Source organism: Saimiri boliviensis, chromosome 8, assembly GCF_048565385.1.
Source record: "Saimiri boliviensis isolate mSaiBol1 chromosome 8, mSaiBol1.pri, whole genome shotgun sequence".
Lineage (NCBI taxonomy): Eukaryota > Metazoa > Chordata > Mammalia > Primates > Cebidae > Saimiri > Saimiri boliviensis.
Window position 1 is genome coordinate 115,732,012 of NC_133456.1, and position 144,179 is coordinate 115,876,190.

The 144,179-nt window shown below is 39.6% G+C and overlaps 2 protein-coding genes, 1 long non-coding RNA gene and 1 other non-coding gene across 7 annotated transcripts; 1 reads left to right on the forward strand and 3 right to left on the reverse strand.

Moving 5' to 3' along the window:
• Positions 1-437: 437 nt before the first annotated feature.
• Positions 438-17,651, reverse strand: LOC101042225 (aldo-keto reductase family 1 member C3-like). Of its 2 annotated transcripts, none has more exons than XM_003939060.4 (9): positions 17,565-17,651; positions 15,549-15,716; positions 13,497-13,613; positions 12,733-12,810; positions 11,335-11,457; positions 6,159-6,268; positions 5,308-5,473; positions 4,626-4,708; positions 438-697 (listed from the first exon to the last, which is right to left on the reverse strand). In XM_003939060.4, the coding sequence occupies exons 1-9, from the start codon at positions 17,649-17,651 to the stop codon at positions 655-657; spliced, it is 975 nt and encodes a 324-aa protein (XP_003939109.1). In that variant the 3' UTR covers positions 438-654. The 2 variants fall into 2 exon arrangements, with proteins under 2 accessions (XP_003939109.1, XP_074261227.1); XM_074405126.1 differs by lacking the exon at positions 17,565-17,651 and adding an exon at positions 17,482-17,556.
• On the forward strand, positions 6,663-38,355 carry LOC141585464 (uncharacterized). 3 transcript variants are annotated; one of them, XR_012519003.1, is made up of 5 exons: positions 6,663-9,697; positions 14,750-14,817; positions 15,448-18,278; positions 31,995-32,077; positions 37,289-38,355. It is a non-coding gene; the product is annotated as an uncharacterized LOC141585464 (long non-coding RNA). The 3 variants fall into 3 exon arrangements; XR_012519002.1 differs by lacking the exon at positions 37,289-38,355 and adding an exon at positions 34,514-34,902; XR_012519001.1 differs by lacking the exon at positions 37,289-38,355 and having other exon boundaries at positions 31,995-34,902.
• Positions 38,356-40,973: 2,618 nt separating this feature from the next.
• AKR1E2 (aldo-keto reductase family 1 member E2) lies at positions 40,974-60,580 on the reverse strand. The gene is made up of 10 exons (XM_039478857.2): positions 60,435-60,580; positions 55,465-55,632; positions 53,213-53,329; positions 50,907-51,044; positions 49,152-49,274; positions 46,918-47,015; positions 44,911-44,983; positions 44,268-44,351; positions 41,454-41,536; positions 40,974-41,201 (listed from the first exon to the last, which is right to left on the reverse strand). Exons 1-10 carry the CDS (start codon positions 60,471-60,473, stop codon positions 41,159-41,161), a joined length of 966 nt encoding a protein of 321 aa, XP_039334791.1. The 5' UTR covers positions 60,474-60,580; the 3' UTR covers positions 40,974-41,158.
• Positions 60,581-75,732: 15,152 nt separating this feature from the next.
• LOC120367692 (U4 spliceosomal RNA) lies at positions 75,733-75,873 on the reverse strand. The gene has a single exon (XR_005582011.1). It is a non-coding gene; the product is annotated as a U4 spliceosomal RNA (small nuclear RNA).
• Positions 75,874-144,179: the final 68,306 nt, after the last annotated feature.

Consider the following 144,179-nt stretch of genomic DNA (forward strand, 5'->3'; position numbering starts at 1 on the left):
TTTGTTGAACATTTTTACAATGGTTGCTTTAAAAACTTGATCGGATAATTATAACGTCTTGGTCATCTGGTTGTAGCCATCTGCTGTTTATCTTTGTTTATTCAACTTGAGACCATCCTTGTTCTTGGTATGATAAGTAACTTTTAAAATTAAAATCAGGACATTTTAGGTATTATGTATTAAGTGTTAAATTCATTTATAATATCTAATAAAATTGTATAGTGTGGATAATACACAGAAATGAAAAAAATGCTCAAGAAGGACAAACAAGTAAAAAAGTAGATTTTGCAAATTTGAAGGTATACCAAGTTATTAGCATTTTTTGAGAGAGTCACATCCCTTATGATCACCCCTTCCATCAGCCCTTCCAGAGATGTCAGCATCTTAACCTCAGTGAGATGGGAAAGAAACAAAAGCAAATGCCAAAGCTACAGCAGTTAGATTGCTTCAAATACATCTTTATTTTGGCAGTTGTGGCAGTGGGAATCAAAGAAAACTGGGTTTAGATACTTTTATTTTCTGATCCAGGGTCTTAGGCCAACTTGTGACTGAGCAGGCTAATCAATGGGGTATACTAGAAACTTCTCATCCTTGAAATGGTCTCTATTCATCAACCAAAATCAATAAGCTCTGGAACAACCACAGATAATTTTCTTAATATTCATCAGGAAATTGAGAATCCAGGTGGTGAGAAAAGCTAAAAGGTAAAGGGAGAGTCTCAGTCAAATCCTTGTTTCTGGGTTGGATGAAGACAGATTTCTGTTAAACTGGTATGAGCCTAAAAATTAACACAGTTTTCTTTATGAGTTAGGTACAAACTCAACTAGTTTTATGATAATAACATACTAGTGTATCATGCTGTCATGAATACATTGTGGAAAATAAATATACCTACACACAGGGGCACACATTCACAAATATACCAAGGCATTCCATTTTTTCAATATGTTATTCTGCAGCTTGAGGAGATAAATTATTTGTGTTTATATTTTGAACCTCCAGGAGGGCAGAAATAAACTCTATGTCTTTTAAAACAATGCTCAGTGTGATTTAATATGTAAAGTTAATAAATATTCTAAGGTGATAATGAGGAAGGTGATAAAATTATCACTGTTCAATATATGTCAGGCATTCAGAAACAATTTATCTATGGCTTTTCTTGGCAGAAAATTCTATATTCTGGCTAGACACAGACACAGTGTTTTGAAGATGAAGTCACTTCAACCAGGTGCTTCTGTTTTAGCATGGGAGATAAACTCTTTCTATACACAAAGTAATAATTTTTGACATAGAAAATGCCAAGTCATTGAATACTTACTGTTGATTAATATTACTGATATTTATTGTCAGGTGTTCCTGCATGTATCTTCATTCTCCGTTACCCTTGCCCTCTTTATCATTTGATTATGTTATTTATTTAACCAATATTTATTAAGTACCCAGGGAGAGAGTAGTTTAAGAACAAAAGAACAAAAACAAAACAAAAACCCTGCCCTTAGAATCTAACACTCTAATGTGATAAAGAGAAAATAAGCTAAATACACTAGTAAAATATATGGTATGTAAGTTAGGGATATGTGTCAAGGACAAAAATGAGTTGAATTTCTAGAAAAGTGACAGAGGAGCCATCATTGAGTGATGTGTGAGTGAAGACCTGAAGGATGTAAAGGAGTGAGCCATCCTGCTATATGGGGAAGAGCTTTCTGGGCAGAGAGAATGGCCAGTGGAAGGGCCCTAAGACAGGCCTGACATATGCTGCTGTTATGGTTTGGCTGTGTCCCCACCCAAATCTGATCTTGGCTTGTAACTCCCCCAATTCCCACATGTCATGGGAGGAACCCAGTGGGAGGTGAGTGAATTATGGGGGTGGGTCTTCCCTGCACTGTTCTTGTGATAGTGAATAAGTCTCATGAGATCTGATGGTTTTAACAACAGGAGTTTCTCTGCACAGGCTCTCTTTTTGCTTGCTGCCATCCATGTAAGACATGACCTGCTTCTCTTTGCCTTCTGCCATGATTGTGAGATCTCCCCAGCCTCTTGAACTGTTAAGTCCATTAAACCTCTCTTTCTTTTGTAAATTTCCCAGTGTTGGGTATATTTTTATCAGCAGTGTGAAAAAGACTAATACAGTCAGGAACAGCAAGGAGGTCACTGGGGCTGCATTGGAGTCAAGAATTGAGAGAATAGTAGGACAGGGACACACAAAGTTAAGAAAGGGAGTACCTATTGGCCCTTTAGGTCTTTGTAATGAATTTGCTTTTAATTCTGAGTGAGATGGCAGGCTCCCAAATATTGAGGACTTCTGGTTTACACCCTTTTTAACCTCTTCACTGTGACTACTATGCCTGGAGCTGAAGTACAGGAAAGGGAGGCCACCAAGAGCCAGTTACTTTATCAGAAAAACTTTGGTATGAGCATGGTGTGTGTGTGTTTCTGCGTGTGTGTATTGGGGAAGAAACTGCAGATGCCATTATCAGCCCAATTACAGACATGATAATTTGGAGACACATAATAGATATCCAGGTAGAGGTGTATAGATATATAAACCTTGGTCCAGAGCTCTGACCTGTGCTGAATATAATTTGGTGAGTCTATATTTAGATGATATTTAAAGCATGAGAATAGATGAAATCAACAATGATGTAAAAGTGGGTAGAGCAAAGAGAAGTCACTCCAAAACTGAGCAGTCAAGCTAATGAGGAGAAACCAGAAAAGAACATTAGAAGAAATGGCAAGGGTTTAGAGTATCTGCAAGGATGTTAATATATTGATTGACCCCGAAATTTAAGCAGGTAAAAATGGACAGAGGGTACATTAGAGGGTCAAGTTACAGTGAAAAGGTGGTAGGGTCAGTGAATTGTAGGTCATGCAGTAATCAAAGGATTACTGAAGTTCATCATGTAGCAAAGGAGCTGGAAATGTAGGAGGTGATGACTGTAGTGTAAGAATTTAAAACTGACATCCAGTCGTTATAGTAACTCGTAATGACAATGTCTAGGATGAGACTACTAGGTTGACAGGCTGAGGGAGACTGAAGGATAAACACACTGGAAGAGGAAAGTCACAAAACTGAAAGATCGGACTATTACAAGGATTATCTGTGTAGTGTTGAAATCGTAAGAAATTATGACAGTTCTGCTGGATGGAGTGAAAACTAGGAACTAAAATCTTCGGTGGATGAGAGAAGACCTGGGAATGCAGCCCTGATGACTGCAAAGGACAGTGGTAGTGGTGGGTTGGTCTGATGACACAAAGCGCAGAGCTGAATGCCCTTAAGACGACGATTCCAACTCAATAGTCAGACTTAGCACTGCTGAGGTCTTGGGAAGGATAACAGCCCCAGCTGGAGAGAGCTGATGGGAATCAGTGCTCCCAGGAGAAATAGGGTTTCAGCTATTGGGAAAAGATGAAAAGAACATTTACAGAAGACATCAAGGATAAAATGGTTGAGTAGGACTTTCAGGAAGGGCAGTGAAAAGGTGTTAAGGTGGTGTACACAGAGCTATTTGGGAACCAGGAATTTTAGGCTCCTGTCGTGATTGAACTAACAGTGACAAAGACCATGATAACTTCAAGGGAGCTAAGGTGCTGGTGGCCAGACTTACTGGGCGGCAGAGGATGGGAGTCAGTCCAAGAGCTACTGGATTGGTTGGTCTTCCTGTGTTCTGAGATGTATACATACATATATGTACTAAATGCCACCAAAGAGAAAAAAAAAAACTTCCAGATTTGTCTCTATAGCCTTCTGAGAATCATAGAATCTAAAAGTTTGAAGGGTCATTAAAAGTTTATCTTTAGAAAAAATTTTTTCCTGCCACTGGATTTTCATTATCACCTCCATTTGCTTGATACTCAGCCTCTTCCCTTTTTCCTTCTTAATTTTTGGAAACTGTTTACTCTTTACTACCGAGACCCCGCAGACCTGGGCAAAGTTCTGAACACTGTTTGGAAACCACGGCTGAAGATCCACCCCTGTGGCCGGCCCTGCAGGAGAGCCAATTCAGGTTCAAAACCTGAATGAGAGAGGGTGGGTTTTGTGATGGATATTACGGAAGCATGAGAAATGTTGAAATATAGAATCATCAGGATGAAGTGGTTATTTAGATGTAGGGGGTGAGGTTTGTGCCATAATAGTGGTCTTTGTAGTATTACCATGACGAGTACAGAGAGAGAACATGGAAGACTTCAATTTTAAGTGTATTAAGTTTAAACTGTAAGAATAAGTAGAACTATCTGTAGGGAACATCTCCAGGGAATTTTAATTTAATAGAAAATTGGTGGGCTACTGGAGACCAGGAAAAAGGTCTGGGTTAGAGATAGAAACCATGGAATTCTTAGGATATAAATTGGAGGAAAGCCTAGTGATGAGGGACACACGGAGGCAGTGGGGACCAGGAGAGCTCTGTTTTCAACAGGGAGCTTCAGTCTGTGTTGAGTTCTGCTCACACTCTTATCTGGGCAGAGCCCTGAGCCTCAGAAGAAAATATCTCTGATCTGAAGTATGAAGAAAAAATGTTTTCCAAAGGCTTTCCTAAGCAACAAATGCTGCCTTCTATGGATTGAAATCAACTGAATTCCCTCCACTGTCCTGCTCCCTAGTGTTGACAACAAAACAAGTTACTTACAGAGAATGGTCAAAATAGCTCATATTCTTGTTCAGGCCATCTATGGTTTTCATGTCCTCTGGTGTCAGCTGGAAGTCAAAAACCTGTCAGAAATGTGAAAAGATCAATTTAATTTCCTTGAGGCAATTGCCGTTCCTCTTCTTCCCTCTTCACAAACACACAAAATCCATGCAGGATTACCTCGTTACCTCCATGTAGGAATTTGTGTAGGATTTATGAGTGAGTTGTCATGGACAAATGATTCATTCAGTGGCATGTCATGGGAATTTGTCCATTTGTAAAGTTGAGATTGGCATTGCTAATCCTTCCTCAGAGACTTTTTTTGGGGAGCTGTCATTGCAGCAAAGAAATCCTAGAAAAATTAAGCCTAAACCTCACATATCTAATTCCTTTATTTTACAGCTATAGAAATCAAGGGATGACTTACCCAGCACCATACGGTAGGGGAAAACCCAGGATTAGAACTTGCTTATAACCCTGTCTTTAGTGTTCTTTCCAACAATCCCACTCTCCCTTGCAGCACTAGGGGACAAAGCAATTAAATATGGTGCTTAATATGCATAGAATGTAGAAGGGGATAAGCTTTACCCAAATACACCTTGAGAGCTTTGCAAAAACCCATATACCATGGGGAAATGATGTGGCTCTGTCAGTCCCCTGCTGCCACCACCCTGTCCTATACCTGGAAGTTCTCTTTGATTCTCTTCTCAGTGAAGCTTTTGACCAGGACCACCACCCCCCGCTGCAGCTGGTAGCGCAGGGCAACCTGGGCTGGAGTTCGCCTGTGCTTTTCAGCAATGGCATTGAGTACTGGATCCTCCAGGAGAACTGGGTTGTCTTTTTTCACCCTGAGAGGAGAGGCAGAGATGCTTTAAGTCTGAGGCTGAATATCCATTTTACTTGGGGGCTGCTCATTTTGGTCAGGGGTGCTAATCTCCTACAACATTTCTCATTACCTTCTGGCCATCTCAATATCTGTTTGCTTCTTTCGTTACATCCAAAAAAGGACAAATGAATGGAAGATGGCAGTTCTATTGAGTTCTTATAATGTAGGTCTGGGTTAGGTAAAAGGTTTACAAGTGAATTTATTCCTGCCGTCTATTTTTAATTTCTTCAGATAGTTGAGAGATTACTTCAGAAGGTAAAGTATCTATGAATAAAATAATTTTATGGGCCAGAAGTGGTGGCTTACACCTCTAATCCCAGCACTTTTGGAGGCCAAGGTGGGAGGATCACTTGAACCCAGGAGTTCAAGACTAGCCTGGGTAACATGGTGAAACCCTGTCTTGACAAAAATGAAAATAAACAATTAGCCAAGCATGGTGGTGCAGGCATGTAGTCCCAGCTACTCAGGAAATCTAGGAGGGAAGATCCTGACTTGAGTCTGGATGGTCAAGCCTGCAACGAGCCATGATTGTGCCATTGCATTCCAGCCTGGGTGACAGAGTGAGATTCCCCATCTAAAAAAACAAATAAACAAAAAAACAAAACAAAACAAAAACCACAACAAAGTTACTTTATGGAGATTATTACCAATCCTTGCCTGGGTCAGACCCCAAGGCAGCATATCCAGTCATGACAATGTCCTTGGACTTACAGTACTCCAGGAGTTTGCTCTGGTTGAGGTAAGGGTGACATTCCACCTGCAGAATGCCAAGCAGGAGAGTTAGGTTACAGAACCACCAAGTTTACCAGGGACATGCAGTGCTGCAGTGCATGGTATCAAATATCTTTTAGAATCCCAGCAACACTGGCCAAGCCATGATGGTCATCCACAGCTGTACCCATGAAACTCCCAAGGGCTTCACTTGGGATTACAGCCCATGGAGGGCATGGCACTGTTGATTAAATAATTAACTCAGTGCTCTTAGAGGGCAGGTTGTGTACAAGGTCAAAAGAGAATTTCAGTTTCCCAGACTGAAAACCATGGTGACATTTTCGGTTCTTGCTCATGAACCATGGTGACACCTTGGTTGCTTCTAAGTTTTGGCAATGATGAATATATATGGTATAAGTGTTCATGGGCATGTTTTCAACTCATTCAGGTAAATGCCAGAAAGCATGACTGCTGACTGCTGGATTATGTGGTGAGAGTATGTACAGTTTTATAAGAAACTGCCAAAATGTCTTCCAAAGTGGCTATATCATTTTGTACTTTTGAGAGTGGCAGGATATAGCCAAATGCTTAAGCAGATAAGGGTCAGTCCCCAGTGAAACCCTATCTCCAAGCCCAGGACAGTTTATAGCCTGAAATCCAAACTACAAGTTAAATCCTTGGACCAGATTGAGCACTTGTCTTCCTGTTGGTCACAGTTTCCTCTGGTTGATCCCCACCCTTCACCTATTTTACATATACCTACTCTTTCCTAATTGGTTTTCTGCACTGTCATGCACACCTTTGAGTGGTGTCTTCACTTTAACCTTTTTTGCGTATTCACAAACCAATCAGCATGCACTCCCCATTATGAGTCCATAAAAGGCTCCAGACCCAGCCACATGTGGGGACTTTCCTGCCTTTGGGTAGGGGGACCAACCCTGCATCCCCTCTCTGCTAAAGCCATTTTCATCACTCAATAAAATTCTTCTCCTCCCTCCTTTCCCTTCAATTTCCAGCATTCCTCATTCTTCTTGGATGTAGTACAAGAGCTTAAGAACCACCAAACTCAGGTACAAGCTATCACACAGCTATGGTTCATCAGCCTGGTCGAGTGAGGCGCTGGTGAGGCATCACCAGCTGGGGATCCCTGGCTTGCAAAGTGACCAAAAAGAAATATTCTACATCATTTCCACCAGCAATTAAGAAGAGTTTCAGTTTCCCTACATTCTCTGCAGCAGTTGGTGTTGTCAGTGTTTCGAAGTTTGCCCATTCTAACAGGTGTGCGGTAATATCTTTTTAATTTATGATTGTCTAGTGATATATGATGTTGAGCAACTTTATTGGATTATTTGCCATCTATATATCTGTGTTAAACTGTTCAGATCTTTTGCTCATTTCTACATTTGGTTGTTTATGGTTTCTTATTCTTGAGTCTTAAGATTTCTTTGTATAATTTACAAATCAATTTTATATAAGAAATACGTTTTGCAAATATTTTTTCCAATCAGGGATTTGTATTCTCATTTTCTTGACAGTGTCTTTCACAAAGCAGAATTTTCTAACTTTAATGAAATCCAGCTTATTCGTTCTTTCTTTCATGGATCATGCCCTTGGTAATATATCTAAAAAGTCATCACCATACCCAAGGTTATCTAGTTTGTTTTATACCTTCTAGGAGTTTTATAGTTTTCTATTTTACATTTAGGTTTGTGATCCATTTTGAGTTAATTTTCATGAAGGATGTTAAGTCTGTGTCTAAATCTTTTTTAAAATTTTTGAATATGGATGTACAGTTTTTTCAGCACCATTTGTCAAAATTATTTTCTCCACTGAATTCCCTTTGCTCCTTTGTCAAGATCAGATGACTCTATCTGTGTGGGTCTATTTCTGGGCTCTCTCTGTTCTATTCCATTGATCTATTTGTCTATTCTTTCACCAATATCACATTGTCATGATTACTGTACTTTATAGTATCTCTTAAAGATGGGTAGTTTTAGTTATATGACTTTCTTCTTCAGTATTGTGTCAGCTATTCTGTTTCTTACTTTTCAGTGTGAACTTTAAGATGAGTTCATTGGTATTCACAAAAATAACTTACTGGTAATTTTATTGGGATTGTATAGATCTTACCCATATATTTTTATTTATTTATTTATTTATTTATTTATTTATTTATTTATTTTGAGACAGAGTCATGTTCTGTTGCCCAGGCTGGAGTGCAGTGGCATGATCTTGGCTCACTGCAACCTCTGCCTCCTGGGTTCAAGAGATTCTCCTGCCTTAGCCTCCCAAGTTTCTGGGATTACAGTTACGTATCACTATACCCAGCTAATTTTTGTAGTTTTAGTAGAGACATAGTTTCACCTTGTTGGCCAGGCTGGTCTTGAATTCCTGAACTCCGGGGATCTGCCCGCCTCAGCCTCCCAAAGTGCTAGGATTACAGGCATGAGTTACTGCACCCAGCCCACTTCATTAGATTTATACTGAAATGCTGATTTGTATGATGTTAATGTAAATGACATAGTGTTTTTAATTCTAAACTCTACTTTTTCATTGCCGATATATAGAAAAGCAATTGATTTTTGTATATTAACCTCACGCACTACAACCTTTTTATATTCACTTGTGAGTTCCAGGAGATTTTGTTGATTCTCTCAGTTGTAATTGAGTATTTCTTTTTCTTTAGGTTAGATTCAAGTAAAACTTCAGGCACAGGCTCTAGTAAAATATCTTCTGCTGAGGGCAGGCCCTTTAAAGAAAACATGGCTACTCTGGGCTTCTCCAGCCAGAAGCATGAGGAGATCTGTCTCTGGTATTCACTGCAAAAACTTGATAGACAGTAGAGGTACAACTTACAAAAGTGTGGAGGCCTCCCTAAGACTGGGTGTCCCTGGAGTATTCTCTTTCAGACTTGTCCACATTGAGCTCCCAGCAATTCAGTAATGACGGTGTAAGTTTTCCTACTCAGCGCTGGTCCCAACTGTGAAACACTGATGGTGTCTCTATCAGCTTATCTCTCCAGAACTGGGGACAGCATTTTGCCCTGTGACATCAATTCTCCATTGAGTCGAATTGCTAGTTTTCCATCTGATGAACTGTTTACATTATTTGAGGATGTGAGTAATGACTTTTTAGCTTGTGATCCACAAGCCCGGAATCCAAGAGTTTGGCAAATGAACTTCTGGCTGCATGCTTTTTTTTTTTTTTTTTAAATTAAATTAAATTTTATTTTATTTTATTTTATTTTTATTGCATTTTAGGTTTTGGAGTACTGTTTGTTCCCTGACTCCAGTGATTTGATAAGAGCAATGGACAGAGATCCAAAGAAAAGCAAGAGACCGCATTTAAGGCTCACTTGAACTGTGTTCTCCAACCCCAGCCTGCAGGAAAGGCCCCGTATTGGCTTAATTATCAGTGCACATCAACCTGCTATGGAATTGCTGCATGTGTGTTTGCTTAGTCATAACACTAAAAAGTAAGGAAGGGTAGCTCATTAGATTCAGGGCTTAAGACCCACCTGGACCCTGTAACCCTTACCTGAGTGAATGTCTCACTATGATCAGTTTGCTGCACATAATTAACCAGCTGTACTTTTGCTCAAGCTTTCGAGGCCATGTAAAGTCCCTCCCAGCCAATCAGCCTTCACTTAGCCAAATTCTTTTCGCCCTTTACAGTTCAAGGTAATGTTCAGATTCTCCTTTGGGTCTTCATCAACTACCGAACTCAAAACCATTTTTTTTTTCTTTCTCTAAATTGATGATGTGCAAAGTGGAGGTAAAATTCCCAAGGGTCACAAAAGAAAACATTTTAGAACTACTATTTGTTTTTTTCTTCAAAAAAAAAAATAAATGAAGATTTACTAATAGCCAATTATAAACTGATGATCATCCTCACTTAGTCTGCATGTCAGATGTTTAAATGGAGATGTGGCCACCTGGCTGAAGTGTGAGCCTTCCCCAGCACCGATGGATTGCCAGTTCTTCCTGCAGTCATGTGACTTGCCTCATAATCCTCCAGGATACTGCAGGTTATGTGTTGCCCATTCAAGTGGGCTTATCTTATTGACTAGACTTTAATAACATTTTTATATTTTGTATTGTGGTAAAATATCCAAAACATAACTTTTACCATGTTTTCTTAAATCAACTGATTACGACAATCTCATGCTTAAATTTTACCATTTTAATGATTTTTAAGTGCCTACTTTAGGGACATTCAGTGCATTCAAATTGTTATGCAACCTCACCGTTATCCACATCTCTCTCAAACTTATGAAAAGGGACTGTCTTAAAAAGCCTACTCGGAATCCAAACAGTTGCTTTTCATAAGTTTGGGAGGGATTTTGTACTGTGGAGAGGCTCAGTGGTTATCTCACAACACAGCCCTTAAAGGAGTTGGCAAACATAAAAATGAATCATCCATTTTCTTTTACATACAAATTGATATGAAATTATTTTCCAAATTTACTGATCTTTTCTGTTTAAAAAAAAAAAAGGTGGTTGTCAGCTGGGAATGGTGGCTTATGCTGTAATCTCAGCACTTTGGGAGCCCAAGGCAAATGGATCACCTGAGGTCAGGAGTTTGAGACCAGCCTGGCCAACATAGTGAAACCCTGTCTCTGCTAAATATACAAAAAATTAGCCAAGCGTGGTGGTGACTGCCTGTAATCGCAGCTACATGGGATGCTGAGGCAGGAGAATCACTTGAACCTGGGAGGCGGACATTGCAGTGAGCTGAGATTGTGCCATTGCACTCCAGCCTGGGCAACAAGAGTGAAACTCCATCTCAAAAAAAAAAAAGAAAGAAAAAAGAGAAAGAAAGAGAAAAAAAAAGTTGTTGTCAGTCATTCACTAGTTTTAACTTCTAGAACCAACCACTATAGCACCTGGTAGATTATACTCTTAGTATTTTTTTTTAAAAACCTTAAGATTATTTTTTGATAAGGTGACATGCACTCTTTTCAACAATTCAAAGTGTGTTCTCTTCCCTTGAAGCATCTGATGTTGAAAGGTAAAATACATGTGAATGTCATCAGGTAGCTTTGTCAAATTGAGAATAGAGGAAGACAAAGAGCAGAGGAAGCAGTTGGTGGGGCAGATGGCTGGTGCTCACCTGGTTGCAGACGGGCTTGTACTTGAGCCCTGGCTTGTTGAGGATCATCTCCAGCTGCCTGCGGTTGAAGTTGGACACCCCGATGGACCTGGCCAATCCTGCGTCCTTACACTTCTCCATGGCCTGGAGAGGAAGGTGTTGTGAGGAGTAATCTATGTAGCCAGCTAGAGGCAAATAATAAATGTCTGCAGGCTAGAGGCAGGCGAAGATTGAGTATGAGACAGTGGGAGCGACACAGCCTTGCAAAGTGCAGATGTCGATCAATAAGGCACGAATGGACCGAGTAAGAGAAAAACGAAAAGTAAATAAGTAAAATAAATGGGCACGAAGATGGAATGAAAACAATGTGAGTAGGTGGCCAGGACAGAGTTAAGGGAACTAGCATGGTCTTTAGTGAATACCTGGAAGAGTCTGATGGAGCAATGGCAAAACCAGTACCAAGTACCAAGAGAACAGGAAGTGCAGCAGGTGTGGCCTGAGAGGCAGGTCTTCCACCCGTGGGACCACTGGCTTCTGCTTTCTGACCTAATTCCCTGCACTGTCCACTCACTCACAATGTCCAGTCTCACATGTCCCCTTGCTGTTCTTGGACACACTACTATCTCTCCCCTCTTAAAAACATTGCTGTGGCCCAGCACAGTGGCTCCCTCCTGTAACCCTAGCACTTTGGGAGGCTGAGGCAAGTGGATCTCCTGAGGTCAGGGGTTTGAAACAAGCCTGGCCAATGTTGTGAAACCCGTCTCTACTAAAAATACAAAAATTAGCCAGGCATGGTGGCACATGCCTGTAACCCCAGCTACTCGGGAGGCTGAGGCAGGAGAATTGCTTGAACCCAGGAGGCAAAGGTTGTAGTGAGCCAAGAACTTGCCATTGCACTCCTGCCTGGTTGCCAGAGCAAAGCTCCATCTAAAAAGACAAAAACAAAAGAAAAGCGCTGCCTTGTCTCTCTTTCTGCCTGCATCACTCTTTCCCCAGATATCCAAGCAATCAGTTCCTGCATCTGCTACAAGTCTTCGCTTTAATGTCACTCTTTCAAAGACGCCTACCCTGCCACTCCGTTTATCACTGCAGGTCTGTGCCCCAAACCGACTCCAGCACACAGCTTTATTTCTCACCCCCACCTACCACAGCACCTCCCCATGCATGGACCAATGCCCTGGTTCTGCTCACTGATGTTCTCTGGGTACACAGAATAGAACTTGATACACCCTAGGCACTGAATAATACTTGCTGGATGAGTAAGTGAATGAAATGTGAAAGCAGAGGCAGAGGGACATTGAGGGCTCTCCCGAGTCTGAACTTTGGGCATCTTAGACCAGGTCCCATTTCCCGAATTCCTTGTGTATTTTTTCTGTCTCCTGCAAGGTGCAGAGATGGGCTCACTGGAGCTGCACTCACCTCCCACATGCTGCAGAGATCCACGGTGTCAAAAATGATCTTTCCCTGTGAGTCCATTGGGAGAAACTCCTCTCCAGGCTGGAACACAGGAAAGAAGGAGAGTTTGCACAAAGCTCTGCCTGGTCTCAGCCAACCTTAGGGCCTATAAACCTTGAGACTGATGGAACCCTCCATCCTATTCTTGAATAGATTTGTAAAATTATGCTAACGGCAAAGGCAGCACATGTAGGAAACATGCATCCTAGAAATGCCTTTGAGCGCTACAAATTTAATCAATATTGTCTGTGTCAAGGCTAAGCTGAGGCACTTAGGATTCTATCCTGGGCAGACTCTAGGGTAGTGTGATACCCAGCAGGCCTCCTGGTCCTGGACCCTTGCAAAGAGCTCTCTCTCTCTTGCCAGTGACTTGTCAGCATTCAAAGCTGAGTCTTGTCCTCACGGAACTTCCTGTTCCGCAACTGAACTCCACTGTCGGTCATGTGGGTTTGAGCTCCAGAGGATAAGAATTTGAAAATATTGTCAGTACATCCACAAGACTGAGGCAAAGCTGTTTACACCACTGAACTCCTGTCACTCTGGGACTAGTGTTGTGAACTGAGTTTAGAAGAACTTCAGAAAACAACAATAACAACAACAACAAAAAACAATAAAAAGCACAAGAGAAAATCTTAAAAGTATCATCTCATCCTCAGAAACTGTTTCCTTTCTTGCATTCAGTGACTAGTATTTATGTTGATCACCAAAGTAAAACAAGTTGTGCTAACCTGCAAAGATACCGGGTAATGAATGAGGTAAAGATTCACGTAGCTCAGCTGAAGTTTCTGTAGTGACAGTTCCAGGCCTCTTTGGACCAATTTTGGGCGGGAAAAGGTGCCCCACAGCTGCAATGGTTGGAAGAGAAGTTGTGTGATAGTACTCCTTCAAAAGTCTTTGAGACAGCTTAATGAAATGGCAAATAATCATCAGCAGCCAAATCCTCTTAAAGAAGTGACACGTTATTCCCAGTCATCATAGCAGATTTTCATATGGAATGAAGATGATAAATGTAGAGAAAAACTACCAGTTTCATCAGATTCTCAAACTTTAGAATGTAAAAGAATAATCTGATTTGCTTGTACAACATATTCCTAGATTCTACTCCCAACATCATAAATCACAACATCTGGAGAGTAGACTGGGAAATTGCTTGCCAGACAGGAACCCCAAGTGATGGTGATTCCACAGGCTCTGGTTTGATTGTATTAAATGGTTAGGTTTCCCAAAGATAGTTAGACCCATAGGGGATCTCTTTTTTGGGTACTTCAGTTACCTCAATCTAAGAAGCAATAATCTAGGGGAAAAACCATCAAAATGACTAAAGCTAAAGAAACTAATCTTTTGTATGAAAGGAGAATTAAAAGATGGGACTGGCCGGGCGCGGTGGCTCAAGCCTGTAATCCCAGCACTTTGGGAGGCCGAGGTGGGTGGATCACGAGGTCGAGAGATCAAGACCATCCTGGTCAACACGGTGAAACCTCGTCTCTACTAAAAATACCAAAAATTAGCTGGGCATGGTGGCGTGTGCCTGTAATCCCAGCTACTCAGGAGGCTGAGGCAGGAGAATTGCCTGAACCCAGGAGGCGGAGGTTGCGGTGAGCCGAGATCGCGCCATTGCACTCCAGCCTGGGTAACAAGAGTGAAACTCTGTCTGAAAAAAAAAAAAAAAAAAAAAAAAAAAAAAAAAAAAAAAAGATGGGACTGAGAAGCCTGGTGCTGTAGCTACTGCACAGCTAAAGGCAGTCATAGGTCATATGCTGGGCTGGAAGGAAGAAATGCTTTACTACAAGCTTGCATGGGATTGACTTGCATGGGCCTGTGTTCTATCTCTGTGGACTTCTTCCCCTCACGTTTAAATGTTTTGTTTGTTTGTTCTTTGATTTTCTAGCAGTAGTGAGTTCAATGAACACTAGCGTTAAAATTTCTTTGGGGTTCCTTTTCCTACCTGACTTAAATACCTAAGTTCTTTTATTTGTTTCAGATATGATGTCAGTGAATATGAAGAGTATTATTAATAGAAGAAATTAGCTCGAGTTAAAAAAGAAATATGTAAGTACATTTATAAACATTAACTTAATCTTCAGAGAAATAAACATTTATTGACCACAAAATAAGTTGAGATGCCAGGATGAAGGCTTAGAGAGGCTAAAAAACTTGTTTCGTTTTTTGGTTAAGAAATTTCACAAAGTCAAATGGAATATTCAAGAACTAAAATTTGATCCTAGTACATCTGTTTCCAAAGCCTGCACTTTCTGACTAAATCACATTACCTCATACTTTAGCTAAGACAGATTAAGTCACTTTGTCAAAACTTGACTATAGTAGAGTAGGAAGAGCCAAATCATTTCTGAGTTTAAAAATTATGATAATAATAACAGCATTTTTGGACATCTGAAATGTACCAAATACTTTTCAGCAAGCTTTACATGTATTTTTAAGAATGTAACACTCATAAAAATTCTGTGAGATAAATGATATTGTCTTCATTTTACAACATGGGAAACTGAAGGATAGTGTTTTAGTAGTTTGTCGGAGGTTGCACATATTTATTTATTTATTTTTACACTTGCTATAGACTAGGGAAGGTCACATATTTATTAAGTGTCAGAGCCTGAATTCAAATATAAAAGTCTGATTACAGAATCCACCACGTTCCTAACCAGACTTCTCATGGTGCAGGTCTGAGGAGATGAAGATTAAACCAATGAAGAGCAATTTGACAAGGAGCTCTATAGCCTAGAGTGACTTCTCAGAGACACAGACATGTTGGTACATAGTACCTTTGTGGTATAGAATATATCGTTTCTTTTCACAGTGCCATTGGCAATCTTCTTCCTGATGGCCTGCCCGATGGCTTCTTCATTCAGGTACGAATAAGCTGAGTCAATATGGCGGTAGCCTACATCTATTGCCACCTGGACGGCTTCTTCTACATTACTCATGGCAACCTGGAAGAGCATAAAGAGATAAAGCCCTGTTTGGCTCAGAAACAGATGATCAATTCTCTAAAGAGATATTCAAAAGAATATCCCCCGCCGCCTCCACTAAGGGCTAAGAGCTAGAGGTGGCAAAGCGAAATGTTGATTAACAATCAGTGGTAAATGTTTAACAACTAACTCTGAAGAAGTCCTGGTTTGTAGCATTTGCCAATTTCTATAGTGTAAATACTCTTCCACCGTGGCTAAGTTCAAGCTTGCCAAAATGCGCAAAGATGCTCTCAATACACTCTTTTGAGTCCTCATGAGCTAGACTCAGCACATCACAGCCTTTACACACCTCTATCTATGTATTTATAGTATATATATGATCTAAAGATTTGCACAATCTATAGATTTACATTCCTAACTTAATTTGCTCTATAAGAGATTATAAAATTGGTTTTGATCCAATAATTCAATGCTAATAATTATCAACATAAAGATATAACTTTAGATCCAATAAAATATTGATTTACCTATTTTAACTTGGAAAAGCAAAGAACATTTGAGGAAGAACAAAAATAGATACAGTTTAAAAAATTATTTTAAAGGAAAATAAGCTATTTAAAAATAGTTTGAAATAATTTTGATTTTTAAAATAAAACAATTATTTGAAAAGTAAAACTATTTTTTCACTCAAAAAAAATCTCATAATTATTTCTTCTTTTGGCTGCTATGCTGGTTCTTAAGCAACACTTTCTCCTTCACATCCTTATTTTTCCTAGGCATCCATTATTCTTCTGGCCCAACAGCCTGGACTCTTGAAGTCATCCATAATTTTTGTTTATATTAGAACCCTTTATACCTCACTCAGTAATTAAAATGCCTCTTTGGGTATATTTGTTTCATTTCTAACTACTGTTGAGTCAACCGAGTCTGTGAAGATTTTAAGTATCACCAGGTTAAAGAGCCAAGGAATGGCAAAAGCAATACTTCATGACAGTCTTCTTTGTAGTCCTCAGTGGTAAACACCATGTTACTCTTGTGTTGGAAAACAATCCTACAACTTTTCTTAAATAATTATAATGTTCTTCACCAACAACCACTGAGATGTGCCCTTGTAAGTTTGCAGTGCTTGATTCACAAACATGCATGGAGCCAAGGAGAAGGGAATTTTTCAAGTACCATGTGAGTCTTTTATGGCACCATCTTACCAACCTGACCTCTCAGAGACCGTGGCCACCTAGACCACACAGCTCCCTCTAAGCCTGTCTCTCTTTTCCCAAGTTCCTATGCCCCAGAACTTTCTCTCGATACTCTTATTAGTGGTGAAGAGGGAGGACTTGGGTATTAAAAATTACAACACAACTTTCTCACAAACAATTTTGCTGTGGAGTTTCTGGCACATGGTAACCATGTCAATAGGATTTCATTTCTTCTACTGTGAAATGGCTACAACTGGACAGAGGCCAGAGTAACAGCAACAGACTTACTCACCCCTGAATTCTGAACAATTGCATGCATACTTCCATGTCTCTTGATGGAGTGCCACTCCAAGAGTGGTTTTGGACAAGCAGCATCTGAATCAGTTGGAAGTTTACTATAAATGTAAATTTTAGAGCCTCATTCAAGATCTACTCAATCAGAACCTTCAGGATAAGGCCTCTAAATCTACATTTTTAACAAGATCCTCAAGTGTTTATATATCTACTAAAACATGAAAAGCCCTGACTTAATGTACAAAGGAACCTAACTTAGTGATAAGTGTGTTACATATGAGAAAAGTGAGGCCCACCTGAATTTCCCAAACTCACAGAGTGACTGATTCTGGTCAGGAACCACCTGGTACTCCTCCATCCCCAATACCATTATGGTTACCTTCCTAGGGGCAGAGGTGCCAAACCCCAGCATAGGCATGAAGTGTCCATCATTCAGGTTTACAGAAAGCAATCTGGTAAAACTCATCTTCTTCTACTTTTCCTGTCAAGCAGAGGTTTTTTCCCCCTTTGTTAAGGGAAATCTGTAGAGAAGAGAAAGTACAATGACTATTTTAATAACAACTTTAATGAGATACAATTTATATACCATAAAACCACCTTTTTAAAGTATACAAGTTAGTGACTTTTTAAAGTGTAGTCATAGAGTTGTGACCACTCCACAATTTTAAAACATTTTCATTACCTTCAAAGGAATCCCATACTCATGGAAATAATTCCCCATTTCTTCATCCCTCCACCTTCTGCCAACTACTCATCCACTTTCTGTCTCTATGGATTTGCCTGTTCTGGACATTTGACATTAATGAATTTATATAATATGTGGCCTTTTGTGACTGCCTTTTTTACTAAGCATAATGTTTTTAAGGTTACATCATGGTGTAGCATGTATCAGTACTTCATAACTCTTTATGGCTTATGGCTAAGTAATGTTCCATTGTATGAATATACCACATGTTGTTTATCCAGTTGATTAACATTTGTGTTTTCTACTCTTTTTATTATCAGGCATAATGCTGCTATAAACATTCATGTACATGCTACTGTGTGGACATATATTTTATTCCCCTTGTTTACATATCTAGGAGTGAAATTGGTAAGTCATATGACAAACCAATATTTAACCTTTTGAGGAACCGCCAAATGCTTTTTTCAAAATGGGGGCATTATTTACGCTACTAACAGCATTTTATAAGAGTTACAATTTCTCCATATCTTCTCTGATTTATTTTCTCTTTTTAATTATAGCCATCTTTGAGAGTGTATCTCATAGTTTTGATTTATATTTCCCTGAGTGATTATATAGAGCATCTTCTCACATACTTATTGCCATTTGTATATCTTTTTAGGATAAAATGTCTGTTTATGTCCTTTTCTGATATTTTCATTGGGGTATTTATCTTTTTATTAACAAGTTATATTTGTTTTGTATATACTCTGGGTACAAGTCTTTTAATATGTATATAAGATATGGAAATATTTTCTCTCATTATATGAACAGTCATTTCACATTTTGTGGGTGTCTTTAGAAGCATAAAGCTTTACAATTTTGATAAAATCCAGTTTATCTTTTTTTGCCACTTTTGCTTCTAGTAGCATTAACTAAAATTGCTGAATCCTAGATCATCAAGATTTACGTCTATGTTTTCTTCTAAGGATTTTATAGCTCTAGATTTTATATTTAAGTCTATAATCATTTTGAGTTAATTTTTTACATATAGTGTGAGGTAGGGATCCAACTTCCTTTTTTTGCCTGTGGTTATCCGGTTGTCCCAGAATCATTTGCTGAAGAGACTGTTTTTCCCCATTGAATGGTCTTGGCACGCTTGTCAAAATAAATTGATCATAGATACGTTGATTTATTTCTGAACTACCAGTTGATCTATAAAATTGATCTATGAATTTATAAAATACATATTAGCATTTAAATCACTTTACTTGTTAAAAGACTATTCAGATTATCTATTTTTCCAGTTTTAGTATTTTATATTTTTCTAGAGTTTGTCATTTCATCTATGTTTAAAAGGAATTGCAATGTCTCCTCTTTCATTTTTGATTTTAAACATTTGTATTTTCTCTCTGTTTTGCTTGATCAGACTAAAGGCTTATTGTATCAGACAAATCCCTGAGTAACCTTGAATTGGCAGTAATACAAATAGCAAGTTTTATCCCAACAGCAGTAGCTTAATAACAGCAGATACAAAACAGGCAGAAAAGGAAAGAAGAGAGAAATATTTGTGAAGACTCTCATTAACTCTATGGTTGCAGGTTAACAATTTAAGCTCTAAAGTTTTCTTTTCAATTTGCCCATCAGTTTTAAAATGTGCACAGGAATAAGCCATAACATATAAGAAGCTGGATTTCTAGCAGAGCTGGCATGCCTCTGAACTTCTGCAGGAATTTCTACTTTTTCCCTTTCCTGCTCTAATGAGTCCTCAGTAGCCAGCCTTTTTGCAGAAACAGTGCATTTGGTCTCCTTATCGTACTTTGAATATATTAGCTATTTGCAATATGTGCTCAGGCCTTGTCTATGTTTTCTGAGCATCCTGGTACTCATGTGATGGCTCACAAAGCTCAAACAGTAGGGCAGCTCCACCCCACACACGTTTCCAGTTACCCCAGTAATTCCCCTGCAGATGCCCCTCTCTCGTGCATCATTTGGTACCTAGGATCCTGTTCACGACTCCACTTGTGATGAGGAAAACTTGAAATTGTGTAGAAAAGCCTTCTCCCAAACTGGGAGGGAGCTGAGAGGCCGAAGAATGACTGTAACAAGTCCAGCCTGGTGAGCAGATGAGTTTAGTAGGACTTTACATGGGGCACTCCTGGACAGCGGCAGAACAGTTCCAGAGTCTCTAAGCTGCTTTTAAGCTAATTTTCTGGCTCTTTGCCTGCTGTGTGCCTGTGATAGGGCTGTTTCTCCTGGTAGGTTCTCAGATCCTTTTGGGGATGTTTGGGTTCTCAGGGATACCTGCTCCTCAGGTGGGCACCATGGCCTTGGCTTACCACCTGGCCTTCAAGGTTTAAGCAGCAGACATTCACCCTTAAGTAACCCGGTGGGAGACCCGTCACTCTACACCCAGGTGATTTCAGTGTGTGGCTAAGACAGCTGCAGTCTGAAGTCCCTTTTATTCTCCAATAATTCTGTTTAAAACACATGTACACACACACACACACACACACACACACACACACACACACACACAGTTTGCTGGAAGAACTGAGCCAACTGTGTTGGCTGTCTGGAGAGAATATTCCAATATTGTACATTCTGGATTTTCTGATTGGTTCTTTTGTGGTGTTAGCTGGTTTCTCTATCACTTTCTGTAAACAAATATTGGATTTAAAGACTTGATTTGATTACATTTTTATAATTTTGTGGGTACATAGTAGGTATATATATTTATGGGGTACATGAGATGCTTTGATACAGGCATGCAATGTGTAATAATCACATCATGGAGAATGGGGTATCCATTCCCTCAAGCATTTATTGTTTGTGTTACAAACAATCCAATTATACTCTTCATTATTTCAAAATGTACAATTAAGTTTTTATTGACTATAATCACCTTGCTGTGCTATCAAATATTTAGTTCTTATTTATTATATTGTTTTGTACCCATTAACCATCTCCACTTTCCTCCCCCACCTCCCCAACTACACTTTGCATCCTCTGGTAACCATCCTTCCACTCTCTGTGTCCATGAGTTCAATTGTTTGTTTAGAACTTTTGATTCCAAACGTGAGAATATGTGATGTTTGTCTTTATGTCCTTGGCTTACTTCACTTAACATAATGATCTCTGGTTCCAACTATGAAAGGATCTCACTCTTTTTTATGGTTGAATAATACTCCATTGTGTATATGTGTCCTATTTTCTTTATCAATTCATGTGTTGATGGACACTTAGGTTGCTTCCAAATCTTAGCTACTCTGAACAGTACTGCAACAACACGGGAGTGTAGAGATTTCTTCTGTATATAGCTTTCCTTTCTTTTGGGCATATACCCAGCATTGGGATTGATGAATCTTATGATAGCTCTATTTTTAGTTTTTTGATGTGCCTCCATAATGGTTAGACTAATTTACATAATGTTCTCCATAATGGTTATACTAATTTACATTTTCACCAACAGTGTATGAGCCTTACCTTTTTCTCCACATTCTCTGCAGCTTTTTCTGTTTCTTGTCTTTTCATATAAGCCATTTTAACTAGGGTGAGATAATATCTCACTGTAGTTTTTATTTGCATTTGATTTGCATTTCTCTGATGATCAGTGATGTTGAGCACCTTTTCATACATCTGTTTGGCATTGTTATGTCTTGTTTTAAGAAATGTCTATTCAAATCTTTTGCCCATTTTTAAAAAATTTGAGTTATTTTTCCTGTAGAGTTGTTTGCGCTCCTGATATATTCTGGTTATTAATACCTTGTTATATGGATAGTTTGCAAATATTGTCTCCCATTCTGTAGGGGTTATCTCTTCACAGTGGCAGTCAATTATTTCCTTTGCTGTGCAGAGCATTTTAACTTATTATTACGTTTGTCCATTTTTGCTTTGGTTGCCTGTACTTACAGGGTATTAGTCAAGAAATTTTTCCCCAGACCAATGTCCTGAAGATTTCCCCAATGTTTCCTTATAGTAGTTTCATAGTTTGGTTTCTTAGCTTTAAGCCTTTAACCCATTATGATTTGATTTTTGCATATGTCAAGAGATAGGGGTATAGTTTCATTCTTCTGCTTATAGATATTCAGTTTTCCCAGTACCATTTATAGAAGAGATTGTTTTTTTTCTGGTGTATGTTCTTATCACCTTCGTTGAAAACAACTGCACTGTAGGTGTGTGTATGTTTCTGGGTTTTCCTTTCTGTTCCACTAATCTATGTGTCTGTTTTAATGACAATACCACGCTGTTTTGGTTACTAAGCTCTGTAGTGAAATTTGAGATCAGGTAATGTGATTCCTCCAGTTTTGTCTTTTTTGCTTAGGATAGATTGGGCTATTCTGATTATTTTAGGCTGATAACAACTCAACTGTGTTTGTATAAACAAAAAAACTGGCAAAAGAAAACTAATAAAAACTTTATGCTTTATGTCTGTACCCCAGTTTTTAAATTTTTTGTTTCTATTTATATCATATTGTACTGTGTATGTCTTGAAAAGTTGTTATTCTTTTAATTTGTTCATCAATTAGTTTATCTACTTAGGATTAGTTTACACATCACAGTTACAGTATTATAATATTTGTGTTTTCCTGTGTACTTATGGTTACCAGTGAATTCTGCACATTCAGATGATTTCTTATTTCTCATTAATGTCCTTTTCTTTCTTTCTTTTTTTTTTTTTTGAGACGGAGTTTCGCTCTTGTTACCCAGGCTGGAGTGCAATGGCGCGATCTCGGCTCACCGCAACCTCTGCCTCCTGGGTTCAGGCAATTCTCCTGCCTCAGCTTCCTGAGTAGCTCGGATTACAGGCATGTGCCACCATGCCCAGCTACTTTTTTTTGTATTTTTAGTAGAGACGGGGTTTCACCATATTGACCAGGACGGTCTCGATCTCTTGACCTCGTGATCCACCCGCCTCGGCCTCCCAAAGTGCTGGGATTACAGGCTTGAGCCACCGCACCCGGCCTGTCCTTTTCTTTCTGATTGAAGTACTCTCTTTAGCATTTCTTGTAGGACAGGCCTGACATTGATAAAGTCCCTCAGCTTCTGCTTATCTGGGAAAGTCTTTACTTCTTCTTCAGGTTTGAAGGATATTTTCACTAGATATACTATTCCAGGGTAAAAGCTTTTTTCTTCAGCACTTTAAATATGTCATGCTGCTCTTGCCTGGCCTGTAAGGTTTCTATTAACAAGTCTGCTGCCAGATGTATTGGAGCTCTATTTTATGTTTTCTTTTTAAAAATCTCTCTCTTGCTGCTTTTAGGATCCTTTGTCTTTCATCTTTGAAAGTTTGACTATTAAATGCCTTGAGATAGTCTTATTTGGATTAAATCTGCTTAATGTTCTACAGACTTCTTGTATTTCAGTGTTGATCTCTTTCTCCGGGTTTGGGAAGTTCTCTGCCATCCCTTTGAATAAACTTTCTACCTCTATTTCTTTCTCTATCTCATCCTTAAGCCCAGTAACTCAGATTTGCCTTTTTTGAGGCTCTTCTAGATCCTGTAGGCATGCTCTATTGTTTTCTTGTTTTCTTTTTTTTTTTTTTTGAGACAGAGTTTCGCTCTTGTTACCCAGGCTGGAGTGCAATGGCGCGATCTCGGCTCACCGCAGCCTCTGCCTCCTGGGTTCAGGCAATTCTCCTGCCTCAGCCTCCTGAGTAGCTGGGATTACAGGCACACGCCACCATGCCCAGCTAATTTTTTGTATTTTTAGTAGAGACAGGGTTTCACCATGTTGACCAGGATGGTCTCGATCTCTTGACCTCATGATCCAAAGTGCTGGGATTACAGGCTTGAGCCACCGCGCCGGACTTTTCTCTTTTTTCTTTTTTCCTCTGTTTATTTTAAAATCGCTTGTCTTCAAGCTCATTAATTCTCCTTGTTCAATTCTATTCCTAAAAAGTATGATGCATTCTTCTATATATTGCATTGGTCAGCTCCAGAATTTTTTTTTTTTTGACTCCGAGTCTCACACTCTCACCCAGGGTTAGAGTGCAATGATGTAATCTTGGCTCACTGCACCTCTGCCTCCCAGGTTTATGCGATTCTGCTGCCTCAGCTTCCTGAGTAGCTGGGATTACAGGCATCCAACACCACGATGGGTAATTTTTTGTATTTTTAGTACAGGCAGGGTTTCACTGTGTTGGCCATTCTGGTGTTGAACTCCTGACCTCGTGATCTGCCTGACTCAGCCTCCCAAAGTGCTAGGATTCAGGCATGAGCCACGGAGCCTGGTCAAGAATTTCTGCTTCATTCTTTTTAATTATCTCAATCTCTCTCTCTCTCTCTCTCTCTCTCTCTCTCTCTCTCTCTCCCCCTTTGAGACAGAGTCTTGCTCTGTTGCCCAGGCTGGAGTGCAGTGGTGTAATTCCAGATCACTGCAACCTCTGTCTCCCGGGTTTATGTGATTCTCCTGCCTCAGCCTCCCAAGTAGCTGGGATTACAGGCACCTACCACCATGCCTGGCTAATTTTTTTGGTATATTTTGTAGAGGTGGGGTTTTACTATGTTGGCCAGGCTGGTTTTGAACTCCTGACCTCGTGATCTGCCTGTCCTGGCCTTCCAAAGTGCTGGGATTACAGGCATGAGCCTGTAGAATTGGCTAACTATATTGTCTTGAATGTTGCAAATACAATGTCAAAAGACAACAACTGGTGAAAAACTGGACATTATTATACACCTAGAAAATTGAAGAGATCCTAGTAAAAAAACACTCAATAGAATGAACTAGAAACTTCTGTATTGACTGCATAGAAAACAAGTACACAAAACTAGATCCAAAGCATCTAGAAGTGGAATGAAAAAAATGTTGCATTCACTAAGATAACAACTTCAAAATACTTAGGAATAAAATTGACAAGAATAATAGAGTTTTCACAGAATAAAACTATGCAGTATCACTGAAGGCATATAATAAGATCTGAACAAATAAAATGTAAAATTTTGGATCAGAGGACAATCTATTAAAATGTAAATCTCATAAAACAATATATATATCTCCAAGATATTCTATCTCAAATTCCAACTGACTTGCTTTTAATTGGATACAATATTCTTTAAGTGTGTATAAAAATTAATGCAAGACAGAAAATTTATGAAAAGGTAGAACAGTGAGGGAAACTTGCTTTAATGGACCTCACATCATATTACAAAGCCAATATATTCTAAATAACAATCACATTGGTGTAAAGTTACACAGAAATATCAGTTAAATAGAATTGGAAATTCAGAATTAGTTATTATTTGTATAAGAATTTAAGAAATTATTCAAAAGATAGTGCATATAAGTTATTATATAAGTTATTTAATAAATAAGGCTTGAAAATACATTATTGACCTTAAAAATAGAATTGGATACCTTGTGACATCATATATATCTAAAAAATTCCAGATATATAAATGATATAAAGCATAAAAAGGAGAAATAACTTACATGCAATGTCCAAAGTGCACTCTTGAGTGAAAGAAGACCTTGTTTAATAAACCAAAAAGAGAAAAAAAAATCCTGGCAGGAGGGAGATATCTGGATATGTAAAAAATTAATCTTTTACATGGAAAATGTCCTCTTAACACAGTTAATAAGTAAACAGTAGATTTGGAAACCTTTTATAAACCAGGTGAACAGAGTTTGATCTCAACCTGAGAGAGTTATTAAAGATTGTCAAGAAGAAGACACATAATTTATAAAAGATTAATTGAGCTATGCAAGAGCTGCCCAGGGGGGCAAACCAAGACAGGGCAGGGTATGTCCCCACCTGCAATGTGCAGCCGGCTCGGAGGGTCAGGGGACTTCACCCCCTTGGTGCTCTGATTTGGATCCTATGCTTAGCTCATCCCTCCTATAACCGACAGTCCACGAGAGCCCTGCCAGACTGAGGGGCGCCGTGGGTTGTTGATGTAAATCTGAGCTGTGGCTCTCGCCGGGCATGGCAAGTTGTTGCACCCACCTGGGCTGAAGTTTGGACTAACACAAGCAGGATGGATCGTTCCACAAAAAGAGGCAGAGTTGAAAGCAGGGAAACAGGCCATAAGGCTGGCAGGCCCCCAGAACTCAAAGTCCCTAGAGAGTTTGGTAACGAATACACCAGTTTGACCCCAACCAGGCAGATCAAGCTCCGGGAAGGAGAGATGCTAGTGGAAAGGCGAGGCCAGTCTCACCTGCAAACTCACTCCAGGAAAGGACCACCCACCCAGCAACCTGACTGAATCTGAGAGAGCCCAGCATCGCCATCTACAGGCCAAAAAGGATATAGCTCCAACAGAGACTCCTCCCAAAATCACCAGCTTCAAATATCAAAGGGAGATAAATCCACCAAGATGGGAAAAAAACAGCGCAAAAAAGATGAAACCATCAAAGACCAGAACACCTCTTCCCTTCCCAGGGATCACAACTCCTCACCATAAAGGGAACAAAAAAAGACAGAGAATGAATTTGATGAATTGACGGAAGCAGGTTTCAGAAGGTGGGTAATAAACTTCTCTGAGTTAAAGGACTAGATTTTAACCCAATGCAAAGAAACTAAGAACCTTGAAAAAAGGTTAGATTAAATGCGAATTAGAATAACCAGCTTAGAGAACATAAATGACTTGATGGAGCTGAAAAACACAGCTGGAGAACTTGGTGAGGCATACGCAAGTTTCAACAGCTGAATCGATCAGGCAGAAGAAAGGATATCAGAGATAGAAGATCAAGTCAATGAAATAAACTGAGACGGCAAGATTAAAGAAAAAAGAGTGAAAAAAGTGAACAAAGCCTCCAAGAACTACGGGATTGTGAAAAGACCTCATCTACGCTTGATCAGTGTTCCTGAATGTGACGGGGAGAACAAATCCAAGTTGGAAAACACTCTTCAAGATATTATTCAAGAGAACTTCTCCAACCTAACAGGGCAGGCCAACATTCAAATCTAGGAAATACAGAGAACACCACAAAGATATTCCTCAAGAAGAGCAACCCTAAGGCACACATAACTATCAAATTCACCAGGGTTGAAATGAAAGAAAAAATACTAAGGGCAGCCAGAGAGAAAGGTTGAGTCACCTTCAAAGGAAAGACCATCAGACTCACAGCGGATCTCTCAGCAGAAACCCTACAAGCCAGAGGGAGTGGGGGCCAATATTCACATCCTTAAAGAAAAGAACTTTCCACCCAGAACTTCATATTTGATATGAATAACTTCATATTTGTTATATGTACTATGTATTATATTCTTATAATACAGTAAGCTAGAGAAAGGTGATTTCTTTAAAAATACCATGAATCTCCAAATTTTAAAAAATATATTTACTTGTAAACCTCTATGGGAAGTGGACCCATGCAGTTTAGTCCCGACATGATCAAGGATCAACTGTATATATTTAAATATAGGGTTAAGCACAAAAATGTCCTCTTATTCCAAGACCAAGGCTAAGCAGCAGGAATCCTGGAAGTGAAATCTTGAATTTGGGGGCTCTAAGAAAGTGCAAAATTACTCCCCCACCTCCCAGAACCCTTCCAGCTGAGTCTCTGACCCTGATTTATGTTTGCTCCATGATATTCAGACTCCAAGAGTCAGCCATTGTTGGGAGACATGACCTGCCATGGGCCCCAGCATCTCTGCATACTCTTACTGGGTATGCCAGGAGCAGAAGGTCCAACTGCTCTTTCCTCAGGACATTTCTCAGGGTTGGATTTGCAGCGAGTAGCCTTGAGAGATAAAATGAGATCTTCTCCCAGATAACAAGCTTGTTCACTGCTCACCAACTCACCGTAAAAACAGAGAACTCCTATTTTGTGTTCCTCTGCATGCGCATGCATCTCTCATGGGCCCTTGATGTCATCCCTTGAAATTTTGAGGGCATAGATAACTGATGCGAAGAAACATGCAGCTCTGGCTACTGCTTCTGTGATGAGTAATACAGTCCTCTGTCCCTGATCTAGGAATCTCTTGTCTCTTGCTAGCACCCATAAAATAATACAGACTAACTGTTAGGTTTGTAAATAGAGTAACAACTTAGCTTTTCCTCCGCTTCCATTCTTAACAGATTTCTGCCTGCACCTCTCTATAAACTCTAAGGATATTAGCAATGCACAAAACAAATGAGCACTTTAGTTCTTTCTTGTTAGTGTTAGAAGTCTGTACTCAATACTGTATTAATACTTCCTATAGACTGTAGGACCGTAGCAATGTGTCTTGTTCATTTCTGTACCCCAGTGCCTGAGACAGTGGACAACAACATCAGGCATTACATCATGGCCTTTGCTGCTCTGTTTTCCTCTAAATCTCTTCTGGGAGCTCACTAATATTTTGTTTTTTAATGTTCTCAGTGGACCTTAGTAGCCTATGGGCTCATCTTCCACCCCCAGCCTTTAACTCATTCTTTTAAAAACTCAAATCCAGTATCAGAACTTATCTCTGTAAAGATTTCCTGTCAGTTAAAGTTTAAAGTCACTGACCTGGAACATGGAGGGGTGGTATAGGCCTTGCCAACTGTTAAATCAGGAACTGGAAAGGATCTGAGGTTTTTGCCCCAGTTGAAATATAGCAGTAAGCCCCTGGCAGTCATATCTATGTGCTGACAATAGATAGACAGACACTGGCGAAAGATACCAGGCTCCTGCATCAGGAGCTAAGATGGCTCACTACTGCTCAAAAGCAGCAGCCAGAGCACCATCTGGCACCTCGATCCCCATTTCCAAGTCAAATGGCACCTGCATATGCATGGAGTGCATTATAAGGGAGACACCACAAAATAGGTAAATTCTGATCTTACACAGAGCCACTGCTGACCTGTCTATATTCTCCTTTCCAGAGAGAGATCACTCATGTAATGTAAGCCATTCTTTTTCGGAGAAAGGAAGGACAGTCTTCATCTTTTTACCTTAAGACATCTAAAGAGATGTCTGACCCTATTCTTCACTTTCTTGGAATTTTACCTTATACAATGGCTGTAAATGCCCTTGCTCAGAGAACTCAGAATTGTAAGAGATACGAGAAGTGCAGGCAGAATGTATTCCTACACTTAGATCATTAGCCTCACCTCTCTTGTTCCTATGCTAACTCAAGCCACAGGGGGAAAACTGTTGCTTTTTAAGAACAGTGTTCTTCCAGGCCTCATGATTTTGTTTGCATTTCTGTTTTTCCTTCTCTCACGTATCAAATAATTAGTGTCTTATCTCATATCCAGTATATCCTGTGCCATGTCTTCCTTTCTGCCTGTTGGTATCTGGTACCGAATGTAGTCTTAGTACTTATCAAACTTGACATTTCATTTTTCATTTGTTGTGCCTGATATTTGTTGTGTTTCAACTGAGAGAGTTGAGAATAGAAACAACTCAATGCTTCATTTGTATTTGTATCCTAAATCCAATACATGACTAGCACATTGGGATTCAATTTATGTCAGAGAAATAAATGAATAAATTGTGATGAAACTTCAAAGATCATACATAATCTTGTTGATAAAATTCAAATTCCTGGCTGGGCACAGTGGCTCATGCTTGTAATCCCAGCACTTTGGGAGGCCAAGGTGGGTGGATCACCTGAGGTCAGGAGCTTGAGACCAGCCTGGTCAACATGGTAAAATGCTGTCTACACTAAAAATACGAAAACTAGCTGGTCGTGGTGGTGGGTTCCTGTAATCCCAGCTACTCAGGAGGCTGAGACAGGAGAATCGCTTGAACCTAGGAGGCGGAGGTTGTGGTTGAGCTGAAATTGTGCCACTGTACTCCAGCCTGGGAGACAGAGAGAGAGAGAGACTCTGTCTCAAAAAGAAAAAAAAAAAAAAAAGAAAAGAAAAATCCAAATTCCTTAGTATGTGTTTAAAGTGAGTTGATTTCTACCCACCTTTTCAGCCTCATCTTCCACCACTCATCTCCCACCACTCATCTCTATGCATTATAGTCTCTGCTTGTGCCAACAAACTGCTGCTTCCCGAGTGCATGCCTTCTTTCCACCCTGATCCACCATACAGAACATTACAGGAGCTGCCTGAAATATTCCTCCCTGTCTTGGGCATTCTTTCTATCGAACCTTAGGCATTCATCTAAAACATCACCGCCACCCTGGCCTCATCTTCCACACACTTTCTCTCTGTAGTTCTATATGCTAACTTGTGTTAACTCAGCTGAAGCACAAATTGCATGGAAACAATTACTTACTTACATGACTGTCTCTACCATTTCATATTGTGGCAAAAACCAAAGACAATTCACCTTTTCATTTTTAATGGTGAATGTATGGTTCAGCCTTTTGTAGGCTCAATGAATGAATGAATGACTGAATGAGTGAGTGAAGAAATAAATGAGTGGTTCTATATAAAAACAGTACCCAATTTTTCTTTTTTTCTTCATAAATGTGAGACCTACTCATACGCTTACTGGCTTCAATTTTCAAATGGCCTAAAATTGATCTTTTCAAATTTGTTTCCCTAGAGTAACAAACACTATGAGCTATGCCAAGCAAAAGTCAAACAATAAGTATGACTTGTTTTCCTGAAGTGCCAATAAAAGAAATTGACAAAATAGATATTTTTATTAAAACAAACATCGTAAAATCAACAAACTAACTTCCTAAGGAACTAGAAAAAGAACCAAATAAAATCTAACAGAAGGCAGGAAATACTAAAGACAAGAGAAGAGATATATAAAATAGAAAATATAGAAAGGTAGGAAAAAACAACAAAACAACTGAGTTGGTTCTTCAAAAAAGGTCAACAAAATTGAAAAACATTCAGCTAGATTTACTACAAAAATTTAAAAAATGAGAAGACTCGATTGAAATCAGAAATGTAAAAACGTGAATAAAAAACAGTATGAAAGAGTAGTATAAAAAGTTGTATGCCAGCAAGTTAGATAACCTAGATAAAATGGACAAATATATAGAAACACATAACCTACCAATATTGAATCATGAACCAATCTTTTAAAAAAGTTTTATTTTCATTTTCTGTGGGTATATAGTAGGTGTATATATTTATGGGGTATGTATTAGTCTGTTCTTGCATTGCTATAAAGAAATACCTGATACTCAGGAGGCTGAGGCGGGAGAATTGCCTGAACCCAGGAGGCAGAGATTGCGGTGAGCCGAGATCGCGCCATTGCACTCCAGCCTGGGTAACAAGAGCGAAACTCCGTCTCAAAAAAAAAAAAAAAAAAAAGAAATACCTGAGACTGGGTAATTTATAAAGCAAGGAAGTTTAATTGGCTCATGGTTCCACAGGCTATATAGGAAGCATAATGCTGGCATCTGCTTAGCTTCCAGGAAGCCTCAGGAAACTTTTAATTATAGCAGAAGGGAAAGGAGGAGCTGGCACTTCACATTGTTGGAGCATGATGAAGAAAAAGAAGGTGTGTGGGGGTGCTACAAACTTTCAGACAATTAGATCTTATGAGAACTCATTCACACTACAGTACCAAGGGGGGATGGTGCTAAATCATTCATGAGAACTTCACCCCCATGATCCAATCACCTCCCAGCAGATCCTACTTCCACCACTGGGGATTACAATTGAATATGAGATTTGAGTGGGGAAACCAATCTAAACTACATCAGGGTACATAAGACGTTTTGATACAGGCATGCAATGTGAACTAATGAATTATGGATGAATCTTGAAAATGAAAACAATATGGTAAGTGAAATAAGCCAGGCATAAAAGGGCAAATATTGTGTGATTCTACTTACACGAGGTTCCTAGAGGAGTCAAATGTATAAATCCAGAAAGTAGACTGGTTGGTGCCAGGGGCTGGAGGAGAAAGGAATGGGGAGTTATTGTTTAATAGGTAGAAAGTTTCAGCTGGGGAAGATGAAAATACTCTGGAGGCAGATGATGGTGATGGCTGTAGAACAAAATGAATGTACTTAATACCACTGAACAGCAAACTTATAAATGATTAAAATGGTATATTTTATGTATATTTTACCACAATAAAAACATTTGAACACATTTTGCACTGATTTTCCAAGCCCAACCCAAGACTTCAGAGTCATACTGACCTATCTGTAAACTACCAACAGGCTACCACAGCTTCAAATTTCCCTGAGATGACTATTGACCTTCCCCTGCTGTTAGGTCCATTTCTGTATCAAAGTTTGATAAGCCATGTTCTAAAAAGTAAAAGCAATGACTTAAAAGACAAGGGAAGTGATAATTTTATCTCTCACAGGTGTTCAATTTTGAATTGATCCCAGATGATGTGAAAGCCATTAATGGCCTCAACAGAAATTTTCACTATCTTGACCCTCCACTGTAAGTACTTGTCTGTGTGTGTCTTCTGTTGCTTTCTGTGATTTGTAGGGCAGAGGAGCAGGTCCATGTACACCAATGCCAAGAGCAAGAAGCTGCTCTCAGGATAAAGCATGGAATACCTGCTCCAGGGCTCTGGGACTGGACTGGGTAGGGTAGAACTAGACAAGGTTCATCTGTAACCCTTCTCACTGAGGGGCTTTTATTGACTCTACAATTCAAATTTGATTCCTTAAAGGAAAGCACACCATTCCAGTCAAACCTTTGGTAAAATAACCAGTTATTCCAACTGTGTCCTGTTACAAAAAACAAAACAAAACAAAACAGATTCTTATTGCAAATAACTGTATTGCCATAAGTTAAGAATACTCACAAATAGTTTCAAAATTCTGGATAAATCAGGTAGAGAGAAACAAATAGGCTCCAAACTGTGTTCACAGAAGTATATTTGGCTCAATTGTTCAAAGTTGTAAATAGCTTAAGAGTTTTCTTAAGTCTGAAAATACAAAGCAAAGGATTAGCAACATTGTAAGCAAAGAAAAAAGTTAAAAAAAGATTATCTCAGTTTTTTCGTTGAGCCAGTCAATTTAGTTAATTCCTGTTTGGCTTGATATTCATGAACATTTCAGCTCTCCATGAGCCCTGGAAGTTTTTTCTCTATTCTAATGACGTAATTTCCAAACTTATTACATACTTTCATTTAAGAGCAGCTATTAGAGTTCTACAGTTGATTATAAACCATGTTGTAAAGAAGACCAAAACAGGGCAAAAATTGTCCATGAATGACTAAAGTCTTAGACAGTCAAAGTCAAAAATACAACTGACAAGAAATTTGGTTAACTCTGTGGCACATTATAATTTTATGTAACAATTAAAATTATTAATAACATATACTGTTATATCAGAATTATAGCAATTTCCCATAATTTTGGAACATATACCAGTAACAGATTTATACGAATACAGCTCAAAGAAAAACAAATACCATTTCATATTTGACAATGCTTCCTGTATGATTTTTATACCAAATGAGCCAACTGTCATTGTTGCATTAGTGCATTGATGTCAGACCCAATTCTTAATAAAACCTTATAGATAAATGTTTCCAATCATATTTACTCCAACCATAGGTAAGATTTTTAAACACCTTTTAAAACTGTGTAATTTTGGTTAAAAAGCAGATCATAAGCAGATTTTTTGCTCTAAGAAAAACCTGTTGTTTCTATTTCAAAGTTCAGTTTACAGAAAAACTAACAATACCCCTTTAACTTTAGCCAATATGTTCACAAACAGAATTTCTTTTACAGGATTAATTTCTCACAAACCTTCCACAATTTGCTTAAACCTTCAGCTTTACTCTATCTAACTTAATACTTTATTCCTTTAGACAGAAAATAAGGGGTGGATTATTCCTGCCTCCCTTTTTTAGATCATATATGGTTACTTCCTGATGTTGCCTTGGCATTTGTAAACTGTCCTGATGCTAGTGGCAGTGTAACAGTGAGGATGACCAGAGGTCACTCTCGTCATCATCTTTGTTTTGGTGGGTTTTGGCTGGCTTCTTTATGGTAACTTGTTTTATCAGCAAGGTTTTTATGACCTGTATCTTGTGTGACCTCCTATGCTATCCTGTGACTTATAATGCCTTGGCTATCTGGGAATGCAGCCCAGTAGGTCTCAACCTCATTTATCTCAGCCCCTATTCAAGATGGAGTTACTCTGGTTTAAATGCTTCTGACATTTGTCTCCACTTTCAGTTGTCCCACCTTTCCAGACCAAACCAAAGTATACCTCACATATACTGATTGATGTCTTATGTCTCCCTAAAACATATAAAAACTAAGCTGTAACCCAACCACAATGGCCACATGTTCTCAGGACCTCCTGGGGCTGTGTCATGGGTCATGGTCCTCACATTCGGCTTAGAATAAATCTCTTCAGATATTTTACAGAGTGGTTTTTCTTTTTTTCTGGCAGCAAGTTCCTCATTGCAATTAACCTTAAACAAACTACTGTTTGTCCAGTCTGATATATCAAATAATACTCACAATTATCTGAAAAAGCTCTAAATCCTCCTCTCTTTTCCAACTACTAATTTATAAGGCTGGATTTTTTTCATGAAGTTTAGCCAAGGCATTTTGATTGAATGCAAACTCAGATATGAAATCTACTAAGCCAGACATTAAAGAAGTTTACAAACATATAAAACAATGCCAATCTTCTAAATATTTTTCTTTTGTCTTGGAGAATATACTATGAGAGGTTAGCTCTGGTTATTATATACTACAATGGTTCTTAGGGGCTTACTTTCCCCATTGCTTTGTATCTAATTCCTTTGTTTCTTCTAACAACATCTATTCCCCTCTGATAACTTCCTGAGGTTTCTTAAATGTTCTTTTGTCTTAAGACATAGCCCCACAACCTCTCATATCTCTTCAGCTTTAAAATATCCCTCAAGGTAACAGACACACACAGAAGGAAGACCATGTGAGGACACAGGGGCAAAAGTCCTAAAGAGAAGAAGAAACCAAATCTGCTAACACCTTGACCCTGGACTTCTACCCTCCAAAACCGTGAGAAAATAAATTTCTGCTGTGTAAGCAAAAAAAAAAAAAAAAAAAAAAATCCTCCTAGGACAACTCTTTGTTGACTGTTCTTTGAACTGTGGGGTTATAGGAACAATGGCTGATTTCCCAACAAATTTCAGTTTGCCAACTAAATAAATATTTGCAAATTATGCATCTGACAAAGGGCTAATATCCAGAATCGACAGGGAACTAAAAAAGGCCCAACAACAACAACAACAACAACAACAACAACAACAACAACAACAAAACATGTAACCCCTTTATAAAAGTAGGCAAAGGACATCAACAGACATTTTTAGAAAGACTTATGAGTACCTAACACATATATGAAAAAATGCTCAACATCATTAATCATCAGAGAAATGCAAATTAAAACCACAAGGATATACCATCTTACACCAGTCAGAATGGTTATGAAAAAGTCCTAAGACAACAGATGTATGTTGGCAAACATGCAGAGTAAAGGAAATGGTCATACACTGCTGGTAAGAAAGTAAATTAGTACAACCTTTATGGAAAACAGTGTGAAGGTTTCTCAAAGAACTAAAAATAGAACTACCATTTGATCCAGCAATCCCATTACTGGGTATCTATCCAAAGAAAAAGAAACCATTATATAAAAAAGGCACCTGCACCTGTATGTTTATCACAGCACTCTTGATAATAGCAAAGATATGAAATCAGACAAAATGTCCATTAATAGATAACTGGATAAAGAAAATGTGATGTCATGGAATACTACTCATACATAAAAAGAATGAAATCATGCCTTTTGCAGCAATATGGATGGATCTGGTGCCATTATCCTAAGTGAAATAACTTAGAAACAAAGTCAAGTACCACATGTTCTCAGTTCTCACAAATGGAAGCTAAACAATGGGTACACATGGACATACAGTGTGGCATAATAGACACTGGAGACTCTAAAAGGTAGGAGGGTGGGAGCCGGGTGTGGATTGAAAAGTTACCCATTTGGCACAAAGTTCACTATTTGGGCAATGGGTACACTAAAGACCAGACTTCAGCTGGGTGCGGTGGTTCATGACTGCAATCCCAGCACTTTGGGAGGCCAAGGTGGGTGGATCACTTGAGGTCAGGAGTTTGAGACCAGCCTAGCCAACATGGTAAAACCGTGTCTTTACTAAAAATACAAAAATTAGCCAGGAGTGGTGGTGGCACCTATAATCCCAGGTGCTCTGGAGGTTGTGGCAGGAGAATTGCTTGAACCTGGGAGATGGATGTTGCAGTGAGCCAAGATCATGCCACTACATTCCAATCTAGGTGAAAGAACAAAATTCCATCTCAAAAAAAAAAAAAAAGACCAGACTTCACCACTACATAATATATATGTATCAGAAAGCTGTACTTGTAACCTTTAAATCTGCAAGAACAACAAAATAAAATGAAAATAAAAAAGCAGCAGCAATTCCAGCAGACCTTGCCCATCTCTGCTGTATTTTCAGCTTGCAAACTTTCCTAACTTGCTTCAGTGTAAATCCATTAGATACCAGGTGGGATAGCACAGTGGTGAGGGTCTGTCCCTGCAGCTGTCACAACTCAATCCAACTTAATCTAACTTAATTTCAGAGATTCTCGTTTGGGGTAGTCTCTAGCTAACTGTATTCTCCTTCCATTGATGGAGCTATTTCTCTTATTATTTTATAGGAATTGATTGTACCACAGTTTCAGTTGTTACTCAGAATTTGTTCAGGGCCCTTTCTGCTTATATAATCTTATTAATGAGGGCTGCGATCTTTTTCATTCTCTTCAGCTCTTTGAGACTTTTCTACTTCCCCCTAGAGATGCAGATTTTTCTAGGCAAGAAATTGCAGTTTCTGTATCTCCTTCAGGATTTAAATATACCTCCTCTGTTTAAAAATCAGGGCTGGAAGTAAATTAAGCATATAATGGCTTGAGCTGATGTGAGTCACCAGTCCATGTCTCAGAGTAATGGTTTTTCAATGATTTCCCAGGTGAAGTAATGTTGGTCACCTATGGAATAGAGTTTTGCAGGCTTAATAAGCTCTTTTGTTTTTGTCATCCAAAAACTCATCAACACTGCCAAGAAGTGTTTGTTTTTCCACTGGTGTCACATGAAATGGAGCTGGGTGTTCAAAGGTTCTGGCATGGCCACTGGGCCACATGCCAGTCCCAGGGTGTGGAATGTTCCTATCTTCTCAGAAATTAGCACCAAAAGTCTCACCCTCTTTCTTATTTACACAGTTTAAAAAGATTAATTCCAAGATAAAGAGTACATCCTTAACTGATTCCCACAGGGGATGTTAATTAAGAGCCCAGCCTCTGAAACCAGATTTCCTGAGTCAAATTCTACTTACCTCACTTAATAGCTGGGTATTTGTGGGCAATTTCCTTAACTTCTCTATTCCTTGGTTACCTCTTCTATAAAATGGAAATAACGGTAAATCCTACCTTTCTGTGAAGATCGAGTTAAAATGTGTAACATACTTATAGAATAGTACTTGGCACCCAGAAGGCATCCAGTTGGTACTAGCGAATGTTAGGGATTGGTGTTGGAACATGGATAGAATTCTAAGTGGCAGAGGCCATATGTGACGGAAATGCACACTAAAAATTATAGTTTTCCTTGTTCTCCATGTGTTCAAAGTACCAGAAACCAGTTGATGAAGAGAGGCTTCCAGTTCAGCACCAGCCTCCTAGTGACGATTGGCAGGCCATGGAAACCGGAGCTGGAGTCACACCCAGCAGCACTCTCTGGCCAGAGCTCGAGTAGGGAATCCCACCGGGAGTGACAACGACCACAGCACGGTGGATGTCACATCATCTAATGTTGCTAACCTATGTCTGGATAGTTGATTTGCCCCAGCGTATGGATATGTAAAAGAATTCGGTTCTGTGAAGATATCCTGCATAACCACCAAAAGGAAACACAATGAGGACACAGAGTCTTGATCAATTTCATGACGTAAAATGAAAATGTGTCCTAACCCACCCAGAGCCTGTCACATCACATGTCACTCTGTATGCCTGCCCATCCCATTTCAATTTGAGTGTTTACGGGCAAAACCCAGTCTTCCTCATCTTTATAACTAAGGATAATAACAAAGAAAGCTTATTGGAGAGCTGGGGTGGTGCTTGGATCATTGTTTCAGACACATAAAGTTTAAGGTGCATGTTTACATAAAGAAATGGAAAAATGGAAGGAAGAGAAAAGACAGAGAAAGAAAAATATGTTAAAATGTGAATTGTATAATTGATTAAAGTTGGGAACTAATAAATAGTATCTAAATGCACAGTTCCAAAACTGTGTACCTAGTCACCCTGAGGCCCCACAGTGAACTCACAGGAATGCCATGGGCCATCTCACCGAGGATATACAAATGGCCAATAACCCCATGAAAAGATGCTTGCATCATTAGGCAGTAAGGAATTGTAATTAAATCCACAATGAGACACCATTTAACACCCACTAGAATAGCTGTTACCGCTACAGGGGTAGACGAAAACTATATCCCGACGAGGGTGTGGAGAAACTGGAAACTCGCACATTCCTGATGGGACTGTAAGCCTGTGTACTTTGGGGAACAGTTTCTCAAAACAATTCAACATAAACTGCCACCAGTCAGTGAGCCCCTGCCATCGTCCCCAAGGTCTGTTGCTCCTTGATGCCATCTACACCTCCTGAATCTGCTTCCTGCTTTTTAAACCTTTGATTGCCACTTATCCTTGAATTTTCCATTCAAATAAAATGAGAAAGTGCCACTGAGGAGAAGCAGCTACTGAAACAAGTGTCTGAGTATCTCCCAGTCTTAAAGTCAGGAGAGATGCTCACAATCATTTGAAGCAGAGGGGCCCTTAAAGATACACGTTTCCACTTCCTATACGGACCTTGGTCTGCAGGCCCGAGTGTGGAAGAACTTACACAGAAATTCCATAGAGAAAAGCAGGGACGGAGGAAGGGGAGGGCTTGTCAGCCTGTCCACTCAGAATGAAGAGACAAGAGGCACAGAGCTATCAATTACAATCTGAAAAGGAATACTGCTCAAAAACAAGGCTGCATAGCCTCTGTGAAACTTTTTAAGCTTTGCAACTGCCCAGTGTTTGCTTATTTTTGCTATCCATGGTTTCCTTCCTGTGATTATACAAAACTGAAGATGTCTTAAAATCAAAGACAGTAAAAGACATCTCCTGTCAGAGCCACAAATGCACTGGAACCGAAAGTCCTCCCCAGCGCCATCTGGTGGCAGGCTTCATACACAAGTTTTCGTGCCAGGGAAGTAAATCCATGCAAATACTAGTGGATCCTCATAGGCCAGCTATGGTGAGACGTACGATGCATTATTGTTAACCAAGTCATGCTACTGTGCAATGGGGCGCTAGGACTCATTCCTCCCAATTGCAACTTTATTCTTGCTTACTAAACTCTCCTCATCACCTACCCATCCCTGCCCTCCCCAGACTCTGGTAACCGCCATGCTACTCACTACTTTTAAGGTCAATGAAAAATGGTTTAGGCATAAGTGACAAGGAAAATTCACAAAATAGCAGTTAAATTTTTGACACTGTGAGAGATAAAATACAAGTAACACACCTACACACGTGTGTTCACAAGAGTCCTACATGCAGATGACTGTCACCTGCTCCATATGCACTGTGCCACTGAACTGTAACACCTCTAGGTAGAGTGGCAAAGAATTTAAAGGTTTAAGACGTTAAGTAATTTACACAAAGTCACACAGCTAATGAATAAGGAGTCATGGACATGGAAAAATTAAAAGTGCATGGTAGTAGAGCTGGGCCTAATCATATGACAGTGCCAGGAGACCCTCCCATTTCCTGGGTCCTTTATATAAACAGTCTTCTGATTAAACCCCTCCTTGGCAATTTGCTCAAACCATGATACCTCATCCTCAATCTTACCCCCTCTAGGGTGAGCCTCCTGTGAAGCTACTGCACCAGTCACACGTCTTTTCATTTGCCTGCAGCAAAGTCCTCTCTTGGGGCCAAGCCAGAAGGTTCCTACATGTCCCTGCACATCTGGAAGGCTGGGCAGGGAGGTGGATGGCAATACTGGTTGTAGTACCAACGCGTTCTTACGGGGACATATCCTGGGCCAGACACTGTCTCCACAATCAGGAGGCACTGCAATTCCTCCACTGAGGGGACAAGGACACTGAGGGCTGGGAGGTGAGGCAGTCTGCTCAGGATTACAGAGCTAGAAAGGCACAACTTTTATCTGCAGACCCCAGACCCCTGACTCAGCTGGCATGCCTGTGATAAAATGAAAATGGGAAGTGATGTGGAGGGGAACTGTCCCCAAACAGGCCCCTTCAGCCACTGGGCAATGCCTCCATTCCTTCCTTGAACCTAATACAGAGGGATCAGGAAATGAGAGACTCATATGGTGGCTGACTGATGTGGGGAACATAGGAAGAGGGAGACCATGGAGCAGACATCAATTTTCTTCTGGCTTAACTCATTTTGAATAGGAGCCAAGGGCCTATGAGTTGAGAAGTTATAACTTTGGAGATTTGGTGTGAATTCCAAGACACAGGAGCTATGCCAGATTCGCTGAGCAGATAGCAAGAAACAGGGACCATGGCCTCTAGACCACACAAAATCCATTAAACCACATCCTCCACCAACGCCTGAGTGTGAACACCACACTCTGCAGGGCCTCTTCCTGATACGTGAAACGAAACAGGCTGATGAGTGGATGTGAGGAAATGAGTTGTGTTTTCATCTCTGCTATGGGGGTTCCACAGGTATAATCTGACTTATCAGAAGACCGTATTAAAAACTAGTATTTAGAAATTAACCAGCTACTTGGGAGGCTAAGGCAGGAGTATCACTTAAGCCCAGGAAGTGGAGGTTGCAGTGAACTGAGATGACTCCACTACAATCCAGCCTGGGTGACATAGTGAGACTCTGTCTCAAAAAAAAAAAAAAAAGAAAAAAAACCAAAACATAACAAAAAACTAAACTAAAAATTCAGATTTTTAAGGAGGAAAAAAGCCTCTCTATTGAACTGAAACAGTGCTCCAGACTTATCCCATTTTCCTTCCCACTGGGGGAAGGGAAGGACTCTGCTTTAGAAAAACCTGGTGTCACTGGCAGGGCAGAGAAAGAAGTGAAGGTGATGCAGGCTGGCCTGGGGCACAATTGGTGGAGCTGGGCAAAGGGCCAGAGATGGATTACACTGTTTCCTTGGCTCTTAGATGGCTTAAATCATTTCATAAGATGAGGTTTTCTTAAAATGTGAAGGCGAATTTCATTCATGAGTTATCAGTGTCTTTTTTCAGAGTAGAGGCCACACAGGCTGTCTAGGAGAAACCCCACTGACTTCATTTAAAACACGCTCAGTTCTCCAGATTACTCAGAGAAGGAGGCTCTTGCACCCTCCTCTGACTGTGTGGCTCCCGTCCCAGGCACAGCTGCCATTAACAGAGGAGGGTCAACATTGCTAACGGTGTCGGTGCATCTGGGCTGAGCAGAAACAAGGAAGGGGAAGTTGTCCTCAGTATTCTATGTGGAAAGGATAGTCTTTGTGATTTTTAGTTCTGAAAAACAGAAAAAGAAATAGAAAATGGAAACAAAGAGTGATTATTTTTTAAGAGAAACATTTTAAATGATATATACTTTTAACCTCCCCAGTGAAATTAGCTTCACTCGGTGGTCCATCTTCAAACAGAAAAGAATTATAATGAGAAGGTTTAATTAATCTAAAATGTATATGATAAATACCTATTCAGGCACCAACCATCCAATCTGTATAGTTTTCCCTCTAGTTAAAAAGAAGGAGCCATATTTACATGGGGAACGTGGCCAGTCGGAGATTCCTGTCTAGGCTGAGGATGCTATCCATATTGTGCTGTGTTAATTCAAAATCAAACACCTGGAACCAAAATACAATGTTAATAGAAAACTTAATTCCATTCACATTTAATGGGGACATGTTACCTACACAGCACTGTGCTAGACCAGCAGGGGACACAAAGATGTAAAAGAAACACTTCATCAGACAGCTGCTATTTCCCTGAATCACAGCCTGCATTTCCCAAATGCCTTTTGATTTGGATCATGTGACTGGTGTTGGCTTGGCCCTGGCTACATTTAGGAAGCCTTGGAAAGATGGAATATACCCTGCACTCATCTTGGTGGAATAAAGAACATATGAGAATAGTTAAAAGGTAAAGCACAGAATTTTTTTCCACTGACCCTGCTACCCTCAAAAAATCCAACCAAACCATTTGTTCTATACACCTGCCAACTAGGGAGCCACTTGGCCCTGGGACTATGAAGTCTAACAGTACCCATATCACAGAGTGATCTGTTTTTCTTCCTTGAGAACAGTATTCTGGCCTGCCCCTCCCTCCCTTTTTATTGTTCCCACATACTGAGGGACAGGGCCCATGGCCACAGCATCAGCGTCCATCCCAGCCTGGCAGAGTGACTGTGTCCCATGGGGAGGAGGGGTAAATTGAGTGATTCCCAATGTGAGGAGCTGGAGCACCCCAGCCTCTCTCCCACAAAAGCCTCCCCCTCCTGAGGCCAGGAGAAAGCAGCCTCAGAGGGTCATCTGGAGGGAGTGGGGATTGCTGGGGCCGGGGTAGGGGGATGCTTGCATTTAAGGGTAACAGTGAGCAATTCTAGAAGAGACCCTATAAAGGGCAGGTGCCTTGCAGCAGCAGTTCTGCATGGCACTGGGGCGATGGGAGGTGGCCCGGGCCAGCACCCTGCACTGGGAGCCCTGTGCCTGCGCCCCTCTGTGCCTTTCTTCTGGTCAGTCTTATGGACCTGGCTCCCACCTCCTCCTGACAGCATGGGCACTTCCACGGCCCCTCCTAACCCGATGCTGCTCTCTGTCCTCAGCCATCAGATCACTTCTGCTTTGGCCCTCAGGTCTCCTATCAGCCTAGTCCTGTCTCACTGCCTGGGGATGGCATTTGCCCTCAGTGTGCAGCAGACCTAACAGAGGAAGGGGGAATCTCAGCTGGGCCTGAGGTCCCCATGTCACATTCACTGCCCCTAGGCCACGGGGATCCCAGGCATTCAGAGCCACAAGGGTGGAACTGGGGTCATCCCCCAAGCCTATGTCCCAGGAGCAATCCTGGCTGCCCTGCAGGGCACAGAGGGCACCTTAGGCCAGGCCCCCATGTGGAGCAGATGCCACTCAGTCAGCAATGCTCAATTCTAACCATTGCATGAGACCTGCAGCATCCAAGAGGCCTGTCAGCAGCCATCACAGAGAACTGAGTTTACAGCTTAGCCAAATCCATACTCTTCAGGCTTTAGGTTGGCTGGTCACCCAGAGCTACTCTGGGCCGTTCAGAGAGCAGGATGCCTGAGGAAGGAGAGAAGTGCATGTGGGCAGCAGGTGAGCTGGATGAGAGCCCGGGAGAGCGCTGTGGACACCACGAGGAGCCTGCCCAACCCCAGGTCCTCCCAGCATGGGTGGCCTGCCTCTCCTGCCAATGGCAGGGCTATGCCCACCTGCAGCCAGCCTGGCATACACAGCGAGCCTGAGGGCACAGGCACTGGTACAGATGGGTCAGTAAATAAATTTGATGGAAATGCTCACTTAGCACAACCAAGTCGAGCCCTGAGGATGCGGCAGTGCCTTGCGGAACTCATGAGTAGCTCAGACACCAAGAGGGAGCTGACTTCTGGGCACCAGAGCATGCTGTCTATCAAAATGCAGCTGTGCGGCTGGCCCCAGGCTCACACACACCCATGCTGACATGACCAATGGGGGTGGGCTGCCACTGATGCCTGTCACTGCCTGTGAGATCACCACAGGTGACATCTGGGACTGGGGGTGACTGGCAACTAAGAGCATCAGGTACTTCCTCACACCAGGCACTATGCCACCTCTTCACTGTGTCATTACATTTCACCCTCACAGTGGTCTTATCAGAGAGGTTCTCTAATGAAGAAACAGGCTTAGAGAGGTCAGACAGCCGTTAAATGGTGAGTGGGCCTGTGGGAATCCCAAGTCCATGACTTTGACTGGGTTATAGACTATGTCATCAGGGTTGAGGCCACACATAACTCCAAAAATAGATTTCACATGCTTCTGTGGGTCTTGGCTAAGGTGAAAGGGTTGCCCTGAAAAGGACCACTGCCTCTCTGTGTTCTGCACACATTCCACCTGTTCCAGTCTTCACTCCCGCCTTGGAAGTCACTAAACAGGAGTCGGTACCAGAACCTTCCCACACAACTCAAAGCAGTGCCCTCGGGCTACACAGGCATGCCTCCCCTTTCTCCTGAGCACACACTTAGGAGACATCCAGCCTCCTCTGTGGGCTGGCACAGCCATGTGACAGATGCACACGCCCAAGCCTGGTCCATAAAAATTTTCTCCACGAGATGCTCTTCCTGCCTTCCCAATCTTGGGCTGGATGGAGAAGATACCAAGACTCTAGGGGAGAGGGAGCCCTAAGATGGAAGGACCCTGGGTCCTTGGATTGCTGAGTGAAAGGTCAACCACCAACACCCGCAGTGCAGAGGGAGAGGTCCCTGCTGTATCAAGGCACCGTGATCGTGAGGCCGTATGCTACAGCAGTCATCCCTTCCCATCTAACACATGATCTGAAACCCTCTAACAAAAGAAGTAAAACACCTACCTGGATATTCTCTTTAATTCGACTTGGAGTGATAGATTTGGGGATAACTATTACATTCCTCTGGATTTGAAATCGGATCAAAATCTGCAAGGAAACAAAAAGTCTGCTATCACTCAAAGGGAAATCCCACGTAGTCTAAGTTATTTTCTAACATTTTGAGTTTTACTGTGCAGTAAGAGTCCAAGAGTCAATGACAGCAGCAACAGTTACTGGCATTTAACCAGTTCTGTCAGTATGTTGGTAATGACAGCCACCAGCCCAAGGAGGCGGCCAAAGAATCTGCCTTAATGAGAATTCCTTAACATGCACCCAGTCCCCCATTGGACATTAGAACAAAGAAGACTAAAATAAATAGCTCTTCTGTTCCATCTCATACTAACCATGCATGCAGTCAGTGGGGCAGAGGGAAAAGGCCTGGAAACTCCTCCTATGAGTCTGGACAGGCTCCGAGGCAAGGGTACATGGTGTGAGTGACTGGGAATGCTATTGTAGATCAACTTCTGCTCAACGCTGGGAGGTTCTGATGAGTCATGGACTCATCTGGGTGAGCCAGTCCCTTCCTGGGACCCGTCAAACCCCAGGACTCCCCGAGGATGTGGAGTGGTCAGAGCACCCCTGGCTCAGAACAGCCCTCGCTGAGTACCTGAGCGGGAGACTTGTTATGCTCCTTGGCAATCCTCTGGATCACAGGGTCATCCATCAGGTCAACTCCCTCACTAGAGAGACACAGCACAGGGCAGTGAGCCAAGAGATCCAACATGGATGCCCCTTTCTTCAGAAAGAGGAAATCCTTCTCCAAAATGAAGGACTTATTTTCTGATCATGATATAAGCTGACTACAGGAAATTTTAAAACACAAAAAAGCACATCACTCCAAATTTCCAGTCTGGAGATGACCACTAACACGCTGGTGAACACAGCTACACAACATCACTTTTCATGTGTATTTTGTGCTTTTTCTCCAGAACCTGGTGGCCACATCAGTGCAGGAGCCAGTGGGTTCCCAAGTTTTAACTCCCCCAAGATTCTCAGGGGTCTCTGGCTTCTCAGCTTCTACTGTGCACCCTAGCACAGCACCAGGAATCAGTATTTGTTGATGATAATAATTTCAGAAAAATTCACCCAAAATACCACTAAAAAGTGAATATTGTCAACATGTGGAACCTTTACAACAAGTGATTTTGAAGATGATCACAGAGTCTCTGCATCCTTTGTTCGGGCACGGGTGGTCCCTGGGAACTCCGAGGATTCACTGCTTTAACAAGTGCGTACTGAGCCAGCACCCTGTTGTCAGGCATTGTGCTAGCACTAGTCCCAAGGTCTCCCGACAGAAGCAAACAGAGTGCACAGTTTCCTGCCCCAGTCAGGCTTTGAGAGCTCCCTGACTCCCTCCACTGGAGGATCCTCTACCCCGAAGCTCAGCTGTGGAACGGACCCAGCCTTCTAGGGACTCTCCAGCTGGTGCCAAGTTCAAACACACATGCACCACTTCACAAGGAAAACACACAGGTGGTAAAACTCAAGTAGTTTCAGCCTTTTTGGCATTCACAATATGTCCCAGGTGCTGAGCTAGGAGTTGGGAAGAGAAGAAAAAATAAGATACCTCCACTCAGGTTGTTTTGACTAGTGGAAGAGACTGTGAAGATAATCACAAGACAGTGTGACAAGGGGTATGTAAGAAACATAAATAAGGGTCAGGAGGGCTTCCTGGAGGAGGTGATGCTGGACTGAACCTTAAATTAGAAACTGGAGTTTGCCAGATTAAAAAAAATTGTGGATAAAGAGAACAGTATCTGCAAAGGCACAGAGGTGAGAAAACATGTTTTATCCAAGGAACCACAGCAGCTTCATGTGGCTGAAGCCCAGGATGTTGACAGGGATGGGTAGGAATGAGGCCAGAAGCAGGCAGTGGTCAGGTTGGCTGTGTCTCACAGGCCACGCCAAGACCTGAGGAATTTTTCCCAGGAAAGTGATATGATCATAAGGAGACAGCTCCTTTCAGCCACCGTGGGAGCAATGGATTAGAATGGAGTGGGCCAGGGAGGGAGCTGAGGGGCTCCTCTGATGACCTCGGGAATTGTACTTAATTAAGGCAGTGACAGAGATGGCGGAAATGAAATCACGAGACGAAGTCCAACTTCTCCTGGCAGAATAATCAATAGACTTTGGTGCTGGATTGGATTAGGGATGTGGGAAGGGATGATTTCCAAGCTTCTGGCTTAGGTGGCTGAATGGCTGGAGGCCCCTTAGCTGATCTAGACAGCACAGGACAGTTGTAGGGCCTGGGTAAAGATGACAGCAGGCTTTGCCTCATCCAACCACTGAGAGGCCTGAGGAGCAGCCTTGTCAAGATGTCAGATGACTGTTGCCCTGATGGGGAACTCGGCAAAGGAGTTCCAGGCCGGTTTATGTCCCTGAAGAGGTCCTGCCCCTCCCAGGGCAGCCCACTTACAGCCACTCCCCGCCTTCCAGTAATAAGCCCTGCTTTCAATCCAAGGCTTGAGGGGTGTGGACAGCCCGCTATGGTCCCGACCCTCCACACGCTGTCAAAACCTCCATTAAGGCCTCCCCAGATCATCCCAAGGAAATGAGAAGGTGGCACCTACTTCCCACTCGGCCTCTGACTAACATGTCACTGATGTATCCTTACCTCGAGCCACCAAGAGGACGGTAAGCAGTCACGGACACACCTCTGGATTGACAAAAACTGATCAGATTCTTCTGATTAAGATATGGGTGGCACTCAATCTACGACAGAATCACAGCTTACATAAAATTCAGACCACTAGTGTCCTAGAAAAGCTCTACAGCAGAAGACCTCCGCTGAAGTCTTGGCTGTCACTGAGTACTATGGGGCTCATCTCCAGGCCTGAGTGTTTCGGCTGTGAGAAGGCTGGACAGAGCAGTCTCTGAGGCCAGCTGCTATCATGGCTTCTGAGTCTATGGCCTCAGGGACACCAATGCTCCAATACCACCTGCTCTGCAGGGCCTTCCCTGAGCACTCAGGTAAAGACTGTAACACTCCATAGCTCCCATCTCCCCACGGCCTTTATTTTCCTCCAGAGCACCTATCACTAACTGACAGCTCATAGATTTTACGTATTTGCTTATTGTCTTTCTGTTTTCACCAGGATCTAAGCCTCATGAAGACAGAGATTTTGTTTGAATTTTTTTTTTTATGGATGTCTTGCCAACACTAAGAACAACCTATATACATAGAAAGCAATAAAAATATATCCACTGCATAAATGAATTAAACGGAAAAACTGTATGTGAGAAACACATGCTACAGGTGACTTGAATGAATATTTTAAGAAGCTAGAGAGCAGGATCACTATCTCTTGCACATTCTCCAAACTCTCACATATAATTCCAGGTTATAAGGAGATTTAAAATACTTATTTAGTGTAAATTACAGAGAACTATGAATAGTGCTTTCGCTCTCAGGAATATGCGAAGCTCATCAAGATCAGCCTCTCTGGAAAGCCTCCAAAAGAGAGGCCAGCTTCTGGCACCTTCTGAATCCTGTGTTCCTGAGTAGCCATCATCCTATCAAAAAGCAGACCCTCTACTTGTCCAGCCCACCTTGTCTACTCAGACTATGCCATAACCATTCCCAGGTATTTAAATTGCTGAACAACTAAAAATACTGACACAAAACAGAAGCTACTAATACACATCTATATAAAAACTTAATGTATATAAGGTTGTATACAAGGCAAAGCTGAACTGTATTAGCTGGGTCAGAGGCCAGGCTGCTCTTCATGGCAGCGACTGCAACAGGACTCAGAGGAGCTACTGAACGGCTGAGGGTTTTTTTTCTTGTTTTGTGTACTGAATACTTGAGTTTGTTCACTTGCAAAAATTCATCAAGCTATGTATGCCTTTTAGGATTCACACGCTTTTCTGCATCTATGCTATATAGAACTGTTTAAAAAAGCATATTTATTTAAAAAAATAGAGGGATGCTCTATTCTTAATAGTCCCAAACTGGAAACTGTCCAAGTGCCCACTAATACACTAACAGCAGAGTGGATAACTCACTTGTGGTCAATTCACACAACAGAATACCACAATAAATGAGAGAGTACCATCTACAATGACATGCACAGCAACAGTGCTGTGTGAAAGAGGTGAGCACAGAGGGGTTTATGACACATTATTATTTTGTCTGTGTAAAGTTCAAAGGTGAATCCTGGCTGCTGGGAATGCGAACGACGCTGTGCTCTGCAGGGGTGCTTGGTGTGCTGTTTACCAAGCTGGATGCTGGTCCTAGAGCTATGCAGTTTATGAGAATTTACTCAGCTCTATTTTCACATGTGCACTTCTACTCTTCAATAAAAAGCTTCAGTGCTGTATAACGATCTTCATACAGTTTGTATCACTTATACATATAAATGATACAAAGCCAGTCTAGAAAATACAATAGTTCTTTCCAAACAAGTCTTTTCTCTACATTAAAAACCTGTATCAACTTCAGTAGCCTGTAAACCTGGCATGAGGGCATCTCGTCATCCATGCTTTCTTACAGCAGTGTGCAGGCTAGAGGAGGTGAAGGGGAGACCCATGTTCCCTCATGAGGGCGAGGCACCTGCCAGGACCCTGACCACGTCTGAGCACACCTGGTGACCTGCCCGCACCGCACATGGAGGGCCAAGTGCCAGCTCACACCCTGCCTGCTAACAGTACCACCTACCCAGACGCACCTTCAAGAAAGCCACTTGGTTAGCTGCTGCCTTTAGTCACCATTCTGACTGCTCTCAGAGAAGGAGACGCCTGTTTTGTGCTTCACCCCATCCTCCCATTTCCAGAAGAGCCCTGTGGAGGTAGCAGCTGGGAAGCCAGCCACATAGGTTAAACTCTCTGATGCTTCCACCGGTTTACCTGGTTGGTTACTGGTTTGAACCTCAACCCAGGCTTATTCAGAAGCCTCTCAAGCTGCTCATGGTTGAAGTTAGACACCCCAATGTTCTTCACCAGTCCAGTGCTCACCAGGTCCTCCATGGCCTGTAAGAGAACAACCCCACTGAGTGTGAAGGGTCTGTCTGTTGAACTGACAATCTAAGTCCCTCAGCAGTTCGGTATGGTATTTACAACTGGTTCCACCCAGTATTTTTACAATATTTTACCTCAAGCTTCAGAAGCATTTCTGCACTCAAGGTATGATCCCAGTCCCATCTTTCCTGGCTAGGGGACATGGGGAAAGTTGCATGGCCTCATTTGGCTCCAGTTTCCTCAGCTTTCAGGATAGGGCGACCCTGCCTGTGCCACAGGGCTATTTAGGGGTTACGCGGAATCACAGAAAACATTAGCTAAGACTGGCGTCTACCACTCAACATATGTGAGCTCTTCCTGTTCTTATTCCTCCTGATGTCTGGCAAGCACGTCTGCTGCGGATTTTATTTGTTTACCTTTCTTTCCACTGAGACTCTGATCTTAAGCACAAGGATGCGTCATCATTCTCCTAACCCACCCTCTGTACTTACCACTTTAAGGAACTTGAGGGCAGAGTAACCTAAAGCTCTGAGCTGGTCAATGACCGGCAAGCCAGGCTGCCCCTGAGCTTCAGGAAGAGCATGGCTTTGTGCCAGGGTCCGTGGTTAGCAGCACGTCCTGAGTGACCAATGAGCCAACATGCAGCGGTGAGTTACTGCCTCAGCTGCAACGATCCCTGGCCCCTCACTGGTGCTACATGAACCTTAGAGTTTAACCCAAATCTTTTAGGAGATAAAACAGTGTAGCAGAAAGGGCTGACGCCCATGGGCCCTGGTCCTGACATCTCAGATCCCTTAGTAAGTCTTTGTCTTCTGCTGATGGGGTCCTAGCCTGGGACTCCTCTGTGTTCAAGGGCTCCCTCTGGCCTCCTCCCTGGAGAGCTTCACCTAGCAAGCTCTGTCCTAACCTCAGCAAGCTTCAGCTTGAACTCACTTTCGTCTTGGGCCTCAAATGTGATGTCCCATCCTACATGCTGGTTACCAAAACCATATGACCACACATGGTCAGTCAGCCATGCTGGAGCCGAAGCCTAAGCCTCACACCAGCCTGTGGGTCTACTTCCAGGAGCCTCTCAAATCCACCACACCCTTAATTCCCTGCTCAAGACTTTACTGCAAGCCCTTGCAGTAAAGGGTTGTTTTTGGTCTGAACCCTGGAAACGGGCTGACATTTGGTAACCTTCCCCACACTGGTCTTACCTCCCCAGCCTGAGCTTCCATGCTGCCAACTTTATCACTCTGAAATGCTTAAGAGAGAATAAAAAGGAACTGTAAAACATTAACAGTGGTACCACTGGGTAACGGGAAAATAAAATTTTTAATGTTAGTTTAATATGGAAGAACTCTCCTGTGTTTTCTGAAATAAATGTGTTTTTTAATTAAAAAAAATTCGAGAAAAAAGAAAGTGAGGTCTGTAATGAGCTATCCCTCAAATAAAGTGGCAAGGGAACCGCACCACACCAAACCAAAGGTAACAAGAAAGTCACTGAGATGTCTGAGTTATTCAGGTACCGATTCCTCATTTGTACTGCAAACCCCACATCTCAGGCAGACAACCTCAATGTCCTTGAACACAAGCAGCTCACTGCATCCTGGATGGAGACCCACACAAGATGAGGCTGCCTAGTGGTGTGGCTCAGCGTACCTCCCACGTGTCCAGGAAGTCTGTGTCACTGGGGATGACCATGTCGGTGCAGTCCAGAGGCAAGTCGTATACTCCAGGATGTGAGAAGCAGAAGGAAAGGAGCTTACTCGGAATCATGATCCAGGCTGGATGAGGAGGCTGCAAAGGAGAGTTGAGATGTATGAAAAAAAGTACTCCATGTGTCAGGAGACCTGCGTCCAAGCCACGGCCCTGTCACTAAGCAATCCCAGCCTGGCCATGTGACCAGGCCCAGTCTTCACCTTTCTAGGAAAAGATCAAGGGCTCATGAACTGGGTGGCTGGCAAAACCTCCACCAGCCTGATGTTCACTGTCCATCTCTCACAAGCTGGGAAAGAAAGACCCTGCATCCTCACTCATTCAGGGTCGTCCTCTTTCATTGCCTCCAGAAACAGTTCACTAATTTCAGGTAAACAATGGGTGGGGAGTGCATTTTCTTCATGTCTTATAGAGCCCAAGCAGCCCCCTCTGAACTCCACTGGTAGGGTCCTGTCTTCTTTTCTTAGAATCCCCATCATCATGAGAGGTAAGGAAGTGAGAATACAAAGGTGTACAGGAGGTGGAGGGCAGAGAGACACCTTGAAAAGGCGAGAACCTCTAGTCACCTTTCAGAGAAGCTATGGGCATGGATGTGCAATCCAGCTACCTCCCTCACACATCCCTACATAGGGTGTTAAGGGTGAATGGCACAGGCATGTTTATTTAATGTCACCTAATCATATTCCTAAGCAACACTGGAAGAATGTCACATGTTCCAGCCTAATCCACATGAAAGAGGCATTTTCTGTGATGAGCTGAAGTAACTAACAGTCTCGCTTTAAAGCCGTATCTCCTGTTGACATTTATTCAAGGGTCCACAAAAATGCTGCCTAGGCCTCATACTCGTACCCTGACCTAATCATCCAGCATCACACCAGGCCTAGCAGTTCCCACTGGTCAGAAGACATGCTGATGATGCTGCATTACCCTTTTCTGTAATTTGTTGTGTGATCTGAGATCTTCTCCTTTTCTCCCACCCAGAAATCCAAGGACAGGGATCTGCTAAAGAATGAGGGTAGCAAAGTGTAAGAAATGTCTGACCTGAGCATATGCTTCTGGGCTCCAATAATCTAACTTCAACCTGAAACTTTCTGTGTCTTAGTTTCATCATCTGTCCAAGAGGGATATTAGCAGTGTCAACTCCGTTGGAGGCTCATGAGAATTAAAGGAGTTACTATGTGTAAAGCACATAAAACAGTGCTGGATACATAATTAAAACAATGCTGGCTGGCAATGAGTACAGTATAGCTACGGCCATTGTTTTAATTATGACTTTTTGCATGCGAGGAATTTCAAAGACATAGATATCATTTTGAATCACCCCTCTGGTTTTGCCCTCTGGGTATCTTCCACTCTTGGTCAGTGTGACTAATGGATAGCTGCCCATATCATTTATGGAAACTAGATACAAAGCCTTAGTTAGGTAAAGCTGTACTAGGAATGAAGTGGTTTTTGTTATTTCACTCTAAACCAGTAACCAGCAGTGTGGCACACATAAAGGGACCCTCTCACAGGTAGCCATGTGAAATACCCGAGCAGCCACCCACTCCCTGCAAGGGCTTCTGTATCTCACAGCTGTTACCTGTGTGATCAGGCCCTTGTCCAGGCAGGCTGTCATCATGGCCCAGGGCAAATGTGCAGGGACATCCTGGCCAGGACCTGTGTGAGAAGCAGGTTGCCTGGAGTAGGGAAGCTGCATGACCAGACCGGGGTAGCTGAGTGACAAAGCTATGGCTCAGATGCATGTTCCAGGTACACAGTGAAGCAGTTAAGAGAATAAAACCAAGTGGAAAAGTCAACTACCACCATAACCCACTGAACCCTGCTGCAGGTGAATAAGCACATATTGTTCATATTGCAAAACAGCATTCACTCCCCAAAGAGGACAGAACGTGCAAGCAGAGACAAGGCCTAGGACTTCACTGGAAACTTTGTCTGAGACGCAGTATTTCCTCATCTGATCTCTGCTTTCACCTAAAGACGGAAGAGAAAAAACCTGTTGCTCTGTTGGCCTGGAGGAAAAGTGACTGGCTTGACCGGCAGAACTGTGGGGGCCTCGGAGATCTTCCAGGCCAAGTCTCTCCTTAACTAAGACCCCCAGATATCAAGAGGCCTGACCAAAGGCTGCAGCTAGCATGTGGCAGATGCAGCACTGGAACCCTGGCCCTGACTCCCCACTGCAAGACGCGGTATGACCACAGGGAGGAAAGTCCTGCACACCTGGGAACAAACTACCTACTGAACAGTACCTTGAAACCCATGGGCCAATGCATGAGGTACAGGTCCAAATATTTGAGCTTCAAGGCCTTCAGACTCCTGCAGCATGCTGTTCTCACCAAGGGCTTCGTGTGCCAGGTGCACCACAGCTACAAAGGAGAGGGGACCAGTGTCACACATGCCCACCCAGAGCCAGCACAGCACCCATTCTGTAGCCCCAAGAAGCTACAGTCTTGGACCAAAAATAGCCAAAATGAGATGACCACAAATACAACACGGCAGGTTCTGACAGAAGGACAGGGTCATTATCCTCAGAAGAGTTATGGGACATCTGCAGGGAGAGGCTCCAAAGCTGGGCTTCTTCAGCCTGACTCCTCTTCAAGGGAAGCTCAGGACACCAAGAGATATTTGATGGTTATTTGGATCCACTGGGACCAAAAAAAAAAAGAAAAAAAAAAAAAAGAAAAAAAATGAAATTCCTTCAAGCAGAAAATCTATGACAAAAAATCAGAAAACTCTCTACCTTGTTTTTCTCACTTACACATACTCCATATTAAGGGTTCTCTGTTCATAAGGCACTGTAACAGTGCAGGTTAACCCAGGTGAGTTAGCTCATACTGCCTTACTTCTTTTAGCTATTTTTTCCCACATTCCCATTTAGCAGAAAAACTTGTGTTTTTCCCCTCCTATTTCCTTCGCTATACTTTTTTGACTGTGATATAAGCTAACCTGAAGGCTCCATCACAGCAAGGGAAAAACAAAAATGATAAGTTAAATGAAAGTAAAAGAAAGGGGAGTAAAATAAATGAAAACAAACGAGCACAGTATATTAACAAAAATAAAAAAAACACACCAGAAGTAAATGCATTCCATTGTTAATCACAGTTGTCTCTACGTGGTGTGTATATGCATGATTTGTTTATTTGATTATATTTCTACAACTTTTTCAAATGTCCAAAATAATGAACATATTTCCACTGCTGACTACGATCCACACAGAAGCAATTTGCTCCAAACTGCAGGGCAAGCCTTAGAAATCTCCAGTTACTCACATCCCTACCTGGACTATTCTACCCGGTTGGGCAGGCACACACCAAGGCTTCTCTCTTACCACTCTCTGCTCTAGCACAGACAGAAATGGTCACTGATGAACATTTACTTTCATGAAGTAAAACAGAAGGCAATTCAACTATAGAAATAACATTAAGCCTTGAGGTTTGAAATTTTAACTGGGAAGTTAGGAAATTCTCAAATCCAGAGTCTCATCTTACAAATAATGAAGCTGTAAGCCTGAGCCATCCAATCCCTAATACCCACAGCTCCTGACATGGCACAGCTGAACTTCCATGGCCTACCCCATCCACCACTCAGTCTCACTTCTCGTTACTCCTGCAGCCTGACATCCTGTAGTCCTGGAAAACCAAGTGATTCAGTTTCGCTGTGTCCCCAGACAAATCTCATCTTGAATTGTAGCTTCCATAATCCCTACATGTCGTGGGAGGGACCCAGTGGGAGGTAACTGAATCATGGGAGCAGGATTTTCTGGTGCTGTTCTGGTGACAGTGAACAAGTCTCATGAGACCTGATGGTTTTTATAAAGGGCAGTTCGCCTACCCATGCTCTCTTGTGTGCCACCACATAAGATGTGCCTTTGTTCCTCCTTCACCTTCTGCCATGATTGAGGCCTCCCCAGCCACGTGAAGCTGAGTCCATTAAAACTCTTCATCTTTATAAACTACCCAGTCTCAGGTAAGTCCCTATAGCAGCATGAGAATGGGCTGATACACCAAGCTCCTTACAAACCCCTGAACCTGTCATGCTGCTTCATGTCTTATGCCTGTGCTCAAGCTGCTTCTTCCCTCTGTAACGCCATCTGCACCGCACCCAGAGTTTCTAATTCAACAGATGAGGGCTAGAATTTGGAATCCGCATTTCACAATCACCCCAGTAATTATGAATTTAGGAACTGCTGTGTAGACAGAGTTCGTGAAGGCTACGACTTTGTCCTACTCACCACTGTAGCCAAAGTGCCCCTCACTCACTCAGTTTGAAGAATATATTGTTAATTGGGGCTTACTGGTGCACTCCCACCTGAATGACCAAGTAAATAATATGAAACAAACCTGTACACAATATAATTCAGCATGCTCATGAAGCTGTGAATATTCTTGTTTATTCTGATTTGAGTGTGAAACAGAGTCATCAACTCCCATAGGAAAGTAGAAAGCCCTTCAGAGATGTAGCATTACTCAAGCGCTGCTGGCTTTGCACTGAGCAGCCCTACCTTACTGGCAATGAACAGATCCTCCCGTCTCACGACACCTTCCTGGATCTTGTAACGGATCCCTGCTCCAACCTCATGCTCGTTGTGATATAAGTAAGCACAGTCAAAGTGCCGGTAGCCTGCGTCAATGGCCACCTTCACTGCCTCAGTCACTTTCCCCGGAGCGGCCTGCAAAACCAACAAAACAAAGTGTCTTCCCACAGTCAGAAGAATACAACACAATTCTCCCCTTTCACCCAAGCATGAGGAGTAAGTAATACATAAAAAAATTAAGCCACTGATTTGGTACTAATATAATCAGTCTAAAAACAGATAATGTCAGAGTAGTAAGGAATTTATAAATAAGTTCCAACTCCTTTACATATTTTGGGAAAAAAACTATAGGTTATTTTTAGTGTCTTCAGAAAACTGAGCTAGATGGTGTGTTTCCTGAATGATCAAAGCAATAAAAACATGTAGAATGAATAATAATAACTGAGATGCAAAGAGGTTTAAGACTCATCCTATACCCTCAGAGACCATAGCGTCCAGTAATACAGGGGAAGGGGTGTAGACTCACATGAAGGTATCATCACAAAAAGCATAGAATAAAACCCAAAGGAATGTATGATGCTATAAGCAATAAGGCAGTTCAGGAAAGGGAACAGTTACTTTAAATGCAGCTCCGGCAAGGGAAGGGACTAGAATTAGGAAAGACTATGGGGCTGAGCGGGCTTTGCAATCTCATTAAACTTAAGACTGACAAGGGCTTTATAGTTCACAAAACACTTTCTCACTGGAGGTTCACAGTAACCCTAGGAGTTAGAGCAGCATCATTATCTCCATTTTATAGGCAACAGATTCAGAGTGGTTGAAAGCAAATGAACCAAGTATCCATCTTAAGTTAGAAAAAGAACCCAAGAAATTGGATGGAAAGATTAAAAATATGATTAAGAATAACATCAATAAAATAGAAAACAAAGATGTAACAGAGAAGATTAACAAAGCCAGAAATTGGTTTTTTGAAAAACTTCAGTAAAATAAACAGACTTCTGGCTAGGTTGATGAAGAAACGGATTTTTTTTTTTTTTAAACTGACATGAATGAAAAGTAAAACATGCAGATAAAATGGACTTAAAAGAAAATATTACCAATAACTATATGTCAATAATTTGGAAAAATGAGATAAAATGGAAAAATTCCTAGAAAAATTTAACTCAAGAATAAAGCTTAGTTATATAATATTATTATTATTTCTTCTTCTTTTTTTATTGCATTTTAGGTTTTGGGGTACATGTGAAAAACATGCAAGATTGTTGCATAGGTAAACACATGGCAGTGTGGTTTGCTGTCTTCCTTCCCCTCACCTGTATCTGTCATTTCTCCCCATGCATTACATAATTATTAAAGAAATGAAGAAATTAGAAAAAAAAAAACCACTAGTTTCATAAAATTTTCAAGAAAAAAAAAAAAGCCCAGTTTAACACAAACTTTCAAACAGTAGAAAAAGATGGACTTGTCTCAACTCATTTTACAAAACTAGCACAACCCCAAAATCAAAATCAGACAAAAATATTAAAAGGAAAGTTACACATTCATCTTATTCATGAATACAGTTGCAAAAACCCTAACTAAAATGAAAGCAAATTGGATGCAACAACATTTATAAAAAGATAACACACCACACCCATGTTGAGTTTATCTCAGATATCTAAGGATGATTTGATATTAGCAAATCCAAAATTTGTTAATATTAACAGATTAAAATACAAAAACAAAAGTCATCTCAATCAATATTTGTTAAGATTCAATACCAGTTTAGATTCAAAATCTAAACTCCTGGTAAGTTAGGGAAAAAAGAATTAATTAATCTGATAAAGAATATCGATATTAAAAAAAAATTAAGGTAAACGCCTTCTTACATCATTCTACATCCTTTAAAATCCGGTACAAAACAAGAATAGCCACTGTGTTGGAGGTGCTTTCCAGAAGCACTTAAATAAAAAGAAGCAATGTGAAGCTTAAAGACTGAAAAAAAGGAAAGGAAACTGCCTTATTTGCTGATGATATGATCATTTGTGTAGAAAATCCAAAGGAATGTATAGGAACATTAACAGAAATAGTACAGTTTAGTAAAGTGGCTGGAAGTGTAATGAATATAGCAGGTGAAATAAGGAGAAAATGTAATTTCAGAAAAATATAATTTCCAGTAGCATCACAGACTATCAAGAACCCAAGGATAATTCCAACAAAAAACATATATATTCTCTTCAGGAAAAACTATATAACCATATGAAAAGATGTTACAAATGAACCATATTTGGACAATTTATTAACAGAGAAGATTACCATGCTTGTGGAAAAATTAGATTTAATATTACAAAGATGTCAATGATCTCCAAGTTGGTCTACAGATTTAATGTAGTTCCAATCAAAACACCAATAATGTTTCTCATGGAATTCATAAGCTAATTCTAAAACTTACAGTGGAGAATAAGGGGCCAAAATAAAAAGCCAGGACCTGGGTACATGCATCTGTCAAAACTTACCAAATTGTACACTGTAAATATACGAGAGCAGAGAGATGTGACTTGCCCTACTAGGCATGGGGGCTTATCAAGAAACTGTAGTAATTAAGACAGTGCCAAACAGGCACACAGATGGATCAAGTGGACACTAATAAAGAGCCCAGCTGGGTGCGGTGGCTCATGCCTGTAATCCCAGCACTTTGGGAGGATGAGGCGGGCAGATCACGAGGTCAAGAGATCGAGACCATCCTGGGCATCATGGTGAAACCCCGTCTCTACTAAAAATACAGAAATTAGCCTGGTGTGGTGGCAGGCGCCTGGGGTCCCAGCTACTCAGGAGGCTGAGGGGGAAGAATCGCTTGAATCTAGGAGGTGGAGGTAACAGCCGAGATTGCGCCACTGCACTCCAGCCTGGTGACAGAGCAAGACTCCATCTCAAAACAAACAAACAAACAAACAAAAACCAAAAAAACAACAGGCAGAGCCCAGGCTGAGGCCTCCAGACATCTTACAGTTTCTCTTGCTCTCTAGTGCTTCAGCCATCCTCTTGAGAACACTGCCTAACTAGCTACATGAAGAGGGGAGGTGTGTGGAGCCATGTGGAGTAGACCCTACAATCCCAACTGAGACAAGCCAATCCCCAGACAAGTGAGGGAGCCAGCCAAGATCCACAGAGCTGCTCTGCTGACCTCCCGTGCAGGAGGAATACACTTGCTGCTGTACAACACTGAGCTCTGGTGTTTGGCCATTGATGCAGCATTTCTGGGGCAACAGATAACTGATGATAGGTCTGTGATGTTCATTCACTATTAAAAACAGCCAAGTAAAAATAAGTCTTTGCATAGAACCAGTGATGAGTGATTATAATTAATCCAATTTGATGCACTTACAGTCCGCCCCCATATAATATTTTGACCTCTTAAGCATAATTTTCACTAATTTTTCCTTATCTTGTGTGCACAAGTCTGGACTCCTGCACCAAATTGTTGCAGAAGAAAGGGAAGCAAGAGACTCAACAGTTTAATCTATCGAGTGCTTACTGAATGAATGGCTGCCAGATGCACGTCCCTCACTAGATGCTGAGAACCAACATGAACAAAGGGACACTTCTGATCTCTAAAAGTTGGTAAGCAGGTAGGAGAAATAATTTAAATATTTGATGAGCAGGACCTGAACATTCCATTTCTGACTCCTTCAGTAACTTTCTATGTGACTTCTTATAGCTTTCAACAACTAAGTTTACCTTTTTTTTTTAAGATCAAATTTCAAACACTTTTAGACACTGTTGTGTCTCAAATCACTGGCAGGAATTGTAAAGTTCAAAGCAGAGAGAAGTCAGAGTAGAATGGTGGTTGTCAGAGCCTGCGGCTTGGGAGGAGGGTGAGGAAGGAGGAAACCAGAAGTTGCCGATCAAAGGATACAAAGTTTCAGACACACAGGAGACAAAGCTTTTGAGATTTACTGCACACTAGAACGCTTACAGTCAACAATCATTTATTACAAACCTGAATTTCAAAACAAGAAAATACATTCCAAACATCTCACCACAAACAACTGAAAGAGGTGCTGGATATGTTAATTAGCTTGATTTAACCACACTGCATTGTATACACATCTCAAAACATCACAGTGCACCCCATAAATGCACAGAACGATGATACGTCCTTTTTCTCAGGCATCCGGGCGGTCAGCTTCTAAACAGGGAAGAACATGAGGTCCCAAAGTTTCCTTTAAAGCCTCATCAGCAATTCCAATTTTCCTTTTAAATTTTTTGTTTGGGTTTTGTGAATTGCTGTTGTTTTTGAGCAGGTTCTGGTTCTGTCCCCGAGGCTACAATGCAGCGGCGCCATCGCAGCTCACTGCAGCCTTCACTTCCTGGGCTCCAGCGATCCTCCCACCCCAGCCTCCCGAGCAGCTGGGACCACAGGCGCGCACCCCCATGCCCAGCTGATTTTTTCATTTTTTCTGGTATAAACAGGGTTTCGCCAGGTTGATCTGGCTAGTCCTGAACCCCGGAGCTCAGGCGGTACTATGGCCTCGGCCTCCCACCGTGCTGGGATCACAAGCCCACACCGCGCGCCCGGCCCCGACTTTTCTTTCTCGTGGCTGGAGCGGAGGCTTCGAGGTCCCCGCTCAGGCCGAGCCCAGCGCCGACGCCTCCCCTCGGCCTCCCCGCTCCATTTCTGAGTCCCTACGAGGGTTCGGCCTCCCCACCCACCGCCACCGCTGCAGCCCCAGCGTCAGAGATGCGGCCGCCGAGGCCCCCGCGACTCGCAGAGGCCGCCCCTGCCGGCAACGCCGCCTCCGTTTAAGGAAAGGCCGGGCCAGACTGCGCGTGGGCGGCGGGCGGGCCGAGGGGAGGCCGCCGCCCTCTTCCCCAGCCCCGGCCTGGGTCCCACCGGGCGCCCCCAAGCCCCGGGCTCCCCTAGGTCAGCCGCGCCTCCCCGCCCGAGACCGCGTCACCTTCCAGGTGCCCAGGCCCACGGCTGGGATATCTCCCATGGCCGCCGCCGCCGCCGCCCCGCGCGCGACTTCCGACGGACACCGCGCGGGTTACCACGGCGCCGGCGACGAAGGGCGGCTGCGATTGGCTGAAAGCGCCTTGTGACGGCGGACACTCTTGATTACGGCTGGAGGCACGAACGCCAGGCTTCCTCACTGGCTGCTGGCTTCGCACGGCGGGCACTCTGATTGGCTGGTTTTATCAAAGACAGGCATCCTGATTGGCTGAAGGCACAGAGCCGCGGGAGTCCCAAATGGCTGGAGGCACTCACTCTGGACATTCTGATTGGCTGCAGGGACGCAGACGACGGGCTTCCAATTGGCTTGCAGAGCCGCGCGGGGTGGGGAAGGGTTTCCGGTTGACTGGCAGCGCGGCTCCGGTCCCTATAGGCCCGACGTCCTGGTGCCTTCGCCCTCGCACCTCGCACCTCGCACCTCGCACCTCGCACCTCGCACCTCGTGCACACGCAACGGAGGTAGGGCGGAGGTGTTACTCTGGTGGGCAGGGGTTCCTCACCTTTCCTGGTGGTCTCCATGGCGGGGCCATCCTGGGGCAAGCTCTAGGGTCACCGTGTAGAGTCGTGCGTTCGCCGGAGCACAGGGCGCGGGAGTGGGCCCCGCTTTCTTGCACCAAGGATGGCCTTTCTCGGGTGCCCCGAGGCCCCCAGCCTGGGAGAAGCTTGCCTGGCTTTGGTTCCCCGGGAGGGACCTACTGTGCCCTTGGAAAAGGCCTTCCACGCTTTGAGGTCCTTCCCGGCTCCGAGCAGCTGGGGCTTGCAGGACTGGGGGGCCCTGGGTGGCGCGGGGAGGCCGAGCCCTGCCTGAGGAGGGGGGGCGTCCTTGCTGCAGCCTCGGGCCCAAACTTACGAGTGGACTGGGTTCCCATGGGGACGGTGGAGGGAAAGAGGTGTCAAGGGAGCCTTCCGATACCCCTCTTGTCTCCCTTGGACCTTGCAGCTCCCCTGCGTTGCCCGCCTCAGCCCTGGGAGTCCCACTGCCTTGAGGACACCCACACCCAAGTGAGGGCTTGTTTCTGGGTTCCCCGCCTGGGTCTGCAGTGCCAGCGCCGGCCGTCAGGGGGCGCAGTGCCCATTCGGCTCAGCGGGGCCGCTGTGGCCAGAGAGACTCCCAGGGCCACTCTGCGAGTCCCCCTGCCTCTCACCCGACTTGCATCTCCTGTTAGTAGCATCCATCTCCACAATGTGAGCTGCTCACAGGTAGGAAGGGGCCTTTTCGATACTCTCATTTATTCATTCAGAAACTGTGCCTGGAGCATTCACCTGCGCAAGGGGCAGGTTAGGCCACGGTGCAGTGCTAGAAATGACCTGCATGGGCCCTGCTCTCAGGAGCTCAGCGTCTGGAGGCATGGATGGACAGAGCATAAAAGCAAATGCAGGTGCAACAAAAGAGCAGGTGCCATCTAGTAAAATGAAGCAGGTGCTTGCAGTGAAAGGGGGGGGGTACAGAGTGAGGGAGTCCCCAGCACCTCAGTGAAGTGGCATTTATGCTGCAAACAGAAAGGCAAGACAGAGGGAACCAGCCCTACACAAGTCTGGGAACAGTGTACCTGGGGGATGCTCAACTGCACTGCAACCGTGTGTGATTCTGTTTCATTGTTTTAATAGAAATTCCAAAGTCTATGACGTTGAGAATCTTTTACTCTGCTTGTTTGCCATCGTGTAACTTTGGTGAGGTGTGTTTTCAGGTCTTTTGCCCATTTTTTATTTGGGTCGTTCATTTTCTTTTGTTGGGTTTTAAGAGTTATTTGTGTATTTTGGATAAGAGTCCTTTATTAGATGTGTCTTTGTAAATGTTTTCTTCTCCCAATCTGTAACTTGTCTTCTCATTCCCTTGACATTGTGTTTAGCAGAAGAAAACTTTTTCATTTTAATGAAGTCAGCTTATCCATTATTTCTTTCATTGCTCATAGCTTTTATGTTGCATTTTAAAAGTCATCTCGAAGGCTTAAGAATGATATAATGGACTTTGGGGGCTTAAGGAGAAGGGTGAGAAAGGAATGAGAGATAAAAGACTACACATTGGATACAGTGTGCTCTAAGGTGATGGGTGCGCCAGAATCTCAGAAATCACCACTAAAGAACTTTTCCATGCAACCAAACCCCACTTGTTGTTCTGAAACTATTGAAATGAAAATACAAATTACAAAATTAGGGACTAGACAGAAAAAAATAAAAGTAAAATTCAAAAATAAGAATATCCTGGAACACAGTAATCAGTATAAAAAAATAAAAAAATCATTACTAAACCCAAGATAATCTAGATTTTCTCTTATTTTCTAGACATTGTATAGTGTTGTGTTTTACATGATCCACTTTGAGTTAATTTTAATGAAGAGTGTGAGATCTGTGTCTGGATTCAGTTTTTTGCATGTGGATGTCCAACATCATTTGTTAAAAAGACTGTGTGTTCTCCAGTGTATTGCCTTTGCTCCTTTGTCAAACATCAGTTGACTATATTTGTGGTGGTTTATTTCTGTGCTCTTTTTTCCATTGATCCATTTGCCTGTTTCATAAATACCACACTGTCTTGATTACTGTAGCTTTCTTGTAAGTCTTGAGGTCAGGTAGTGTGAGACCTCTACCTTTGTTCTTTCATTATTGAGTTGTTATTCTGGGTTTTTGCCTCTTATTATAAATAATAGATTCAGGTTGCCCACAAAATATCCACAAAATAATTTAGTAAAATTTTGATGGGTTTACATTGAATGTTTCAATTAATTTGGGGAGAACTGGTGTCTTGACTATATTGAGTCTTTGTATTCATGAACATGGAATATCACTCCATTTATTTAATTTTTTTTTCATCTTTCATCAGAGTTTTGTCATTTTTCTATCCAGGACTCATATATATTTTGTTAGATTCATACATAAGTATTTCACTGTGGGAGGTGCTAATGTAAATGGTACTGTGCTTCTAATTTCAAATGCCACTTGTTGAATTCTGGTATATAGGAAAGTAGTTGATTTTTGTATAGTAATCTTGTCTTCTGCAACCTTGCTGTAATTGCTTATTAGTTTCAGAAACTTTTCATCAATTCTTTGGTAATTAAGATAGCCAATAATGTCACCTGTGAACAAAGACAGTTTAATATTTTTCCCTTCCCACTCTGTATACCCTTTAGTTCCTTTTTTGTCTTACTGTTTTGGTTAGGATGTCTGGTACAGTGTTGAGAAGGAATGGTGAGAGGGGACATTTTTTGCCTTTTTCCTGACAGGAGCGCTTTTTAACAGTACAGTTTCCCTGTATGTGCCCTATTGAATCAGAAAGTTATGGTGGGTGTTTGGGACCTTCAGTCTGGAAGATTTCTAATGGTGTAACTTCATACTCAAATTACTTTTGTCATTGTTATGGCATTCTGCTATAGCTGTTAAGATGCTGAGGCTTAAGAAATTCTTCTTCATGAACACTTATTACTCCCTTCTCAGCCATTGTCTTTTTACCCTTCTCGCTGTTTTCAGTGGACACTGGAATTTGCTGATTGTGATCGTCATTTTGGTGATCTGCTTCATGTGTGATACACAAGATCCATTAGTGTCTCCCTCACATCCCATGGCTGAGGATGTGAAGAGTAATATGTAAAAGAGCCTCCCATGGAAATACCTAAAGGGTTTGTGTGTTTGGGAGAGGAAATTAGGAAAGTTCACAAGTAATTATAAACTAGAATTATATATAAGATGCCTTTATTGTTTTTGTAATTAAAATAAATGTATCCAGATCTTCATTGCAGGTATTCTTCAGGTGTGGAAAACTCCCCATCTCCTCTCTACTTCTTTTTACTACTGCTGCGATTTTGATTTTTTTTTTCAGTTGGAAAAGTAGCCCATATTTCAGAACTATAAGATAATTTCCTGTAGCTTTTTAAAATTCTATTTTTTTCCTGTTCAGAATAATATGAAAACATTCATTTATGGATGAAATCTGGTATCAGATAATAATATTATTGATATTATATGTCAGCTTTTATAGCGCATAGTCAAATTTGCAACAGTTCAATCTCAGGTTTCTAGAATATATTTGTCCTTTCTTTAAATGATTTGCATCTTTTCATAAAATCTTACTTTGAACTACCCAGTTATGCCTTCTTGTTTTAGGGTACTTCAAATGTCTTGGGCAAGAATTTGGGAGAATAATATAAATGGTAAAGATGTAAACAAATGAACAATGTACTACATTCTTTATAATGAAATAATTGAATCTCTAGATGACAAGAAGGTGGTATACATATTAGTAAATTTTAAAGCCCAGTCGTGTACACACGAGAATGTGGAAGGAAAGAGTCTTGCACATATTGAGGGGACACGTTGGACAGCAACTCGTCAACCTCAGACTGTGTGGGGATGTACCCTTCGAAGCAGCAGTTCCTCTGCATGGCAGCACTGTGTGACACAGAAAAAAATAGAAACAAATGACGTGTCTGTAGCAAGGTTGCTTCTAGAGGTATTAATTTATACATCTCTCCTCTCCCTGCTTCTCCTTCTTCCCTCTTCCTTCATTTCTTGCTGGAGTTCAGCTTTATAGTTTCTTGTCTAAAAGATCTGGGCAGGGAAGGAGGCAGAAGCTTCCAGAAGACAAAGGCTCTTCAGGCCAAGTGCCCTGGATACAGGGTAAAGAGAGGGAGCTTTGGAAAGAAAGATCTGAGGGTAGAGCTGGCAACGCCTGTCCTGCATCCAAGGGTGGGTGAGTGACTGCTCCCTGGCCAATGGCTGCTGCTTCATCCCCTGGTGTGTGGTACATCAGAGGGAGGACTCACAGCCTGGAGGAGGATGTCCTGTTCCTCTGGTCCAGAAGCAGCCAAAGTCTGATAACTGGGAGACAAGAGCAGGGGCCATCCACCTGCAGCAGGGACTGGTGATCCAGCTGGCTACTTCACCAGCTTGGTTAGAATTAAGTCCACAGGAAGGAAACAACAATGTTTTAAAATATGAATTTGAGTTTTTAGATTGGAATTTGTTTTGCCTTAAATTGGAAGAATATAGACCGAAAGGATGAATTGTAGAATCTATAAAAAGGAATATTCTGCCCCTACTGAAATCCGTGTGCTGCAGCCACACATGCTGATAGGGAAAGTGTCCAAGGTCCCCCACTCAGTGAAAAATCAACAGGTGTGATACGGTTTGGCTCTGTGTCCCCACTCAAATCTCATGTTGACTTCTAATTCCCAATGTTGTTGGGAGGGGATCAGGTGGAAGGTGACTGCATCACAGGGGCAGATTGCCCCTTGTTGTTCTCATGATAGTGAGTGCTCATGAGACCTGATGGTTTAAAAGTATGTGGCAGTTCCTGATTGGCTCTCTTTCCCTCTCCTGCGTGGTAAGACATGCTGGCTTCCCCTTTGCCTTCTGACAAGGTTGTAACTTTTCTGAGGCCTCCCCACCCATGCAGAACTGTGAGCCAATTAAACCTCTTTCTTCATAAATTACCCAGTGCCAGGTAGTCATTTATAGCAGTGTGAGAACAGATTAATACAACGTGGAATTTGATAAATATGACACACATAATATACTGTACACACATATACATGTGTATACATACACAAACATGCATATGCAAACATACATACATACAAATACACACAGAGGCACATATACAGACACAGATGTACTCACACACATGCAAGTACACACACATGCACGTGTATACATGTACATGTGCATATGCATATTTAATATGCATACACATATACAGAGATACACACAAACATAAATAGACACACATACAGACACACACACAGACACACACCCCCAACAGACACATACACATTCATATACACATATACATTCCATCTATCTATCCATCTGTGTACTCCACATGCATAGAGAATTTTGCAGTAAATGAGAAATGTAACAGTGATTACCTGTGGGAGGGGGCAGTAAGGCATAAGACAACTTTTCAAATGCTGGATGTTGTGAGAGTTTTACAATGTACATGTCTTAATTTATAATTAAAAAAGTTCATAAATTGAAGCAATGGCTTCAATGAGAAGCAATGAGAAAAGGCATTTTTTATATTTACTTGAACAAGCAAAAAATGTAATGCCAACGTATTTTTATCAGCCTCATTTTCTAAATAATTATTGTTGATTATTTATCGATCAATTCAGAGAGAATTCACTAATTGTAAATAAAGTTGATTAGAATGTATTTGAGCTTTGGAAATGTTTTGTGAATCGATTTAATTCTATTGACTTAATCAATTCAAGATGAATTGATTAATATATAAATAAAATTGAGAAAAAATAATGATATGATAAAAATAGTTCCTACACGTTAAGGGACAGCTTTCCTTCTAACAAGTTGTTGAAACAGTTGTAAGGACTCGATAGGTTGGTTCTTCCTGCCCTCTGGTGGCCATTGCTCAAAATGCAGACAGAGCTGTGTCGAGGTTAAACAATGAGACAGAGTTTTGCTCTTGTTGCCCAGGCTGGAGTGCAATGGCAGGATCTCTGCTCACTGCAACCTCTGCCTCCTGGGTTCAAGCGATTCTCCTGCCTCAGCCTCTCGAGTAGCTGGGAATACAGGCACTCGCCATTACACCCAGCTAATTTTTGTATTTTTAGTAAAGGTGGGGTTTCACCACATTGGCCAGGCTGGTCTCGAATTCCTGAGCTCATGTGATCTGCCTGCCTCAGCTTCTCAAAGTGCTGGGATTACAGGCATCAGCCACTGCACCCGGCGCAAAGAAACTACTAATACAACCCAGGCAGTGACCCACAGAAGCCTGAGTAATACTCTCAGTTTCCTCATTTTAATTTTGTAACTTAATCATGATATCTCGATTAGTCTCACTCGATATTACTGACATAAAATTGAATTATGCCATCTCAAGTATTTGACTTGGATATTAAATTATCCAAAGCTACAGTAATTTTCTGTAAAACTGTTACATGTATAGCATATTCTTAGACTTTACCACGTAAGGGGTGTTTTGAAAATAAGAAAATAAAAACACTTTTAAGTGTACTTACTTTTTTCCTCTACTGTTAGGTAAGTCCTTTAAATATTTTATTTTTTGTTCCACATTACCACTCTGTATGTTTTGCCAAGTGTACACTCATTATTCAGATTCTACAAGGAATAGAGGGACTCCAAGGGAGGCTGTACACTCAGTAATTGGCAGGCCCAGGGGCTGGAAAACAATCTGACTTCTGAGTTTGTGTCTAAGCTTCCCTGCTTCTAGAAATCCATAGGGTTATTGTGAAGTGATTTTTAAGTCTTTAACTAGAATGAGTTGATAATGTGCAACTTGTAAAAGCTTGTAAGATACAATTTTGTTTAAGGCAATGTTTGTTTACTTTTTTTTTTTGGGAGACAGAGTTCTGCTCTGTTGCCTAGCCTGGAGTGCAGTGGTCTGATCTTGGCTGATAGCAACCTCTGCCTTCCAGGTTCAAGGAATTCTCCTGCCTCAGCTTCCTGAGTAGCTAGGATTACAAGCACATGCCACCACACTTGGCTAATTTTTGTATTTTTGGTAGAGACGGGGTTTCATCATGTTGGCCAGGCTTGTCTTGAACTCCTGACCTCAAGTGATCCACCTGCCTTGGCCTCCCAAAATGTTGGGATTCCAGGAATGCACCACTGTCCCTGGCTGGTGTACCATATTTTAAAAAATACACTAATGTGTGTTAGTCTCAAAATCCAAGTTTATAAATCAGGCTTCTTGATTTTAGGGGAGGTAAGTTTTTAGAATATCTAAAAGGAGGTTTTTAATTTTTTAAACCAAAATTTAGAAGCAGAGCCTACCTGGAACTAGCGTTCTTTTATCCGTCATGAAGGTCTGGTCCCTATGGTAGGAGCCAAATAGATGCTTGTGGCTCAAGAGAAAGTAAACCCTGAGAAAGATTTACTGAGTTGAGAGTATGGTTTCAGACAGAAATGATGATTACCTTCAGAAGAGTTTTTTTTTTTTTTTTTTTTTTTTTTTTTTTTTTTTATATAATTGTGGAACTCTAGACTCAACATTCTTAGGGTTTCTGGTCTAAAATAGCTTCATTAAAAAAAAAAATACTTGGACATTCCACTGATAGCCGCTGTTTCAGGTGGGGTCATTTTAAGCTGTTAGTCATCTCTGGACTAGTTGCTGTGATCATTCCAAGTGATTCTGATGAACGTGGCAAAAGCATGTCTGTACTAAAATATATATATATATATATATATATATATATATATATATGAAAAAAAGAAAGAAAGAAAAAGAAAAAATTAACTGGGTGCAGTGGCTCGTGCCTATGCCTATAATCCCAGCTACTCCGGAGGCTGAGGCACGAGAATTGCTTGAACCTGAGAGGCAGAGGTTACAGTGAGCTGAGATGACACCACTGCACTCCAGCCTGGGCAACAGAGTAAGACTCTGTCTGCAAAAAAGAAGGAGAAGAAGGAAAAGAGGGAAAGAAGTGAAAGAAGGGGAAGAAGGAGAAGAAAGAAAAGAAAGAAGAGAAAGAGAAAGCAAGAAAGGGAAAGAAAAAGAAAAAGTAAGAAAAAAAGAAGAAAGGAAGAAGGAAGAAGTCAGTGATATCTGGCTTATGTATGCAACTCGTACAGTGCTAACTTTACACAGCAAGTACAGTAGGAGCAATGAAATGAACTAGAGAAGAATCAATATCCCATAGGAGTTAAGCATATCAGATGTTTGCAGAATCATCAGTGATACATCTGGAGATGTGTGAGTCCCAGCAGTATCAAAGCAACTCCTGGGAAGTCTCAAAGGGCAGAAGAAAGATTCAGTTGTAAATACAAATGCTAGATCTGGCCGACCGTACTGCCTATGAGAAAGGCATATTAAAATAATGAGGCAACTCTTTCGATGCAATTTAATAATAACAACTATGCAAAATACTTAGAACCCAACTGTTTTAATTCAAGCAAGCCCCACTTCCACCCTACAAGTGGGATATTCTTTTTAACCTTTCATGATGAATAAACTGAGGCACAGAGAAGTTCAGTAATTTTTCCAGGCTTCCAGTCTCCTAAGTGACAGGGAGGACCGACTCCTGGGTCCACCTGGCACAGAACAACGCTATGCTGCCTGTGCCATGGCCCGCCTGCCTGTGCTGCAAGCTCCCAAGGACAGAAAGTATGTGTTACCTTTCCACTGCAGGCCCAGCCCCTTCATCACTGCTGCTTTCCCAATGCAGTATGTTTGTTGGTGTAGGGGAGTGTTCAGAAGGCGGGAATTTGCTGTTTCTTTCCATAGCAGTGCCCTGGAGACAGGGACCAGAGCTTCAAGAGGGAATATTATTTATTCATCATCAATTATGGTTGCAGTGTGAAACAGGAAGAATACAGACATAAAATACACAGTACCTGCTCTCACAGACTTCACATCTTCTTGAGATGACAAAGTGATATTAATTTTAAGATAAAATTCTTATTTACAGGGTGATTTCTATATTAATCCTAAATGACTGTGGGCTTAATATTGGAGTTTCAAAATATAGCAATCAAAAGCTGACAGAACTGAAAAGAGGAAGTAAGTCTGCAATTCGAGCTGGAGATTTCAACACAGTAACTGATAGAATGAGTGCACAGACAATCTGTGAAAAGATAAGAGCCAGACAACTTTACCCTTCCCAGAACATCACTGACCATACTCAGTCAAAGCAAATACACATTCTGCTCAGGGGCACTTGGAACATTCACTAAGAGAGAAGAGACCACATTCTGGGCCATAACATGAATGTGAGTGTGTTGGAAAGGATGGAAATCCCACCACATTTGCTCCCCAGCTGCAAAGCCTCTCTCTGGGTGCAGGTGGAGAGAACAAGGGTACAGCTGGGGTGATAGGCAGCACCCATGCGCGGCTGTACAGGCTTGCACCAAACAACCTCAGAGTGTGCAGAAAAGAAGAAGCTGGTGAGACATGTGATAGAGGAGCCATCAGCAGGATACGACTCCTTGCAGCAACTGTGGGGCTCGAAAGAGGAGTAACAGCCAGGAATATTCACTGGTTCCTGGCTTTGGTAATTGAGTGGGTTATGATTTGATTCCCTAATCATAAAAGTGCTAGGCAAGAGGAAAGATTTGGAACGAGTCTGTGCATCTGCGTCATTATGTGTGTGTCCATGGGTTTGTATGTATCTCTGTGTGTCTGAGGGTGTCTGTGTGTATATTTGTGCATGCGTGTGTGTGTCTGTGTGTATTTCTGTGTGTATCTGTGTATGAGTGTGTGTTTGAGTATGAGTGCATCTGCGTGTGTATCAGTGTGTGCGATTAGTTCAGTTTTTCTCTCTTATCTGTTGGAGAGAATACCATTTGAACACAAGTGAGATAGCTCTCCTAGATAAATGGATGTCCAGGTCAAGTGCATTTGGGTGGTGGACAGGCCCAAAGTTGTGCGTGGAGTGGGGAGGAAGAAGTGACGGGAGAGGGTCATGAACATCTCCACTAACAGGAACATTGACAGAAGGGCAGAAGCTGAGACCACAAAGCTTGGACCATGGAACTAGGAAAGGAGAACCCAGTGGAAGGAGTTTGGTAGGCATTACTGGTGGTCCACCCAACAAGCATTGTTCCTCCATCCACACTGGCAGAACCTGGCCACCCTTTTCCCTGTGGATCAGGACAGTCATGATGAGCTTAAGCCTGTCCTGTGGTCCTCTTCCTTATGGGATTGAATCGTTTAGAGGGAGAAATGGCTCCTAAGTCCAAATAGGACTTTCTCTACTTTGGAACTCATAAGCTAAGGGGAATCTTTTCCCTCAAGGCTGTGAACAATTTATGCTGGGATAAGGGACTGCCAAAGAATTCCTAGAAAATGTTTTTAGGCTCAAAGCCTGGGAATAAACAATTTCCCTGCATTTAGTGGATGGTGGTATGTCTGGTTTTGATCTTGCCAAAGGCACTCTCACACAGTCACATGTCACACACATGCACACATGCACACAGCACTCTCTGTCTCTATTTCTCTCTATTATTCTCCCGTTCTCCTTCTCTCTTTTTTCTCCCAATTTCCTATGCCCCGCCCCCACACACATGAAAACTCAAGTGGCTCAAGCCCCTAAATCAAAATAACATCTGAACATGGTCACAATGAAAAAGGCAGCAGTTGTGTCCTGACAATGCAAGCCCTGATGATGAACTAATCTTGGAGACTCCAGATATTGAGAGCTCTTTTGCCAAGTGTGGCTAATTTATCTGAGATAATAAAATTTCCTTATAGATTCTTTCATTTTTACCCATTTTTTTAAAACTTAAAGCTAAAGGTATTCCAATTTTTATATGGTGGCATCGCAGACATTCACCTGAAAAATTGCTTAAGGGAGGGAAAGGTGAGGCAGTGACAAGATCATTGGTGACTTTTACACAAACAGCTTCAGTGTGACACACGTGAATAGAGGATTTATCACGTAAGATTAGAGAGAGAATGAAAAGTGAGGAGGCAGGATGTATAGGCCGTACACTCTTCTCTACAGAATTTGGCTGTGAATGGAGAGGCTGGATGAAAGCCAGATGTGGTCAAACTGACGATACTTTCTTTTGTTTAGGGTTTAGACTTCTTTTGCTCTTATTATTTTAGTTTTCCTTTGTTGCCTGTTTGTTAACAGGCATTGGAGTGTGTTTATGTGCTGAGGGGAAGGATTCACTAAGAGAAGAAAAACTTGGCACAAAGAAGAGCTGGGATGTCATCAGCTCTTGGGTAGAGAAGCAGAGAGGAATGGCTCTTTAAGGAGAGGTAGAGGACTGGCCTCTGTCCTCAGGAACTAACAACTGGGTTGTCTGCTTGCAGAGTTGTCATGCAGCAACCCTTACACATTCCTCACCAGAAAACTGTAGCTTCCTCAAGGAGTTAGAGCTTTGTCCCTATTAATTCTCTGCTCCAAACAGTATCATTAAGACTCTGGCCATTTGTGAATGATACCTGTGGAGGAACAGTAAACAACCCATGATGTTGCTCTCAAGCCCCAGCGCTGACAGAGAACAGCCCAGGAGTTTTTGTCCTGTAGTCTCCTAACCAAGGATCTCCAGTAAAGGTGGAAAGAAGACACCCTGGCTCTGTCCCAAGCCTTCGTCTTTCAGGTTTCTACGTCTGTCTGCTCATCCTGTCTTCCATTCTTTCCAGGATCACTGGGTCTTATTGGACACTGCTGTAATTTTGCTGTGCAACTCACAGTGGAAAGCCTCTATACACATTGGGAAAGGGATAGAACCAACAGTTCTATGAGCCTTTTGGAATTAAAAAGTTGTTGTGTCTGTACATAGATTTATTTGTAGTAAAGAACTCTCCGCATTCATTTTAAGTTTGAGATAGTCCGTGAGTCTGAAGGGCATTATGGACAGTGAAGGTAGAACTGCAGAAGAGGATTATCTGACTTCTACTCACTCTGGGCTCCAGCCAGTTCCCAGCAAAGTTTTAAGGATGCTGGCTAATGAGACACAAATCACGGTCACATCCTTCCTCAAGAATCCACCCATGTCAATGCTATTTAACAACCATCATCAGGTGCTTATTATGGGGCAGACACTGGGCTAGAAGCAAGGGATATAAATATACCACCACTTTGGGAGGCAGAGGCTGGTGGATCACCTGAGGACAGGAGTTAAAGACCAGCCTGGCCAATGTGGCGAAACCCCGTCTCTACTAAAAATACAAAAATTATCTAGGCATGGTGGTGCATGCCTATAATCCCAGCTATTCGGGAGGCTGAGGCAGCAGAATTGCTTGAACCCAGGAAATGAAGGTTGTAGTGAGCCAAGATCGCACCATTGCTCTCCAGCCTGGGAAACAGAAGGAGACTCTGTCTCAAAAAAATAATAAATAAATAAATAAATAAATAAATAAATAAATAAAATACCACCTTAATTGTTCTCTAGGAACTTAGTCTTATAAGGAAGGCTACCTTTAGATAATTCATTTTCACATATTTGCATATGAATGTATACCCATATATACTAGGTATCTGAACTACCTATGATAGTACACATGAAAGAGGAAAATAACCTTTTCTTGGAGAATGAGAGGTTGCCTGAGTGGATCACATAAAATATGATGAAAAGATGTCTTCATAATAAATATGGTAAAAAAATTCCAGGAAAAGACATAGTGTGAGCAATACAGTAGAGTCACAGAAATACAAGAAATTTGGCCTTTTAGACCACAATATTTCAGGAAAAGGAGAGAAGAGATGAAGCTGCAGGCTTTTGCTAGAGTTCCATTTTTAATATGCTGAGGAATTTATACACTTAAGAGATGAAAGGGGTCTTTAGAAAGCTAAGAAAGAGCCATGATTGATATTCTACTTTGGATGGATGGTGCCAGGACTCAAGTGGATTGAAGTGGGGATAAGATTGAAGGAAATGACTAATGTGGCATTACAAATATTTCAGGCAGAAGACAATGGCACTGGATGAGAAAGGATGTGAATTATTCTAAAAATGTTTGCAAAGTGAACCCAGCAGCATGTAAAAATGGCATAATGTCATGACCATGTAGGGTTTATTCTGAAAATGAAAGGTTGGTTTGATATTCAAAAATTAATCAATGTTAATAAACTATATTAACAGACTAAAGAAGGAAAAGCTAATGATCTTCTTTTGAGATGCAAATAGAACCCTGTAATAATATTTATTCATTCAATACAATAAAATGTCCCCAGCTCAAAAAAAGAAAAAAAAAAAAAAAAACCAACCAAACAAAAAAAGACCCACAAAATATCTACAATTAAAGTCATGTTTATTAGTAAGAAATTGAATGGTTTCTTTCTAAAATCAGGAACAAGACAAGGATGTCCCCTGTTGCTATTTTTATCGGTAATTGTAAGTAGTTTAATAAGTAGGAAGAAAAATGAAAGTACATAGGCTGTAAATAAAAAATAACTGTTTCTCTTTACAGATAGTGTAATTGCGTAAGAAAATACAAACGAATCCATAGTATGCTATTGGAGCTGAAACATGATATTAGCAAAACAATATTTAAAAATCAGGCCAGGTATGGTGGCTCCTCTGTAATCCCAGTACTTTGGGAGGGAGAGGGAAGAGGATCCCTTGAAGCCAGGAATTTCAGAAAACCCTGCCCAACATAGCAAGACCCTGTCTCTACAAAAAAATTAAAAAAAAAAAACAAACCAAAAAACAAAAAACAAAAACTAGCTGGACATGGTGATGTGTGCCTGTGATCCAAGTTACTTAAAAGACTGAGGTGGGAGGATTACTTGAGCTTCCAAATTTGAGGCTGCAGTGAGCTATGATTGTGCCCCTCTACTCCAGTCTGGGTGACAGAGTGAGACCCCCCATCACAAATAAATAAATGAATAAATAAATAACAGTTTCATGTTAATACGCTATTAATAAACAATTTGAAATTGAAATTTCTATAAATGTAAAAACTCTAAATGATCTGTATGTCAAAAAATTTAAAAAAAAAACCACTTATGAAAGAAACACTGATTAAAGACCAACTAAAAAGACAAAGATGAACTTGATGTTCATCTTCCCATCATGAACTGGAAGACTCAGAAGTGATATTGTTACTTCTCCCCAAATTAATTTATAGAATTAATGCAATTTGAGTCAACATCACACACGATTTTTAAAATAAGAACTGACATAATACTTCTAAAATTTAGTAAAAATTCAAAGAAATAACCCAAACCACACTGAAAAAGAGAGAACATACTTGGAAGGATCACGCTACTTGGCTCAAGGCTCACTGTAAAGCTGTGGTAGTTAAGTCAGTGTGGCATCAGCAAAAGGATAGAAACCTGAACTAATGGAACTGAAAAGAGAGTCCAGAAATAGTCCTGCTAGTTATTATCAATTGGTTTTCTGCAAAGTTTTGCAAAGCAATTCAACTGAGAAAGAGAAGTATTTCTAGTCATTGATGCTGGGACATTCATATACATACAAATTGCACTTTGACCCATATCTTGCACTGTATACAAAAATTAAAATAGATTATAGACTTAAGTAGTATGACCTATAAAGTTTCTTTTTAAAAATTTATTTATTAATTATATATTTTTAAGATGGAGTTTCTCTCTCTCCCAGGCTGGAGTGCAGTGGCATGATCTCGGCTCACTGCAACCTCTGCTTTCCAGTTTCAAGCTATTCTCCTGCCTCAGCCTCCCGAGTAGCTGAGATTACAGGCACTCACCACCATGGCCAACTAACTTTTTGTATTTTTAGTAGAGATGGGTTTTCATCATGTTGGCGAGGCTGGTATGTATGTATGTATGTATGTATGTATGCATGCATGTATGTATGTATGTATGTATGCATGCATGTATGTATGTATTTTTATAATTCAGTCTCCATAGAGACTGCCAAAAATTGCCAATGCCAACTGTATTTCAAGTTTTCCTGGCAGGGAATTGGGAAAAGTTTTCAATTAGCAATAAACCCGCCTCTGTTAAACCTCATTGTCTACAATACTGCCACTGCGCAAAACTCAGGCTGGTCTCGAATTCCTGGCCTCATGATCCACCCGCCTTAGCCTCCCAAAGTGCTAGGATTACAGGTGTGAGCCACCGCTCCCTGACAAAGTTTTTTTTTTTTTTTTTAAATATTTTACTTTAAGTTCCAGGATACATGTGCAGAACATGCAGGTTTGTTACATAGGTATACATGTGCCATGGTGATTTGCTGCACCTATTGACTCCTCCTCTAGGTTCTCTCCCCTTACTCCCTATCCTCCAACAGGCCCCAGTGTGTGGTGTTCCCCTTCCTGTGTCCATGGGTTCTCATTGTTCAACTCCTATTTATGAGTGAGCACATGCAGTGTTTGGTTTTCTGTTCCTGTGTTAGTTTGCTGAGGACAACAGTTTCCAGTGTCATCCATGTTCCTGCAAAGGATAAGATCTCATTCTTTTCTGTGGCTAAATAGTATTCCGTGGCACATTTTTAACCACATTTTCTTTATCCAGTCTATCATTAATGGGCTTTGGGTTGGTTCCATGTCTTTGCTATTGAAAATAGTGCTACAGTAAACATCCACATGCATGTGTCTTTATAGTAGAATGATTTATATTACTTTAGGTATATACCCAGTAATGGGATTGCTGGGTCAAATGGTATTTCTGGTTCTAGATCCTTGAGGAATCACCACACTGTCTTCCACAATTGTTGAACTAATTTATATTCCCACCAACAGTGTAAAAGCTTTCCTATTTCTCCACAGCCTCATCAGCATCTATTGTTTCTTGACTTTTTAATTGCCATTCTGACCTGCCTGAGATGATATCTCATAGTGGTTTTGACATATAAAATTTCTAGAAGTAAACTGGATCATAAGTTCAGCAAAGAGTTCTTAGATATAAGACTATTAACACTGTCTGTGAAAGAAAAGATCAAATATAATTAATTGAAATTAAGAAATCCTACCTTTTGAAAGATCTTGTTAAGAAAATAAAAAGACTTGGGGGGCCGAGGTGGGTGGATCAGGAGGTCAGGAGTTCAAGACCATCCTGGCCAACATAGTGAAACCCTGTCGCTACTAAAAATACAAAAATTAGCCAAGTGTGGTGATACGTGCCTGTAATCCCACCTCCTCAGGAGGCTGAGGCAGGAGAACTGCTTGAACCCGGGAGGCAGAGATTGGGGTGAGCCAAGACCATGCCATTGCATTCCAGCCTGGGCAACAGAGCAAGACTCCCATCTCAAAAAAACAAAAAACAAAAAACAAAAAAAGACAAGCCATACACTATGAGAACATGCTAATAAAACATAAGTTTAATAAATAAGTGACATTCAAAATATATAACACACTTTCAAAATTCAATAGCGAAGAAAGAAAGCAATAAAAAATTGGGCAAAATATTTGATAAAGACATTTCACCAAGTAAGATACATGATTAGAAAATAAACATGAAAAGATACTCAATATTCTTAATTATTACAAAAATTCAAATTAAACCACTATAAAATACTACTATGCCTCTACTAGAATAATCAAAATAATAAAAAGACTTGGCAAAAATGCTGACCAAACAGAACTCTCCTCTGTTGCTGATAGAAATACCAATGGTATAGTTACTTTGGAAAAAAAAAAGTTTATTGTGGCTTTGTTTTCAATACTCCCTGCAAATTGGAAACAGATAAAGAGACCTTTCTACCATATTCACACATTTACCCATTCCCAATCTTTATTTTACTAGGAATCTTCCAAATAAGGGGCAATAGGGATTTTGAATATAAAAAAATTGAGGTCTTTACATTCTGAGGATTAGTGATAATGTACATGTTGGCATATATGTATTTTATTTTTACCTTTATGCACTTTCTCATTATTTTTTGAATCAAAGTCTCCATTAACCCTGAGAACCCCGTTCCTTCATTTCATCCACATGTGATAAACTCTGGGAAAACTTTAAAACACGTTTACAAAGGACATGATTGCGACTCTTGCATGCTCTTTCAGCAGAGCTAAATTCAGGATACAATTATTTTCTTCAAAAATTTGGTTGACTCAACATATTTTCTAAAGAGGAAATTCCAAGGCATTGAAAAACACATCTGTGTTATACAGAAAACATTTTCTAAGCAGGAAAAGTCTTTCTGACTATGCAAAATGTCATCAGATTTTCAATCACATGTTATCTCTATCCAAAGACTTCTTTTCCTTGAGTCAGTATGGTTTAGAAACCTGGGGAAGCAAGTGGTGGTAATGTCAGAAGCTTAGCCAAACTATTATCAAAAACAGATACTGTATTAAGGGATTTTCTTAGGACAAAACAGCAGCTTTTTAAGTCAGCTCTGCATCTCTGGTTTGCAGGGTTAGGCTTATAATGCATGCATCTCAAAAGCACGAGATGAGCAACGCCTTCAGCTGTTCCATATAGACGTACTACCGACCACTGGCAATTATGTCTTTATTCTTTTGAAGTAAAGTGTTGATTCCTTTCAGCTTGCATTTTTCTCTACATCTCATTAAAAATCTACAGCGAGTAAAAATAATAGATGAAGAATTGACATAGATGATAGAATCTAGAAACGAAACTTGAGAACATGACGCATCATCCGGCCATCACTGTTTTTCAACACATTTCTTCTGCCCCTGGTGGAAAGAGGTAGGACCTGCACTTCCAGCCCACTGGAACCCCTGGGGAAGCTGTAAGATACTCCAATCCCCACTTCTGTGTGTTCCAATGTGACGGGTCCACTCCACAGGAGGACTTGAACACAGAGGTCTGATATAATACCCAAATCTAAGCTGCGCAACACTGTACTTCTAACAAGCAGTTTCGAAAATACTGATATTATCATATTCATAAAGAAAACCAAGTTAAAATCATGCATGTTTCAAGAAGTTGATCATTTCCTTTATTTTGAGGAAGAGAATACTGACCTGTGGGAAGATGGACAAGGTTAGTTCCAGCACAGAGAGTCATGCTCTCGACCGACATTGTCCTGGACACAGAAGCAGAGGGTTCAATGCTTTTTACCAAGCCAGAAAATCCTTCTGTTTCCAGCCTACTGGGAAACCTTCTTCAGAAAAGGCAGACTCTGTATATGCTCATTCCTCTTTGCACCCTGAAAATCCTGAGAGAAAGACATATCCCTAAACTAGGCAAATGCAAATGTTCAAGCAGTCATTTTAGATTCTGAAACCAAAGGGAAGTATGATTTGCTTCTTGTTGTATTCATTTGTTGTGTTGTTTTTTGTTTATTGTTACCCTTCCAAGTCATAATAGATAACATTTGAGAAGCTGCACTAAGGTGTCAAATGTCACTCTTGATTACATGTGAAGCACAGTTTCAACAAATACTATTTTTAAAGTGAGTGATTTCTTAACAATGCAACATCCTCATTCTGGCGGATGGGCCCAGGAGGCTTAGCCTTACTGCTTTGTTAAAACTCAGTCACTCTGTGATGAAAGATGCTATTTTGCACGGCCTACTCTGTAGATCAACACGGGAGACCTCCCTGAGCTGTGGCCACTTTCCTGCAGGATTAGGTAGGGATGCACTCTCCATGGTTCCTGTCAGCAGGAATCCCTCCCTCCCGTCTTGGTGCCCCTCCTTCATAAGTACATAGTCTACAGACCTTGAACTTAGGTGGTGAGAGTAAGAAAGAAAGGGAAAAGAAAAGGTAAAAATAAACATCTATAAGTTCCATATACACTGCTGTGAGCGAGTATGTGTGCTTTAGCAGGAGAAAAATGTTTTTGTATTGAACAAGCCAACTCAAACTGAACTTTTCCTGCAGAGTCCTCAAATAATTAGGCCTCCAGTGGAAAAAATGAAGCCAGTAGCCTAGTTTCAAGAACACCTGTATGTTAGACATTCTTCACTCTTTCACCAGATGGGCAGGTCGAAGTCTGATATTGCCTTAGGACCTGATCCTTTACTGAACACTAGAAAGGAAATCACTCCTATGATTAGTGAACATGTATCTGTGTGTCTGTTCTTCTTCTCATTTAACAGCAACATAAACTACAAAAGCCTAGATTTTTTTCTAGCACTAGGAATTTGGATGATTTAAAACATCTGATCAAATTCAGGTAAAATAAAACTAGTGCAGAAATCTGGCTATGAAGGAAAAATTGAATAGGATAAAAGATCAGTGTCTTCGTTGCTTTCCCATCAAATTTGTACATGGATAACATAGGCTCAGATATGTAAATATCTAAAAATTAAGAAACGTGACATGAAATGTATGCAAAATTTAAAACATGAAACTACAGCAAAATGGCTATGTGGTTAATTTGCTTAGAAACAGAATATTTCAAGAATTGAGTTTAACAATGCATGAACTTATTTCAATTATAAACAACTTTCAAAGACATATTTATCAATTTTAATACCCAATCCAACAGTCTAATAAAAGTGGAGAATCCCTTAGCACTTCTTGTATCTTTAAAAGATTGTAACTTTTTAAAAAGACTTACAGCTAAATCTTTAAATAAGAATTAGCTATTTTAGCATTAGAAGATAACATTTTTTTTTTAAAGGACTGCATCTATTTTTGCTTAGCAAGTTATATGGAAAAGGACCTTATCTTCACCTCTCTTTCTCTTACACACACACTCTCCCCCATATCCCTACACCCCACAAATCAAGTCTTTTCATTTAAAACAAATACTTTGGACGAGGTAATTCTAAGAGTGAAAGACAAATTGTCTCCTTTTTTTGGTGGGGAAAGGGATGAAATTGGAATGAAATAATAAAAATAAACACAGATGTAGACAATTAGTTGGAAGAAATAATAGTCATACTTTTAATGAAATTTTAAAAATTCACCTAAAGTCATTACTTTATTTGTTTTTTACATTAAATCATCTAACAACTATTAATTAACACTTGCTACAAAGTGGAAATTAAAATACTTAAGCAAGTCTTTTTGGTTGCAGTTAACAAAACCCCTCTGAGCTGGCAGATCGCAGCACCAACGGCTGTTGTACAGATCTGGGGCATCTAAGGGAAGGCAGAGGGGGAGCGGGGCCTCCCAGGGGACCATGCCACAGGCTCACTGTGACCCATGGTGGCAAACTTCTCATTTCTGTGTCTCTCCTCTACTTTGTTCTTTTGCTTTCCTTGCAAACCAACATGTTCCGATCTTTGTTGTGCATGAGTCAAACTGTCCAAACTCTTCTTAGCCCTGCCTGCAAGACACCAGTTAAGCTGCTTACAGGCACTGGTTAGAGTTTGAAATCCAAATGCAATTCCAGGAAGAGAGCAGGCTGATGGCTCTGCCCTGCTCTCACGACATCTGGAGCTCATCAGTTTTACCTACAATAGTTCTCAGGATGGGGTTTTGGCTTGGAGAGTTGTGAAATCAGAACAGGGCTTTCAATGCTAGCGGGCCCAACATCCCCGCTTCATGATCTTGATAGAAAATCTACTGATAATGTTATATAGTCACACAAATAATGTTTGAAAGTCAACATACTACCCTAATGGTAACGTAAAGGAGAAACAAAAGGAAGATAATTTAAGATAGGATTTTAGTATTTAAATACTTGACACACCCAGATGCACATCCATTATGTATAAAATAACTGTGAAGATGACAGTTACATTCAAATACATAGCAATTCAATAGAGGTGAGTTCTAGTGGGATGCTTAAATGCCACAAGAACATTGCTCTTTGTGATGATTTTCCTGAAATATGGAGAGTGTAGGGTAAATTTCTGAACTTAAACTACCGTCTTCTCTTAATTTCAACCTTAATTAAATTTCTATAAAAATTTAGTGTATATTAAAATTATGCAAAATTGACTGGGTGTGGTGGCTCATGTCTATAATCTCAGCACTTTGGGAGGCTGAGGCGAGTGGATCACGAGGCCAAGAGATCGAGACCATCCTGGTCAACATGGTGAAACACTGTCTCTACTAAAAATACAAAAATTAGCTGAATGTGGTGGCATACGCCTGTCATCCCAGCTAGTTGGGAGGCTGAGGCAAGAGAATCACTTGAACCTGGAGGCAGAGGTTACAATGAGCCAAGATTGCTCCACTGCACTCCAGTCTGGCAACAGAGTAAGACTCTGCCTCAAAAAAAAAAAAAAAAAAAAAAAAAAAAGGCAAAATTGTGTGATTTATTTAAGCTGTGGAGGCTCAGAGGAATGGATTAGTATCTGAGAGTCTGTGAGTCCCCAGCAGGACCCTGGCAGGCTGTGCAGGTGGAGGATGGCTCTGCATGGCAGCCGTGGCTGCCCCACTCACTGGGACATTCCGATCCCTTGACATGCTCTACTGAATAATGGTGACAGCCACCCGCATTGTGACACTTGCAGACATCCCCACACCTTTCAGGCTACCTCTCCTATGAAGGACCATGGTTTTTAGAAATACAACTCCTGAAAGAGAGCTTCACAAGCATTAGATCCCATTGCTTCCCTGCCTTTCAGTTCCCAAACCCTGCACTTTCTCTCACTGAAGTTTGTCTCTTCAAAGTTGCCAGTGTACACCTTAAACACATTCAGCCCTTATCTTACGTGACCTATATTTCTCTGGCTACATTCATGCAGTTTCCCAGCAGTCATCTCTTCTGATACCATTTTTGGTATTGATACTTCTCAGATCTCAGTCCTTCAGTCTTTGCTTTTTGTCTCACATGCTCCTAGGAGCATCCTTTTCTCTCTCAGACCTTCTGTGATTAGCTCTGGCCTGATGGTTCTAGCATTTCTATCTTCAGTGCAGACCTCTCATTAGAGATCCACAGAGAATATTCTGCTACCTCCTAAAATTCTCCCTTCAACAGTCCCATGGGGACCTAAAATGCAACACCTACAAAACCAACCTTCACATCTCTCCATCCACCTGTTTTTCCCTTGCCCCAGGAACCCTATTTTAGTTTAATGGAGTAATAAGTGGCATAAGGCACCCATAATCAAGAAGCTGTTGGCTGCCCTTCTGGGTGGGCAGGGATGGATGTTCACATGAGAGCACAGTTATCTTTGATCCTCTAAGTCATTCCAGTGATTCTCTTGGTTATTGAAATGTTAGACTAGCAGATGCCTAGGCCCTGAACAAAGACGATGCTGCAATCTTCTGGTTCTAGGTGAGTGTGTGTGTGACTGTCTTAGGAAAAGCTGAATTTCTCTAGAGTATTGGTTTCATGGAGAGGCAGGGCAAGGTGAATAAGAAGCCAGGGGAACTTGCAAGGAGGTGACTGAGACTCATCCCTTCTTTCCAAGTTAGGTAAAGAGGAGCGTGGAGGTGCTGAGCTTGTGGCTCTGACCAAGATCCAGTGGGAGGCAATGATCCAAGGACACCAGACTTGAATATGAGGTTGGTGGGATGTTGCCATAGAAAATGCTGATGATACTAGTATCTAGTCTCCTCTCATTTTCAAAGTAACTGAACCTTCCTTCTAAGTTTTAGCTAGGAATGTGGCCACCCATATTGACCATATTCCTCTATTCCCTTCCATCTTCACAACAGGCTTCAGGCCAATTGAATGGAGTGAAGGGAATGTATGTGTGTTTGCGTGTGTGTGTGTGCATGTGTGATTGTGTGTGTATGTCTGCACCTTTGTGATTGTGCACATGTGTGTGCACGTGTGTGCATTTGTGGATGTGTTTGTGCCTGTGTGCTTGTGTATGCATGTGCAGTGTGCATGTCTGTGCAGACATGTATGAATATATGTGTGTGCATATGTTTGCATGCATGTGTGTGTGTGCACCTCCACCACAGAGGTCTCTACTCTGGACTTTCCTTTTCTGTCTGCTATAGAACATGGACGTGGCAGTGGCCTGTCTTCAAACCTGCAAAGTAGAACAAACCTGCAGGGCAGAGAATCTTAGCCTGGGTTTCCATGAACTAGTTATGAAAATAATAATTATTACCTTATTTGCATGAACTTCTAAAAAATTTACCATTGCCTTCCACTAGGAATGAGGAAAAATGAAACGATAGCATTAAGGTGATTCTGCTGAGGTGGAAACCTCAGCAGAGATCTCAGATAGAAATGAGGAAAGTGTTATTGGAAATGTGAGGAAAGGAAATCCTTGTAGAGTGCAGAAACTTGCCTGAGTTGTATTCTGAAGTTGAGTGCAAAGGACAATTTGTAAGCAATGAAGTTGGCTATTTAGCAGAAGGTATTTCAAGGAACATGAAGAAAGTAAGGCCTGGTTTCTTCTTAATCATTATGGTAAAATATAAGAGAAGAGAGGTAATTTGAGGAGAGAATGTTGGAGCAAAAAAAAAAAAAAAAATCAGAGCTGATGACTTAGGAAGTTCTGAGCCTTATTGGATAGCAAAGGATACCGTAATGAGGAAATTCACTGTGGACAGAGAAAGGATGTTCTGGAAGGATCACCAAGGGGGTGCCCAGAAAACCTTTGGCTGAAAAGATTAGGCACATATTGTGGATCCAATGTCAGCAGAAGCCGGAAATAGAGATAGGGTTACCCAGGAACAATCCCAGAGAGCCCTTATGTCTAATGACACAGATTCCCTTGATATACACAGGGAACTTTGAGGATTTTGAGAATGTTAAACCAGTAGAAACACTGCCATCTTTGATTGAAAGGGACAGAGACAGGACAAAATGAGAGAAAGTCATGGGACTTATAACCTGTACAAGCAGGAAACAGGCCAGTAGAGCTGCTGGATAGCCAGCATGCTCTACGTTTTCAGAAAAAGGAAGAATGACTCCAAGGACAGAGCTGTGGATGCAGAGACTGACTGGGCTGCCACCACCTCCACCCAGAAGCCAGCCACAACACTACTGCAGGCCCAGGGTCAGGGACCACCCATGGAGCTGCTGTGGGCCTAGGGTGTGGAAGATCAAGATGCAAAAGATTGTTCTCAGGTCATTGAACCTAATCAAATGTGCTGTGCTAGGTTTTGCTTAATTCCAGTGTCCCCTTTATCCCTCCCGTTTTTCTCCTTTTTGAAATAAAATAAAAAGCAATAACAAAATTCTTCTTAGTTTTAAAGGGAGAAGATGTAAACACACCAATGTATCTTCGGAGCAGATAACTTGTTTGTTAGATTCACAAGTCCAGAGGAGAGAAATTTCACCCTAGGATGGATCATACTCAAAGTTTCACCTGTCTGATTTAGATGATTAGCTTTGGTATCTTTGACCTGATAATATTTTTAACGAGATTTTAGACTAAGATTAGATAATCCAATGAGTTGAGGCTGTCAGGGATGTTAGGGTTGGGTAACTGTCATCTTCTCATGGGGCAGACATGGATTTGGAGTAGACAGCAGGCAGACTGTAGAAGGTTCATTTGGTGCCTCTCCAAAAGATATGTCCACTGGGAACTTCAGAATGTGACCTTTTTTGGAGTAACGATTTTTGAAGGTGCAATTAAAGGAAGGATTTCAAGATGACATCATTTTGTGTTAGGGTTGGCCCTAAATCCAATAACTGGTCTTCTTAGAAAGGAGATTCAGGGTTGAGACACGTATACACAGCTCCCAAATGTAATCCCTGTCCTGACTCTGGCCCTGCTCAAATTGGTTGTTTTAGGGACAGGCAATTTATTCTATTTGTTCCAATCAGAGTGATGTTCAGGACTTCATTTAATGATTGGGTAAGACACTGGATGGTAGGTTTGAAACTGCCACCAGCCATTTGCTACCAGAAAGGAAGGCAGCCTGGGTGTGCAGCCCAGACACAAAAGGTGGGTAGAACCAGGAAAATCAGAGGAGCAGAACTGCAGCATGCATGAAAATACTTTTGAAAGTTGATACAAGAAGTTGAATCCCTGAATAAACCAATAACAAGATCTGAAATTGAGGCAGAAATTAAGAGCCTACCAACCAAAAAAAGCCCAGGACCAGGTGGATTCACAGCCAAATTCTACCAGAGGTACAAGGAGGAGCTGGTACCATTCCTTCTGAAACTATTCCAAACAATAGAAAAAGAGGGAAGCCCCCCTAACTAATTTTATGAGGCCAGCATCATCCTGATACCAAAACCTGGCAGAGACACAACAACAACAACAACAACAACAACAATTTCTCTCTCAGGCTAATATCTCTGATGAACATCAATATGAAAACCCTGAATAAAATATTGGCAAACTGAATCCAGCAACACATCAAAAAGCTTATCCACCGCAATCAAGTTGGCTTCATCCCTGGGACTCAAGTCTGGTTCAAAACATGCAAATCAATAAATGTAATCCAACACATAAATAGAACTAGTGACAAAAACCACATTATTATCTCAATGGATGCAGAAAAGGCCTTCAATAAAATTCAACAGCCCTTCATGCTAAAAACTCTCAATAAACTAGATATTGATGGAACATACCTCAAAATAGTAAGAGCTATTTATGACAAACCCACAGCCAATATCATACTGAATGGGCAAAAGCATTCTGTTTGAAAACCGGCACAAGACAAGGATGCCCTGTCTCACCACTCCTATTCAACATAGTATTGGAAGTTCTGGGCAGGGCAATCAGGCAAGAGAAAGAAATAAAGGATATTCAAACAGAAGAGAGAAAGTCAAATTGTTTCTGTTTGCAGATGACATGATTGTATATTTAGAAACCCTCATCATCTCAGCCCAAAATCTCCTTAAACTTATGAGGAACTGCAGCAAAGTCTCAGGCTACAAAATCAATGTGCAAAAATCACATGCATTCCTATACACCAATAATAGATGGAGAACCAAATCATGAGTGAACTCCCATTCACAATGACTACAAAAAGAATAAAATACCAAGGAATACAACTTACAAGGGATGTGAAGGACCTCTTCAAGGAGAACTACAAACCACTGCTTAAGGAGATAAGAGAGGACACAAACAAATGGGAAAACATTCCATGCTCATGGATAGCAAGAATCAATATAATGAAAATGTCCATACTGCCCAAAGTAATTTATAGATTCAATGTTATCCCCATCAAGCTACCATTGCTTTTCTAATTCTTCACAGAATTAGAAAAAACTATTTTAAATTTCAACTGAAACCAAAAAAAGCCCATATGGCCAAGACAATCTTAAGCAAAAAGAACAAAGCTGGAGGCATCACACTACCTGACTTCAAGCTATACTACAAGGCTACATTAACAAAAACAGCATGGTACTGGTACCAAAACAGATATATAGACCAATGGAACAGAACAGAGGCCTCAGAAATTATGCCAAACATCTACAACCATCTGATCTTTGACAAACCTGACAAAAACAAGCAATGGAAAAAGGATTTCCTATTTAACAAATGATTTGGGGAAAAATGGCTAGCCATATGCAGAAAACTGAAACTGGACTCCTCCCTTACACCTTATACAGAAATTAACTCCAGATGGATTAAAGATTTAAACATAAGACCTAAAACCATAAAAACCCTAGAAGAAAACCTGGGCAGTACCATTGTGGATATAGGCACGAGCAAAGACTTCATGACTAACCAAAAGCAATGGCAACAAAAGGCAAAATTGACAAATGGGATCTAATTAAACTAAAGAGCTTCTGCACAGCAAAACAAGTTACCATCAGAGCAAACAGGCAACCTACAGAATGGGAGAAGATTTTTGCAATCTATCCATCTGACAAAGGGCTAATCCCCAGAGTCTACAAGGAACTTAAACAAATTAACAAGAAAAAAACAACGCCATCAAAAAGTGGGCAAAAAATACAGACAACTTCTCAAAAGAAGACATTTATGCAGCCAACAAACATAGGTAAAAAAGCTCATCATCACTAGTGGTTAGAGAAATGCAAATCAAAACCACAATACAATACCATCTCATGCCAGTTAGAATTGTGATTATCAAAAAGTCAGAAAACAACAGATGCTGGAGAGGATGTGGAGAAATAGGAATGCTTTTTCACTATTAGTGGAAGTGTAAATTAGTTCAACCATTGTGGAAGACAGTGTGGCAATTCCTCAAGGATCTAGAACCAGAAATACCGTTTGACCAAGCAATCCTATTACTTGGCATATACCCAAAGGATTATAAATCATTCTACTATAAAGATAAATGCACACATATGTTTATTGCAGCACTATTCACAAAGACTTGGAACCAACCCAAATGCCCATCAGTGATACACTGGATAAAGAAAATGTGGCACATATACACCATGGAATACTATGCAGCCATTAAAGAGGGTGAGTTAATGCCCTTTGCAGGGACATGGATGAAGCTGGAAACTATCATTCTCAGCAAACTAACACAAGAACAGAAAACCAAACACCACATGCTCTCAGTCATAAGTGGCAGTTGAACATGAGAACACATGGACATAGGGAGGGGAACATCACACACCAGGGCCTGTTGGGGTTGGGGGCTAGGGGATGGATAGCATTAGGAGAAATACCTAATGTAGATGACGAGTTGATGGGTGCAGCAAACCATCATGGCATGTGTATACCTATGTAACAAACCTGCATGTTCTGCACATGTATCCCAGAACTTAAAGTATACTAAAAGAAAATAAAAAAGAAACTTGAAATACTCTGACTTTTCAGTTATGTGTCAATAACTTTCCTTTTTAGCTTTAGCCAATTCCAGTTGTGACTTGCAGGTAATATTTTGGTTGCACTATCACATTTGCTGTTACAATTGATTCATAAGATTTAATTTGCATAATGCACAATATATTTTAAACCATGCATTTGCATCACATATTTTTGAGTATATATGCTGTGAGAGCCTTGGTAATTTTATCTGAGAACTGCGTATTATTCAGAACCACTAAGATCATACACTTCAATCCCTCACTTCATAAATGAGAAACTGAGGCCATAAAAATAATTGAAATTGTCCAGCTGAATAGATGTAGATAATGACATAGTTAGGTCAAAAATTAGTTCATTATTGACACAAAATCACTTCTCCCAGAACAGGACATGTTTCATTATGTTCCATGAACAGTGAAAAATATTGCAAGTAACTAAGCTAAGCTGGCTAAGAAATGTTTTCAAATGTGGTAAGTCCTCTTTCACACCAGGAGTGGGAATTGAGGACAAACAATGAAAGACTGCAGAATCCATTTCAGGCCTTGGCAGGACTTCCACTTGCCTCACAGAGCAACAGCTACCAACGCTAAATGAAAGCACGGGAAGAAAAGAAGCAAATACCTGCTGCTGTCCCACCTTCATGGATTAGTTTATTTGACAAGTGCTACGTATTACTTTATTTCAGGCCCTTTGCTAGCTCTTGGTGATAAATGATGAACAGAACCCTTGTGGAATCCAGTAGGAAGGAGAATTCAGCAATGAGATATCATCTCACGCCAGTCAGAATGGTGATCATCAAAACGTCAGGAAACAACAGATGCTGGAGAGGATGTGGAGGGGCATTCCTAGGGAGGAACTGGGGTCAGAGAAGTCTTCCTCAGATTTCAGAGCAAGGAGTATCTAGCAGGTGGGAGTGGGAGGACAGCATTTCAGACCAAAGGTTTGTGATTGGGAGAAACAGGATAGGAAATCTGGAAAATCTGTCATTTACGTGGCTGGGGGATGGAGTGCAGGGAATTCTGAACCCCCAAGAAAGAACCCCAAGACACCAGCAGAGGTAGAAGCTCACAGGAATCTCCACAGGACTTAAACACCTCTCCATGAAATAATGATAATGAACCCTTTGTTGCAGAAAAAGGTTGAATTTCCAGCTATAATCTGGATAGAGACTTGGCAATTTAAAAAATCATTTACAAAGCAAATTAATTTTATAATTTTTAAAGGCCATATGCCTACAGCATTAGAAATCATATGTTTTTGATTTTTGCTTATAGAAGCATGACAGGTGGCTTTCCTTTCACACATTCTAAGGCATTTTCAGGTTTAGAAAACTGGAATGCATAATTGAACAAAATTCCTGTAAATAAACATTTATTTTTCTGTGTCTTTGCAGAAATTAAAAATTGCTCTCTTTAAAATGTTACTGCAATGTAATTTTTCTGCAAAGAGATACCTAGATCACTTGAGTGTTTAAACATTTTATTTCTGATATAGCCTAGTCTCATTTGTTTTAATAACATATTTTTTTTCTTACTGTATGCATATGTTTGTTTAATTACATCCTGGGTACTCTTGAAGTACTTTGAGCAAAAAGAGCAGATGCCGATGTTTCCCAGCTTTATGTAAATTATTTTAACATATGTAACCCCCCAGTCAATTGTAATTTTTTTCTAATTAAGAAATACTTGTTCGATGCATATTTTCTATGTTAAACTATGTGTGCCTCATATATAGGCTCTGGATTTCTTGGTTAACCAATCACTTGCCACATTCTGGACATATTAATGATGGTCAATCTGTCAGGGAAGCAGGAACCAAGAAGGGACAGTGTAATGCCTTTTTAGTTCAATTCCATTTTGAGACTAGCAAAGCACATGCCTTGCTGGTCATGACCCATATTCATGGGATGTTTGTATAAAAGGAAACAGCCTAAAGGTACCTGCAAGGACACACTCCCACAGCAACAGAGTCCAGATGTTCCAATACTCAGAACAATATATGTTTTGAAGATAATAATAGTTATGCTTTGATGTACTCACACACTAAGACTGTCAAGGCTAGTTTTCTTTAAATCAATAGAGTAATAAATTTGTCATGATGTCTGCCCACCTGCACGCAGATACAGCTTAGCTTAGTCTTTACATAGACAAGACCCCTATATAAGAAAAACTTAAAGACTGGTGGTTTCTCCTCTTGCTTTCTGTGGGTGACCTACTCTGTAATGGAGTAGCTTTTAATAAACCCACTTTTTTCACTGTACTTTGTGACTCACCCTGAATTCCTTCCTGCAAGAATCTTCTTTTGGATTTCACAAATCCAGTAACAAATCTATTCCAAAAATCTACCATGCTCTCTTAAATTTCTTTCTTTAAAAAAAAATTTTTTTTGGGGGGGGTGGGGGCGGGGATTTGGTCAGAAACTTGTAATTTCTGTGGCCTTTATTTGTTCCCCTTTTAGCCAGTTTGAAGAGCTCCCAGATTCTCAAAGTAGCAAGGAAACAGGAAGCTTGCATTTAACCAAATCTATGGATTGCATTCAATTTTTAAAAATTATTCTTTAAGTTCTGAGGTACATGTGCAGAATGTGCAGGTTTGTTACTTAGGTATATGTGTGCCATGGTGGTTTGCTGCATCCATCACCCTGTCATCTACATTAGGTATTTCTCCTAATGCTATCCCTCTCCTATAACCCTAACTGCTGCTATCCCTCCCCAGCCTCCCAACCCCCAACAGTTTGCAATGGCAACAAAAGCCAAAATAGACAAATGAGATCTAATTAAACTAAAGAGCTTATGCACAGCAAAAGAAACTATCATTAGAGTGAACTGGCAACCAATAGAATGGGCAAAAAATTTTTGCAATCTACCCATATGACAAAGGGCTAACAACCAGAATGTACAAATAACTTAAACAAATGTACAAGAAAAAAACAAACAATACCATCAAAAAGTGGGCGATGGATATGAACAGACACTTCTCAAAAGAAGACATATATGCAGCCGACTAAACATATGAAGAAAAAGATCATCACTGGTCGTTAGAGAAATGCAAATCAAAAACCACATTGAGATGCCATCTTACGCCAGTTAGAATGGCGATCATTAAAAAATCAGGAGACAACAGTTGCTGGAGAGGATGTGGAGAAATAGGAATGCTTTTACACTGTTGGTGGGAGTGTAAATTAGTTCAACCATTGTGTAAAACAGTGTAGTGATTCCTCAAGGATCTAGAACTAGAAATACCATTTGACTCAGCAATCCTGTTACTCAGTATATACCCAAAGGATTATAAATCATTTTACTATAAAGACACATGCACACGTATGTTTATTATGGAACTGTTCACAATAGCAAAGATTTGGAACCAACCCAAATGCCCATCAATGATAGACTGGATAAAGAAAATGTGGCACATATACACCATGGAACAATTCAGCCATAAAAAAGGATGAGTTAATGTCCTATGCAGGGACATGGATAAAGCTGGAAACCATCATTCTCAGCAAATTGACACAAGAACAGAAAACCATACACAGCATGTTCCCAATCATAAGTGGAAGTTGATCAATGAGGACACATGGACACAGGGAGGGGAGCATTCAATTTTTGAAAACACACAGGGTGTTAAAAGTTCTGTGGTGTCTTTAATTAATTCCTTATAGTCACACATTTGAAACGTAGTGTAGAGTGAAAAGAGCTCATTGTTCCTAAAATAGCTCAAAACTTGAGTAAACAAGGTACTTTCATATAAAATGAAATGCTCTATTTTTTGTCATCTTCATTGAGGTATAATTCACATACAACAAAAAGGAAAAATTTTAAGTGTGTGCTGATGTGAGCATCTTCATTGTACATAAAAGTCATCCCAGGGTTTCTCTTAACTCTACTCACTCATCTTTCTATCACTATTGCTCAGTTCAGCCACAACTTCAAATAAATGGATGCACACTGTTCATTTTTTTTTCTGGCTTTCCTTGCTCAGTATGTCTTTGAGAGTCATCCATGTTGTGTATTTGTTCTTTCTCATTGCTAAGTAGCTCTCAATTATATGAATATGCTGCAAGTTTTTCATTCCTTTGCTCGTAGCTGAACCATTGAGTTGTTTTTGATTTGGGATTATGTACAGGTCTTGCCATGTGCAGTAAAACTAGAAATAGTTTTATTTATTTTGAGTAAGTATCCATGTGTAGAATTGCTTGGCCATAATTTTAAATTACCAACAGCAGCATATGAAGTATGCAGTAGCTATACATTTTCACTAAAAGTATTGTTAGCTTTTAATTGTAGATATTATATTTGTTATAAACTGGTATCTCATTCATTATGGTTTTAATTTGCAGTTTTCTGATTACCAATCATATTGAACATCTTCTTATATATTTATTGACCATTCTGCTGTGAAGTAGTGCTTACTTAAGTCTTTTTGGCTTGTTTGTCTTATTAATTCTTATTGTAAAAATCAGTTGTGTATGCTACATAATTACATTTGTATATTCCAGATAAATATATATTTTTCCTCCATGTCTGTGGTTTATAATTTTATTTCCTTAATGCTGTCTTTAGAAGGGCAGATGTTTTTACTTTTTATGATGTTTAATGTATCATTTCTAAAAAATGTATGTTTTATGCTTTTTGTGTTTAAGAAGTATTATAATTTTAGCTGTTACAATAAGGTCTCTGTAATACACTTCAAATAAATTTCAGAGTGTGAGATAGAGGTTGCTTTCCTTTTTTCATACAAATGTTAACCATTTGTTGAAGAACTTATCTTTTTATATTGAAATATATTTGTGTCATTGTAAAAAAAATCATTGTGTATGTGTGGGTCTATTTCTGACTTTTTTCCTGTTCCACTGATACATATGTTTAAATTTATACCAACTCTGAAATATCTTGGTTATTGTTCCTTTATAGTAAGTCTGGAAAGAATTTAGTGTAACTCTTTCAATTTTATTTTATTTTTCAAATTATTTCTATTTTTCTAGGTTATTTGATATCCACTTACATTTTACAGTCAGCTTATCAGTTTCTGTGAAATATCTGTCAGGATATGGATTGAAAATGCATTTACTCCATAAATAAATTTGGTAAGAATTGACATCTTATTGATACCATTGCCATACTGTATTTTTCTATTTGGACTTTTATTACTCTCAGCATTCTATTGTATTTTTCATCATATATGTTATCCATAATTTTGTTAATTATCTTTCTAGGTATTTTATGGCATTTATGCCATTTAAAATTACATTTTCTAGTAGTTTGGAATGTATTTAGAATTCTAATTTATTTTTTCAAAGGGTTTGCAACCTAAATCCTTGCTAAATTTATTAATTAATTTTAGCAGATTAATTTCTGTTACTTAGGATTTTACATAGGAATAATTATACAATCTATGAAAAGAGGCTATTTTAGTTCTTCATTTCAAATCTTTCTTCTTTTTCTTGCTTTTTTGCACTGACTAGGATTTCCAGTAAAGTATTGGCTACACGTGTGGAGAGCAGACATACTTTTCTTTTCTTTTTCTTTTGCTCTTAGAAGAACAGCATTTAGTCTTTCACATTAAGCATTTTGTCAGCTATAGTTGTTGTTATTGTTGTTTATAACATGGTCTTAATCAGATTAAGACAATTTCATTCTGTTTTTGAGAGTTTTTCATGGATAGATGCAGAATTTAGTCAAATGCACTTTTATCATAACTCAGTGACAAATATCACAGTTTGATTATATGTGCTTGAAATTATAAATGTGTAAATCCTTACAGTATTCTATAAGTGAAGCATTATTCAAATTAATTTTCCATTTAAGTAATTAAGTTAGTGTGTTTTTATAGTAGATTCAAAAGCCTATGCAGTTTTGACCATGCCCTCAAGTCCCTGGGTATTAGAATGTCTACTGCATTAGTATATTAGCGTATTGGTATCATTGTTGCTAATTCAGCCTGCCCTTCCTTATTTTACTGCATCATTGCTGTCCTATTTTCACAGAGTGCTGGTGCTACTTAGCAAGTTGAATATTGACAAGAAAATGACACAAAGCAACTTGTCAGTCATAACTTTACACTTAGCTCCATATATACTTGGAGTCAGCCAATGGCATTTCAGCTAATGCATATTTTATAGGATGCCTTCAATCATAAACCACCACTTTTATTTTTTTGTTCCTCTTGCTGTGTTATAGATATGGCTCATGACATTTTTCTCCTTGTGGTAGATAAAGAAAAAGCACAAGAAAAACCATTTCCAGGCTGTGATCTCACAGTGGCTTGTGGGGCAAGCATATAAATAAGATACTGTGGATAATTCGCATGCTGGTTTAGTACTTTTTAAGTCTTCCTTTTAAAATGCATTTTAGAAGGAATATATCAAGCATACATCAAATTTATGTAAGTGCTGTTGGTGGAAATGTTACATATTTCCCCCTTTCAAATTGAAATTTTGAAACATTCAAACATGGTATTTATGTCATAAAATGAAATTTCTAACTCTATCTAAACATGTATTTCTCAGATTTTATATATTTGTATAAAAATCATGTTTCTCTTAACATTTTGTTGGTGTTCTCTCTTGTCATTACTTATATAAAAAGATCTAATTTAGTATTTGCCAATATTTTATTTACAAGTGTGTTTCATTGAAGAAGTAAATGTTTTAAATATTTTTATGATTTTATTTGGTTCAAACAGTTTTAGACCGCTATTTACCCAAATAGATTTGCTTTTTTAAACTCAAAATGCCAAAAAATTACATTTGTAATATCAACATTTTGGATGTTTAGGGAAAGTTACTATTATGTCAATATTGGTATAAATTGCAAATTTTCCGGTAGTCACTTTTAAAACCAGGATTTGTTCAAATAACAAGTAGTAAATTTATTTGAGATTATTATTTATACACATAAAATATCTCTATTTCTTAAAACCTGAGGTACCTATTCTTAATGAAGATGAGAGTCAATAACTCAGAAATAGCCAAATAATATTTGAAGGGAATTGGCCTGCTAGTGGGACCTCACACAATGTTAATTTTGGTTATATACTAAAACAATGACAGCAGTGATAGTTAACATTTCCTGAGTAATTTACTACCCACAAGGCACTGTAAGTTATGCCTCATATATATATTACCTCATTTAATCCTCACAACCAATTTATGAGGTAAATAATACTATTACCATTTTGAAAGCAGATAAAACTGAGGCTTTACAGATATTGCAGATACTGTCCACTGTCATTCCACCAGGAAGTATCAGGAAGAAGTCTCTTAACTCCATAACCTGTGGTCTTAGCTACAGTTCTACACAGTTAATGGTAAATAGAGGGGTTGGGTTACAAGACTATGGTACCTGCATGGATCCCAGAGGCTCTAAATAAATATGTTTGCATGAACAAAACTAACGACAGAACATCCTATAGTTGTGATTGTGATACTTTTCAATTTCAAATCAGGATATGAGGTCTGACAGGTATGAGTAGCTAAGGGAACAGGCTGGACAGAATCTCTGATACTCTGGCCATCTTACACATTTTGGGAATAATGATTGTTGTAACTACAGGTTAAATGTGCTGAATTACAATGAACCCAGTCACAACATTGCCTTTTCCAAGTCATTCATGAAAGATGAGATGTTAGGTCCATCACACATATTCCTTCAGGCCATTCCTAGAATATTGTCCTTATGAAATTCCAATGTTGTATTTAGGAATACATTAAAGAAAAAGAGAGAGCTACCAATAAAGTGATGAAGGAAAACACACTTTCCTGGTGTTATCTGGTCGTTAAGCTAAACAAGATGCAGGCAATTGCATTTTAAAGTCGTAGCTATTAGACATACTATACTTTTTGAAATGTAAGCAAAGGCCATATAAATGTAATTACTTTCTGTTTACTTCTTTTCTTATTTCTAACTGTAATAAGCAGTTAGTTCTCCAACTAATATTTTTGAAATCCATTTTAATAAGAAACAAGGAAAAAAGTAGCAGATTAATTTTTTAGCCATCCTTAACCTCTGTCACATTTTAAAATGTCTTTACTGTTCTAAAATGTGGCACATGTGCACTTGGAAATATAAATTGAAGCTTGACTTTATGGATATGGTCCATATATGAAAAAAATAAAGTCAGAAAAGGCATTTTTTGAGCTGTATTATTAACTTATTGTGAAGTATAGGGTATAGACATATGGCTGCTAATGTAGCAACCTACCTGTGTAATAGGACTTCAGTTTGGTCTGAAAAGAATGATCAGTGTCTGAATGTTGGCTTTTTGCACAGGAGAGATGGATGCACTGACTTTCCAGGGCCTGTTTATTTTGGGGGTGGAGAAGCAGTCTAGGAATGGACTTCTTGCCAGGAAGGAGAGAATAAGGGTGCGTAACTGTTCATCAACATCAGAGCTGGAAGTGTTTGATAAAGCATTACTTCTTGGTCATTTTCCAGACCCATTTCCATTACCTATTGACTTTGTGCGAATGTCTGAATGATGCCACATGAGATGCTCAGAATTTTGGACTGAGAAACCTGCTGATCAGTCAGATACATCCAGTGATCACTGGATTTTCTAAATAATTTCTGTTGTTCACTCTTCATTTCCCTACCTGGCGATCTCAGCAACCAGCAATTCAAATAGGAAGTAGATGTTAATTCCCATAATACCTTTGTTACTTCTCTAGAAAGCTGGTCTTGAATATCTTTACCTGCACATAATTAGATCATATGACCCACTTAGCCACTTTTAAGGCCAAACATTCCCTCAAAGCAAGGGCCTGGGAACCATGCTCTCCAGCTTCTTCTAACTAGGGCAGCAAGACACACTAGCAGCTTGATTTCATGTTAAGTGATGTGGGCGGCTTTCTTCTAAAGCTTGATTTCACTGTGTGCCAGAATGCCTGTGTGGAAGTCTAGTCTCAGAAGCTAAGCTATCAAGTTGTACTTTGGGAAATCCCAGGTGTGATGAGATTCTAACACCAGGAGCAATGAACCATGTGGTAGGGCTGGAGAGGGAGAATACTGTCATTCGCAGAGTTAGCACACAAACCTTACCCTGGGTAATGTCTTCAGTCTCAGAAGCTTGCTTCCTCTTGGGTTTTCTATAGTGTGTGTTGTTATAAAAATAACTGCACATGACCTAAGCATATGTTTATGGAGGACTGCTGCTCTCTCCACTGCCCCCAGGATATGTTGTTGGATAGGTGATCCCTAGTAAATCCTGCTTTGGAGGAATATTAGAACATATTTCATGGATACCTAAAGACAGTGATGCTTCCACAACATTATGTGAACATGTTTTTCATGGATATGAAAGAGAATAGGGAAAGAACAAAGGATGGGAGGTCAGGGGCCCTGAATAGAGGCTGAACTTTCAATTACTGAGATTGAAATCCTGAATTCATAATTTACTTAAGAACAACTAAGAGTTATGTAAGAAAGTTACTCTTTTATTAACAAGGTTCTTTTACTGCTATCAAAAGATATAGATGCATCTAAGAAACTTGAGATTCAAGAGAAATAAGGTCGTCACATTTTTGCAGATCTGAGTTGGAGCTCTAAATTTTGCTTTCCATTAAATATTGCTTTTGACTGAATCTGTTCATGTGTAGGTTAAGTATCATATACTTGTGTGCATTTATATTCATTGTCCTTTTTCAACTTCTGAAAATATTTCGTTATGACTTTCTAACAATCCTCCAATATTTATTCTGAGCCTATTATGTACACTAAGATACAATCATTGACTTTAAGAAACCTACAGTTCATTTGAGGAGTCAGAACTTAGGTGTATATAGTCATACTACAATGTAATATAAATGCTAAATTTATGACAGTGACAAATGCTAGAGTACTTTAGTTGAGAGTTAACTGCAAATTGCTTGGGCTATCTAGAATAAAAAAATCTTGGAGCTTATGGAATGCATGGTATATGATAAGCTGTCAGTAATAATGATCATTGTTAATGGTAAAAAACAATATGTGTGTGAATGTGTGTAATTTGGCTCCATAGACTTGCACTGTGAGAAGGAGATGTGAATGGGTGGAAACACTGGAATGAAGACTCATATAGTTGTTGCAGCAATTAAGAGATTAGAAGGAATGTTTCATTGTTATAATGGAAAGGGGCTAGAGAATTAAAGAGCTCTGCTTACTGTCCTGATGGATTATATGCATACAGCAGAAAAGGAAAGAAGAAGTACTGCTGACCACCTAGGTCTTCTTAGCCAGAGGTCTCTGTGGACACATTATCAATAGTAATGGCAACCATAATGTATTACTGTGACATGTGCTTAGTCAGAGCTCAGGTGTTGAAGATGCAGACTTAAGCGAGCTCCTTGTTGAGGTACTTGAGGTATCCTGGTTTCAGTCAGGTCAGGTCCATTTATTTAATACTGGCCTGAGGCCCAAGGCCAAGATACAAGGACTGAGACTGGTTAATGATTTGAAGCAGTACCTGATTCATGCAAGAAGCTAGAAATGTCAGCTGCTGCTTGAGGTAAACATTTGTTTTCCAGGGTAAATGTTACAGCTTTTGCTTTTCATAACAGTGTCATTCAAGCATGTGTCTAAAGGACAGCAAGACATCATGGAAATAGCTTTCATTCCTAATTCATATTTGTGTTTAACTATAGAACCATTTAATCCACCATCTCATTGTGATCATCAAAACAGAGAAGCTGCAAAATATTTCCTTCATTAAAAAAATAAAGCCAAGTGCTGCTCTCTGCTTCAGATTCCTTTTGAATACTAATGCATAAAAGCCAAGATTAAATTAATCTCAGCTGTCTCAGTCACACTTGGCTAATGAATCATAAAATAGTTTCATCTTCGTATGACAAGTTGTCCTTGATGGCAAATTAAAATCTTAATAAGGGTTTTTAAAATACACATGCATATATACATGCAAAATCTCTTTCATTAGAGCTCAATGTCAAAATACAAATTCTTTTGCTTTGCATTTCAGATATCGTAAACTTTTGAGAACATCCTCTAGATCTTTTATTTGGTGGCTTAAAATTGTGTATACACAAATGCCTTTAACTTAACCTTCAAAATAGTTGTTTTAGAAATCTTGCCAGAGTTGTTGGACAATGGTTGGTATTTTTACAAATTATATATATGTCATTTATTAACTGTTTATTTAATTAACACAAATATTAATGGTATAATTTTCTATCTCCCATGCTTCCTCAATAATGGTGGCTTCTTTGGTGTCATGATGTAACAGAGATGTCAGAGCCCAGCTACAGAGGCAGATTGCTGCAGTGCTATGGAGGGGAATATTTTGGAAAAGGAGATGAAACAAATAACAGCAGCAGCAGCAGCAAATTAAACTTTAGCATGAATTTTATACAGCACATCCTTGTAAAAATATTATTTTGAGTAACAGTGACTGTATGGAACAGTGCTTCTCAAACTTTAATATGCATGCACAGCACCCAGAAATCTTGCTAAGTGTAGATTCTTACTCAGTAGATCTCAGGCAGAGACAAGAGTCTGCATTTCTAACCAGCTACTTGTGATGCTGGTGTGGCTGATCCATGGGAAACACTTTGACAAGCAAGGTACAGCATAATGCACATATAAACAGAATATTTTATTTTAGAAAAAGATGTATCTAGGCAGGTAGTTATACTTTTTCTGAATATGGCGAATTAGCGGGCTAACTTCAAATACCTTTGTCTACCTACCTTTGAATTCACTTTCTTGGAATTCTCAACATTGGCTTAATCTCATAGAGATTTGACTTAGAAGGAATTTCTAATGAGATATATTAGTTTAGATTTTTTTTAAAAAGAAAACAAAAAACACATGGCAAAATATAAATTAAATAGAAAAGCATAATTTTAAAATTATTTTTAGTTTGATTTGTTGGCTGGAAAAGGGTATAGTGTTTTATATTTCTGAAAGAGGATTTGAAACAAGATTTAGAATATTACAACTAATTTAACCATTTACTAATAATCAATAATTATTACTTAAAGCACCAAATCAGATGCTTACTGGAACAAGCATGTATTCAATTGTAATACTAACATTTATGCCGGGTTTAAACTCCAATCCAAATGCCAAGACATTTAAAAAACTAAATTCTTAGATGTTATCTTAGGACTTTTTTCTCTTTTTCCAAAGAGAGAACAATATTATTGGTGCATTGACCTTTCTCCCAGATTCTAAACTCAAATGATTGTTTAAAAAGCAGAACTCTTACTACGGTCAAGCTGGGTATTTATTATTTGAATGCTTCATAGCAAATCTTTTTAACAGATTTATTAGAATATAAATGTTTGCTGCGTATCAATTCTATTATCCTTATTTATAGAATGCAGAACAGAGGTACACTGAGATATCCAGGACTTTGCGGCCAGATCAAGAAAAGCCAAATATAAGGAACAGGAGTCTGTTAGTGGCTTATTTTACAGATGAGTCATGTAAAACCATATGTGAAAGACCAGAGGAAGATTTACCAGTTGCTAAATTTAAATTCATCTGAGTTATTGGAATTTAATTTTAGAAATATATACTTGGATTATGATTTTTTTCCTAATGTGACAATACTACAAGATAAGACTCAAACAAAAGATTCCTAACAACATGAATATGCTACTTTATCATTCAAAAACTAGGAATCAGGGACTTTTAATGTCACACAGCTGTTTTTATTGCAAAGTATTTTCATATATTAGGTGCCAAATGGCTAACACCTAAAACAAAATGAATATTTACACATTTAAAAATTATAGGCATTAGGTTTTTAAAAAGAACCTTTTTATTTTAGAGTGACTTTAGCTCTACAGAAAAATTGCGACAGAGGGTTTTCACACATCCCCCACTATTTCCTCCTTCTAACATTAGTATCTGGTCTCACTATGGTACATGTGTCACAATTAATAAAACCAGTATCAACATATTATTCCCTAAAGCCCCTAATTTATTTAGATTTCCTTGGTTGGTTTCTACATATTTATTTTTTTTTCTGTTCTGGGATCCCGTCTCATCCAGGACACCATGTTAATTACAGTCATCATGTCTTTGGGCTCCTGGCTGGGACAATGTCTCAGACTTTGTTTCTAAGACCTTGATGGTTTTGAGGAACACTGGTAAGAATGTTTTGCAAAATCTGCCTAAACTTGAATTTGTCTGTTGTTTTCTTTTTTCTCATTATTAGACTGAGGTTGTGGTTTCTGGGAGTAAGAATAGAGAGGTAAAATACCATTTCCATCACATCAGTACTGGCTATTTGCTGTTGGTTTTAACATGTCACTGTTGATGTTAGCCTTGAACACCTGGTAAGGTTAGATTTTTCAGGGGTTTCCATGACAAAGTGTCCCTTTTTGTCCACATTTCCACTCTGTATTCTTAGAAAGGAAAGTCGCTATGTAGTTACTGCTACACTTAAGAAGTAGGGAGTCCTGTTCTAACTTTCTGATGGCAGAATATCTACAATAATTTTTAGAAATTATTTTGCATGAGAGATTTGCCTATTCTGCTTGTTGTTAATATTTCCTTGTTAATTCATTCAGCTGTTTATTTATATCAGTGTGGACTGCTAAATATTTATTTTATATTTTGGATTATGATCTAATCGTATGTGCTTCATTTACTTTGCTTATTTCAATTGTTCCGTCTCTGGCCATTGGGAGCCCTTTCAGTTCTCTGTTGTGTTCTTCTGACATACTCACATCCATGTGGGGTTGTTGTTCTTTTGTTTGTTTTTAAACTTTCTGACCTTCTGGCACTACAGTGATTCTAGGGCTTATCTTGTAAATTACCGGGACAAGTCCTGGACTCAGCCATTTCTTCAGTAAGCCCTGGTTCCTTCTACTGAAAGATGGTATTAGAAACCAAGATCTAAGTGCTAGGTATGCATGCTGCTGTTGGTGAGTCATTGCTTCTAGGCCCTCTCAGTTGGCAGAGCACAGAAATGCATGTGTTTACACTATCCCATGTATATATGCATGCCTATAAATATATTTTAATATATAAATGTGTTTACAAAAACTGAATTAATAAGATTAAGCTGTGTACAAGTTCATACTGATGCCTCCACCTCAAATCCTAAGGGTCATTGTAGCTGCCTTTTCTTCGCTATCTGTAACTTCCCACTCCTGAAACGAACACCTGGATGGTAGCAGCTACCATCTATATACTTAATTGCTCAATTTAAGTTTACATGTATAGTGGTTTCCCTAGTGGGAATCAACTTTATCAGCCAGACTGCAGGATGAAGGTATAGTTTCTTTTGATTTAGTCTTACAGACAACTCTCATTTCAAAAAATAACTTAGATCAGCACCTCTTTCCTCCATGCCCTTCATGAGGTTGTTTTATACATTTTTAATATAGTTAAGTTAGACCTTTTAGTCACATGTATCCCATGCTGGGCTCCCCTGACCTCCAAACTGATTTATTTTAAGCTTGCATGCAGTAAGGTTTACTCTTTGAGCTGTAAATTTCTGTGAGTTTTGACAAAGACATGGTGTCAGGTACTTATTATTACAGTACCATAAAGTTTCACTGTCCTGAAAATCCCCATGTTCTTTACGCTTTTTTTCTATTTTTCCTCTTTCTGACCACATCTTATTGTTTTACAATCTCTATAGTTTTGCCTTTTCCAGAATATCATAGAAATGGAATGATACACTATGCAGTCTTTTCAGACTAGCGCGTTTGGCAAGAAGCACTGAAGATTCACCCATGTCTCTGTAAGGCTCCGTGACTCATTCCTCGTTATTGTTGAGAAGTATTCCACGCCGCACCACAGTCTGTGTATTCATTCAAGTACTGAAGGATGTATTGGTTAATTTCTGTTTTGGGAAATTATGAATAAAGCTGCGATACATACTTGCTTGCAGGGTTTAGTTTAAACATACTTTTCAAATCAGTCGTGTAAATACTTAGGGGCATGACTGCTGGGTCATATGAAAGACTATGAGTAGGAAACTGTTCAAATGTCTTCCAGTGTCTGCCACATTTTGTAGTCACTAGCAATGAACGAGAGTTCTGCTGGCTTTGCTTTCTTGCCAGGTATTGCTGTTTTGGGGGGTTTAAGAATAACAATAGATGTGTTGTGAGTTTCACCACTAGTTTAATTTATATTTCCACAATGACATATAATATTGAGCATCTTTGTCTTTTCGTGTGATACTTTTACTCTTGATGAGGTAGTCGTTCAAATTTGCCCATTTCTTAATTGAGGCATTTGTTTTCTTATTGTTGAATTTTAAGAGTTTTGTATTTATTAGAGTCAAGCCTTTTTATCACACATGTGTTTTGCAAATAGTTAATCACTTTCTTGGGTTTCCATTTTTATTCAGTTAAATGTCTTTTGGAGAGCAGACATTTTAAATTTTAATAATGCCTAACCTATGAATCTTTTTTTGTGTGTGAATGGATCATGCTTTTGGAGTTGTATTTAGAAACATATCAAATTGAAGGTCAGGTAGATTTTCTGCATTTCTTTTAGAAGTTTTGTATTTACATTTATGCATCGTTTTGAGTTAAATTTTTTAAATTTTTTTATTTCCATAGGTTATTAGAAAACAGGTGGTATTTGATCACACAAGTGTTTTAGTAGTGATTTTTGAGATTTGGGTGCACCCATCACCCAAGCAGTGCACCCAATTTGTATCTTTTATCCTTACTTCCTTCCCACTCTTTTACCCTGAGTCCTCAAAGTCCACTGTGTCATTCTTATGCCTTTGCATCTCATTTTGAGTTAACTTTTGTGAAAAGTGTACAGTCTGCATCTAGGTTCATTTTTTTGGTGATAGATATGCAACCGTTCCGACACAATTTGTTTAAAAAAAACCTGTCCTTTCCCCACTGAATTGCTTTTAGGACAATATAAAAAATTAAGTGACTATGTTTGGATCTATTTCTTGGCTTCATATTATGTTCATTGATCAATGTGTTTATTCTGTTTTTGAAACCATGCTCTCTTGATGAATATAAACTTTATAGTGAGTCTGGAAATTGGATGATGTGAGCCCTCTAACTTTGTTCTTCTTTGTTAGGGGACAATTCTAGATCTTTTGCATTTCTTTGTACTTTTGAATCAGGTTGGTGATATCTAAAAAATAGCTTGCTGGGATTTTGAACATGGAATATATCTTCATTTATTTAAATCTCATTTGATTTCTTTCATCAGTTTTGTAGTTTTTCACATGAAGATACTTAGATATTTTGTTGGATTTGTTCTAACAAAATAGTTCATTCTTTTGGTGCTATAGTAAATTGTATTCTTTTCCAAATTTTACATTCCAACTGTTTACTCCTAGTATACAAAATAATTATATATATTAATATTGTTCCCTGTGACCTTGATATACTTATTTGTTACTTATAATTTTTTTTAAAAAAATCTACACATAAAAAACGAGTTTGTGTCCTTTGTAGGGACATGGATGAATCTGGAAACCATCGTTCTTAGCAAACTGACACAAGAACTGAAAATCAAACACCATATGTTCTCACTCATAGGCGGGTGTTGAACAATGAGAACACATGGACACAGGGAGGGGAGCATCACACACTGGGGTCTGTTGAGGGGGTTAGGGGAGGGACAGTGGGGGATGCGGAGGTTCAGAAGGGAAAACATGGGGAGAAAAGCCAGATATAGATGATGGGGGGATGGAGGCAGCAAACCCCCTTGCCATGTATGTACCTATGCAACAACCCTGCATGATATGCACATGTGCCTCAGAACCTAAAGTACAGTTAAAAAAAATCGACACAGTCATTCATATGACAGTTTTATGTCTTCCTTTCCCATTTATATATTTTCAATTATCCTTTTCTTGTTTTATTGTGCTAGTTAGCATTTCTGGCACAATGTCAAGTAGAATTATGTGGGGCGACATCCTTGCCATTTCTAATCTTAAGGGAAAATTATTAAGTTTCCCATTATTAGGTAGGAGATTAACTGTAGGTTTTTAGTAGAAGTCTTTTTATCAAATTGAAAACTTTCCCCTCTATTCCTAGTTTACTGAAAATTTTTATTTTGAAAGATTGTGAGGTTAGTCAGATGTTTTTTCTGCATCTATTGACATGAGCATATGATTTTTCTTCTTAGTCTGTTGTCATGGTGGATGACATTGATTGAATTTTGAATGTTGAATCATTCTTTTGTATCCTTTACTTCAGGTATGAAATGATCCCACTTGGTTGTAGTGTATTTTTGAAAATACATTGTTGGCTTTGTCTCATTAATATTCTGTTGAGATATGATTATAAGACATGTTGGAGTCTGGTTTACTCTTTTGCAATGTTTTTAATCTGGCTTTGGTGTTAAGGTAATTCTGGCCTCATAAAATGTACTGGGAAATATTCACTCTGCTTCCATTTTCTGCAATGAAGTTTATAAAGTTTAACCTAATTCTCCTGGTTTTCATGCCTAAGTATCACCCACTACTGTGCCTCACATGTCCCAGTGTAAACTCTCTCTGAATCAATTTCTTTCTGGGTTGGGGAGATATGGTTACTAATTTCAGATTAATGACTATAAATACACAGTTTGATAAAATAAATAAGACCTACTGTTTGATAGATTAGCAGAGTGACTATAGTTTACAATAATTATTATGTATTTCAAAATATCTAGAAAAGAATAATTTAAATATTTCTAGCATAGAGAAAAGACAAATATTTAAGGTGATAGACATCCAATTTCACTGGTTTTATCTTGATTGTTTACATGAATGCAGTAAATTATCACCTGTATCCTGAAAGTGTGTACATCTATTATGCATCAATAAGAAAACATTTAAAAATGCGAGAAGGAATCATGGATGACTGATCACTATTTATTCCAGCTGTCTATTGGCCCTCCTAATTTTGAGCCCTGTCTGTTCACTACACATGCAAAACTCAGAACCTCTCGTTGTTTGTCTTTCCCTGTTCTTTAGTGAAAAATCCTCTTAGGATTCAGCTTCCTTTGTTCTGCCAAGTCAGTTTCCTCTATCTCCCATCCAAATATTTCTTAATGTCTCTCATCCACTGCAGCCTCTCCTTCAGTCACCTGCCTGTGATTTTAGTGGGATTTGTGGAAGGAGTAGACGTAGGTGAGTATGTGTCTAATCTACTACATTTACCTAGAGTTCCTGTAATTTATTTGCTTAGAAATGTTATGAAGCTTTTACAAAATCATATGACATCCATATTGCATTATTTAATAGAGCAGAACCTTACATTTTATGAGTCTATCGTTCATGCAAAAGTAATAGAAACCTGAAGGAGACTTGAATGACTTGAGGCTGAAAAGCATCTAATTTATGGAATTTGAGAAATGTAGGATCCCTAAGGTAGAGTTGAGCGTTTCTCTTTGTGGCAGATCTTCTCCTGACTCTGGAATAAGATGATTTGATGAGTATAGCTGCATACACATGGTGTAGTTTCAGTATAAACTCATGCAGGATTGAGGCTGGAGCCTAGTCATTATTTTTGATACAAAGGATTAACCCAAATGTAGTTTCTTCATTTGGAGCTACTGTACCTTTATTTAGAAATGGAAATTGGGTATAGAAACAAGGCAGTGTCTTTGTGCAATAGAGCATTTTACCCCTAATTTTAGACTTGAATTACTCAATGAAGAAACATGAAGCATGTGCTCAAGAATGTGGAGGCCATACTCCTGTTAGAAGCGTGGTCCCCACTCAGGACTCTGTGAAGAAAATCCCATGACAAAGGATTAGCTTGACTAACACTTCCAACTAACGATTAGCTCTTCTTTGCAAGGTTATTTAAGAGTGGATAAATATGACTTTGGGGAAGATGGAATATTTCATTTGTATTTTTCAGTGAACAAACCATTTTTGAGTTTCTGCTTTCTTCTTAAGTAAATAGCTATCTTTATTGTTGATTAATATGGACCAGGAAAGAAGGCAGGACCCGGATTTCTGCCATTGTTCTGAGAACGGATATTGGCAGGTTTTTCTCAAGCCACCTCTCCTCCAACCCTCCTTGATACCCTTTGTCCTGAAATCTAGCTCAGCAGACATAGTTATGGGGTGGGTGGTACCTATTCTCAGATGATAGGAAGTTTACAGAGAAGAGGAGAATGAAACCCACATCCAGAGACAGAATTATCTGAAACTTTAACATCCAGGGGCTCTTATTAGATAAACTCCTCCAAAATCTTGGGAAAGGCCTCCTCCATGGCAATATATTTTATAAGTTATGTTTTAGAAATGGCTGCTTTTTATAGAAATGTACTTAATGAAGAAGAGAAAATCTGATTCAAAGCCTGAAGAATGGATGAGTCACATGCCTATTTCCTACTCTGTCCAGTGCTCATTTCTTTGCTGGAACTTTCTTAGCCCAAAGCATCATTTGGAAGAAGCAAAGACAATCTTATCTAAATGGATGTGTGCAGAGAGGACTTTCTATTTACAAAGAATTTATTTCCTGCTTCCTGTAGATGGAGCTAAATCCTTAAGCATATGTTTACATGTGTTGGAATTCCTAGGAAGGAGATCTTTGAAAGACAATAATAATGCCTGCTGCTGAAGACTTTTAATTCTTTTGACAATAGGTGGTGCCACAACGTGCACAATTTGGTGCTAAAGAAAGTTGTTTGTCGGCAGAATTCTGTACCTGCCTTCTAGTCTCTGCAGAGAGCAGAGAGTTTGTTGTTGAATAGAAATGGCCAACAGTGTTACTATTGCTGTATTTTGTGTTTTATCTAAGGACATATTCAACTTCTTTTTTTTCCCATAAAAAATTAAACTGTTAAACAGCCTATTATCCATTGTTCTTTTACACGGGTGTTTCCTGGACTTGTCTGTTGCTCAGTGCGATTGAATGACCATGTATGACAAATAGTAATGAGCTCATAGTTTTTCCCTTAGTCAGTTAATAAACACTACATATCTTTGCAAGAAGAGACGCACTTTATTAGTTCCCCATATGGTTTCAAGGGGATGTGAGAGTACAATGAGTCAGGCCAACAGGAAACTTAAAAAAAGAAACGGAAAAAGAAAAGTTTTTAAAGAATCCTATTGTGTTCCTACCACATTGCTCATAGCACTATATTTGTTTATTGATTCTCAAAATAGGCAAAGAAATTTTATACTTTAATAAAAAAAGAAAAGACAAATAGTATTTCAGGGAGTTTAAATGTCAATATTTATATGGAAAACAGTTTTATTAAGTGAATTCACCTATGTCTTAAGTGCTTCTTAGTATATCCAAGAGAGCATTAAATGCATGTTACTTCTTAAAAAATGACACCTTAAAAAGTTTTTAAGATATTTTTCTATTTTTTTTCCATTCAGCTTCCATTTTTGTAACTAGTACACTAATTCGCAGGCAAGGTAAAAACAGATTATAACACAAAATATTATTTTGAGCTATTTTGATTATTTTTAAACTTCGTAATTATTTGAAATCAAGAAGCAAGAAATGCTGGAATCAAAGTTAATTTCAGGCTCTATATATTTAAGTTGTATATTAAAATCTCTCTCACCCTATGTATACTTTAATTTTTAAAAGTTCTGACGTTTTCAAAAATCTAGTATAAATTTTATTTGGATTAATACATAAATTTTCACATTCAATTAATTTATTCATATATGAGCTTTATATTTATATTCCAAATAATTTTCAGAAACATTGGAATACTCAGTTTTGTAGGCTGATTAGCATTTTGTATATCATTTACTATTAGTTTTTAGAGTTAGAGGATTAATGAAAAGAACTATTGGTACTAAACTGGCAAGTTCTGAAATCTGTGATTTCCAAGTCAACATTCAGGATTATTCTTTTTTTAAAAAAATAATTAAATTTTCTCAAAGTTACCTCTGCTGTATTACAAATAGTGCCTTGTTTTGGTTTGTTAGGAAGACAGTAGTAGCATATTCTTTTTTATGCAGTTTTCTTGACTCCATTAAAACAAATGGCTTTCCGGTCTGTGTCCCCTTACAGGTCAGCTAACAATTTTATGTTGATTTGCAAAAGAGACTCCATTATAAAAACCTTCTGTAATTATCTCAATTCCATGTGTTTAGGAAGCTTGTGAAGCATCCAGGAATAAGCCAATTTCCGTAATGGTGAGAAAGAATTGTATGGTAGATACAATAAATGCGTGTCTACTTACTTAGGATTGTGTATAAGTCTCTAAGTATATGATTTGCCAATTTTAAAAAAATAGTAAAAATTCTAATCTTCATTGATACTGTTTTCTACATAAAAAAGCAAACCATTAGCAATTATAGTTCTATTTCTTAGTAATAATACTGTCAATCAGCTATCTTGAAGATGGAACAGGAAAACCAGAACTTATATTCAATGTGATAAGGAAATCTGAATTCATTTTATGTACTATAAAGTTATTAAGTAACCATAAGAATAGATTAAAAAATATTTAAAGCATACCAAAACTGACAGATTTGTAAAGATCATTGAAAAATTCCCTAATTTTGCCTACATAGCTATAGCACATTTACACTTTAAAATTTTAATATCAATATGCCTTCTTATGAGTTATGTGTTTGCTAATTGACCATGTTCAAATTTTTTATTTCAAATTCCCCTTTGTTTAGGACTCTTGAAAGAGCACAGGACTAACTGAGTTAGGACAATGGGCTTCCACTGTCCCCATGGCTGTCGCCTTATTTAATAAGGCCTGGCTTGTGCAGTCACCAGTTGGATTGGATTATGTTCTTCCTGACATTTCCATTCACTCTGTTGCCCAGCCCTAATATGTTAAGCAAGATGAGATATCCTGGGGCCAGGATGATTTTCCTTTTAAAGCATCCTCATCAGATTTAAATGTTTACTGCTTTTCCCCATATCAAAGGCAATCAAATATTTTCTCATATGATTTATGAGAGCCAAAATGCAATCTAGAAAGGAACACATCCAAATCCACTGACTCAATTGTAGACTGAGAAATGAAAATGTGGATTTCACTGGAGTGTTCTGGCATAGAAGTGGTGTCTTTTGTTAACTTTAGGAAGCCTGGAATGTGGCCCTAGGAAGGAAAATCCTTGAGCACTGAGGGGCCCCCTCAATGAATTTCTCTATTTCTCTATGATCTTTCCTTCAGTTCCATAGCCCCCACCTAAGTAGAGGGTGAGTTCAGAGGGAATAAGGAAAGACATAAGCAAATAATGCTGTTGGCTCTCCAAATTGTATAGCCTTATTCATGCTGATAATGTACTGTAGGGATATGCAAAAATGAGTGCATTTCCTGAGCACATCCTACCTCACCTTTGTTGTGAATAAATCACAGACTGTCCTGGATTCCAGAAGAGCTCCAGCCAGTGAAGCTGACATTCCAAAAGAATCCCCTGATTCTTTTTGGCAAAACTCAGTCAAGAACATATTGCCAGTTCTTCATGGGCTCAACTAACTGTGGATTCCATTCATGACCACTTTGCTTTGCATGTCGTGTATGCTTATGACCGTCATGTTTATCAGCAGTTCCAGAGTGCAGCTGTGAGGTTGCTTCCAAATATTACAATACGGTTACACAATGTTTGTAGAATTTGGAATCCATTATTCTCATAGTCAAGGACAGGTTTCAGATTTCAGCACTGAAAGATGTCTTCCAGTTCTTTCATTGCTTTCAGGGTACTCAGCTCACATAGCCAGAGACAAGAATTGTGCAGCCTCCACAGCCACCTAAACCATAGACTTTCTAGAGGACTCTATGAAAGCCTGTTTCATGTGCAGCATGATGGAAGAATACAGTTAACTTTTTCAATACTAGAACCATAAAAAGTCACTGAAACTATATTACCTTTTTGTTTATCCTAAAAGAGACAAATATTCATCTTATCTAGAAACAGAGAACATCTTCAAATGCACCTCTGTGTTGTTGAAAAAGGCATGATTTGGGGAACTTTAAAGATGTTGAATAATGAAGAATTCTTTTATTTATTCCTTTGATAATTCTACTGAAAGTGCATTTTTTAACAAGAAGACATTTTCTTTGTTCTTTGTTCATTAACATGGCTTTATTCATCATAACTTTGAATCAAATTATCCCTTTCACAAAACTGCTCACGTTGTTTGCTGTTCCTTGGCACGATGAAGCCATGCATATGTATGATGCGTCACCAAGTGTCATTCTAGGAAAGACCCTGTTAGTGTGCCCATGGAGAGAAGCGGAGGTACAGTATCGTAGCCATGGAAGCCACTCTACTTTGCAGCCTTTAGCTTCCTGGAGGGAATCTGGCGATGGGAAAGGAATTCCATTTTGCATACTACATTGTTAGCGTGCAAATGCTCCACTTATTTATATCATTCAGTTCAATCTGGACATCTTATTTTAAAAATGTATATCTCAGTCCCTCTTGGAAGAAACCTATAACAAAAATAAATGAATCAGAGCTCACAATTTTACATTATTTGTAGATCATAATAACAATCTTGGCATTTGTATTTACTTCATGTAGAGATTGGAAAACATTTTGGAAGGTTTTTTGGAGCCATAGAAGAGGGGAATGAAATACACCATTAAAACAGGAAAGACATTGCAGTCACCTAATCAGACAGCCTCAGGACTACCAGCAGATGGTGCAATAATCTATGTAATAGTATTATCAGAAAATAACCAAGAAAGGCGTCTTTCTTTCTTTGCTAATTAATTCTGAATACACCTAAAAGTAATGAGTTTAATGATAATAGCATTTAAAACAATAAACATCGACTCTATAATAATTTTATAATAATAATTATATATAATATCTGACTTTTTGAACTAAAAGAGACTTTAGAACTCTGGGTCAAGCCTGCTGTTTATAGTTGAGGAAAGTAAATTTCTTAAGTTTAAACTTCAACCACCAGCTAAGGAGTGTTGTGCTGAGCATTCTAGTCATATGACTGAGCCCATCACTCATTGATTCAACAACATTATCCCTCAGCAAATACCATGGCTAGTCCAATAATCAAAGTTTGGCCGGGGGTGGGGTGGCATTTGATCATCCAAGTTAAGGTTTTTCAGCAGATGTTTATCTGTGAAGAGTCTTCTACTGTTAGAACATTCATCGTTTTAGGAAAGAGGCATTTTCTGAGAGAACATGCTCTCCTGTCCTCTCTGTTTCCAGCTGCAAACTAATGTGTCATTTTGCCAAATGCTTCCTGTATAGCTTCTGGCTATTTCTGCAAAACAGGGAGAGAGAAAGAAAGAGAGAGAGAGAAAGAGGAAGGATTTTTTTTACACATTTTCTTTGTACTAGGAAAATATTTCTTATACAGTCAACAATTAGCATGCTAATGGGAATAATTTAAGAAGCCCTAGCTTCTATTCTGTTGCCAGAATGCCAACGGGAATGTATGCTACTATTCAAAAAGTAGGTGTTGACAATAGCCTGCACTGTTGCACTGCAGTAAAAGAAGAGTGCTGAAAGCTTCAGTTTATAAAAAATGCTTGATGCATCAAAAATAATCACCTTCCCTGAAAACTGAAAAGTACAGAGAATTAATATGACAGTCATGGACTCCAAAAGTTTATTTATTTTTGGCAATTAACATGATTTCTTCTTGACGATGTTGCCAAAAGGCTTTAACACAGTCTGAAGAACGATGTATGATCATTTATGCTGAAAACAAAAGAAATTAGAAGCTTTTGTTGCACAGGTAAGAAAAGTTAAAATTTCTGAAATCCAAAACATCCTACCAGATCTATCCATATTTGTTTTGTGAATGGGTAATACTTTCTATTAGCTAATGAAAAGATGATTGTAGTTTAACAGTGAAATAATTTTTAATGTATTATAATCAGAGAATACAAGGTAAGCAAAAGTACAACCAAATGTCTGATTAGAAAAAATATATTATTTTACGGAATAAAAAAATATTATCTTATTAAATAAAATATGGTTTTCTTTTGAAAGTGTCTGGAAATCAAATTGCCAAGATCAGTGCAACCATTTAATTGATTTTCATTTTGCCAAAAGGCAATCTGTGTATATACATGCTTTAGAAATAAGATGAAATGCATAAATTCAGATAAAGCATTTTGCCCACTGCCTGTTTCAAATTATTGGTTATTATTATTGTTATTGCCATTAGAATACAGAAGAAGGGCCACCCAATTTTCAGCATATGCAACTCTTAAGCACAAGGACCTTTAACAAAAGCTAAGTGTCCAGGCCTTGGCTTACTCATCAAAGCCAATGACCACATCAGATGTTGACTGGATGCCTTTTGACGTTTAGCATTTGGTGATTTTATCATCTTACTCCAAATAAAGGAAGCAGCAAAACCTCTCTGATTTTATTTTGAGATCTCTGTTTAAATAACTGTAAAATGTATTTGACCACATTGTGAGAAAATTTGATAAATAAATTTTATTTGGAATGCCTACTTGAATTGGAAATCAACTGTTGGAGGATGTGACTTCCCTGATGCTTCCCTCATTGTTGGACAGAATTGTGGCATCCTGTGGGATTGACTAGGAGAGTGTATTTGGTTTTCTTTGTTTGGTCTTTAGTTGGGAATGAGGGCAAAATTTAGGGAAGCTGTCAGTTATTAATCAGGGGGTGGTCATTTTGGGCAGATTGCTTAAAAGTGGAGTTTGTGGGTCAGAGTACTATTTTCTTTTTTTAGAGACAGAGTCTTGCTCTGTCACCTACCCTAGAGTGCGGTGAATGATCATAGCTCATAGCAGTCTGGAACTCCTGGGTTCAAGTGATCCACCCGCCTCGGTCTCCCACAATGTTGGGATAACAGGTGTGAGCCACTGCACCTGGCCAAGAGTACCATTTTCATATATGGTCTAGTTGTAAGCCTTTTGTGTAGTTACCCTCTCCATGTAAGGCAGCTCTAGTGGTAGTTACAGATTTTCTAAAAGGGAGAGAGGTACAGGGATACATTTATGAATGGGGAATCTCAGGAAATCGATGCCCTGCATTTGCATAGAAAACTCCCTAGTTTTTCTTGGATTATTTGTTTATGTGGAGCAGCTTCTAAGCAGGACCCACTGGACAAGAGGCTGTTGGAGCCTGTCCTGTGTCCCTCAGTCCACAGCTGCAGAGAATTCTTGTGTTAAATCCATCTCATTCTCATCAAGGTGCTGACATTAACTTTCTAATTGTAGTCCAACAGCAAAAAGACTTTAAGAACAGTCACGAATCTCAAACCTTAAATAAAACATTCTCTTTTCATGCAAAACTCTCTCCTAATGAAGTATGCTACCAAATAATTTGCTTTGCAGTTCTCAGGGAAGTTATTGAGAAAATGATGAATGGACAGAAGGGGGAAAGAATAGAAAGATTGGAAAGAGAGATGGGCTGAAGAGCTTCTGAGTAACTTGAACAAAATCAAATACTAGGAAAATTAATGATTAGTCAAACTAATTGATTTATAAGATGAATGTTCCACTCAGAATAAAAATAATGATATTAAATGGCAGAATAACTGCATTTGAGGTTATTGAAAGGAAAGAAAATCTCTGCAGTGACTGGAGTTAATGGCTTGCTCCTGCCCTGCTATCAACTTCCTTCATTCAGAATATATATATTTTCTCTCTCTCTTCCGCCCATGGAATATTAATATCTATATGACGATTGGATTTGCTCACAAATCATAATAAAGCAAAATTATGATTTGAATATTACTTCCATATTTTGAATACTCCCCGAAGTGCCTTTTGAGTGATTAGAGTGATTTTTCATTTAGTGCATGAAGATACTGAGTTAAAAATGAAGGCTGTATACACAGCCCCTAAATGCATAATATCATTTTACATTTTTATGAAGATGTTCATCTGAAGCTTTCGAAGCCCATTACTGATTTAAGGTCATTCACATTCAGCCATGCAGCTGCTCTGAAGACACAGGAACTGCGTAGCTTCCTATTGGGAATGTCAAGGGCTGTGAAAGGTCTAAGATGTTACCCTACTTGCAACCAACAAGTTATGCAGCCACAGTTTTATGGATGCTGTCAAAAGGCATGACACTCCTGAGTAAGAGACAAAAGACTTTACTACTTGTGGTGTAGCAGCCAGCGGGAGCATCTTGTTTTTTGAGTTAATGCCACTTGTCCCCTAAGTCCCACAGGTAAGGATATGAATTTTCCCAGATGGAAGCCTAGAAGCATGCATGCATGGTGTGGTGATGCTGGAGAGGACCTCTGAACTTGGAGCTCAGAGCTTTAACAGTGGGTGGAAAGTGTATCTTTCACCTGCTCTAGAAAGAGACATGGTGGGAGTCTCCTTCATAAAAGGACCTTTACTGTTTGGTATTCAAATACCCTTGGAAAGAGGGGCTGAGACACAGGGTGACCAGTGCCTCTGCTCACAACACGTACCCATGTTCAGAGGCGCATGAAAAATTATCTTCCAAAACAATGGTGAACTTTCCCATGAGCACACCACTCCACTGGCTACTGTGATGGATCTGTTCAATTATTACCTTTCTAGCATGCAGTTTAGGCTGCTAGCAATAGCATGAGGGCAACCTGCAATGGTGACCTAAGATATGACACCCCACCCCAAGTCCTGGATGCAGCTACTGGCAAAGCGTGTGAACGGGGAGGTGGCCGACCATCGCTTACGCCGCTCCTTCGTGTATGGGTTTTCTACTTTTCTTGCACTGTAAAGGCAGAGGTTGCATCAATGCTCTTATAGCCTGCAAAGCCCAAAATAATTACTGGCTGACTCTTCTCATTGAACATTTGCTAACCCTGTCACAAACCATCAGGTTCCACCGCAGATTGCCCTGTGGCTCTCTTGTTTAGGTTTCTGTGTGGACGTTTCCACATGGTCTGAGGCATTCATCCAAGAAGAGCAGGATGTGTTAGTGACTGCACAGATTCTGCCTTGGCCCACAAAGAGAACATCCAGGGCAGTCTGGTCATCTCTAACAATGCTGGCCAGTGAGTTGAGACCGACCTGAGATGGTGTCACTGATCACTTCAGCCCAAGATGGGAAATTTCTTAGCACCTGTTCTGATTGGCTGACTTCCATGGTCAGAATAAGGGGTCTCAGGATGCATGTAAATACCACATTTCTCTGGGAAGTTTCCCTTAGTTACCAAGGGACCCTCATGTCTGAGAGGCCTCCACTGTCATCTGAGGGTCACATGGACTTTCCTGCAATGCTTCACGTTTTTCTGTGATAACCCCTAAGACGGAACTCAGTGTTTTGGGGAGGTAGAGTGTGGCATGCAGTTTTGACAAGAGCTCAGTAACAAGACAGTGGCTGCTTTTCAGAAGTGCACCTGGCAAGCCCAGTGCCACCCGGGCACCTCTGAGTAAGGGCTGCCTCACTTTGTCAGAAGATTCTGTTGATGAAAACTGCCAGTTTTAGCTCAAGGGGGATAACTCAAGGAATCACTGGGGTTGGGGAACCCCAAAGGTAGCAGGTAGGCCACAGCTTGCTGGACTTTCCAACACAGCTTGTTGATTTGGGCTCCTCTAAAAGGATGTTTATTTGTGGTTTGATCAATAGAAAAGGCCGTGTAGGATGCCCAAGCTAGGCACATGCAGTCTGCAATACCCAGAGTTCAGGAAGGGATTGGGCTCCTCTCCAGGCTATGGTGGTGGTTTTGGGGAAAGCAGGCAGCAGAGGGACAGCTGTGTTTAGTCTCATGTCGGTGGGGGTATGGAGAGTTTAATGGCTCTAATTTCACCCACATGATGCCAAGAAACATTACCTGGTGATAAATCCCCTAAATTTTATGTGAGTTCCCCTCCAACAGAGGCGTTAATAATCCTATAATCAGGGCCACTGAAGCAAAGGCTTCTGACTTCCTGACCCATAGTGAGAACTTTGGGCATTAGCAGGGAGGAGGCACTTGCACTGAGCCCTGACCCACGCACTGGGAACATGTGGCTGGGAGCTTCCTCCTGCTGGTCCCTCTCTAACTGCGGCTCTTACTGATGGAAAGGCGGCACTTAGAAATGGAAAGGACAAGTGTGTGCAACATTTCAATTCCTGCTGTATCAGCTGCAGAAACAACAACAGGGCCCCAAGTGCCCTCCCACCCTTCCCCACTGGGCACTCCCTTAACTTCATCCCCTGAATTTGGGCTCCCATAGGACCTGATGGGGTGGAGACCAGAGAGTTTGTATCTAACAGAACCAGGCAAGCTTCAGGCTCACCTTCCCATTCCCCAGCATATTCGGCTGGGTAAGTGCATGCTTTAGTCCCTCTTGGGGACCCAGAGACTTGGGCACCATCCTTAATCATTTATGCCTGAGGTTGCAATTTTTTGAATTTGAAAAATCAGACCTGGGGGATGACCTTAGGAAATCGGTTACAAACAACTCTTGCATGCTTAGCATTCCAATAATGGAACACTAGGCATAAATTGATAAGGTGCTTTAAATGCAATTGATACTCGCAAGGATTCATTAAGTAAGTAGAGAATGACTTTAAATATGTACCCATCTCCTAACAAAAATGCATGACTAAGGGCAGATGTTTTGCACTTTTCTGTCTCTACGGACTGTATAATTGGGTTGGGCTGGGTCATCTTCTTAGACTGGTGGCTGGTGACAGTTTATTGAACCAATATGGTAAAGTGTTGTCCTTGTCTGTGTGCTTCGGGGTCCACAGCCCTCTTTAACAGCCTGTGCTAAGGTTCTCGACCACGTCACTCACTATCTAGCTAACATTTCAGTAGGTAAACCCACAGGAGGGCTTAAGAACCACGTTGCCGTGTCCACATCCCTATTTCTGATTCTTTTTGCAGATGTAGGCCTGCAATCCTATGTCTCTGTCCTTATTTTCAACTGTTTTTCTCTTTTTCTTTGCCTTTTTCCTGACCTCCGTTATGTTTTTTATTTCTCCTCTGTCTGAATATACCAAACCATCCCTTTGCTTCCTCTTTTCTTTTCATTAATTTTTCCAGAGGCTATTTTTAAATTTTAATTAGGAAGATTATTATTTTAACATGCTTTATAAAGTTAGTGGCATTAAGGAATTAATGTCCTTGGAAACTCATACATGTTCAGCTACTAAATCCCTCTGAATCCAAGGAGCAAGAACATGCCATCTCTGAGTGTCCACAGGAACAATACCAGATCGTACGATAAAGCCAACATACAGCATAGCCAACAGCCACACACCCCAGAAAAGACTCTCAACAAATTTAACCCTTCAGTACTCACTGTAGCCAACATGTCTTCAATATGTATAGTTGCTTGTTTTTATATTTGATGAAGTCCTGCTATTTGAAATAAAATAATCAAACCAACGACAACAGCAACTACAAAGCCCATACACGGTGATAGCATAGGTGAGGGAGCAGCAATTTCCCCGTCTTTCCTGTCCTGTCTGTCCTGGTCCTCAACCTCCTGCTGAGAAGAGACAGACAGATCTCGGAGATTACATAGGTTCTAGTCAAGGATTTTACTGTGAAGTTTGTGTCACATTTTCCCTGGGTAAGGACTAATTAAGAGTTGGGAAAAGTATCCCTATTTTTTTATGTTTACCCATGTTATGTGCTTTTTCTTGATACAGTTGTTAAATCTTTGCTTTATATTTAGTGTTAGAAATCTACCTTAACACACACACACACCTTTAATGTGGTAAAGTATGCATGACATAATTACCATTTTAACAATTTTGATGTGTATAGTTCAGGAGTAAGTACGTTCACGTACCTGCAACCATCACCACCGTTTTTCTCCAGATTTTTTTTTTTTTTATCATCTCAAACTGAAACTCTGCACCCATTGAACAATAACTCCCAATTCTCTCCTCCTCCTCGACCCTGGTAACCCCTCATCTATTTCCTGGCTCTGTGAATTTGACCGTTCTAGGTACCACATTAATGTGGGCTCACACAGTATTTGTCCTTTTGTCACTGGCTTAGTTCACTGAGCACAACATCCTCAATGTTCTGCAGAGCACGGTAGCTCATGCCTGAAATCCCAGCACTTTGGGAGGCCGAGGTGGATGGGTCACTTGAGGTCAGGAGTTTGAGACCAGCTTGGCCAACATGGTGAAACTGCATCTTTACTAAAATACAAAAATTAGCTGGGTATGGGGGTGTGCACCTGTAATCTCAGATTCTGGGGAGGCTGATGCAGGAGAATTGCTTGAACCTGGGAGGCAGAGGTTGCAGTGAGCCGAGATGGTGCCGCTGCACTCCAGCCTGGGTGACAGGGCAAGACCCTGTCTCAAGAAAACAAAAACAAAAACAAAAAAATAACAAGGTTCATCCATGCCATGGCATGTGTCATAATTTCCTTTCTTTGTATTCCTGAAATACATTTTAAAATATAAATTATTCATTAATATTTTTATTTCAAGTTGAGTTTATCAGATCCTGTGTCAAGGAACTTCATACTCTTTGAATTATGTCTTTCTTGGACAATTTGGGAGCTCTTTTGAAAAAACTGAATACAATTTGAATACACTAAATGTGAATCACACCATAGATGAGGACATAGTGTCTTAGTGAGAAGAAATTTGATTCTGCTGACTGGGATACTGAAGTTTGACCTTTATGGTCATCTCTTAATAAAATAAAAGGAGAGCACTGGGCTATTAAATAGTTTATTCATGGATCATAGGGTGAATAAGACCTAGATCCTAGAGGAAACACTTCCCACAGAGACACTCAGACTTTTATTCCTGTCACTGTTCTTGTGGATTTCAGGGAGCAAATGATGACTATAAATCTGCAACTCATAGTGTTTCAGGCTAAACACATTCAGCCTTTATTACCATTGTTCACTTGACCTCTTTATCCAATTTTTTTCCACCCACTTGCCAATATCACCTTGTTCTTATGTAGGCTGTGTTTCAGCCAGCTTAAGCCTTACTAACAAATGAGGTGAAATCCATCTGAGGAGGAAGCTGGGGCATGCTGAATTGAAATAGCTTGCCTCAGGAGCAGCAAATTAGGTGTGGGACAAGAAATAGAACTCCAGAGTACACGTTTCCAGTCATTGGCTTCAGCTGGAGCCTGGCATCCTTCAATGAATCAATCAACATTTACCTATCTGTCCCCCGCAGCAGTTTTGCAAATCGGTTTCAAAAATTGTTGAACCACTAACAGTTTATCCACTTTGCAAAATAGACCTAGCTCTTCCCATATCCAGGACAGTTATCCCTTCTCAGCTGCATTCAACTCTTTTTATAACCCCTGATTTCAATAAGCAGAAAATATATCCACCAGCTTAAGGAAATTACTCTTACTATATAATTGCCTCTTATGTTGAAATGTCCATGAGACCCTCTCAGGAAATAGTTTAGATGAGATAAAACACAGGTTTCCCCCAACTCAAACATGCCTGTCTCATACATGTCATGCCCTTGAAAATGGCCAGCTCTGCTCTCTGCCTCCTCTTCAGGGTTAAGGCCTTCACTATCTCCTGACACCTCTGATGAAATTACTAACAAATATATTATCCTTATACTTTGGCTTCTAATCCAGCACTTCAAATGCATCGAAGGTCCAGAAGGTCTTCTGGTCACCTTGATCTTCTGATACAAGGGCTCCCCATCTGCAGGCACAGAGATACTGTGGTCACCAGGCTGGTGTTTTAGTCTTGGTTTCCTCTCTTGAGTAGATGGTGACCTCCTGCTTGTTCCCTAACATAACTTCACTTTCCTCACCTGCAAAATGAAATTAATATTTCCTCCCTTATGAGGTGCTTGATGCCCCTCACCTTGCATTTACACTGTAAGACAGACAATATCGTGTCTATTATTTTGTGAATGGGGCAAAATGAATTGCAAGTGAGTGTCGGGAGCAGCAAATTAAGTATGGGACAAGAAATAGAACTCCAGAGTATACCTTTCCAGTCATGGGCTTCAGCTGGAACCCAGCATCCTTCAGTGAATCAATAAAGCCACTAAAAGCTACATCCTCATTCTGCAAACTAATCTAAATAATTTGGCTCTAATAGATTCGTTTGGTCAGTTATAGCATTTAGAGGGAGAGGAGAGAATGTGCATATATGTATGTGTGTGTGCAGGGTGTGTATGTGGCTATGCATGTGTATGTTGTGTGTGTTAGGAAAAATACCTAATGCATGTAGGGCTTAAAACCCAGATGATGGGTTGATAGGTGCAGCAAACCACCATGGTACATGTATATCTATGTAACAAATCTGCACATTCTTCACATGTACTCCAGAACTTAAAGTAAAATATATTTAAAAAAATAAAGTCTATTTTAAAAAACCACAATTGGCTAATCTGCTTTGGTAGCTCCGTTCTGCGCTGTCGGGTGTTCCATCCTGGGTGTGACACAGGAGGGTTTCGCTGGCAGGATCCACCCATTGTGCATGCTGGGTCAGGTGACAGAGACCGCTGGAAAGACAAGGCCATGATGACACTGAAGGTCAGGCTTCAGGGATGCCAGGGACTTACAAGATCTTTTCCACTGAACGCTATGTCGAGCGTCATTCATTTTACCGGTGAAAACATATTTCTGACATCCTTTGTGCTTTTTAGCAAAAGCCCGCGGCATGGATTTGCATGATACTTAAACTGCTGAGTAACCACTTTGGGAGGGTTCTTGATTAGGGCACTAAAAATGTCAGAACGACACCCGTGGGATGTAGATTAAGGTCAGCTTGTACTTGTGCGTCTCTCCTGGTGTCCGTGCCAGAGTCTTAGTATTTCAGCTGACAAAGTATCTGTCCATGCACTTCCAATGTTCCCTTACGAATGAGCTACAGGAGGACAGAGACAAAAAGTTGACTTCATTAGAAACTTTCGGAAGTTGCCCAATTTAGGAAAAAGAGTTTATAAATCAGGAATTTTATAAGAACTTTTTGGTAAACCTGTAATTACTCAAATCAGCGTCAGCATGATAAGACAACACTACAGATTATGAATAGTTAAAAAATAAAAATTAAATTCCAACCAAACAATTGATCCTTTTTTTATTTTGAGATGGAGTTTTACTCTTGTTGCCCAGGCTGGGGTGCAATGGAGCAGTTTTTGCTCATTGCAACCTCCACCTCCCAAGTTCAAGCAATTTTCATGCCTCAGTTTCCTAATTGGCTGGGATTACAGGTAGCCACCAGCATGCCTGGCTAATTTTTGTATTTTTAATAGAGACAGGGTTTCACCATATTGGCCAGGCTGGCCTCGAACTCCTGACCTCAGGTGATCTGCCCGCCTCAGCATCCCAAAGTTCTGAGATTATAGGCATGAGCGACTGCATTCAACTGATCCTTTATGTTTAGTAAAACAAACGTTATGTTGCCAGCACATAGGTCAAGTAGCCATTTTGAAATTGATCACAGGGTGCCCCTTCTTCTCCTCTTCTGCAGATCTTGAGTTCTCATCTCCCTGTCTTGAATGTCCCTTTCTCTGCTGTGGCATTAGTGAACCTAGGAAGGGATCCTATGTTGCACATGAGTGTAGGAAAGGGAGACTATGGCTTGATGTTTTAGGGAACTATTTTTTTTTCCCCCGAAGGCTGGCAGAGACGCTTTTTTTCCTGTAGTATAGTTCTTTAAATATCACACTCTTTTACAATCCTAACTAACTCTGTGGTCATGTCTTCCATAAATACACCAGAATCCCAGCTAGAATATGCATTGTAGGAAGGGACTAGTCTAGGACTCAAATGATTAGATGAGTTCAGGGAATATGTCTAATGATGGATTTTGAGCTGGATTTTTGAGTGCTGTTCTCAGTATCCTCATCATGTCCATCAGCTCTCAGTTTCCTATAACTATCATGGGCTAAGAATAAAACCAGATTGGATTTTCCCAGTCAGCATTGTCTGTCTGATCTTCAGAGGTAAAGTCCAGATGCTGTAAGCCTTGGATGGTACGGTGGTGCAGGGCTAACAGCATGCTACAAAAAAATGAGGGCCACCTAGTTCTGGGGAGGAAGGGTCTATGAGTACAACGTGGGAAAGGAGACATAAGAAAATATGTGATTGGCCTGGTGCAGTGGCTCATGCTTGTAATCACAGCACTTTGGAAGGCCGGGGCATGCAGATCACCTGAGGTCAGGAGTTTGAGACCAGCCTGGCCAACATGGTGAAACCCATCTCTACAAAAAATACAAAAAAATTAGGTGTGGTGGTGTGCACCTGTAATTCCAGCTACTTTGGGAGGCTGAGGCAGAAGAATTGCTTGAAACTAGGAGGTGGAGGTTACAGTGGTCCAAGATCGCACCATTGCACTCCAGACTAGGCTACAAGAGCAAAACTCCGTTTCAAAATAAAAAATAAAATAAAATAGTCGATTGGGGATTCTGCTGCCTTGCCTGGTCCTGGCACAGGACTAGTGGATACCTGACCATGACTGGTCATCACCAATGAAAATTACCATCTTTAAGATTTGTGAGGAAAACGGCATTCGTTCAAGGACTGAGTCACCTTTTAATACGTTTTTTCAGGTTTCCTAATGGTCTGCTAACTATATTTTGGAATTCATGCAAAATAGATCCGGAGATCTATGCCTTCCTTTTAAAGACTAATTGCTTATCTTAAAATAAAATTAATTGGCAACAGTCTACATTAAATTAAATGCCGTGTTTTTAATGTGCAGACTGATGAGTTTTGACAGATGGGATCACCATCTTGATCCAGACACAGACCATTTCTGTGACTTCGGAACGTTCCCACCTGTCCCTTCACAGTCCCTGCATCTACCCGCTACCCTGCACCAGGCAGCCTGAGCTAGCTTTCACCACCCTAAGTTTTGCATATGTTAGAACTTCACATAAATTGAATCATATAGAACATGCTCTTTTGTATCCGACTTCTTTCAGTTGGCTTTATGCTTTTAAGATTCATCAGTATTGTGGTATGTGTCAGATCCACACAAAAAGTGTGTTCCTTTTTGTTGCTGAATAGTGTTTCGTCATATGACTGTACATCAATGGCAGACATTTGGGTTATTTCCAGTCTATTAGAATAAAGCTGCTCATACTAGGCACTGGGGTGCGTTGGGGGGAAATGGGGGAGGGACGGGGGGGTGGGGAGGTGGGAAGAGATAGCATGGGGAGAAATGACAGATACAGGTGAGGGGACGGAAGGCAGAAAACCACACTGCCATGTGTGTACCTATGCAACAATCTTGCATGTTCTTCACATGTACCCCAAAACCTAAAATGCAATAAAAAAACCTTTTTTTTTTTTAAAAAAAAATAAAGCTGCTCATAAAGTTTTGAGGACGTTGCTTGCTTGTTTTAAAATTTTTCATAGATAAATACATTGGACTGGACTTGCTGGCTTATAGCTTCAGTTTTATCAAAAGCTGCAGAACTGTTTTCTACAGTGGGTATGGAGTTTTACATTCCCAACAGCAAGGTATGTGGGTACCACTTGCTCCACATCCTCATTAATTTTTGGTATTGTCAGCCTTTTTAATTTTAGCCATTCAAGTGTGTGAAGTGTTATCTCATTTAGCACTTCCATGATGAGTAATGCGGAACATCTTTTCATATTCTAAGATTAAGAAAAACTTAATACCCGAATATCTTAGTTTGTCTGTTCAAATAGTTTGCCATGCTTTTTTAAAAAAAAAATTACTTGGATTGTTTGCTTTCTTATTATTAACTCGTTATATTTTAAAAATGTTATGGATCCAATACATGTGTATGTGAGTGTGTCTATGTGTATTCGGTGTGTGTGTCTTTATACCCTATATCTTTTTTAAAAAACTTTAAGTTCTGGGATACATGTGCAGAATGTGCAGGTTCGTTACATAGGTATACATGTACTATGGTGGTTTGCTGCACTTATCAACCCATCCTCTAGGTTTTAATCCCCACATGCATTAGATATTTGTCCTAATGCTCTCCCTCCCCTCGCCTCCAGCCGCCTGACAGGCCCCAGTGTGCGATGTTCCCTCTCTGTGTCCATGTGTTCTCACTGTTCAACTCCCACTTATGAGTGAGAACATGTGACGTGCGGTGTTTGGATTTCTGTTCCTGTGTTAGTTTGCTGAGACTACCCAAAGGATTATAAATCATTCTCCTATAAAGACACATGCACACGTATGTTTATTACAGCACTATTTACAATAGCAAAGACTTGGAACCAACCCAAATGCCCATCAATGATAGACTGGGTAAAGAAAATGTGGCACATATACACCATGGAATACTATGCAGCCATGAAAAGAATAAGTTCATGTCCTTTGCAGGGCCATAGTTGAAGCTGGAAGTCATCATTCTCAGCAAACCTGTATCATTTTTATATACTGACAGTGTGTCTAATTGTTTTATCAGATGTTGATTGTGAACTTGTTTTAGTTTACTTGTTTTAGTTCAAGGATACTGTTTACTGTTACTTGTTTTAGTTCACTTCTTAATGAAGCTTGAAGTTTCAAACTTTGCCATTAGATATATATTTAAGATAGTATATCTTCCTTATAATTCTCTTTTTCTCTTAAATACTCTTTATTTTGAGGTCTGCTTTTATTAGGTTGATACAACTATGTTAGCATACTTTTATGATTTACATGTTATACCTTTTCTTTCCTTGTAATTTAACTAATTTGTCATTTTTTAAAATAGCATTTCTTTTAGGAAGCATATATTGCTTTTTATCCAGTCTCAAAAAAATCTGCCCTCCGATGAGATTTTTAGTCTATTTAAGTTTAACGTCATTATTGACATAGTTGTATTTAATTCTGCAGTTTTGTGATTTTCTTTCATTTGTCCCTTCTTTTTGTTCCTCTGTTGCTCTTTAACTGCTTTTATTTTATGTAAAGTATTTTTAGAATTCCACTTTATTCTTTCCACTGCAATTCTGAGCTAGACATATTTTTAATTTATTTTCAGTGGTTGCCCCAAGGCTGACGACACGAATCCTCAATTTATCAAAGATTATGTAGAGTCAGCGTTTTACCATTTCATACTTTATACTCCACACCTGACAGTTCACAACTCGCATGTTATAACTCATGTTGCCTGCCTCCTTCCACTCTGAATACACGCTACTTTCCAGATGTAACAGAATTACACTCGCCTGCCCACCATCACCCATGTTCTTCTTGTCACACATCTTATGTCTATAGATGCTATAAAATTTCTCTTATGATGCTATTTTTCAATAGTTTTTAAAAGAAATTAAAAAACAGAAAAGCTTTTATTGTGGGGCCACAATAGAAGTTACTCTAGGGGATGGCTTCTATGACCAAAGTGAAACATCTGGCGTCTCAGCTCTGTGCCAGGGTTGTTGATGAGATGTCAGTAACATCTCTCCATCATAGCAGGCTGGACTCCCAATGTCCTTTGGTAGGACTCTCCTATCTCTGTCCTCCCCTTAACCTCTCCTTAACATAAACCCCTTAAGCAGGTTTATGTTAAGATGGCAGCAGTCATAGCTGCATGAGCATATGCAGCCCAAACTCATCCCCAAAGGAATGCTTGGGATCTCCCTGATGCCCTCTTCTTCTGCCCCACAGATTCCCAAACCACCCATACTCCCATCCCTGCCTTCTCACCTCCGTGGAATTGCCATTCTCTGCATGGGGGCCAACTGACTGCACTGCTGTTTAGGGACTTGGTCCCCCACAGAGAGCCAGGAGAACCAGGAGTTTCCCTGTCCCCGTGGTCATATTCTTATGCTGCACATTGTCCAATCCTTGAAAACAGTCACTTCATAGATATGGTCTAGCTTGGTGTCTGTTTGCGAGACCTGCCTATAAAAATTACTCCGTCATAGTCAGTGACATATTTAAAATTCTATTAAACTAACAGTAGTTTTTAGAGCAATACCTCTGCTAAGCAGAATCCCTGACACATAATGAGTGTTTCTAGGGAAGCAGGTGTGCACTACCCAAGTTGTTGCATTGTCTTACTTCACTCTTACATCAGTCAGGGGAGTTAGGCTCGTGATGTACTATCCCCATTTTAACAATGTGGAGACTAAGGCTGAGGCAGAATGAATAATTTACTCTGTTATGTACTAATAAGGGGAGAGCAGCAATTTAAAGCCAATTTTGAACGACTTCAAAAGTCATGCACATGATATATGTCCCCACCCAAAACACTCATGCATGCCCCCTTTTCCAACCAAATTGTACAGGAGGAAGCTGAAGTTTGAGCTGATAAAGAGTCTTTATAGAAATGCCCCAGAGAAACTACCTGTCTCCAAATATTTTGGAAGAAACCTCTAAATAACGTCTTTCTTGAACCCGTGATTGAGACTGTGATTGCCCATTATTGATTCCCTGCAGAAAGCAAGCAAATACATAAAGACAAATGGAGTACAAGTTTTCTTGAGAACTAACTAGAAATGAGTATATAAATAAAAGTAAGGGTTTATCGTTTTGTAAAAATATGAATGCTCATATTTTTTCCTGAAGCTGAAAATCATCTGGTATGGATGTTTTCATCAGCTCTTGCTGCAATATTGCTGTGGAAAAAGTCATGAAGCCAGAAAATCAAGACCATGTATTTCTTTCTCATGGGATTACAGGTCATTTGTAACTCACCTGGCTAAACTCAAATCCAGAATTTGGACTAGAGGCTTCAGCATGCTGGTGCAGTTGAAGTCTGGTCCACATGTTTCCTCAACCTTTGAGGGGCATTGACTACTCTGAGTATCTTCTTTTCATGGTGGTTCATATGAGTGCAGGAGGACTCAGTAGACCTGCACACAAGTTTAAAGAGTTCTGCATACACTTCATTCCATTGCTAAAGCAATTTGCATGACCAAATGTAACATCTCTGGGCAAGGACATGCATGCACGCCTCTCTGCTGTACTGCAAGGTCACATAGAGGAGCAGATCATAAAATGTGATTCATGCAAGAAAATGACAATGATCAACCTACCACCATGGACAGGCCTGTATGTTGATAACTAAGCCTCTTAGTAAAACAAACTAAAGAAACCAGAACTATCTGCCTTCAGCTAAGCAGTCTGATAAAAAACTTGAAATCTGGAAACAATGGTATCTTGAAAACCTACCGAAAGTGGCTGTGGGAAAATTAAATTAATGCCAATTCCATTAATTATCCAGGGAAATCTGATCCAATAAGCTAAAATATGAACATATGTGAACAGGTCAATAAGATTATCTTTACTTTTTAAATTCTTTTTCAAGATTTAGAATAATTTTCATAAAGAAGGACATGAAATAATTTTAATTTCTTTGAAAAGGAATACAGTTGTATTTTAAACACTGTAATTAAGTTCATTATTTTAAAATTAGAATATCCAAATGAACTTGATATATTTGCATGTTATAAAATGTAAGACATATATTAGCTCTTGTTTCTTAAAATACAAATGTGATGTATTGGCTTTTCAAACATTTAGAAAATAATAGCTCATGCTATCCATTTCCTTATGTTGTGACTATTTTAAACCAGAAATCAAGTCTCATTGAGTTTTCCAATCTTCACACAAATAAAAGTTCTAAACTTACCTGTATTATTTAGAAGTAATTATTTGATTACTTTATTCATGCTCGGTCATTTCTAAAAGTTTAACTATCCTCATTAGTATTCATATGTTACCCTTCTTTAAAAGGAAATTTTATGTAATTATTTTATATAGATTTTAAAATATTTTACTGTAATGCAGACTTATTTTTAAGGTCTAGCTGAAAAATACTCAGTGCAGATATTTTTTTTTTTACTTGGTAGCTTTTATAGTGAACTATTAGTCAAAAAATATGGTTATGTTTCAAACAAGGTATGTTGTTTATTGAATGAAATCAATAGTTCAGTGATTTAAATTCTATATTTATCTTCTCAGAGTTACTTTCTGTCAGTAAGAGGCATATTTATGCAACAAATTTAATAAAAAATAGTGTATTTCAACATCTTTAACACACTTTTGAAGAAAGATTCTATGTAATTCAAGAAAATTAATTTTAGTATAATATTCTTAATATATATACACTTATTTAAGAGTTTGACATTTTCATGTCTTTTTTTTACAGAAATATATAGATGCTTATGTAGAATCTAGAAAATTTTAATTTTCACCACTTACGTGCTTTGGGCTGATAGTGTATGAGTTTTGGTAGAAGAGAATTGAGCCAGAGTAGAAGGAGGAGGGGATATTTAACGAGACAAAAAAAAAGCTTTCTCTAGGTAAGAGATGTGGTCTTCATTTGATGCTCATCTTGAAAAAATAAAAATTCTACCATGGAAAATGTGTGATTTACCAGACATGTTGACAAGTAATAAAACCTAAGATATGGGTTTGTATTTTTTAGGAGGATAAAAATATTAGTTTAGCTGTTAAAATGCATTAGGCAGTTATTTAGGTCCTCTTTCTTTATGTGCCCAATACGATCATCTTTAGACCTTATTAATGCTAGAAATCTTATTTGATCATTTTATACCTAGTGATGTGAACAATATGTTTACAATATGTTTACATTTCACATTGGTTCCTTGTTGTATTTCCAGAGATTGAATAACTGATAACAAGAGATAGGACTTGATTCTTTTTGATAAAGTGGTCTCTACACTGCATCTTCATACAGAGTACTTTCTCTCTGTCTGTAAATAGTTTTGGTTATCGGAGAAATGGCAGAACAGTTTTAGAGTATGGAATATCAAAGCAGAACTCATTAATGATGTTAGTAATTTCTTAATGTATTAAATGTGGCATGTTGAATGCTGTTCTAAGTGCTTTCATGCATCGATGCATGAGCATGCTTTGTGCAGTGATGCTGGGTCACCTTGCCAGGATCATCCTCAAGGACTGAGTGACCCATTTGCAGGACTGCCAGGGCAGTGGATGCTAACTGATCACAGTCTGTCTCCAGGAATAACCCTTGACCCAAGCAAGCAGCCTCACTGCCACTGGAGATGACTTTGAAGGGTCATGGGCCAGCGCAGTTCCAGAAGTCCCCCTACATTAGTATTTATATTGTGTGATTAATTCAGCTACTTATGTTGCATTTATATTTATGTTGTTTGATTATTGCTGTATCTTTGTATTCATGTTATTTGACTCTAGTATTTATGCTGTTTGTTTAATTCTGTATCACTTAAAACAAGGGATGAATTAATGGCATCCACAGCAACCTGGGTGAGATTGGAGACTATTATAAATGAAGTAACTCAGTAAGAGAAAACCAAACATCATATGTTCTCACTCATAAGTAGGAACTAAACTATGAGAATGCAAAGGTATAAGAACAACACAATGGACTTTGGAGACTCAAGGGGAAAGGGTGGGAAGGGGATGAGGGATAAAAGAATACAAATTGAGTGCAGTGTACACTGCTCAGGTGATGTGTGCACCAGAATCTCACAAATCACCACTAAAGTACTTACTCATGTAACCAAACACCATCTGTTCCCCAGTAACCTATGGAAATAAAAAATAAAAAAATTGTGATTAAAAAATTGGTCTAGAAGAAGCTCTTAATACTGTCTTGTGGTCGCAGACTTTTGCATCCATATTTTTATTGCAGCAAAATAGTGTGATGAGCAAAGCACTTTCAAATATAGAAACATTTACATTAATGTAAAATTCTATGGAAGAAATGGAATGATATTTATATTCAAGGAGAAGAAAAAATCATGTAGAAATGCCAACTGTTATTTGAGATTTTTCATGTATATTTTGAATGGATGATTCGAGAGAGAAAATCCTTTTGGTATTTAGATTTCACTGGGTAAATTTAGGATCACGTGTCTAATTTTTAGTCGACCCTTTTTTATTTTTAAAACTCCCATATTTGCTGATACAAAAAGTACGTTCTTTACAACTATTCCAACTTATAACAAAACTTTATAGCTGCCACTTACAGTTGCAACATTGTAGAAGGGAATATACAGTTTTAAAATTTATTTTTGGTGTTAAAAATAGGCAAAAATTGCCATCAAATGAGGTGATTCTGAATTGCCTTTTGGCTAAAAATTCAGTGATGGTTTGTTTCTTGTTTATTCTAGCAGGAGAGTCAGTGTAATGCAGTCTTTTGTGGTGATCACCCATTCGTTGTGAGAAGGAAAATTATTAGCAATGGAAGAAGTAACATCAGGAGGTGAACCACAAACGGGAGGTAGCAAAAGATGTTAAGATTTTTGGAAAAAGTACAACCATTGATTCAGTCAATTGTTAATTCAGGAATTCTCTCTCCCAGTTGATGACCTAAGTTTCGAAATCCAAACAAGGTCTACAGCAGCCTCCTGCTCACCTTCTTAAATCTTGACAGGACATAATAAAAAAATCCGATGAGATTCCTATTAATCAAAGCAATACTTAATTGAACTTAGTCTTCCCAGAGAGAGCTGCCATACAAATTATCACAAACTCCATGGCTTAAAACAACAGATGTTTATTTTCTCACAGTTCTCGGGGCTAGAAGTCCAAAATCAAGCTGTTAGCAGAGCTACACTTCCTCCTGGGTTCTAGGGAGCATCCTTCCTGAGCCTCACTCAGCTTTTGCCACCTCCTGCGTCTTGGCTTCTGGCAGCATCTCACCCATCTCTGGCTCTGGCATCATAGGGTTGCCTCTGTGTCTCTGTGGGGAAATTTGTGTCTCCTACAAGGGCACTTTCCTCAAAGTTAGGGTTCACCCCACTCCAGTCACCCTCATCCTGGTCTTTAATGACACCCACAAAGACCCTATTTGCAAATAAGTCATATTCTGAGGTTTTGGGTGGACATGAATTCCAAGGGGATACTACTCAACTCACTGGGATTTTATATATGCAATATTATCAAGTGTCCTTATAACCCAAGAAGAATAAAAAGAAGAAAGTAATTGTTTGAGAAATAAACTTGTCATATCTCACAGTTTAGGTAGACTGACACCTGCCAAAGTCAAAGCTGAGATTGGAGTCCAAGGTGTCGGGTGGTAAGTGCCGTTGGACTCTGTGGTGCTGGCCACTGCCCTGTCTCTCCACCTACTCCATGTCTTCATGAGGACCAGTGGCGCATGCCCCCATCACTGGCCTTGCATGGGCATCTCCTTGGTGTTGGCCTCACTGAAGACCAGGGAGAGGTACATGTTTTATGAAACTTTGCCTCCAGGATAGATGCCAGGTTCCAGCTCTACACATTCTTCCCAGCCCATGAGATGACCTTGATTTAAACAACAGAAAAGCGCTTTCCAGCAGATGGAAGTCCCCTGTCCAAAGGGTGAGTCCATAAGAGACTGCATAATCCAGCCCTTCAGGTACTAAAAGCATGTGATGCTCAATTAAAGCAGACAATCTGGCTTTCTGTGTCCTCATAACTGACCCCGATCAAAAAAATATGTTTAACTGCTATGGGCAAAACACTGCAGTGTGCTTCAGGAATCACGCTGATCTTATTACTATGTGACCTTTTACATTTGTGGCACTTATGTGTTGTCCTTAATTATTGTGTGAGTATTTTCAGGATAAGAAACGTCTATGATTTTTTCATGCAATCCTTTTTTTAGATTGCTTTAAAATGAAATATGTTCATCACCTCTGACATTTTACTCTGTATCTTTATAAAAGAAATATATTGTAACTGGAAGAAAATTGTGTTCCCTTTATATATTTTTAAAGACTCAGAAAAAGAATAGATTTCTTCCTTCAAAATGGAGAGTCACTATAAGCAGGGGGTGATGGAATTAGATGGAGGTATAAAGATGGCAAATGATAATTCCATTCCTCTGCAGGACAGTTGGAGGTCTGACTTAAAGTCTATGGATATTCAGTTGTTCAACTGGAAGAACTGCCTTCTTTCCAGGCAAGAAACATCATTCAAGATTTTTCATATATATTCTTAGTGCATAATACGAGAGAGAGAATCATTCTGGTATTTAGATTTCACTGGGTAAATTTAAGATCACGTATCTAATTTTTAGTTGACTCTTTTTTATTTTTAGAACTTCCGTATTTACTGATATGAAAATGACATTGTTTACAACTATTTAAACTTATAACAGAACTTTGTGGCTGCCACAATGGAATAAAGAGTACTTATTCTATTGCACATTTAAGAAAATTGACCCACTACCAGCAAGAGGGGCAGTGACATTATATTAATCTACTGGCAGGATTGTAGAATTCTATTGATTAACTCTTACTTGTGGCACTAAACACTCAAAACACTATCACCAGCATATTTACAAACTTGTGGATTTTCTACATTTTCAAACTACATTATTTCTGGTCATTCCAGATTTATAATTTTATTAGAACAAATGTTAGAGCCAAACAGACATTATGTTTTCTTCCCTCTGCTCTTCCAGCTGGAATCATTGCAGGAGTTTTGCTCATCTACCAAAACTTAAATCAATGGCTTTATCTTGTCAAGAGTGGAGCATAATAAGAATTACATTCACAACAATTGTCAAAGTGTGGTTCATACTTAATTATTATAATGAAGTTTTTAAATTAAGATTGAATCAATATATGTATACATATGAAGGTGAAAAGGCAAGTGGGGTAGGATTACCATCGATCTCTGAAAATGAGAGGTCTTTCCTTCTATATGAAAAGAAAGGACTGCTCAAGCTGATCTGGAAATAAACTATAGTAGCATTTACAACAAACTGATGGCACTAAGAGATAAATATGGCCTATAGGAATATATTAATGACATAAGATTGGTGATACTGGAAACATAAAGAAAATAAATATATTAATAATGATACATTTATTAAGTAATTTTACTCCTTAACTATCTTATCAAAATAAAAAATAATTTAGTCTTAGATGTTTTCAAAAATTCAGAAAGCTAAGACTTTATATAAGTTTGAATAAAGATATAACCATAAACTTATTAAAGTATGATGAAGGAACCTCTCTCTTTAAAAGAGAGTGGAGAGGAGCTGGGTATGATGGCTCATACCTGTAATCCCAGAACTTTGGGTGGCTGAGGCAGAATGATTGCTTGAGCCTCAGGCTTTGAGACCATCCTGGGTAATATAATGATACTCCATCTCTAAAAAATATATATATGTATGCTTATTGCCAGGAAACAAATCATTTCCTCCAGTTGGACCACAGAATAACTGGATGATTACTTGAAGTCACAGGGGCATGGTGGTGTGTACCTATCGTCCTAGCTACTCAGGAGGCTGAGGAAGGGGGATTGCTTGAGCCCAGGAGGTTGAGGCTGCAGGGAACTATGATCACAGTACTGCACTCCAGCTTAGGTGACAGAGTGAGATCCTGTCTCAAGAAAAACAAAATTAAGCATTTAAAAAATAAAAATAGAATGGAGTAGATGGGAGAATTTAAGTGTAATCAGAACACATGTTAGCTTTGCCAGGTTTAATTGTGTTGTATTATCTAAGCAGGACACAAAACAAACTTGTCAGAAAGAAACATAAACTTGACACAAAACATAAACTGTGTCAGAAAGTGCAGATCTGAACTTGCTGTAAAATTAAAGCTGATGTCATTTTGCAAGACCTTTAAGATCTTAGGTGAGAGTTTTCTTACAGTTACTTAAAATTTGGTTAAGTGAAGGTTCGTATTATATAGAAGATTTGGATTTTTTTTTCCTGGGAAAGATAAATTGCAGTTGTAAGATTTTCCCAAAATTAATGATACTAACAGATTTGCCTATGAGACCAGGGTCATAAGAACTCAGGGTCATATGGTTAGACACACCAGACACACGATTTTGTTGTTGTTCATTTGTTTATTTTCTCATTTCAGATGATTCTAGTTAGTGAGAAATGACTAATGTATCAAATAATAAACTGGAATTATTTTCTTAAATGGAATGTTCAATCTTTCAGAGTTTTCAAAATAGCACATTGTGCAATGAAAAACAAGCTCCCTGGAAATATTGCTTGTTATTTAAAATTTCCCCACTACCAACAGGTCTTAACCAAGTAAATTTTGGTAAAACCTTATTCCTACAAACCGGCTTAAAGTTATAGCATGGAAGAAAAGACACCTGTGGATACAAGATCCAGGGAAGCATGGGGGTCCCCATCTAACAAATCAGATGCCACTCAGAATCTGAGAGCTATTGGTAGCCTTAAAAAGTTCATGTAGAGTCAGGTTCACCGACAGTGTGACCATATTGTTCCATGAGAGTTGATGGGCCATTCTTCTTGCTGGAAAGGAAATCAAGTCACATATCACAGGCTTGGACCTTATTTTAAAGTGTCATGTTCAATTAATGTGTATACACTAAACTGTTTTCTGAATTATATTGTCCTAGAATTCTGAATGGTGTTATAAATTATTCTTGTAAAATGTCCACAATGACCCTCCTCTGGCAGCTATCACGAGAATTTAAGGTTGTTCTAAAATTTACCTATGTCTATAAAAATAAAAAAAATACCACAATTGTTTCAAAATGTTTCTCCTGTCATATTAATAATATCCACAACCAAACTGAGTCTTCACTGGCAATATAGAAGTATAAAACTGACACTGATGATATGAAGACAATTGGTCCTACTCCTCCTGCCCTCCGTCTGGGGAAGACTGTGGTCTTTCTTTTCTGTGTGTTGACACATTCTCCATGGAGAATTTCTCAATCTCCTTTGAGAAGATTCCAATTTATCCAGGTTCCTTCTTCCTTACCACGCAACTAACACATCATTATACAGTAGTTCTTCCACTGATTATTTTTGTCTAGCAATTTAGCAATTGATAATAAATGATTCTGTTCTTCAATTTTCTTTGACTATGCTGCCTGGCTCCCAGTCCTGTTATGAACATTGCATGCAGACCCAGGGCCCTACTGCCTGGGATTCAGCCCTGCTCCTTTAATTACAAGTGTGTGTCATCTCAGGAAAATTACACAAACTTTTTTTGCCTTCATTTTCTTGGTGCAGAATGGAGACAATGGTAATACAGTTTTATAGGTTGTTGTCTGAAGTGAATATGATTGCATTCAAAGTATGTGGAACTCTCTCGGAGACGTACTAGTGTTATATAATGTTAGCTATCATCATCATTATTTTATTGTTGCAGTTATTTTTATCCTCAATGCTGGTGACCCTCACACCATATCATTTGAACTATGCCTTGCACAGGCTTGATCACACAGTGAGTGCTCCGTGAATATGATCTTCCTTGTGCATGAATGTGGGTGTGACTCATGTTTAAACTCTCAATAACACTGCATTTGTTTATCCGAGTAGGTCTATGCAGCCATAAAGCACAACTGCGAGATGCTAATGAGACAGTAGTACAGATATAAACTCATAACACATCAATAGAAAACAGTTCCACTTCTAATGCAAAGCTTTTCTGAAGATCACGACACAGAGTGGAGGCATTGAAACAATCTCGGGGAAGCTCTAAGGATGACATAAATGTAGCAACTATTGAAAACATTTTTGTTTCTTTAATTCTATTTACTCATCTAAATACATTCAACATCATTATCTTTGAAATTTCAAGCTGGGTACGGTGGCTCACACCTATCATCCCAGCACTTCGGGAGGCCAAGGTTGGCAGATCACTTGAGCCCAGGAGTTTGAAACCAGCCTGGACAACATGGTAAAGCCCTGTCTCTTTAAAAATACAAAATATTAGCCAGTCATGGTGGCATGCACCTGTAGTCCCAGCTGCTTGGAAGGCTGAAGTGAGAGGATGATCTGAGCCTGGAAGGTTGAGGCTGCAGTGAGCTGTGATTATACCGCTGCACTCCAGCCTAGGCAACACAGCAAGACTCTCTCTCTCTCTCTCTCTATCTCTCTCTCTCTCTCTCTCTGTATATATATATATATATATATATATATATATATATATATATATATAAAATTCAAGAGCAGATTTAATATCAGGAGAGTGTTAAATATGTATAATATATATGTGATATTCAAGAGCAGATTTAGTATCAGGATAGTGTTAAACAAGTTAGATACATTTTCATGGGGCAGAATATGATACACCCATTCAAAATGCCATCATAGAACATATCGAATGTAAGGAAAGTTGTTCATGATCAATGTTAAGGGAACAGAGGTCAGTATGGGTGAAATTTCATGAAGAATGAAGAGGAGAAAGAGGACGTACAGAAGGAGGGGGAGGGGAGAAGAAGGAGGAGAAGGGAGTAATAGGAAAAAGGAGGAGGAGGAAGAGAGGAGGAAGAGTATTTTCTTTCTGCTGAGTAAATTGAGTTTGAACAAAAATATTTCTGACTGAAGAGTTCAGTCTAAGCCTTGCATACTTGAATCTTTTAGTGAGGCTCAGTATTATTGAGAGGGAGGAGGTAAGAACAAATAAACAATGTAAATGTCCCTTGCAGAACAATTGCTCTTACTTAAAAACAGAGTACAAACTGAGATGCTCTCCATAGCTCAGTAAAATCACATGTACATCTTTTTTTTTTTCTGAAAAGAAAAACAGATTAAAAGGACTATTTGGAAATAAATTTAATGATTGAGCACTCTTAGGACACTCAGGAAAGAACAATAAGGACAAACACAAATCAGTGAATAAACGTTGTATGTATGTTTCTCAATTTATTTTACCTTAAAATCCTGCTAAACAAGAAGTAGTTGCATGTTCTGTATATTGATCTAGAAAGCTGTCTCACTTTATAAACCTGCAAAGTAAGCTGTACATACAGTTCTTAATTTGTCCCATGGGAACATTTTTATGGAAAACACAAGGAGTCTATATCTACATGTTGTTTATATTTGTATGCTGTCCCACATCATTATGAAAACATATTTTGAATTATAAATTAGAGTTGGTAATTTTTATTCCATTTGTCATATTTAATCTTTTCTAATTAAACATCATTTATTAGGATGAGAGTCATGAGACCTTTTGAAAATTAAAAGAGGAGGTCTTTAATTGGACTTGGTTACAGACACAGGCCAGGGGAGCTCATCAAGATTCCAAGCAGGAGACAATGAAAGTGTCAATCTAGTGAGATGTACGGGCTTCCTTGAAAACTCAGACATAAGACACCACTTAGGCAACAAAATCTACAGGAGGCAAATGAAAAATATTAGCACTGACTCTCCATTCTGATCAATTTATTGTTGATATTGTTATTCACATATCAGAATGACTAATATACTCATAAATTTACAATTACATGATGATTACAGCCAGATGGTATATTAGTATTATTATTTTATGTAATATGTAGCAATGATACACATATATTTATATGAATTCTTATATCCTGATAGACAGTCTCCTGTATTCCCACGTTTAGGATTCTATACCTATTCTCTAAAAGATAATAAGAGTTTTTATGAACTGAATCAAAACTTCGAGCACTGTGGCTATTCTCAATTTCCAATAGAAAACAAATTTCATGGTTCAATTCCAAACCTCTATTATATATGTGTGGCTTGTACTACCTAGCAATTTTTATTTACAGGTTAAATAGGAGCATAAAAAAGTTAAAAAAAAATGCAAATAAAATTGGCAAATATATAAATAGCTGCATGTATACGTGCTTATTTCATTTTCTGAGATGTCTCAATTTCATGTTATGGGTTGGAATTTGTCCTGAATGCATTACAGCCACGGACGTGTTTTTCTGTTTGCTTAGCCAAGAAATACTTTGTGGGTTATAAATTTGGTTAAAATTAAGATCATAGGATGATAATAGGGATGAATATTTTCTGAATGGAAGAGTCACAGGTAAATCAGAAAAAAAGGAGGAGAAAGTAAATGTTTAGTGGCATCCCATTTTGGAAATAGATTGGCTGTTACATCAAAAGGAAAAAGGCAGCAGTGAAATATGGGAGACGTGAGAAAGAACTCTCCAACACATCCCTCTATTTACTTGCAAATATTTTCCTTGTTTGATGTAAACCAAACAAAAAAAAAATATGTAGATTTCATTTAGATTCTGTGCGTAGAGGGAGAATGCAGAGACATTTGCTCTGGCAAGAACATTTAGTAGTAATTAGATGCCACAGGAAGATGAGGTGGCTGAGACGGCTGAGATGGGAACTTGGAACAGAAATCTCTGACCTGCAAGGGCTTTAAGTACAAGACAAAGGGCAGTCTGTAGCTACCAAGGCAGCTAGAAACTTCTTTCAGATACTTTATTTGTAGAACCCCAATAATCCTCTTTATAACAAGCACCTTTATCTTTTTGTTTCTTTTTTAAAAATTTTACTTTAAGTTCTGGGATCCATGTGTAGAACGTGCAGGTTTGTTACACAGGTATACCCATGTCATGGTGGTTTGCTGCACCCATCACCTCCTCATCCGGGTTTTAAGCTCCAAATGCATTAGGTATTTGTACTAATGCTCTCCCTCCCCTTGTCCCCCACCCTCCAACAAGCCCCCATGTGTGATGTTCCCTCTCTGTGTCCATGTGTTCTCATTGTTCAACTCCCACTTATGAGTGAGAACATGCGGAAAAATCACCTTTTTCTTAAAGAGTGTTGTCCAACTTGTTTCTTGCTCGTTGCTGAGGCAGATCTGTTTGAAGATATTCCACTATCTGCTTGAAGCCATCATACTTTACAGCGCACACACATCACACACACACACACACACACACACACACACACACACACACACACCCCTCCTCGGACATGCCAGCAGATGTCCCTGCCTAGAATGCACTCTTCTGTTCCCTAGGTAGTCCCTGATGGGCAGCCCTGTTTCTGACACACCTTTATCCTGCCCCCACTGCAGTCCTTGGCAGAAATGGAAGACCGAAAGAACGTTTAAGATATTATGCCAAACACAACCATGTTCAAAACTGATTGCACCGTAGGAGAAATAAATATGACTTAACACAAAAATTTATTTCAGCTGATTTTGGCTTTCAGGATGATATTGTGATCTAAAGGCAGGCAGGTGGCCTTTGGAGGAAAATGTTTCTAGTTTTGAGTTTGGAATTTTATGTAGCCACCTCCTTCCTAAATGACTTGCAACAACAGAGCAAGAGAAGTTTTCACCGACTGGACCAAGTTCAGAAGAAGGTGGGGAGTTGTCCTAAAAGAAGAAAAGATGATATTTGGAGAGCAGTGGGGAGGGAGGGGCCTGGAAATGGAGGAAAGGCTTTGGCCCCTGGGGAGCAGGTCCATGGGCGGGACACTCTGTGAAGTGACTGGGGCTTTAGGTGCAGGCACAGAAGAAACTGTTGAACTGTGATGCAAACTCATTACAGCAAAGTTTAGTAAAGATGCGTATCATGCAATGTCCTCAAGCCTTTGGCTTTGTGGAAAATTATTAAAAAGATCGTTACATCTTACATTTGGGTTTACTTATAAAAAGTAGATGGGATGAGCTACAATAAGGAGTTAGATAATTCAGCTGCAAACTGAAAGAGGAAGGAAGGAGGGAGGGAGGGAGGGAGGAAGGGAGAAAGGAAAGAAGGAAGGAAGAAAACAATAATCAAAGATGACCATGAGAATCTCTACAGTGTGTATCAAATATTCCATAATAGGTATGTGTTTATCCAGGGGTGTGTGTGTGTGTGTGTGTGTGTGTGTGTGTGTGTTTGTGTGTGTGTGTGTGTGTATGAGAGAGACAGAGAGAGAGAGAGACAGAGAGAGAGACAGAGATAGTAAAGAAGAAGGAAAGCCCAGATTAAAAAATTTGAGACACACAGGTTATATTATAATTTAACAACATGAACTTGAACTATAGGGAGCAAATATTCCATTTATTCATTTATTTGTGTAAATAATTTTAGGCACAATGTTAGGTCCTTGGGGACACAGATGTTAATAAAATGGTCTTTTTATTCTGAGTGTTATTTTTAAAGAATTGGAGATTAAAGAATTGGAGAATTCTGCTGATCAAAATTAGAAGTGGCCGATCTCAGCTGGGCACTTACTCACCTGTGGCCAGCTCAGGAGCAGGCTGGGAGCTGTTCAAGACAACTCAGTTTCCTCCACCCATCTCGTCCTCCAGGGGCTGGTCCAGCACGTTCTCCTGGTGGGGCCAGGAGGCGTGTGCAGGTTGTCAAGCCTCTTCTTGCAGCATGTTTTTAACTTCCCAAAGGCAAAAGCAAGTCTCATGGCCAACCCAGAATCTGTGTGGGAGGAAACTAGGAATAGGCATGGAGGCAGGGAGGGGTGGGAAACGAAGAAATTTAGTTCAATCTACCAGAGGTATATTGGCCTCAAAACGTAAGTGTGGAGGTGATCCTTTTTAATTATTTTCTGGACGATTTTATGGAACATTGTTTTCATTTATTTCTTAAATGCTTGGAAGCATTTCTCAGCAAAGTCATTTAAGCCCAGGTTTTCTTTTGGCATGGTTTCAATTTTTCAATTACATTTAATCAATTACAGAATCAACTTAATAAAGAATAATTTTAAGTTTCTCTTTCTAATCTCAGTTTTGGTAAATTTGTATTTTTAAATCAAAGTTGTCAGGTATTTTTTCAATATTTGTCATAAAGTGATGAGGATTTGTAATCAGCCTTTTATGATTCTTGATTTTTTTTTTTTTTTTTTTTTTAAGACAGTCTTTCTCTGTTTCTAGGCTAGAGTGCAGTGGCATGATCTTGGCTCACCGCAACCTCTGCCTCCTGGGTTCAAGTGACTCTCGTGCCTCAGCCTCCTGAGTTACTGGGACCACAGGTGCCCACCACCATACCTGGCTAATTTTTGTATTTTTATTAGAGATGTATTTTTGTTTTGTTAGTAGAGAAGTGAGTGGACCTCAGGTGATCCACCCACCTCAGCCTCCCAAAGTGCTGGGATTACAGGTGTGAGCCACCATGCCCAGCTGATTCTTGATATTTTTAATCTGTGTTTTCTGTGTTATTTCTCACTAATTTTATCAGTTGTATTAATTTTCTAATATTTGGCTTTTTAATAGGTAATGCCATAAAATATAAAACTAAGACATTTATATTGGGCAGGGAACACCACCAGATTGTGATGAAGATCTCACATTTTTGAAAATAAAGTTAAAAATAAATAGCGAGATGGTTCATAATAAACTGAACTACACCAGTAACAAGGATGTGCACACAAGTTAAAATTTAATTCCTTTGTGGAAAGGTTGATAAATGAAAGAATATTGAACCTGCAGAAGCCTAAATCTGGGAATTCATGGAAACTCTCTTCAAATAGCGGAGAGGCTGCCATATGGAAGAGGGGTTAGTTTTTTTCTCTGCTTTCCCGAGTTTGGGGTAGGTAGGTTACTAGTGGAAGTTATAGAGAGATGGATTTCAACTTCATTAAGGGAGACTATCATTGCTGTGCCAAGCAAGGATATCTTGGCTTAAGTTGTTCAAGCTGAAGCTGGATCCCTGCTTAATGGAAATACTACAGGGTTGTGTTTCTTAATGTGTTCTCTCCCTGAGATCTTGCAGGAGTTCTGCATGACCAAAATGATTTTTATAATCACACTGAGACATCGCTTGCCTCGTGTGTTGCACTGATTGTGCAAAAGCAATGGTGTAGAAAACTACAGATGGTTGAGCACAGGTATGAGTAGCGGCATGAAAATGTCAGCAGTGAGTTTTATTTTTATCTATCAGAACATTAAAAGAAATCAAGTGTTGACTTCATTTAAGAAACAGCAATAGGTTGGGTACGGTGGCTCACACCTGTAAACCCAGCACTTTGGGAGGCTGAGGTAGGTGGATGACAAGTTCAGGAGTTCGAGAGCAGCCTGATTAACATGCTGAAACCCCGTCTCTACTAAAAAAACAAAAATTAGCCAGGCATAGTTGCATGTGCCTGTAGTGCCAGCTACTCAGGAGGCTGAGGCTGAAGAATCGCTTGAATCTGGGAGATGGAGATTGCAGTGAGCTGAGATCGTGCCACTGCACTCCAGCCTGGGCAACAGAGTGAGACTCCTTCTTAAAAAAAAAAATAAAATAAATAGCAGTAAAATAAATTAACTTTTGTTTACAGCATTGACCCTTTAGTACACATCTTTTTAAACATTCCTTGTGATAGATGGGAAATATGCATACTTAGCTTCTGGAAGTCAAAGTATGATGATTATTTTAAGAAACAGCACTTGTGTGATACTGTTGTGGGCTGATTTAGTTACTTTTTCATGGAAAATAATTTTTAATTGAAAGAATAACTAACAAGAAATCTTTAGCTATTCGGATGTGGGTATTTAGCAGATATTTTCTTAAACAGAATAAACCGATCCTCCCACTTCAAGGAAAACAACAGATACTATTTGTTGCCAATAAATTTGAGCTTTCAAGTGATAGAATTTTGGAAAACATGTAAGCTATCTTGTGATCTTGGAGCTTCCTAGCAGCTACATATTTCTCTTATGATATCAGTGCTGATGGTGTAAGTGTGGATTTTTAGTATGATGTATTTAAATATGTCAACATTTGGAGGAACTGAAAAACTAAAATATCCAGCAATTTCCAAATGATATCATGTGTGATGTTATGGCATCATACATAGGCAAAAGATCCATTGAAAGTTGGTCATAAACTCATGGATATTAATGTACCAGAGTACAGAACATTCACTAAGTTTTCAGATTCTACATTACAATTTTCACACTGATGCTTTTAAGAAATTACTACTTGTCAAATTTTGGTATAGTATCACATAAGGATAACCACAATTATCCGAAAAGGCTATTACAATATTCTTCTTTTCCACATAAGTCTCTGTGTGAGGCTGAATTTTTTCATATACTTCATCCAATGCAACATATTTCAATTGCATGTATGCAGAAGCACATAGAAGTATTCAAAGAACCCAGCTATCCTTTATAAAGTCAGACGTTAAAGACATTTTCCAAATGTCTTTACAGCAATGCCATGGTAGATGGGAAATGCATCTATGGCATTGCCTATTTTCCACTTTAAAAAAAATTAGAAAAGATAGTAACATATATATATATATATATATATATTTTTTTTTTTTGAGATGGAGTTTCGCTCTTGTTACCCAGGCTGGAGTGCGATGACGTGATCTCGGTTCACCGCAACCTCCGCCTCCTGGGTTCAGGCAATTCTCCTGCCTCAGCCTCCTGAGTAGCTGGGATTACAGGCACACACCACCATGCCCAGCTAATATTTTGTGTTTTTAGTAGAGACGGGGTTTCACCACGTTGACCAGGATGGTCTCAATCTCTTGACCTCGTGATCCACCCACCTCGGCCTCCCAAAGTGCTGGGATTATAGGCGTGAGCCACCGCACCTGGCTAATAAATATGTTAACAGGCTATGGTTTCTTATTATTATTACTTTAAAAATAAATTAAGGAAT

Coding starts and splice junctions, on each gene's coding strand:
- LOC101042225 (XM_003939060.4), bottom strand. CDS start 17,651: ATGAGTTTTACCAGATTGCTTTCTGTAAACCTGAATGATGGACACTTC. Junction 6,269..11,334: donor ACAAGCCCGTCTGCAACCAG/GTGAGCACCAGC, acceptor GGCATTCTGCAG/GTGGAATGTCACCCTTACCT. Junction 698..4,625: donor AGCTATTTTGACCATTCTCT/GTAAGTAACTTG, acceptor TTTACCTTTTAG/CTTTTCTCACCACCTGGATT.
- AKR1E2 (XM_039478857.2), bottom strand. CDS start 60,473: ATGGGAGATATCCCAGCCGTGGGCCTGGGCACCTGGAAG. Junction 49,275..50,906: donor ACTTCCTGGACACGTGGGAG/GTACGCTGAGCC, acceptor GTTCTCTTACAG/GCCATGGAGGACCTGGTGAG. Junction 41,537..44,267: donor GAATTAAAGAGAATATCCAG/GTAGGTGTTTTA, acceptor TTTTGGTTCCAG/GTGTTTGATTTTGAATTAAC.